The sequence below is a fragment of the Pimephales promelas genome, chromosome 15, assembly GCF_988280905.1.
Source record: "Pimephales promelas chromosome 15, fPimPro1.hap1.1, whole genome shotgun sequence".
Lineage (NCBI taxonomy): Eukaryota > Metazoa > Chordata > Actinopteri > Cypriniformes > Leuciscidae > Pimephales > Pimephales promelas.
Genome location: NC_142783.1, coordinates 1661718 through 1805896, shown reverse-complemented (window position 1 = coordinate 1805896; position 144179 = coordinate 1661718). Strand labels below are relative to the sequence as shown.

At 39.1% G+C, this 144179-nt stretch overlaps 7 protein-coding genes and 1 long non-coding RNA gene across 9 annotated transcripts; 2 read left to right on the top strand and 6 right to left on the bottom strand.

Annotated features, from left to right (window-relative positions):
* Positions 1 to 26744: 26744 nt before the first annotated feature.
* On the bottom strand, positions 26745 to 47160 carry prox2 (prospero homeobox 2). The gene is made up of 5 exons (XM_039650954.2): positions 47041 to 47160; positions 44195 to 45362; positions 38977 to 39084; positions 32340 to 32534; positions 26745 to 27575 (listed from the first exon to the last, which is right to left on the bottom strand). The coding sequence occupies exons 1-5, from the start codon at positions 47130 to 47132 to the stop codon at positions 27408 to 27410; spliced, it is 1731 nt and encodes a 576-aa protein (XP_039506888.2). The 5' UTR covers positions 47133 to 47160; the 3' UTR covers positions 26745 to 27407.
* A 912-nt stretch (positions 47161 to 48072) lies between these two features.
* On the top strand, positions 48073 to 71371 carry dlst (dihydrolipoamide S-succinyltransferase). The gene is made up of 15 exons (XM_039651063.2): positions 48073 to 48228; positions 51527 to 51560; positions 51652 to 51694; positions 51773 to 51834; positions 54653 to 54727; positions 54801 to 54856; positions 56261 to 56369; positions 58014 to 58172; positions 59636 to 59709; positions 60758 to 60855; positions 64633 to 64763; positions 66648 to 66721; positions 67544 to 67627; positions 69366 to 69533; positions 70794 to 71371. The coding sequence occupies exons 1-15, from the start codon at positions 48166 to 48168 to the stop codon at positions 70926 to 70928; spliced, it is 1365 nt and encodes a 454-aa protein (XP_039506997.2). The 5' UTR covers positions 48073 to 48165; the 3' UTR covers positions 70929 to 71371.
* A 5104-nt stretch (positions 71372 to 76475) lies between these two features.
* rps6kl1 (ribosomal protein S6 kinase-like 1) lies at positions 76476 to 103819 on the bottom strand. The gene is made up of 12 exons (XM_039651078.2): positions 103693 to 103819; positions 102879 to 102954; positions 100745 to 101047; positions 98242 to 98366; positions 97216 to 97308; positions 97065 to 97112; positions 94702 to 94834; positions 85635 to 86861; positions 84072 to 84161; positions 83874 to 83956; positions 82232 to 82327; positions 76476 to 79054 (listed from the first exon to the last, which is right to left on the bottom strand). The coding sequence occupies exons 3-12, from the start codon at positions 100878 to 100880 to the stop codon at positions 78944 to 78946; spliced, it is 2142 nt and encodes a 713-aa protein (XP_039507012.2). The 5' UTR covers positions 100881 to 101047; positions 102879 to 102954; positions 103693 to 103819; the 3' UTR covers positions 76476 to 78943.
* Positions 77867 to 98731, top strand: LOC148973435 (uncharacterized). The gene is made up of 3 exons (XR_016146616.1): positions 77867 to 78000; positions 78906 to 79137; positions 98635 to 98731. It is a non-coding gene; the product is annotated as an uncharacterized LOC148973435 (long non-coding RNA).
* Positions 103820 to 107843: 4024 nt separating the features above from the next.
* olfm4.2 (olfactomedin 4, tandem duplicate 2) lies at positions 107844 to 111562 on the bottom strand. Its single transcript, XM_039650961.2, has 5 exons — positions 111479 to 111562; positions 111099 to 111266; positions 109982 to 110194; positions 109758 to 109902; positions 107844 to 108732 (listed from the first exon to the last, which is right to left on the bottom strand). Exons 1-5 carry the CDS (start codon positions 111530 to 111532, stop codon positions 107927 to 107929), a joined length of 1386 nt encoding a protein of 461 aa, XP_039506895.2. The 5' UTR covers positions 111533 to 111562; the 3' UTR covers positions 107844 to 107926.
* A 4666-nt stretch (positions 111563 to 116228) lies between these two features.
* olfm4.1 (olfactomedin 4, tandem duplicate 1) lies at positions 116229 to 120870 on the bottom strand. 2 transcript variants are annotated; one of them, XM_039650959.2, is made up of 5 exons: positions 120764 to 120870; positions 119757 to 119909; positions 119460 to 119672; positions 117259 to 117406; positions 116229 to 117179 (listed from the first exon to the last, which is right to left on the bottom strand). In XM_039650959.2, the coding sequence occupies exons 1-5, from the start codon at positions 120815 to 120817 to the stop codon at positions 116347 to 116349; spliced, it is 1401 nt and encodes a 466-aa protein (XP_039506893.2). In that variant the 5' UTR covers positions 120818 to 120870; the 3' UTR covers positions 116229 to 116346. The 2 variants fall into 2 exon arrangements, with proteins under 2 accessions (XP_039506893.2, XP_088976145.1); XM_089120019.1 differs by having other exon boundaries at positions 119757 to 119916; positions 120765 to 120834.
* An 804-nt stretch (positions 120871 to 121674) lies between these two features.
* Positions 121675 to 135112, bottom strand: lrrc74a (leucine rich repeat containing 74A). The gene is made up of 13 exons (XM_089120017.1): positions 134989 to 135112; positions 132923 to 133104; positions 132748 to 132855; positions 132569 to 132662; positions 131864 to 131913; positions 131457 to 131538; positions 130978 to 131063; positions 129766 to 129960; positions 128078 to 128173; positions 127287 to 127430; positions 125522 to 125626; positions 125126 to 125211; positions 121675 to 123381 (listed from the first exon to the last, which is right to left on the bottom strand). Exons 1-13 carry the CDS (start codon positions 135095 to 135097, stop codon positions 122817 to 122819), a joined length of 1902 nt encoding a protein of 633 aa, XP_088976143.1. The 5' UTR covers positions 135098 to 135112; the 3' UTR covers positions 121675 to 122816.
* Positions 135113 to 135829: 717 nt separating this feature from the next.
* LOC120481023 (intelectin) lies at positions 135830 to 139045 on the bottom strand. Its single transcript, XM_089120018.1, has 8 exons — positions 138971 to 139045; positions 138720 to 138807; positions 138515 to 138622; positions 138172 to 138419; positions 137891 to 138049; positions 137666 to 137786; positions 136594 to 136697; positions 135830 to 136459 (listed from the first exon to the last, which is right to left on the bottom strand). The coding sequence occupies exons 2-8, from the start codon at positions 138802 to 138804 to the stop codon at positions 136307 to 136309; spliced, it is 978 nt and encodes a 325-aa protein (XP_088976144.1). The 5' UTR covers positions 138805 to 138807; positions 138971 to 139045; the 3' UTR covers positions 135830 to 136306.
* Positions 139046 to 144179: the final 5134 nt, after the last annotated feature.

The window sequence follows — 144179 nt, the reverse complement described above, 5'->3', positions numbered from 1 at the left end:
ATCATAAAAGTGCATCCGCCCATCATAAAAGTGCATCTGTCCATCATAAAAGTGCATCCATCCATCATAAAAGTGCATACGTCCATCATAAAAGTGCATCCATCCATCATAAAAGTGCATCTGTCCATCATAAAAGTGCATCTGTCCATCATAAAAGTGCATCTGTCCATCATAAAAGTGCATCTGTCCATCATAAAAGTGCATCTGTCCATGATAAAAGTGCATCTGTCCATGATAAAAGTGTGTCTGTCCATCATAAAAGTGCATCTATCCATCATAAAAGTGCATCTATCCATCATAAAAGTGCATCTGTCCATCATTAAAGTGCAAAGTGTATGGTGTAGTTTGTTTAATTAATTGATTAATTAATTAGCTTTTTACTTCTGGCGTCTGAATTTAGGCTTTAAAGTTCGTAAAAGTTGTGTTTATCTGTGATTATTATCTTGATGGGCAAAACTTCATAAACTTTTGTTTATCACAGACCTCCTAAAGCCTGTATTTTTTTAGTTGTGATAACTTCAAATGAAGTTATGTTCCATTAAAAAAACTATAGTCTACTGAGTTAGAGGAACTTAATAATTTATCCCAAAACAAGTTGATTACTCAAATAAATTAAGTCACTCCAACTGCTTGCGTTGTGGCCCTGGAACCAATTAATCGGATCTATTTCTGTTCCCTTCACTAATACAAAACAATGAAATAACACTTAATTTCAACATTCATTCTCCTGATCCTGTCTTACGCAAAGCATGCAGGGAAAGCTTTAGCATAAGTTCTGCCAGGAAGACTTAATTACTGCATCTTCAACTCTATCAGTCGTGTCCTCATTCTTACTGTATAAGAGTGGTACTTGCACATGTTTGAGTTTGCAAATGCGAAGAGACAACAACCTATGAACTATGGACGGGGCCTACGCCAAAGAACTTTATGAATAATTGCTCGCCGGTCAGACAATAAAAGGATGCTTTGTTGCATCATTTTATCTCCCGAGTCTTTCTGGTAGAACTAGAAATCCACTGCCCGATCTGCGATGTTACCAAGACAATTTCAGTAAGGTACAACTTATTGATGGCAGACTTCAAAATCGTGTGCGTTTAAGTGTTTTTGCAGTTAACATCAAAAGTGTTGAGTACCATAATTTGTGCAATGTCACAGTCTCGAGCTACGACAAAGACAAACGCTATGTAAAAATAGTGTCACGAGTTTTCAAAACGCTTCCCTCTACGTCTTGCGTGAGATCTGGAAAGTTTGTGGTCGGGAGCCGCAGTTCTCCCGCTAGTAAAGTGAATCATGGATGACCTTGTATCTTTGATGTCTTCACTTTAGCATAAATACATCTCCCTCGCGCTTTAAATACATGCAATAATGCTATCGCCTCTGGAATTCGAGTCCACTCATAATATTGTAATGCTCACCTCCAGTCGAGGTGCCCGATAACCAACGCTTTATCACATTTCATTTATTTTGTATTTTATACGGCCTCTGTCTTTGTGAAACGATTGCACCTGTTTTGATCTGATTAATTTTGTGCGAGCTCAAACAATTATTTCTCATCTTTATCAGTTAAAGGAATCACCCTCCTTTTATGGGTATCATTTATAACAAGCAGACAGCTACCTGTTTATTAGAATTTCAAGCAGCATATCGCCACTGAGATCTTTCACCGTCCATATTTACATTTCAACTTTGGCTAAACAAGCATGACAAATACACACACACACACACACCAGGCCTCATTTTAATACAGCCCTCTCTCCCCCGTTCAGACGGCATGGACTTTATGCAGAAGTCGTCGGCCGGAGCGCGAGTCCGGGGACCTGACAGCGTGCCAGAGAAGGGCTTGAGTTGGCTTCATGCTCAGAATGAGCGTGTTGCCGATTACAGGTGCGTGTCGATCAGTGTGTGTGTGTGTGTGAGCGTCTGTTCGAGTGTGTGTGCGAACGGCCGACAGAAAGAGGGACAGAGATCGTGACCCCGGGAAGCACAGCCACAGCTCTGAGGCGCAGGCTAGGAATACAAACATATTTGCATGTGCCACGGCCGGAGCCACGTTTGACATCTCAACAGCTGTTAATTATGAATTGGCCTGCCGAGAAGTCGACAGAGCTGTGAATATGCAAAACGAGGAGGAGCGGCCAGGGCCCGTCCAACACACGCGTGTCAACTCCCACCCCGCCGCCGCGGCTCCCGGAAACGTCAATCATTCCGTGTGGCTGCGCACCTGAGTCGGGAAACTTCTGTTTTCCACCGCCAAATCAAGAAAATGCTGTACACTCTTGGAAGAAAAGGTGTTATTAAAACTCAAAGTCCCCCTGTAGTTAATAAATGTATCCCTTTGATCACCAAAATTACATTTTAAAGTGTTTTTTCCTTTAAAAAAAATGCTTGAATGTAACTCGACACCGGTTCTATAAATATTTAAATGAGCCCCGCCTCCACTCACTCAGAGATCCACTGGTTGACGATCACTCGTTGATCTGATTGGTTACAAGGTGGTTTGTGACGTCAGAAACACCAGCGATTTCAAAGCGACTGTCTTTGGTCCACTGCAGTTTTAAGGAGGAAATACTCAGCAATGCTGTCCACTTATCAATAGGGTTGGGTATCGTTTGAATTTGAACGATTCTGATTCCGATTCCTTGTTTCGATTCCGGTTCCTGACGATTCTCGATTCCGATTCTTTTAAGAGGCAGGGTCAAAAAAGTTTAGCTAACCTTGCTAACCAACAGTCTTTCTGAAGGAAATAATCCTTTCTGAAGGAAATACTCCTTCTGTCACAAATACTTGTCACAAATTTAGCATTTTGCAGAGATTTCGTTAATTTTTATAAAAGTGAAGCCACACTTTGGACCACCGACGTAAGCTACTCATGTTCGACTCGCGCGGTTATGCCAACACTTCCGGTAGACGCTTCTTCGTTGGTGTTGTTCAGCGGTTTCTTCTTCCGCTCGGCGGACTGTGAATATCGAAAGTAGGAATCGAAATTTTAACTTTTAAACGATTCCGGGAAAAACTAAAAGTTAGTCCCGGTTCCAATCGATACTCGATTCTCGATACCCAACCCTACTTATCAACTGACACATGGGGCCCTATCTTGCACCCGGCGCAAATAACTTTATACACAAACGCATGTCTCATTCCTATTTTGCACGCGTGCAAAGTGGGATTTTCCCCTCCACAGACGCACGTCAGTAAACTAGGAAGTGAACTTGCGCTCCCTGGGCGGATCGGCGCAAAAAGGAGGCGTGTTTCGGCGCAAACATTCCCTGGTGCTATTTTACACTTCCAGACAACAATTGCGCCACTGACCAGAAATAACCTGGTCTAAAGTCAGTGGCGCGTTGCACGTTTTTCATGATGCTATTTTAAGCGCGCATGCTTGGCCATAATGTAGCGGGTGCACAACGCGCATACACTGATTCTCTCATCAACACAGATGCAGTAGTTTTTATTTTTGCAAATCATACATTATAACAAGGAAAAATATTAACACATGAGGGAAATCATTGTGGTTTACATGAAGATGAAAAAACCGAATTACCCATTTTTTAAGGCTAATTGTACTCGTAGGCTACTAAAGTATCAGACCTGTTTGCCCAATAGTGGCAAGAAACATACGTATAGGCTATAATGTTTAACCGACGCTGATGTGCGAGGGTTTCTCCCATCCCCATACAACGTCACTTCTCTGTCTTTCATTGTCCTGACAAGAACGTCGGTCTCATATCAGCGCGCGCTGGTAAACCCGCCATTATAATAACAATCCGTCATGCAACATGCGCACCTGTTCTTAAAGGGTATGTTGGATGGCGCTCGGATTGGTTTATTTCACGTTACGCCCAAACCACACCTAAGAATAATGAAGCTACCTCAGACCAACCTCTTTTAAACTTACGTCGGGCGCCGGGAAAATAGCAACAGCGCCGGGACCCGCCCACAAAGTTACTTGCGCCATGCGCTTTGACACTTGCGTTTCAGATCGTTAAAATAGGGCCCATGGTGTGTGTTAAAGCGGATTAAAAACACCACATCGACACATAAACAACATTAAAAACTGAATTTTCACCACAGGGGGACTTTAAAGGGTAACAGTTTCAGATTTCCAGGAAAGTATTCTTGTTAAGATCAAGGGCAGCATTAACAAGAATGTGATTATTGGATTAATTTATAGGTCAGACAGTGGAACAGAGAGCAACAAAGATAACCTTTTGGTTTTATTAGAAGAAGTGTCGAGTATAAAACATTCATACAAACTAATTATGGGGGATTTTAATTTGCCAAATATAGACTGGAGATTATTAGAAGTGATGGGGAAATAACCCCATATCACTAGATAACAGGTTTTTGGATTGTATTCAAAACTCATGGTTGTTCCAGCATGTTTTAGAACCAACGAGGTGGCAAACGAGGAAGACATGATAGATGATAAGCAATATCTAAGCCCTTTAGGCAAAAGTGATCACTGTGTCTTGTTGGTTAAGGTAAATTGCTATACACAAATGTTAAATAATGTAGGCCTACCCATAAGAAGGAACTATAATAAGGCCAACTATGATGAAGCATGTAGGGAATTAGAGAAGTTTGATTGGATATCACATCTTACATTCTAATGATTCGTTCATTTTGAACTGATTATTTGGGTGTTTTATCTGATCAGTATCAGAATCCCTGATGCTGATTTCAACCAGTCACAATCAAACGTCCTACTAAAGTCAAATGTCTGCTTTGTGCCTTGAGAACATCACGACAGGCTATGAGGACCGAGGTTGCGGTGGGTCTAGGCCTTTAATGCGAAGAGTATCTCTGGGAATTTTAATTAATTTCCCTCCCCAAACGCTGAATCTGCGGTAATATTCCCCCCAAGGACTTTTATAAATTTCATCATTAATAAAATCGGACATTCAATTAGTCCCAAAATCCAGATTGCCAACTGTTTCATAACAGTTGTGCTATGATTTCCCCTTCTTTGTTATAAGTTAGGAGGAGAGGTGGGGTGCTGAAAGTTAAAACTAATTTCATTAATCTAATTGTCATCACTTCAAACCATCTCTTAATTAGCACAAATTAATATGATTAATCACAATAATGACAAAGACTCATTCAATTACAGCTTTTGAATGGCGAGGGGGTGTGCTGGGGGTGATACGGGAGGAGAAAACGGGGGCGGCAGGTGGAATCAGCAGAGCTGGTCAGGATTCGTCCTGATTATTCTAATAACGGACAGGTTATCACTCACCCGCGCTCTTTAATAAGCAGAGAAGAGCCACTTTGTCACTCATGTTTTGTTCTTGGTCTCACAAAAGCTCCATTTTGAGCATTAAATGCGGCCCATTTGCAGAGAACCGCCTGATTTGATGCGGTGAAACGAAGTGGCGGCTCTACAAGCCTTGAACAAACCTTGATATTGTTCACATTTAAATTGTGAAATATGTTACTGTCATGATGACAAACAAATCACCAAAGTCTGGGTTTCAAAGGGGTGATGCGAGAAGTCAAGCATCACTTACTCAAGGTGTCAGTGAGGTGAACAAACTCCTAACTCTTAAACGTTTTGGTCCTGCAATGTTTGTCTGTAATAATCTTTTTAATTTTTAAGCAATATCACACAATTTTCCTTCCCTGTTTTAATTATAACAGTAACCCCATTCACAGGGACCTTTTATTGTAGATAAATTAAAGCTTTATGAATTCAATTCATTAGACATGATTTTTGATTATTAAGATTTCATTAATCCATTAATATGGAATCCAGAAAATGGAAAACACAGAATTTGGAGAAGAAAAAAAAAAGGAATTTGGGAAAAAATAAAATGAATTCATCGGGTCCTACAAATTACTCAAGGACACTCAACTTAACTAACCAGGGGTGTATTTCCCGAAGCCAACTATGGTCACAAGTTCCTTCATTACCAACACAATTCAACATAACTTGCGACCATAGTTGGCTAACGATGCTTTTGGGAAAGGCAGCCCAGGAGGGCAGTGGGTCACACGGAGGTGCTCTGGACTAAAATGGGTGCATTGACTCAAATGACCCACCAAACCACAAGGGGTTACGTCTGCTGCCCTTCAGTCATTTGGACTTGGTGGTTTAATGAAAAACTAAGCGACTTACCTGTAGTTCAGCTGTGAGCAACTTCCCATTAGTGGTGAGTGTACAGATCTTTTGGGTCTTTTTAGATCTTCTTGAGTGTTGGGTCTTTACTAGACCTAGACAAGATTAAATCGGTGAAAAACAATGGACTTACCTGCAGTCCATTTACTCTGCCTGGAGCAAGGATATTTTTCCACAAGGAGCTCCTGCATGTGAACAGTCCTTCAGTGGATTTCACCGCATTTGTGGAAAGTGCTGATGAACAACGGATTAGTGATTTCCATCTTTCACGCTGAAAGGGATAGCCAGAGTCTGCCGCATTGCAAGAGCCAGAGATCCCAAGCCCAAGACAGAGTTTGAGCGTGTGCGTGAGGTGACAACACAATTCCTTCCAGTGGCCGTGCTCGTGGGGGGCATGGAGCGGAGGAACGCGCACACTTCCGTCGCTTAAGGTGAGCTGCAGCTGGCCTCTGCAGAATATGATGAAGTATTGGAAGAGGATATTTCTCCTGTCTCCGCTATTCCCGTCAAGTTCCAAGTCTCCTCCGTCTCCGCTAGTCCCGCCCAGCTCCAAGTCTTCAGTGTATCCAGAGATCTCACCTAGCCTCCCACTTCCAATGAAAGCCAGTCCTTTGGCCCCGCCCCCGGTGTTTCCCTTCAGTCCCTAGTCTCCTGGATCTGTTCCGCCTTATCAAGAGGAACGCCTTGCTCCGCTTCCAGCCGACGAGCCATTACTTAACCTCAACTCATCGACTAGTCAACTCCACATGGGCTCCTCCTTCCCTCGACTCCATCTGGGCTCCTCCTGGACTTCTCCTTCCCTTGACTCCACCTGGGCTCCTCCTTCCCTCGACTGCACCTGGGCTCCTCCTTCCCTCGACTGCACCTGGGCTCCTCCTTCCCTCGACTGCACCTGGGCTCCTCCTTCCCTCGACTGCACCTGGGCTTCTCCTTCCCTCGACTCCACCTGGGCTCCACCTTCCCTCGACTCCACCTGGGCTACTCTTTAATTTTTACCTTTTTTTAAAGATTTAAATTTACCTGGAAAGCATTGGCATGCATGGACTTCACTTGTTTATGCACGAGAACGCAGTTCAAGCAGTCTTACACTGACTAGAGGATCCTGGCTAGTCCCTTCCATCAAACCAAAACAGGGGAGGGTCTTCTCCTGAAGAATCATGTGTACAAGCGATTGTAAATGCCCTTGCTTATTATTTGTCACGTTTACCCTTACCTGCGTCTCCTGCAGACAATGCTGTTGCTCCAGCTCCTGCTCATGATGTTGATGAGGAGTTCTACTCTATCTGCCACCTGTAATGCTGCATGTGCTCATTGCCCTGCTCTGACCAAACTTTATACACAGATTTCTAATGGTTGGCCTCCTTCACCCAAGGGACTCGTTGAGTTGTTGCCGTACTATAAACTGGGCCTGGAACTGTCTGTCAAGGACAACTTTGTCTTCCGAGGCTCATGGTTGTTTGCACTCGCTGCTCTTTAATCTGTGCTGGTCTCTGTGGATCGCAAAGGACATCAGGGAGAGGTGAGTGCCGGACAGCGCCATCGTAATTAATAATTCATTACATTTATATAGCACTTTTCTCTGCACTCAAAGCGCTTTACATAGAAGGGGGAATCTCCTCAACCACCACCAATGAGCAGCATCACCTGGATGATGCGACGGCAGCCATATTGCACCAGAACGTCCACTGCACACCAGCTTACTGGTGGAGAGGAGACAGAGTGATGATGCCAATTGGTATACATATATATGGGAATGATTAGGAGGCCATGATGGACAGAGGCCTATGGGCAAATTTGGCCAGGATGCCGGGGTTACACCGCTACTCTTTCGAAAGACATCCTGCCATTTTTTGTGACCACAGAGAGTCAGGACCTCAGTTTAACGTCTCATCCAAAGGACGGTGCTCTTTTGACAGTTTAGTGTTCCCATCACTTTATTGGGGCATTAGGACCCACGCAGACCACAGGGTGAGCTCCCCCTGCTGGCCTCACTAACACCTCTTCCAGCATCAACCTGGTTTTCCCAGAAGGTCTCTCATCCAGGTACTAACCAGGCTCAGCCCTGCTTAGCAAAGCGTGGTCTCTGTTGGTGGCCAGGGATGGATATTGGGGTTCATGGTGCTGTCGGCTCATGTCCTGCTCCTCTCTGGCTTTAATTTCTGTCACCAGTGTTCAGCTGCCATGGAAATCTTTTGAATATTGTTACAACTTACGTCAGCTGCTTTCACTGCTTTTCTGGAAGAAAGGAATATTCATCACCATCGTTCCTCACTCTACTACCCAGCAACTAATGGTCCTGTAGAGAGATTCAACCGTGCTCAAACACACTGTCCAAATGGCCACCCAGCAACATCAGCCTTGGAAACCTGTGGTAACTGACTTCTTGCAGTTGTACCGAGCCACTCCACATTCTGCAACTTGTACTTCACCCTTTCAGCTCCTTTATGGTACGCAAATGCACATACGGCTGTCTATTTTGCCATCTGCCCTTGTGCACTTGCTAACTGGTTACTCGGCTGCAACACAAAATGAAAAAGTACACTGATGCTAAGTGTGGCGCTTACGCTCCTTGTTTCCAGGAGGGGGATAAATTAAAGGTACAGAACCCTTTAATTAAAGTTCGCTCATCCTCTCATGGTTGCATGTACATATATTCATAGTGATGGATAGACATGAGGCGTTCTTTAGTGTACACAAAGTTCGGACTTGCGTCCTTGGTACGAATCAGGAGAATGAACCAAAGATTTTCCCTAATTCTGCAAATGATAGAGCAGCGTTCTTGATAATGTCACTCACCTCGCCTTGGCTAATGCGGTTATCTCTATGTATATTGGCAATAAAACGGCATATGTTATAAAACGCCACCCTGAATCTTTTCGTTTTCAGTTAAAAAAATCTTAAACTTATTAATAGCCACACATATTACACAAAAAATATGGTTCAGGTAACGCATACATTAATTATCTTCACTGCATGAATGTTCAGAGCAAAAATAATGTAAACACACAACACAACACTGTAAACACAGCCTCTTTTTTTTTTTTTTCATTTTAAAAATATGAAGCATTAATATGTGGTCCAGGCAATGTGTGAATATGATCATCTTCACTGTATGTTCATGTATAATGAAATGAAACATGTCTTTTTTTTTTGTTTTTTTGTTAAATGTCAGTTTTAATGATTAATATTCCTTATAAAATGTATAAGAAGTAAACAATTCAGACAAATGTTCAAAGTCAGCACTCTACTACAATAGTAAAGTTAAATCATTTCAATTTTCTCACAATCCTGAGAAATGAAGTTTTGCAGCATATAAACTTGAAATTGTGTGGAAATATCAGAATTGCAAATTATTATTAAATATTACAAGTCGCTATTACCTTTTTTATTTTTTTTATTCTGTAGCAGAAGCAAGCTTCTATAGATCACACTTACGTATCTTTTAAACGGCACCAAAATAATTATTTTTGTATGTGGCACGATAGCAGTACCATTGTTTTCATTGAAGTACTGTGGATTACTATAACATTAATTTGGTGTATGAAAATGGAAATTATTCTGTACTAGGGTGAATATTTTAGAAGAGGACCGTTGTAAGAAAGGAAAAGCATTGAAAGTTTTCACAGTATTCCAAATAGACCGAATTAAATCCAGCAGAAGGCCAAAAAGGGTACAAAAAATCCAGTTGTTCTTTATTTATGGATATGGATTTTTACAAAAGAGTTAGCGCTCACAAAGAGCATTTTTAGCCAAGTACATACATTATGAGGCAGATCCAAAACAGTGAAGTCATCAGTGAAACACAGAAGTGCAAATATCAATATGTGCATAACATGGTGAAGTGCACATTTTTAGAGATGCCGATCAAACAGTATTATACAGAATGAGCTTTGGCAGCATAGTGTATTTAATATATTATATTTATGATAGAATTTTCCAAGCTTGCTATTTAAACTTAAAATGGCCTAATGCACATGCTCATCGCAGACTCACTTTCACAAGTTTGTGCAATATGCATCATCATATTCCCGCTCTTCCTACCAAAGTGAACCCAATTTCCACGCTTTCCGGTTTAAGTGCCCCTTCCACTAATAATGTGCTGGAGTGTCCGGTAACTATCTGAGGATGTGATTTATTGATGAAGTTCAGGGCAAGAGTAAGTGACAGAGGCTTCAGTGGGTCAATCCTGCCCTCTACTGGCCCATACACTCACGGTTCTTCTGAGCCTGGAACACACACACACACACACACACACACACTTGGGCTCTTCTAGGTCCAAACAGCAAGTGCTGGGAACACTGATGTTCTGTTTTGTTCTGCCTTAAAACAGAACTCACAAAATAAACTGAAATGTGAACTTTAGATTGAAGGTCTGAAACACACACAGATACATTTTGGTAACACACCTGCACTGAAAGTCCAAAATGTCCAAAACCGATGTCAAAATTACATTTTAATAACATTTCTAAACATAAAAGCAAAATCATCTACTGTTGTTCCAAACTCGTATGATTTTCCTCTATGGAATATTAAATAAAATATAGATATTTGCAGTCCAAATGTTTCAAGCGCCAAAAAAGACAGAAAGGCAACGACAAAGTAAATGTAACTCAAACGACTCCAGAATGAACAGCAAAATTGAAGTGGTCGTTTATTCTCCATCAATGATCAAACATAGAGAGCTTAAATCATATGACCCGTGTAATTTGGCAGGTTGATATGCAGATTTTTTACTTGCATGACACCTGTTAATTTAAATGATTTTATAAAGCTCATTTTTAGGAATGAACTGTAATATACAGTATATATTTTATCTTATTGGAATCGATAAGCAGAATCGGATTCAGACTCCATTCTCTCCTAATATAAGGATTACATCAGTGTAAAATACAGTGTAAAAATGCTTTACATTAGGTTAAATGGAGTGTACTTTTAGCATTAACCACTGTATAGTTATACAGTATTATGTGCCATAAACCTATTATACACTGAAACAAGTTTACCAAAACAATGTCACAAATTTTAAAAGTACAGCAGCATTTTTGTGCATTATCCACTGACGGCGTTCTTCTTCCGAATGGGAGTCTATGGCAGCCCATTGAGCCACTTGCCGGAAAGTTATGAAATTTGGTAGACTGATAGAGGACAGGCTGAAAAGATTTCATAGCAAAATTGGAGTCTCCAACTCAATCCCTCTAGCGCCACCAACTGTCAAAAGTTTCACTCATGTTTATGCTAATAGCTTTTGAACCATAATAGCTAAAATCACAATTCCTTTGTCGTCTTATTCCTTGGCTCAAGCCGATTCGATTGAACCCTATGACGTGATTTCCATCATGATAATTTGTCGGCCATTTTTTATTTTCTGAAAAGGCTACTTTTTCAAACTCCTCCCTAAGCCATTGCTCTGACTCTCACCAAAATTGAACCAGATCATCTCCAGACCGTGCCGACCTAAAGTCATAAATTTCATAAAAACGCTGCTAGTCGTTCTCGAATACCATGCAAATTAATGTTATGTAGCGCTTGCAAAAACCGACTGTATCTCCGCACCGCTTTATCGTATTCTGAACAAACTTGGTCCATGTCATCACAAGCATGACCTGAGGCTACATTCAGCGCTGCGCCCTCTAATCGTCCGCAGATATGAAAAAATTTGATTCAGGGCGTCATGTCGAGTCGACTGATATAAAATTTTCCCAGATCGACCATTTTGGATCTCGGCCTTTTTGAATTATGTGCTAAAATGAACACATGAACGAATTGTTACGAAACTACGATGCCCTGAAGAAGTCTGAAAAGTTTCGAAACAGCACCACCTAGTGGTAAAAAGCTTATGACTGGGGTTGACTTATTTTCACAGGAGTCATATCGTTGGGATCCTGAATCCTTGCCGAGTCCAGCAGATTTCCCAGGTTTTGGCATATGGTTTGTGCAGCATTGTAATTTAGCGCTTAAAAAAACATTTGCGGATATCTTCGAAACCGATCGAGACGAAACCACCGTCAGAAGTTTGGAATCATAGAGTCAATGCCCAAATGTCAAAATATTTAAATGCTAAACTTAACAAATGCATTGGTGTAACATTTCGAAACTCAGCGTGTGCCATAAGCAGCATGCCCTGAAGGTACTCAAAAGACTTTGAGACAGCGCCACCTTTTGGTCAAAAGTCATAATTAATTTCCAAAAATGCTAATAACTTTTGAATAAATTTGCCTATTGTAATGACACTGATCTTGATAGATTCCTTGGGTTATGCCGAAAACATAGATACCAGGTTTGTCATAATCAGCTTCAACTTCCTGTGCGACATCTTCTTCCTGTCTGCCATCTTTATTTTTTTTAAACCTTTTTTTCTAACTTCTCCTAGACCGTTAGTCAGATTTTCACCAAAATTGAATCGTGTCATCTCCAGACCAAGCCAACTAAAAGTTATGGATTTCACATTTTGACACCAAACTTTGTATGTTCCATTGTCACCTCACTCTGACCACAATGCATCGATTTCATAACTGCGCCACCTATTGGTCGAAAGTGATAAACCATTAAATCATTTTATAAGTTACTCTATATCATTTTCAAACCATTTTGCCTAAATATTTAAATGTCTTTAATTGTTCCTTGCTGCAGTTGGTCTGAAACTCCCAGCCATGTCGGCATGTCTTGTCGTCTGCTTTTCCGCTTGGCCCCGTAATGGCTGCTTGCAGCTATATTTTCTTAATGTTCCCTTAATGTTCAAAATGTCATGTTTCAAATGTTTAAAAAAACTTTCTTTCTTGGTTATGTGAACGTGAAAGGGACAGTCTATTGTAGAATTTTGCAGACATTATGGGATGTTACTTTTGAATGTTCTGAAACAAGTAACATTAAAAAAAACAGAAGAACATCCAACTAAAATGTTTCAGGTTAAAATGTTCCACGAACAATGTATAAATATTATTTTTGTGATAACATTTTGAGAACATTATTAAAGATTATTAATAACTTTGAATGTTATACTAATGTTACTGGAAGAACGTTTGCTCATAACATTGAGAGAACGTTGGACAGAGTTCTACGTTAGCTGGGTTCTAGTGTGTTCTCCTGCTTTTCCGTGATCCCTGATGAGTCGTCTCCTTTAAATCTCAAGCAAGGGAAGTCTTGCATGGAGCTGAAGACACTACACGTGTTGTAGAACACACCACCAGCAGGCGGGAGAGAGACTTTCCCCTTTCGTCTTTGTGAATCGGTCGCAAACGTCCCATTCCCCGTCGCTCTCTCCCTCTCTCTCTCTCTCTCTCTCTCTCTCCGCACTCCAGTGATGTGTCGTTACACACTCGGCTAGCTCCTCGTCCATGACAGACTGTTACCTCCTGAAGCGGAAACGCATTTGATTGTTAACATCTGGGCCATTACAATTGCAAACTAGGGCTCTGTACATCAATCAGAAAGTGCTTTCAAAACAAAGAGACCGTCCTCCAATCAATCTATCGGGAAACGGGGGCATTACATGCTCCTGTAATCCTGGCTAATTAGCGGGATAATGGGAATGAGATTTATGAATCCGGTGCTGTTGAGGTGCGGCTGCAAATGAGCAGGGAAGCAAGCCAGAGCCGCAATAAATGCAACGAGCTCTTCAACACATTGTTGTTTTTAATCAACTTCTCTCCTCCTTCCACATATATCTATCTATCTATCTATCTATCTATCTATCTATCTATCTATCTATCTATCTATCTATCTATCTATCTATCTATCTATCTATCTATCTAGGCCTATCTATCTATCTATCTATCTATCTATCTATCTATCTATCTATCTAGGTATCTATCTATCTATCTATCTATCTATCTATCTATCTATCTATCTATCTATCTATATATCTATCTATCGTTCTATCTATCTATCTATCTATCTATCTATCTATCTATCTATCTATCTATCTAAGTATCTATCTATCTATCTATCTATCTATCTATCTATCTATCTATCTATCTATCTATCTATCTATCTATCTATCTATCTATCGTTCTATCTATCGTTCTATCTATCTATCTATCTATCTATCTATCTATCTATCTATCTATCTATCTATCTGTCCTTCATCCATCTATTTATTTATCTATACATCTATCTATATCTATCATCTAAATTAATAGGAAAATGTAAAAAAACATCCATTGTAGACAGAATTATTGATCATAATGTCTTCAATTTGATTATAATGTTTAGGATGCAACACAAAATTATTTAAATGTATTGCATTACATTCCAGTATGTAACAAACAACAACAGTTCTTACTGTAAATTACACAGAGAGTAACAGTATTAGGTTTACGTTTAGATTAAACCTTCAGAATAATGTTGTGGCTGTGCTCTCCTCAGGAACACTGAAATCACTTTGAGAAACTTCTCAAATCTCTCCATAACACAGACGGTGTTTGAGCCTTGACCCTCCAGGCCTGTCTCTATCACACTGATTTATGTATTTATTCATGCGGGCAACCAATAACTGAGACACAACTTTAACCCCAACGCTCATCATTGTTGTGTGTAGCTGTGTCCACAAGGAGAATGTGTAACGTATTGTACATTCACCTTATTTACGTAATAAAAACTAAAAAAAAAAAAAACTATAGGCACTGCAAACATACATAACCGGACCAAGACTGAGGAAAACCCACAGCTTGAATACACAGACTAATCAACTGGAACCGAAACAGGTGCAATCATAACACACTAATCATACACTATACACTAGCAGGGCAGCTTAACAAGAAATACATGTCAACGTATATTGTGCCATGGTTTTATATTTTCTTATGTATGTATATGTCTTATTTTGTGTTATTATTCTGCTGCTGTCTCTTTTAAAATAGTTTTTGGGGGGATTTTCATCGTTTTATATGATCAGTTAGCCAGGTTTACACCATCATCCCTATCACCATGATGTTATATTGATTATTGAAAACATGATATTTGTAGAAAAAAAACGTTTGCATCGTCAAGATTATGATTCAGGGAATGCATGAACCGATGACATTTTAAAGTTCAATGCAATGTAAGTTGCTGTGGATAAAAGTGTTGGCACTGAGATGACATAATGCTATTCGTTATAGAATATTTTATGTACAGAAATATAAAAAGAAAACGAACTGGAAAAGCATTTGTTCATAGAAAGACCCCGTCGTATTTGAGCATGGTTCTCCTCGACAGCTCAAGTCTCCAACTGCTGTCTCTTCGTGGCTTGCTGGTTTGATGGGTGTAAAGTGTCTTTGTGTTGGACCGAGTGTGTGTGTGTCCCCTCGCAGAGTGTGAGCAGGAACAGGTCATGAAGCCGTAAGAAAGGAGTGAACATATGGAGGATCCTCAGCTGGCCTGGCAGATGGACGAGGGTTTCTCTCGCTTTTCTTCATCCAGCACGCAATAATGGACCTTTCACAGCAGGATTCAGGATACGTTTATTGCTCTTAAATGAAAAGCAAGAAATACTCTTTTATTTTACTTTATTCATCTATTTATCAATTTTCCAAACCACTTGTCTGTACGTTATTCTTAGCTCAAACATCATCATCGGTTTGATATGCTTGATCAAATGTATTCAAAAGCATCAAACACAAGGACTGGGCGAACAAGGAGAGGCACACTGGAGAGTCTCAGTGAAACCACAGGAAACCAAGAGGACAAACTCACGTCCATTTGGCCGATGCATTTATCCAAAGAGGTGTTGGTGTTTCAAACCTGTGTAACTTTCTTTCAAAATGGGTCGAGTTTCAGTGAATAACGCCGTCTTCAGAAGAGCTGACGGTTATACAGTATAATGCACATGTGAATGCTGTGATACTGGGCAGAGATGTGTGTTTGAGGCTTTTTTGAGGCTCGACAAACGTGTTCACTACAGATGAAATTGTAGCGTTTTATATAGTTTTTTAAATTACTTTTTATTTTTGTATTTTCCATTTTAATTTTAGTATTAAAAATTTAATTGTTGACGTAAAAAAATCATATATATATATATATATATATATGATTTTTTTGCATCAACAATTCAATTTTCACTAGTTAAAATGATGCATTTCTGATATGTAAAACAAGAATTTCAACTTATTACTGATATATGCACATTTGAATGGCAGATCATTGATATTTGACTCAATAATAGATAGATAGAAAGATAGATAGATAGATAGATAGATAGATAGATAGATAGATAGATAGATAGATAGATAGATAGATAGATAGATAGATAGATAGATAGATAGATAGATAGATAGATAGATAGATAGATAGATAGATAGATAGATAGATAGATAGATAGATAGATAGATAGATAGATAGATGCAATCGTAGATGTCAAAAATTAGATTTAATACTAGTTGAAATTAAATTTTTGCTAGCAATAATTAATATTTTATAAGTGGAAAATAGTAAAAAATAAATAAATAAATAAATAAATAAAAAAAATGTAACTTTATTTCAAAATGGGTCGAGTTTCAGTGAATAACGCCGTCTTATGATATGTGATACTGGGCAGAGATGTGATGTTTGAGGCTTTTTTGAGCTCGACAAACGTGTTCACTACAGATGAAATTGTAGTGTTTTATATAGTTTTTTAATTACTTTTTATTTTTGTATTTTCCATTTTAATTTTAGCATATATATATATATATATATGATTTTTTACATCAACAATTCAATTTTCACTAGTTAAAATGATGCATTTCTGATATGTAAAACAAGAATTTCAACTAATTACCGATATATGCACATTTGAACGGCAGATCATTGTGATATTTGAAAATTGGGTTTTATACTAGTTGAAATTAAATTTTTGATAGCAATAATTCACATTTTACTAGTGGAAATGTAATTTCTGATATCAGAAATAGTAAAAATAAAATTATCAAGAACGCTATTCGCTATCAAGAACTGGATTTCTGTATTTTAAGAGTGAATACATCCTTTATTTCCAGATATCAAGAGTGAGCATTGTTACGAGTACAAATTTCATTCCTGAAATCAAGATTGATCGATTTAACTCTTTCCCTTCCAGCGGTTTTTGATCATTTTCACAAAGGTTTCATGGCCTCCAGAATATTGTATGAAAATCTGAACATGTCTAGCTTTCTTTTTTATCAACACTTCAATGTGTGAAAGTTTCATAAAAAAGCAACATTTTGAGCAAAAGGTTTTTGTGAAAGACTCACGTCTATCAACAAAGCTTCACATTTAATTCAGTAACATTAGGCAGGTTTGATTTATATGTTTAATGTTGATGATCATGTTATTTTACAGATGCATATGATTACATATGATATCGCTTGATTCTGCTTCTTCTTCTCCAGTGTTTTGATCAGGAGATTCAGGCCCTGTTTACACGAGAACGCCCGCGGGTGAAAACGTAAAAAAATTTGATCGGATGTGCCTTTTGTTTACACGGCGACGGCGTTTTTTGGGGCTTAAAAACGCAAAAAAGTGAAACCACCCTCTATAGTGTAAATCTTAAAAACGTTCCCATGTAAAGGGTAAAAACACAAAAGTCTGCTTGACAGTGAAGGTTGTACGCAGGCGCGCGGACTTGGTGTTGTTGTAGTGTGCACTCCTAGCCGCCTGGAGTACATACTACATTGAATTTTACACACTTTTGCGTCATCATATGCATGCGGATGTCTAAACGCATAATAAAAAGTGATAACGCAACACCACTTTTGCATTTTCTCTTCAGAATCGTTTCCGTGTAAACATACTGTAGCCTCAGTCCTCTTTCAGAAGATGTGTTATAGCGCCCCCTACAGTGTAAACACTCAGTCAATGCCGTTGAAGCGTTTTCTCACAAATGACGGAAATCTCCAATGGCGTGGAAAGAGTTAACTAGTGAAAACTGTTGCTAGCAAAATTATTAAAAATATAAATGGTGTGTGAGTGTGTTGGGTGCCCTGGAGTCCTCACGACCCCTGACCGTCCCTGCCGCGCGAGGACATCTCCCAGTAAAGACCCGTTCAGATTCAGATAAGCCCATTTCTTTTCTTGCAGCATCTCTTTAATGTCAGGCCTGAAATATGAAGTCATTAGGCGATATTAAAACAGTGCTGACAAACTAATTAACAGAAGACATTATACGGGATGGGCTCGATTAATCCGCTTTAATTGCTCTTTTAAATGGAGGCCCCAATTAAAATTAATAAAGATTTACCGGTGATCACACAAACCCACGGCGAGGAGTTTCCGTGTGAAGGTTAGGCAGAAGTCAGGAGTCTGTGAGCTCAAGTTCTGCTCTAGGAGCCCTCGACGATACACTCCTCGACAGACACACACACACCTCTGGAGGACAGGAACGTTCGACAGTCTTTTCATTCCGTATATCGAGTGAAACGCTTCAGGAACAAGAACACATGTGGGCGGGGCTTGATTGTGTCTGTGGGGAATTGATTGGATGGGTGTGGTTTGCTATTGGCTGATCTCATGTGATCCGCCCTCGTCATCAGAGAAGAGATGCTGCAACTTATTCTGATTCAAGATTATTAACACAATAATGGTGTGCACTGATAAATCATTAAGAATAAATCCTAAAATATTCCATTAAAACTAAGAATGGTCCATTGTGATGTCATGGTTGAAACACGGTCAATCATAAGTTATACTCGTGTTGCCATATTATTGTTTAGCATTCAGTGAATCCACTAAACTGATGTGTTTGCTCACTTCTTCAATTCATTCAGCTGTTTCTGGAGATCCTGCGGGCACATTCACAGTCCAGTGTTTCCCTCTTGTGGTCAGAGTTATGAAGCACAAGACCAGAGTTGTTCCTCTGTGTATGTTTTAGTTTATATGGATTATTAAAATGCTGATATTTCTATGTGCCCTTTACAGGGTGACCCATCCTGAACGTGAATACACTCACCTAAAGGATTATTAGGAACACACACTAATACTGTGTTTGACCCCCTTTCGCCTGAATTCTCCGTGGCGTTGATTCAACAAGGAGCTGAAAGCATTCTTTAGAAATGTCGGCCCATATTGATAGGATCGCATCTTGCAGTTGATGGAGATTTGTGGGATGAAGCTCCCGTTCCACCACATCCCAAAGATGCTCTATTGGGTTGAGATCTGGTGACTGTGGCGGCCATTTTACTACAGTCAACTCATTGACATGTTCAAGAAACCAATTTGAAATGATTCCAGCTTTGTGACATGGTGCATTATCCTGCTGGAAGTAGCCATCAGAGGATGGGGACATGGTGGCCATAAAGGGATGGACATGGTCAGAAACAATGCTCAGGTAGGCCGTGGCATTTAAACGATGCCCAATTGGCACTAAGGGGCCTAAAGTGTGCCAAGAAAACCATTACACCACCACCAGCCTGCACAGTGGGAACAAGGCATGATGATCCATGTTCTCATTCTGTTTACGCCAAATTCGGACTCGACCAACAGAAATCGAGACTCATCAGACCAGGCAACATGTTTCCAGTCTTCAACTGTCCAGTTTTGGTGAGCTCTTGACAATTGTCGCCTCTTTTTCCTATTTGTAGTGGAGATGAGTGGTACCCGGTGGGGTCTTCTGCTGTTGTAGCCCATCCGCCTCAAGGTTGTGTGTGTTGTGTCTTTGCTGCATACCTCGGTTGTAACGAGTGGTTATTTCAGTCAAAGTCGCTCTTCTATCAGCTTGAATCAGTCGGCCCATTCACCTCTGACCTCGAGCATCAACAAGGCATTTTCGCCCACAGGACTGCCATCGCATACTGGATGTTCATTCTTTGTAAACCCTAGAAATGGTTGTGTGTGAAAATCCCAGTAACTGAGCAGATTGTGAAATACTCCGGCCACGCTCAAAATCGCTTAAATCCCCTTTCTTTCCCATTCTGACATTCAGTTTGGAGTTCAGGAGATTGTCTTGACCAGGACCACACCCCTAAATGCATTGAACCAACTGCCATGTGATTGGCTGATTAGATAATTGCACTCTTGAGAAATTGAACAGGTGTTCCTAATAATCCTTTAGGTGAGTGTATGTGTGTATGTGACTCACATGATGGCGCTGTTTCATCACACTCTAAAAAATGCAGGGTTGTTTTAACCCAATTTTGGGTCAAATACGGACAAACCCAAACGTTGGGTTAAAAATGTAATTTTAACAAATTAACCCAACCGCTGGGTTTGTCAATATTTGGCCCAAAATTGGGTTAAAACAACCCAGCATTTTTTAGTTTCTGTTGTGTACATGTGTGTGTTCCCTGTTGTTCTAGACACACACACACACACACCTGGTTTCCCTCCTGTACAGTCATTGATGTCAATATCTGCCATGATTTCAGGAAAATGCTGGATAAAGCTGTAATGTTTTGCATCCAAAACATGTCGCATGGTTTTCATGCAATTTTCAGTCAGGAATTGCTAGTGAATTTCGCAAATCATTACTGAGAAACAGCAACACAGCGAACTGAACTTTTTGAAGTAAAAAGACTGAAATAGTCTTTTCTTGTTAAACGTAATGTAAAAATCAAATAAACATGATTTTTACAGGACAGTATATGTCCTCTTATTCTTCTCTGCACAGCACACCTGTTCCTCGAGTTGTTCTTTGTGTGCATGTGAAAGATATGATTCATATGTGCATATGTTTGGTGTGTTTCGGGAGTCTGAGAACGTCTGCAGGAAGTGGAGAGCCGTGTGAACTCATCAGAGAAACGTCTTGCACTTCACAAAATAAGTCACAACAAATTAATCCGAGAGACACACCTTGACACAACTGTGTGTACATTTTAATTGGAAACAAATCAATTAATGTGTAGTAGATTGATCTAATTGGAAGAGAACGCTGCGTAAATAATTACTACGTTTGTATTTTGTACTCTTCCTCGCAAAGCAATTAAACTAATGTTTTAATTTCTTTAATTTTATCATTTCAGAAGTAATTGCTGCTTGAGTGCCTCGCAGGGCCTCGGGTTTAATGCGTTCACTGCCGACGGGAGCCAAACACGTAAGCATTGATAAACGGGGTTCTTCTGAATCTTCTTATTGCATATAGATGCCACACTTATTTGTCTCTTTCAAAGATCTGAATATTTCTCAGGGTTGAGTTTGTCTTTTTTTATGTTTTGGTTTTGTTTCATGTTCTTGTTTCATGTCTGTCATGTGATCCCCTGTTCTAGTCATGTGATCTGTGCTGTCATTAGTTCATTGTTTACAGGTGTCTCTTGTCTAGTCATTAGTCTTGTGTGTATTTAAGCTCTAATGTTTGTCATGTGTCCTTGTCAAGTATTGTTTCCTGTAACCACTGTTTGATAAAGAGGTCATATAAAGCCATTTTTATACAAGTTAATATGATTCTTTAGGGTCTAAATTAAAAGTTTGTAATGTACTTTTATTAAAAATTCTCATCAGTATTGTAAGAAAACGCTCATTTTACTTGGTCCAAAACAGCTGTTTTCAGTTTCAGTGCATATGCCTTTAAATGATAATGAGCTTCGATGACTCCGCCCCGCTTGTGGAGTGTTGCCTTGACAACAGTTGAGGGTATATTTTGGGGGAAGAATGGCAGCGGTAGTCTCTGAGGACACATCTGTGCAATCATAGAAGTTCGATTTTTTGACATTACTTCTTAATCAGTAACAGATACAGTTATAAACCATCTACAAAAGTAAGCTTAGTGTAGTGTTACCACGCTATCTTTAACACCTGCGTACACGGTATGTAATAACACAATAACCATTACACGTTGTTCATTATAAACGTGGGATTATGAATTATATTGAGAACATCGTACATAGAAAACGAATAGTTGGTACCGATTCTTTTAGCCACCTAGCGCCACCTAGTGTCCAACAGGTTTGTGTGTGTGTGTGTGTGAGTAATGCAGGGGATTTGGAACCATTCAAGCAAGTCTGAGACCTCTACGACTTATGGTCAATGACAACCAGATACTTTATAGGGTTAGAAAAGAAAAATTGGCAAAATCCAACAAATATAGGCTAATAGTGGACCTTCAGTTCTCGGACCTGTAATAACATGGTAATTAACATTAGTGTGTGCTGGGAAAAAGAGACCTGAGGTGTATAATAAGCGAACAAATCTGCAGCATTTCCAGATATTTGGCAGGCTAAATACTCCTCAGTGACTCAATTATAGTCACTCGAATTGAATTCACATTTGTTTGTAGTGCTTTTCACAATACACATCGTTTCAAAGTCGTTTAAAGTCCACATTACAATTTAGTGATCTGTTATCAGAGGTGACTGCCTAAGTTATGTATTTTAGAAATATACCAACACTATCTCACGACCAATTCGTACGAATTCGACGCATGATTAAAAAGGGTCTAATTCGTACGACCTCACTCGAACTAATTCGTACGATTTGTCTAAACCCACGTGATGGTTAGGTTTAGGGGCGGGGTCAGGGGTAGGTCATTCGTACGAATTCATACGAATTGGCCAATTCGTAAAATATGTACGATTTAGCAAAATCGTATTAATTCGTACGAGTGAGGTCGTATGAATTGTTACGAATTAGCCACTTTTTAATCATTCGTCGAATTCGTACGACTTGGTCGTGAGATCGGGTTGAATATACATATACAAAATCACAGTTAGCAAAAAATGTATTGATTTAAGGCAGTATTGTGTATTATGAAATGTATTGTGATTGTCATTGAGTACCGATTTGCCTCTGATTTCTCAGCGATATACACAAAACTTGGAGAGTGAAAATTGGGTCAAGAATCGTGCAGCGTCTGCACTAGCAACACCAAGGTCATGGGTTCGATTCCCAGGGAGGGCATGAACCTATAAAGTATAGAACTTGAATGCAATGCAGCTCGCTTTGCAATAAAAGCGAAATGCATTACTGTGAATGTTTGTTGTCCTAGCGTTCAGTGAGAGTGTGTTCGGCTGCAGTTCCAAACGCTTCCACTAGAGGAAACTCTCTCTCATTCATTTCCAGTGCGCTCGTTTCTGACCGCGAGCAGCTCAAGTGTGACTGTATAGAGTGCCGAAGTTAAGACGTCACTCTGTAGGCCGAAGTGAGTTAGCATTTTAGCACTACTGGTTCTCTCGCTCTAAAGCCCATGGGAGTTTCGAATGGGTTTTTGCTAAATGGCCTGAAATAAGGTCTGTGGTGAACAAAGCCTCTAAATATTTTCACGTTTTGATCTATGACATAGAACACACAGTTAAAACCTGCTTGTGTTTTTTTAAACTTTATTGTGTCTGATTGTGTTTTTTAAAAATCTATATATAGGCTTCAAAATGTATAAATTTTGGATTAACTTGTAAAGATTGTCTTGACAGACAAAACGTGTAAGTGTCACAATTCTTTGTTAAACACAGATCTTATTTTTTGCGATTTTCCAAAAGTCTATGGGGAAAATGCATTGCTTTTCGACCGAGGGAACCCATGCGCCGCTAGCTTACGAGTTGTCCTACAAAGTGACGTCATCGCTTCGGCACTCTATTTCAGGACCATTTAACCTTTTCCAATCATGTCCATGATTTATTTTTGTGTGTTCACACAGCAAGAGTCAAAACCAAAACCAAGTTTCATACCATTCCTGATGAAGTAAAACATTTTTAAAAAATTAAAAAAGTCAAAAATTACCGAAGAGCATCAGAGGGCATTACCTTCAGGGCAATTAATAGAAGTTGCACTAGAAACCTATAGGTCATGCATGAACCTATAAAGTACAGGCCTTCGGATAAAAGCAAAATGCATAAATGTGACCCAATTCAAAATTATCAAAATTATCAAATTATCAAAATTATACATTTTTCTTTTATGCCAAAAATCATTCGGCAATTAAGTAAAGATCATGTTCCATCAAGATATTTTGTAAAAATTATTATTGTGAGTGTATGCAGTAAAATCGTGAACATAAAAGCACAACTTTAAAGGCGATTTTACCAATGTTTAGGTTTATTATAGTTGTATCTCGGCCAAATATTGCCCTATCCCAGCAAACAAATTTAGGATATGGGAACGTTCTGGGACCGTTAGTTTTTGGTTCCCAGAACGTTCCTAGAACTGTCCCTTAAGGTTAAGTTGAACGTTCCCGGAACATTCTCCTTACGTTATAAAAATGGAACCTAAAAATAACCCATGAAACGTCCCTATAACGTTCTTGTTTGGTTCCCAAAAAAATAACTTCAACGTTAGGGGAACGTTCTGTGTTTGCTGGATCAATGGAAAGCTTATTTATTCAGCGTTCAGATTATGCATAAATCTCCATTTAAAAAACTAAATGGCCCTCGTGCCTGTTTTTGTGCCCCAGGTCCCAGATGTGCGTGTTTGCTGCGCTGTAACAGCTGAATCAGAGGCTGACGTCTGCTGTGAATGGCAGGAGTGATGAGTCGACTGCACGGGTGCTTGGAGGAGGAGCGCATGGGGATTCTGCTGCGCTTGCACATCTCTGCTATGAGCTCATGTTGCACATTACTCATGAGGAGAGAATGCATTGTTGTTGTTTTTAAGACACGGCCGTAGTAAGCGCTCGCGTGGCCCTCACAATGAATGCGGCCTTAGAAACGTGCCTTGAATTGGCCACAGGAAACAATGTGAGCAGCATACTTTCCTGAACAGCCTTTATTTGGTGGATTAGTTGCACCTTAGTGGCCTGGAATCGGGGAAAGATGTTTTGAATGGAGCTGTGGGGACGTCCAGTTAGCAGAACGGGAACGCAGCCGTCAGGAGCTTTGAAAGGGGAAAGGAGGCCTAGTGGTATCAGTGTGTCATTGTGCCGGACACGTTTGCTGCTGTTTGTTCGGTTTAACGCTAAAAGAGAATCTTCACGCAGCTCTTTTTAACCGCAGTGACCACAAGTGTCCAGCTGGAAAGAGGACAGACGCTGAACACACATTTGTAACACCAATCAAACATCCGTTCAGAGTTCATTCGTAATTAATATATATATATATATATATATATATATATATATATATATATATATATATATATATATATATATATAAAACGTATTTATACATCATGGAACTTTTTTCCTGAAACGTATCAGACTTTCCTCAGACTTTTTTTTTAAATGTTACAACTTTCGGAATGTTCAGAGAACGTTCAAAAGTAACATTCTAATAAATTTGAGGAACGTTCAGCAACATTTTCAGCTTGTTGAGCAAATGTATACACACTGCGCATGTGCTCAAGCTGCTGATGCAGAAAGCATTTGGATTCAATGGTTTACATATTATTCATTCAATATTTTAAGATCTACTCCTTTCGATCCGACTGAAATTCGAATCAAGATCAGTCGAGGTGTTTTACATGAAGGAGCCATCAGTCTGATTATTAAAGTCCCCCCTGTAAAACTCATCATATTTTTTCTTGTGCCTTAAAATATCTTGAATGTAACTCAACACCATTGCCTTATTTAGTATGCGCGGTTCTATGAATATGCAAATGAGCACCGCCTCCACTCACTCACTCGGAGATCCACTGGTTGACGATCACACGTTGATCTGATTGGTTACAAGGTGGTTTGTGACGTCAGAAACACCAGCGATTTCAAAGCGTGTTTTGAGACTGTCTTTGGTTCACTGCAGTTTTAATACTCAGCAATGCTGTCCACTTCTCAACGCACACATGGTGTGTGTTAAAGCGGATTAAACACACCACATACACACATAAACAACATTAAAAGCTTGATCCATCACAGGGGAACTTTAACAGATTAGTGTGCATGTAGAAATCATTGTTTGCATGTTGGTACCAAAGCATTAAGACCCCATTTTTAACCTTTTGGTTCTCTTTGCATGGCGGTAAAATATGACCATTTTTTATTTATAAATCAGATAATGTAATATACAGTATTTTAATTCGATAATGTGTTTATTAAATATTTTGAATTTGTAATGATACTAAATAATATTTATGCAGCAGTTTAATTTATTCACTTTGTGAGCATAGACCTGAGAAACTGAGATTCCCAATTGAAACTGTCGTAAATTCTTGGATGTTTTGAATCACAGACTCTATCACAGGTCTATAGGTATAAGTTTGGTCTCTTTTTAAAAAGACGACACTTGGCAGATTATTGCTGAAAAAGTAAAAAAATAAAAAAATAAAAATAATAATATGATATATATATATATATATATATATTAATATATTTATATATATATTTTTTTTTTCTAACACAAGTTTTACTCTAAAACTGTGAGAAAATCAAAGCCATAAATGATCCAAATTTAAAGGTTGATATCTCAGTAAATGAGCGTTCAGTGAGAGTGTGTCCGGCTGCAGTTCCAAACGCTTCCACTAGAGGAAACTCTCTCTCATTCATTTCCAGTGCGCTCGTTTCTGACCGCGAGCAGCTCAAGTGTGACTGCATTTCAGGACCATTTAACCTTTTCCAATCACGTCCATGATTTATTTTGTGTGTTCACACAGGAAGTCTCAAAACCAAAACCAAGTTTCATATCATTCCGATGAAATAAAAAAAAAAATATTTAAAAAAACACAAAACATAAACATTTTCAGTTGAAAATGACAGAAGAGGATCAACGTGATCAATCTGAAATGTAAGAGACTGTAAAACAGGTCAAAATTTGGTCATGTTTTGCTACAATAAAATAACAGCAAACAGGTTTAAATTGTCACAGTTTATTTATTTATTTTTGGTTATTTATTTATTTATTTATTTTTTTGGGGGGGGGGTTCTTTAAGTTGAAAGAAAGCGTTTAGAAAACCCTCAAACAATCATAACCCTCAAAAGATTAACCCCATATTAACTGCAGCAATATGAATCTTTTATAATTAAATTAAAAACCGCACACTGCTAGATAATCATAAACAAGAATATGAAAACCAATATACGTGATTTTTCTAAATTTTGAGGGAAATGCGTCTACATGCAATATAATTACTCTGGGGTCCCACATAAACAGCAATATTCCACCTTTACTCAAATCATACAGCTAAATTATAATTATTTACACTTTTTTTTAATAATTATTACAGATGCTTCATGAGACACTTCACAGAAGAAACAAATGCACATTAAAAACACAAATCATAACTGCTTTTCCATTTCATTACCAGGACTAAAAAACACATCACGCATTTGTCTACAGTGGCATTATAAAAGCAAAATATATTACATTGAAAAACCAAAATCTCCAAACTATTGTTATTATTAAACAAACCTATTCCACAGACAAAATGAAACAAACTCGCTGGCAGTCAACAGCAAAATATTTAGAATATATGTTTTGATTTGTCTATAAAGCTTGACGATTCACTTATAAAAAGAAACATGTGTGATTGACACTCATGATAAATACAGCGTCCTGTAGGTGGCGCTCTGGGTTCACAGGTAGGAGGGGGATTTGAAGTCCTCGGGGACGTCACTGTCCAGTTTGCAGATGACTTTGTAGATGGCTTTCTTCCAGGAAGGGTCGGAGTCTTTGGAGAGGGAGACGGCACTGAAGAACTCCTGAAGTGTGATTTCAGCCACCTCCAGGAATCTTTCAGGAACCTGAGGAACAAACGTTTGAAACACACCTCAGTTAAACACTGATTACACACTCAATAGACCCTGTTTGAAAAAAACGTCACAATGTTTACTAAATGAAAAGCGGTCAATACTGCAGTGAGTGAACCCCCTCACAAGTGTGTTGGTGAGGACAGCAAACCAGATCACTTTAGAAATGCCTTAGTAACCAGCCAGAATGCCATGGCAACCACCCAGAACCACAATCCCAGCACCTAGCAACCACCCTGGACACCCTAGCAACTACATAACAAGCATTCAGAAACCACTTAACAATGTCTTAGCAACCTTAAACATGTCTTAAAACACTTAACCATCCAGAATTGCCTAGCAACCACCTTACAACCACCGTAAATACCCCAACAACAACCTAAAATGCCTTAGCAATCACCCAGAACACACTAAGCTTGAAACCACCTAGCAATGCCTTAGTAACCACCCAGAATGCCATGGCAACCACCCAGAACCACAATCCCAGCACTTAGCAACCATCCTGGACACCCTAGCAACTACTTAACAAGCATTCAGAAACCACTTAACAATGTCTTAGCAACCTTAAACATGTCTTAAAACACTTAACCATCCAGAATTGCCTAGCAACCACCACCTTACAACCACCGTAAATACCCCAACAACAACCTAAAATACCTTAGCAATCACCCAGAACACACTAAGCTTGAAACCACCTAGCAATGCCTTAGTAACCACCCAGAATGCCATAGAAACTACCTAACAACCACCCAAAATTCCCCAGCATTGACCTAAAATGCATAAGCAACCAACCAGAACACACTAGGCTTGAAACCACCAAGCAATGCCTTAGCAACCACCCAGAATACTTTGGAAACCACCCAGAACCACAATATCAGCACCTAGCAACCTCTTAACCAACAACCAGAATACCCTAGTAACAACATAAAGTGCTTTAGCAACCACCTAGAATGTCCTATCCTATAAACCACCTAACAATAACCCAAAATACCTTAGTAACAACCTAACATGCAATCATCCAGAACACGTATATCCAGAAACCGCTTAACAATACCTTAGCAACCACCCAGAATGCCTTATCAACCTCCATAACACCCATGCAACCACCTACTGTAGCAACCACCTAACAACCAACAAGAACACCATAGCTACAACCCAAAGTGCCTTATCCACCACCTAGAACACCCTAGCCCATAAACCCTCAAACAACCACCCCAAATACCCAAGCAACAACCTAAAATGTCTTAGCAACCACTCAGAACCAAAATGCAAGCCCCTAGCAAAAACCCTAAACACCCTAGCCCATCATTTATTTAATGTATACAGAGCTTTTAACAATATAGCAGCTCAAAGCAGCTTTACAGTGATAATAGGAGATTACAGTAACAGAGATTGTTTGGGCTTTACAGCAGCTCTAGAATAAAGTTATTGTCCAGATAAAGTCAGTTTTGATTGATTCACTTCCGCTGCAAAGATCATTAGTTATTAACTTAGAGGCCGCTTAATCTTCCCGGTCTACAGACATTTGTTAAGACATCTATTTTAAACATTACAATCCTCATGATTACTTTAGTTAACTCTACAATAAGAAAATCCCCTTCACCAGCTAATCACTCCTCGACAGCGATGCCATAGAGATACACAGAGTGACCGCAACAACGCAAGTTCAAAGACAAAATTCTAAAGTCTTGTGCCTCTGGTGCGTAAGGTCTATAGTTATAAGGTCTATAGGTATAAGGTTTATAGGTATAATGTCTATAGGTATACGGTTTATAGGTATAAGGTCTATAGGTGTAAGGTTTATAGGTATAATGTCTATGGGTATAAGTTTTATAGCTATAAGATATATAGGTATAAGGTCTATATGTATAAGGTTTAAGGTTTATAAGTATAAGGTTTATATGTATAAGGTCTACATGTATAAGGTTTATAGTTATAATGTTTATAGGTATAAGGTCTATAGGGATAAGGTCTATGGTCTATAGGTATAAGGTTTATAGGTATAATGTCTATAGGTATAAGGTTTATAGCTATAAGATCTATAGGTATAAGGTCTATAAGTATAAGGTTTTTGGTTTATAAGTATAAGGTTTATAGATATAAGGTCTATAAGTATAAGGTCTATAGGAATAAGGTGTATAGGTATAAGGTCTATAGGTATAATGTTTATAGGTATAAGGTTTATAGATATAAGGTCTATAGGTATACGGTCTATAGGTATAAGGTCTATAGGAATAAGGTGTATGGGTATAAGGTCTATAGGTATACGGTTTATAGGTATAAGGTCTATAGGAATAAGGTGTTTAGGTATAAGGTGTATAGGTATAAGGTCTATAGGTATAAGGTGTATAGGTATACGGTTTATAGGTATAAGGTCTATAGATATAAGGTTTAGAGGTATAAGGTCTATAGGTATAAGTTTTATAGGTATAAGTTGTATAGGTATAATGTTTATAGGTATAAGGTTTATAGATATAAGGTCTATAGGTATAAGGTCTATAGGTATACGGTTTATAGGTATAAGGTTTATAGGTATAAGATATATAGGTATAAGGACTATAGGTATAATGTTTATAGGTATAAGGTTTATAGATATAAGGTCTATAGGTATAAGGTCTATAGGTATACGGTTTATAGGTATAAGGTCTATAGGTATAAGGTGTATAGGTATAAGGTCTATAGGTATAAGGTGTATAGGTATACGGTTTATAGGTATAAGGTCTATAGATATAAGGTTTAGAGGTATAAGGTCTATAGGTATACGGTTTATAGGTATAAGGTCTATAGGTACAAGGTCTATAGGTATAAGGTCTATAGGTATAAGGTGTATAGGTATAAGGTCTATAGGTATACGGTTTATAGGTATAAGGTCTATGGATATAAGGTTTAGAGGTATAAGGTCTATAGGTATACGGTTTATAGGTATAAGATCTATAGGTATAAGGTCTATAGGTATAAGGTGTATAGGTATAAGTTGTATAGGTATAAGGTCTATAAGTATAAGGTTTATAGGTATAAGATCTATAGGTATAATGTTTATAGGTATAAGGTTTATAGATATAAGGTCTAGAGGTATACGGTCTAGAGGTATACAGTTTATAGGTATAAGGTCTATAGGTATAAGGTCTATAGGAATAAGGTGTATAGGTATAAGGTCTATAGGTATACGGTTTATAGGTTTAAGGTCTATATATATAAGGTTTAAAGGTATAAGGTCTATAGGTATACGGTTTATAGGTATACGGTTTATAGGTATAAGGTCTATAGGAATAAGGTGTATAGAAATAAGGTCTATAGGTAAACGGTTTATAGGTATAAGGTCTATAGGTATAAGGTCTATAGGTATGTGCGCTAGTCCTTGATCTTTAAGCAGCCTCTTTAATGTTCTTGTTTTAAACCAAATACAGTGTCAGAGTCATTAGCTGAGCAGCGTAGATGGACGCTTTGATTGTTGCTTCGAACTTAACTGCTCGGAAAATGCATGAAAGGACAGGGTTCCCATCGCAGGAATCCAGGCGGCTCATCGCTTTGAAGGACTTGGGCTTGTGTGTGTGTGTGTGTGTGTGGGTGGGAAGAAGGTGGATCTATCCGGTGGCATTATTTCCCGGAGAGTAGCTCCGCTTCTCTGTTGACAGTTTTGTTTCTCGTGCATCTCCAGACACAAAAGCAGGCCCTGGGAAAGGAATGTCTTGGTGCTGAGTTAAGACAACTGTCTCGGCTCGTTCCCATCGGCCGGCCCGGCACTCTTGGGATTTCTGGCTTCTTTCGCATCAGTAGCAATCCGAACGGCAGTCAGGCGTGGCCAGGGCATAATCTCAAGTTGTTTTAGCAGATGCTGCAGCTTCCTCTTCCCACAGTTTGGATCAGGGATCATGCGCAGATACAGGTGCGCATCCACTCGCGGGTCAGAACGAGGACACCCGACTGAGAGAACCGACTCGGACCAGCCTCAATCTCTCTGGGGCTTCGTCTACGTTAACCCGGAGACATTTGAAAACTCAGTTTTAGTTTTAAAAACTCTCTCCGTCCACACTGGCGTTTTCAGGCGTTTCAGTGCGGAAGAGGAACTTTTGGAAAACGCCTGAAAACGCAAAATTCCCCTTTACTGCGCATGCGTAAACCCTCACAGAAGCTCTCTGAGATGATACAGACGGGGAAATGAATAATAAACGTATCGCGTAATTCTTCTGGCAGGATAATTTTATTTATCAGAATATCTCAGCGTTCACTGACGCGTCAGGTCGCTCTCTCACCGTTATATGTGTGGTCTCATCTTTGATAACCAAGTCCCCCTGTGGTGTAAATCCAGCTTTTAATGTTGTTTATGTGTGTATGTGGTGTGTTTAATCCGCTTTAACACGCACACCGTGTGTAAGTTGATAAGTGGACAGCATTGCTGAGTATTTCCTCCTTAAAACTGCAGTGAACCAAAGACAGTCTCAAAAACACGCTTTGAAATCGCTGGTGTTTCTGACGTCACAAACCACCTTGTAACCAATCAGATCAACGTCTGAGTGAGTAAGTAAGTGGAGGCGGGGCTCATTTGCATATTCACAGAACTGCATATTCTAAATGAGGAAAGGGTATCGAGTTACATTCAAGATATTTTATGGCATGAGGGAAAAAAATTTAAATGTAATTATGGTGATGAAAGATGAGTTTTAAGGGATAAAATGATTGACTAAAGCGGGACCATATTTACATATTATCTGCTTGAACTGGTCTATTTAGTTTGTAGAGATGTAAAGGCGTGAGTACCTGGAAGTCGTTGGCTTTGTTGTAGTGCATGTTGAGGGCGCGGAAGAGCTCGGACTCTCTGGTGATGGAGATGTCTTTCACATCGGTCACGCCGTCGATGATGGCCTGGCGAGCAAACTTCTCCATCTGGATGTAGTAGAACTCCCTGAAGTTGCTGAACCACTTGATCAGCTGGGACGTGATGCAGCGATTGAACTGAAAACAGTCAAAAATGATTGAGAGGGACAATAAATCCAATCCAACTTTATTTGTAAAGCACATTTAAAACAAGCGCTGGACAATGACATGATTTCGGACAGATTATAAACACATGAGTAACACAACACAAGGGACAAACCTGAAAATAAAAATGCAGAATACAACTCTCAAGCAGGTTTACAGACCAGTGAATGAAAGTGAGTTTTTATTGTGACTCTTATGATATTGTGGGACTCTTATACGCTGTTTGCATCAATGTAATACATATTGTATCATTGGTCTGACAGCGCTCGCCAATGTCAAAATGATAGACCAATCATAAAGAAAGGTTTACTCTTCACAAAACTCAAACATGTAATCCAGTGCGGCTCTGAAAAATCTGAACATTTAAAATCTGTTTGTGATCTAAACTACTCTACTTGTTTTCTATTTTCAATTTTGAATTTAAAATATAGATGTGACAAGAGAAACAGTGTATGGTCGGGGTCATTTCTGTGAATTCAGTCCTTTATTCTGTTGTGGATAGAATAGAAACTATATCATAGAAACTGAAAATCTGTATAAAATTTTCATAGATAGAAACTGAAAATTTTCGATAAAAACTGAAAATCTGTATAAAATCTCATTAAATAATCATTGATTGCCTAATAAGGAACTATCTTAGTCTTAAATTTGATATTATTTACTGATTAGTTCAGCGTGTTTCTATAGTAGTTAGCTGAAGTGTTGATGTATGACTACTCATGAGTCCTGCATAGTTACTTATTAGGGCTGGGTATTGAGACAAATTTCACAATTCGATTTGATTTCGATTCACAAGCTTGCAATTCGATTCAATTTCGATTACGATTCGATTTAATATCGATTATTTTGGATATCAGTTACAATAAATGGCCATTTTTCTCGAGGAAATCAAATCTCTTAACTAATGCTGTAAACTATGGCAGTCTAGTTGTAGCCTATAGGCTTCATTAGCCTAATATGAAGGTAATAATGAACTGTTTTGTAGCTATACAAACACTTAAATTACACTTTTATTTATTTTTATAATAAGATGATTATATGAAATATAAACATTTAAATGGTGGCTGTCATAAAAACTTGCCAGATTTATTCAAATATGCATTAAATATTGAAGAACATTAAGATTATAATGCATATGTAATATGGTGTTTATATTTAGCAAAATGCTCCTCTCTAGAGTTATTTTTTCTTGCTGACTAACGAGTTCATGTGGGTTTTCTGAGGTAAATATGACGCTACATTGATTACAAGCTGTTTAACTGACGTCTTTCCACGGTTGAAACGCTGATTTGGATAAGTTGTCCTCTATCTTTAACACACTTTCAGATGCTCATTCATGTTTATTTGGCGCTGTGACTGGTATTATTAAGCCGGAAGAGAGATCAGCGCTGCTGCTTCTCCAGAGCGATCTCACGCCACAGCGCCAAAACGCTATTTACGTTTTTGAATTTCTAAAGAAAATGAACGTAATTTGAAAATCGAGACTTTGTTTCATATCAATAGTAACAAAGGACTAAGATTATTACGATTTTTTTTGGATGCGCGCAGCCGTGATACAATGTCCCATTCATTCAAATGAAACAGGATGACTAATCGATTCTTGAGACTTAAAAATCGCTATCGGTTCGTAAAAATGAGAATCGATTAATATCGAGAAATCGATATTTATTACCCAGCCCTATTACTTATTAATGACAGACCATTATTATAAAGTGGTTATTCTAGCGCTGGCGTTTCAGCAAAACACTCTTGTCACTCCTCGTCTTTCCCAGCCGATGTCTTGCACACAGAATAACATCTATCCAAACAGCAGATGAAACTGCCATTCACATCAGGCCTGTTATTACAGCGCTGATCCGATCTCAGAGCCGGAGCTGAGGCTCAAAGACGCTTCTTCTGCTGGAGTGTGTGTGAGAAAGGGGTCAGGAGGAGAGTGGCTTCGGCTGACGGGAATGGGATCGGGCACTGGGATTAGTCCCGGCTTTGTGTGCTGTGACTTCCCACAGGACAGCGAGGAGTTCGCCGGGACTCTCCTTGCTCCTTGAATCCAGTTCACAATGATACGCCGAAGAGAAAAATCGGTATTATTCATTTTTACTTAATTTTTACTTTCAGATCAGCGGTTTTGACGGAGATGGTAACGTTTTTCGACATTATTCAACGCACCTGTTTCAGGGTTTGCGTTCTCGAGCGCCGAACACTGATTTTGTGTAAATGAGCTGGGGATAGTTCACCTCAAAGTTAGTTTATCTTACCTCAAGGGCATCCAAGATGTAGGTGTCTTTGTTTCCGCAGTATTTTCAATTTTGATATTTTTAGGTCAAACCGTTGTTGTCTTCTCTGTGCATGCTCTTTGAGGTGGTGACCATAGACCTCCACTATATGACAGACAAGAACGGTTTGTTCAAAATTGGAAATACTGCGGAAACAAAGACACCTACATCTTGGATGCCCTTGAGGCAGAGATGTATAAAGTACTAGAAACCCGGACTTGAGTAAAAGTACAAGTGCTCTATCAAAAAAGTGACTTGAGTAGAAGTTGAAGTGATCTTTAAGCAAAAAGTACTAAAGTATTCAACATTTTTTGTACTTAAGTATTGCAAGTAGTTTATTTAAAATTCACTACTTAAGTACTAAAAGTAAAAGTGCAAGTATTGTGTCATGTAATTATTAAAGAAAGCAGTCAAAAGTTTGAACTAGCAATCAAATAAGGCTCTTTGGCGGGATACAAATTTGCTTTGGCGGCCATTGCAGGACAATCCCTGCATTAGTTGTCAATGTGTGTTAATCAATACCTTTACCCTATAAAACTGGCGTGTGATTTAGGCAGCAAGAAAGCCAACTTGCAATGAATGATTCGTACATTTTTTATAATTGTAACGAGTAACTAGCAGAACATTAAAAAAATATCGAAGTAAAAGTATTAAATTCATCGAAAATATCTAGTAAAAGTAGAAGTATGAGAAATAAACAATAATCTAGTAGAGTACAGATACAGCATTTTAGTACTTCGTTACTATACATCTCTGCCTTGAGGTAAGATAAAACATACCAAAACTTTATTTCAAAGTGAACTATCCCATTAAAGGGTTTTCTGTCGCTAAGTTAATAACTAATGATCTTTAGCAGCGGAAGTGAATCAATCAAACTGACTTTATCTGGACAATAACTTTATTTTACACTGTAAAAAATGATTTTTTGGTTAAGTAAATACTAGTGAAAAAACCCAATGTAATTTACTTGAAAAAGTTAGTTCAGGCAAGAATTTAAAAAACTAAGTAAATTCCATATCAGTACTTATTTCAAGCGAGTATAAATGAAAGTGTAATATCAACTCAATAAAATTAAGTAAAAATTACTCAACTTTTCTGATACTGGGGTTCCCATCATGCACTGGACCTTGAATAATTAATGAGGTTCATTTTTCACTGGTTTCCAGCTGTATTTACACTGTTTTATCATTGATTTTTGTTTTCAGTATTAGTAAATTGCCATTTTGTGACATTTCGAGTAAATTTTTTGCTTAAAACGACACATTCAAACACAAAAACGATCCATCAAATGTTACCACCATTGTGTATTGTCTACCAAGTATTGAGGTGTTTGCATTCACATGAGGCTTAAAGTCTGACATGATGTATATATAAATTACTTAGATGATCTAAGTAAAGAACATAAAAAAAATTGTGATTTATATATAACATTTACCATAATAGTATTCAGTCCTTCCAGTTTTTTTGTGATTGTTGCGGGCAAAAATTGATTGATTACGCGGCCCGTTTTCTTTAAAAATGTGATGGAATATGCGGGATATTTATGCAAATGTATGTGATGAAATTGCAGGAATTTGCAAAAATTGAGGTTTGATGAAAAAGAGAAAAAAAGTGATTCCCCCAACACCCTGTTCTCACTCGGCTAACGTAAGAGTCATTTCTTATTACTTCCTTTGATAAGCAAGCATACTACATCATAGAAAGTGCTGGGAATATTTAATTTCTCATCTTGTTTTATTTCAGACTGTAACGAGTGTAAATAAGGTGTGGCCCCTTTAAGAGCTGCGCGCTCCCTGTTGAACTCTCTGCAGTGTTATATGTGCGCCTCGAACACCCCATGTCTGTTTGATGCTACTTCTTTTATCTTATGTTGTTTATTAAGTAACGATGTGACGGTAGAACGTGTGACAGACAGTTATACGAGTTCGATTTGTGAGATGTCGATCGCCTCCGTGAGTCTGTCTGGCGTCGCGTAACTGCGTCACTTCATAACGTTCCCATGGAAACAGGGGGAAATGGCTGCTCTCGCGTGAAGCAAACACAACATTTTTCAACTTTCTGCTAAGATACATGTGACTTTTTTTGCAACGAAAATGCGAGGATTATGAAATTATGCAAACCCCGCATATTTTGCACGGAAATCGGCAATTTATGCGGCGAAAGTGCGGCGTATTTGAAAAAATGCGGCCCCCGCATAAATATGCGGACTTTGGCTGATTTTGCATTGAATTCAGCGATCGCATAATCGCGTTTTTCTGGAGGGACTGTTAAATGATACTGCACATTATAGAGCGGCCTTTTACTGTGGACAGCCTAAGGCACACCTGTGCAATACTCCTGCTGTGTAATCCGCATCTCGATACGCCACACCGGTGATCTCGGCAGAGGAGAAGTGCATTTAGACAGACTTGTGAACAATATTTGAGAGAAATAGGCCTTTTGTGTAAAAAGTCAGGGAGCAAATACAAAAGTGTTGCGTTTCTAATTTTGTTGGGTGTGTCTTAAACTGTAGGGTTCATCGATGTGCCGTCTGATTGAGAACCAACGAGAGAGTCATGGAATAACACACACGCTTTTCCCTGTTGTGTTGACTCATCACAACACTTGTGCCTCAGGACACATTACACACTCACAGGATATGCCGCTAGACACACACACACACACACAGCTCAGCGCTATGCTATTGTAGTCTGGTGAAAGCTGGCGGGCTGAAGGGTTAACGCTGAATAGAGGAGGTTGTGCTCCTCTCCACAGACTCTTTTGTCTCCTTTTGCTGACTTGAGAAACTCTTCTTTTAACTTTGTCAGAGTTAAACCAGCAGTTCGGGATTTGCCATCCCAACACACACACGGATATTTGCTCAAGCGTCTAATTTTGTGTTATTTTTCAGTATTTCTGCTAAAGCAATGGGACATTCTTTTCTCAATTCACAATCCATCCCTCAGTGTGAATTTATTTTATGCCAAACTGATTATTAGGATAAATATCGATTATAAAAAGAGATTATACTTATAAATATAAATGTTTACTGGACACAGGTTCTATATGGAACCATAATGCTCTTCTTTTAACGATCCCATCATGGGGTCATTTTATGGATTCAGATTGAATTAATATGGTCCTATGATGATGATGCAGAAAACACGGAGGAAATCGTGGAATTTACTGTATAATGCAGAATTTAACGATTTTTTATGAATAAATAAAAAGTAAAGCAGGTCAGTACACTTAAATTACGATATAGACCAGTGTCTGTGAATATTAAACCTCAAAATACTATTTCAAAATGAATCCTGCATGTTCCGCTCGTCTCATGGTTTCATTTCAACACGTCAAAATAAAAGTTCGGTTTAACTTGAAGAAATTGTGACAGATAAACATTACTGGTGTACAGTAGCTTTTAGCTACGTCTCAATAATACGAACACTAATAATGATAAAAATAATGATACATTATTATTTAAAAAATTTTTAATAATATTGTCCAGCTCTTTGTTTGACAAAAAAGTTTGTTTAATTTCATACAAATTAATGTTTTATGCTTTCAGTTAAAGTAAACAATAAAAATATTCAATTTCAATTTATTAGACATACTTTTTTGATTATTTCAATTTAATTAAACCAGTAAAATGGAATCCAGAAAACTTAGGAATTTTGTAAAAACATAAAACGGAATTAGAGAAAAAAATAAATAAAACAAAACCCTTTTTTTTATAAATTGTTGTTAAATTGTATACGTTTCATGATTTCAATTAATTATAGACATGCTTTTTGATCTCTAAAATGTAAGTAAAAAATAAAAAAATAAAATAAAACTGATTTAATAGGGCCCTATATATATATATATATATATTTTTTTTTTTTTTTTTAATTGAGCAGCTCATAAACATACTTTATCACTATAAAAAAAAACCTGACATTATTATGCAAGACATTCCTCCTTATATAGACCATTTTTGGCATAAAGGGTTCTTCAAAATTGAGTCAAGATTCTATATAGAGTTTTAATGTAGAACCCTACTTTCCTAATAGTGACCACAATAACACAATAGTGCTCATGTAAATGACTGTGCATTGTCCCATTGGAAATCAAATAAAGATAAACGTATGAGCCATGATGATTGAGTAAACACAGTGACATACCTTGACATCGGGGAAGAAGTTCTTGAGTAAGTTTGAGCTCGGGTAGCGTGTGTAGAAGAACATCAGTTTGGCTTTCTTCAAATGGTTTGGGGTTAGACCTTCCTGAATGTGAAGAGCGTCAAGGCCTCAAAAACCTCACGATAAATAAAGATCTGGCGAATATGACCTCGATTCAGCGTTGCGCATTTACACACACTCCCAAACAAACAAGCATCAATTTGTCCAATTCATCGGCCCAAGTGAATTAACAGCTCTGTGTTGGCCAGAGACTTGATTAAGACACGACAGCAGGAAAGACTAAATAATTCGATTAAGGTCCTCCAGTACAAGCCGTTTGCTCCATATCTGCCTGTGATAATTGCTTTGCTGCAAAACACACAGATGATTTTCCTCAGTGAGGACGAATAGGATCGTTTTAATCCAGTTTCTTTTTAAAATACATTGTTTAGCTCAAAGAAACAAAGCAAAGCACAAACAGCTGCTGTTATCAAACAATCAATCACTTTTGAAATAGGAGCCACAATACTGAAATCATTACCAAAGTGCATTATATAAATCTAATGATGCTTAAAAGCGAGGAATGCTGCAATATTGTCACGTCAAACCCAAATGTATTCAGACACCATGCTCGCATTATCTCAGTTTATTGGATATAATGGTGATAAACATGAGCAGAACTCAGTTCTCAGATGCAGTGGATATTGGACTGGTTTTGGACTCTCACACATGAATTATGTTGAATATCTGCTCAATTGAACTACACTATTAGATAACACCAGTTTAGCTCAACCAGTGATCAAGCAATGCTTCATGTTGTTCAGTGTGTGTGTAAAAAGAGCTTTAGCAATTACAGAAAACACCATCAGCTCAAAGTGGAGGAGTCCGTTTTGGGCCCAAATGAAGAATATTTGTGTGTAATACACTGTAAAAAATGATTTTTTGGTTAAGTAAATACTAGTGAAAAAAACCAATCTAATTTACTTGAAAAAGTTAGTTCAGGCAAGAATTTAAAAAACTAAGTAAATTCCATATCAGTACTTATTTCAAGCGAGTAGAAATGAAAGTGTAATATCAACTCAATAAAATTAAGTAAAAATTACTCAACTTTTCTGATACTGGGGTTCCCATCATGCACTGGACCTTAAAATAATTAATGAGGTTCATTTTTCACTGGTTTCCAGCTGTATTTACACTGTTTTATCATTGATTTTTGTTTTCAGTATTAGTAAATAACCATTTTGTGACATTTCGTGTAAATTTTTTTGCTTAAAACGACACATTCAAACACAAAAACGATCCATCAAATGTTACCACCATTGTGTATTGTCTACCAAGTATTGAGGTGTTTGCATTCACATAAGGCTTAAAGTCTGACATGATGTATATATAAATTGCTTAAATGATCTAAGTAAAGAACATACTATAAATGACTAATAAAATTCAAGATAACTGTTTCAGTGAAATGTTAATAGAAAGGCAAAGGAAATCGGTACTAATCAACCTTTTACAAGCCGAGTTAAAATTACTTATTTTTTGTAAAGTTTACTGAATTCCACATTCCAAGTAAATTTAACTTAAAGATTTCTAATTAAAGCTACTGATAAATATGTTTAGGTTTTGCCTTGGCAAATCTTTGTAAATTTACTAGCATTTTCTGAGTGAGATCGTTTAGCAAGTAAATCCTACTCCAAATTTTTGACAGTGTATGTCACAGTTTCCTTTATTTTGCTCTCCACACTTATAGAAATGAACTATAGTGTCCTGATCACACTAGTAGACAAATATAAAAAATGACATCTGGTGTCTGAATAATTTTTGGTTTGACTGTATATATACGTATATATGCGACTGTGGCCATTGATGGTGGTGTATAATGACGGCTGAGAGCTTGCTTTTCACAAACAACCAAAAGTGACCTCTCTCATCCACTCCGATCGCATTGAGAGTGCAGAAACATATCCCGCACCTTTTCAAGTCCGAGGGGGGAAAAAATCAGAGAATTTCCAGAAGAGAAACTGTTGCTTTTTCTGCCTTTGAAAATTGGCTTTTGTTCCTAACAATTCTTATCAAAGCCTTGTATTCCTTTTTATTTGTCTTTTCCTGGACTTAAAGTCATTACTGAGCCCAGATTAAAGAAGATGCTACAATTTTCTTTGGGGTTACCGAGATCAAAGCAGAAATTCTCCTTGAAGTCTGCGTCGGTGGATCGGCTCACCGCTGCACTCAATCCTGCGATTGTTCGCCGAGCTGGAGAGCTGGTCGTTTGTTCAGCGCTATCTCAATGTTAACTACTGGATATTAAATAAAAACAGTCAACTAAACAAAGGGGGGCTTTTTCAAAAGCAGCTCAAGCTAAACAAAGAACATCATCCGCCAATAAAAAACACTCCTGAAACATGGAGCGTGTTGCTTTCCTGCAAACAACTTAATGAAACTATGAAAACTAGCAGTGAGATTTCATTAATGTATCTCAGCGGCAGCAGTACGGCTAAATAGAGGCTTTTCTCTGTCATCTGAGACGTTTCTCTCGAGAAAAATAAGAATCAATAAGATTTGCAGATTTGCAAAAAAAAAACACTTTGAACTCTAAAGACTGTGACCTCATTTCTCATCTGCTATCCACGGTCAACACTTCCTCATTATGGAAACACTACACACTACATTTCATTTGTCTATAGTCTTTATAAAGCTTAGATTATCTTAATTTTAACATTTACTGAATTTTACAACAACTGATTTTCTATCATCATGCACTGATTGCATATTAGATCATGTATGTTGACAAAATAGACCTAATTGTGTATTGTTTAAGTGTAGCCATTTTATTAATACTAATGAATTTCAGGAGAGAGAAAAACTATACTCTCCTTCTGGGCGATATTTGCACTCTATTTCAGAAATGTAAAAGGCGCTTCTTATACGGAACCTTTTTGGCAAATAACGAGTTATTTAGAACTCTAGAGTTCCATTTAGAACCCTAAGAGAGAGATTTAACTTTACTCAATCACTTTTTGATATAATTTATTGTTCTGTTTTTTAGGATTTATAGGAAAAGATTAGGGATGCACCGAAATGAACATTTTGGCCGATACCGATAACCGATAATTTGTCATATTTGAAAGTCGATAACCGATATATCGGCCGATAAATCCAAATCCAAACTTGTATACAATTTTTGAGAGCCTGATTATAAAAACGAAAGTCTCATAATGTCCCAATCACACAATTACAATAATGTTCTTGTATGTTGCTGATATGACAGACTTGCGCAGCACATGTTGCACTTTAATTCAATCATATTTCAAGCAATTCAAAAGCATCATGTTAAACAGTGTGCATCTGAAGCGTCTCAGCTTTAGAAATAATACATTATTTATCAGTTTTAATATATCAGACAAATTTTCCTATCCGGCCGATAATGATAACGATAAAAATTATCATATATCGGTGGAGACCGATATATCCGCCGATATATTGTGCAAAAATACTTTCTTTCTTCTGAGCTACTAAATCACTTTTGATATCATTTATTGTTCTCTTTGGGCATTAAAGAAAAAGACTAGGGATGCGCCGATATGAACATTTTGGCCAAAACCGATAATTCTAAATTAATTATTAAATTCAATAATTAAAATTAATTACTAATTACTGATACAAAAATCACTCAAGAATAATTAAGGGTAACGGGTTGAAAGGATATATTGAGCGCCATTTAAAAATGATTGGTCAAGTCACCTTAATTTATATATGCTTTTAACAATATAGACTGTTTCAGCAACGCAGCTTTACAGTGATAATAGGAAATTACAGTAACAGAGATTGTTTAGGCTTTACAGCAGCTGTAGAATAAAGTTTTTGTTCGGCTATAGTTAGATTGGTAACACTTTACAATAAAGTTAATTAATTAACATTACTAACATGAAGTAACAATGAGCAATACATTTGTTACAGTATTTGTTACAGCAAATCCAACCTTTGATTTCAATAACGTATTAGTGAATGTTGACGTTAATATTAACTAAGATTAATGAATGCTGTAAAAGTATTGTTCATTCTTAGGTCATGTTCACTTATGAACCTTATTGTAAAGTGTTACCAAATTATCATGTATCGGCCGATACCGATACATGGTGCATCCCTAAAAAATACTTTCTTTCTTCTGATAACGTTTGGAAGGTTGTCGGTACCAAAACCCTTTTACAAAATACAAAAACACAGAAGAATAATAAAGTGTTAAGGGTTGAAAGGATAAGACCGAAAAAACGATAACCGATATATCGGCCGATAAATCTAAATCCAAATTTTTTTATATAATTTTTGAGAGCCTGATTATAAAAGCAAAAGTCTTATAATGTCCAAATCACACAATTATAATAATGTCCTCATAATGTTAAGTAGTCGATATGACAAACTTGTGCTACACATGTTGCACTTTACTATATTTTCCTTTTTTGAAGTGATTTCAATCATATTTCAAGCCATTCAAACGCATCATGTTGAACAGTGCGCATCTGAAGCGTCTCAGCTGAAGAAATAATACAACATTTATCGGCTTTAATAAATCGGCCGAATTTTCTTATCGGGCCGATAACCATAACATTAAAAATTATAATATATCGGTCGATATTGATATGAAACCTAAGAGATAATTTCATACTTTTTTTTTGATAACATTTATTGTTCTGTTTGGGCATTAAAGGGAAAAAAAACATTCTTCTAAACTGATGTTTTGAAGATTATCGGTATGGTATTGTAAAGTGTTACCAAATGATCATATATCGACCCATACCGATATATCGTGCATCCCTAAAAAAGACTTGTTTTTTAGGGATTTAGAAGATTGTTGGTACTCAAAGCCTTTTGATACAAAAACACTGAAGAATAATAAAAAAAAGTGTTTACGGGTTGAAAGGATAAGACCAAAAAGCCGATAACCGATATATCGGCCGATAAATCTAAATCCAAATTTTAAAATCATTTTAGAGAGCCTGATTATAAAAGGCAAAGCAAAAGTCTCATAATGTCCCAATCACATGAACCTTATTGTAAAGTGTTACCAAATGATCATCAATCAGCCGATACCGATATATCGTATATACTTTCGTTCTTCTAAACTGATGTTTTGAGGATTATCGGTTTCCAAACCCTTTAGGTCGGACCGATACAAAAAACACTGAAGATTAGCCTAATAAAGTGTTATTTATTATTGAAAGGATATATTGAGGGCCATGAAGGAGCTCCTCTCCATGCTCTGCAGATCCGCACACTCCATCTTCACATGCGGGAGACAGAGCGAGTCCACCGGGACCAGTCCTGCGGGATGATGGTGGTGCTGACCCAGATGATGAACCTTGGACCTCATGGCCACGCTTTCCCAGGAGTGCTCCATGGAGTCCGGAGACGCCCTCTCCAGGGAAGCGGGAACACAGGGGAGCCCGGAGAAGGCCGAGTGCGGGCCGTACTTCAGGAGGTGCTCGAGGATCTGGCTGTCGTGTAAGGGAGTGTTGTAGCCGAACTGGAAAGGGGTTTGGTGGAGCGGGAACGGTCGCTTAACTCCCGGGATCACCTGGGATTGGGAAGGCTTACGGACTACTAAGGATAACGCTTCGGTTTGGCTGTCGCTTTCAAAGTGCTCCCTGCCGACCTCCTCCGAGTCGGATATCTCGGAGCGGGAGTCGTCCTGGCTCGGCTTGTACTCCGGGCTCACGCTCGGACTCATCGCGAGTTTCTTGAAGACCGAATCGATGCTTTCGCTCACGGTCCGGGTCAACTCGCACTTTAGAGTCTCCTGGAGGTTTTTGGCGGTGGATTCGCGGCTCAGTCCCGGTTTGGGCTCGCCCTCGGAGTCGTACACGTGCGAGATCTTCTCCTGGAGCTGATGCAGGAGTCTCTGCATGCTCTGAAGCTGCTCCTTGAGCTTGTGGCACTCCTCGTCTTTGCTCGTCTTGGGTTTGGCGTCGGGCTCCTGGTGGAGCGGCAGCTTCTGCTTGCGTTTGTCTCGTCGGGAGCGAGCGGATTCGCAGTCTCGTTCCGGATCCCCGTGTGATCCCGCCATCCCTCGGATTATGTTTTCCACGCGTGCACGCTTGGCTTGTAGATGTTGCTCGACGTCCGCCGACAGATCCTCGCCCCCGCTCTGCTCCTCGTCCGTCGCACCGGACTCGTTCGCGCAGTAAAGCATGTCGAGCGAGCTCAGCTTGCTGTGGATGGTCTTCCGCAGGAGGTGGGATATGACGGAGCCGTTGTAGGGAGCGAGAGGCTCGTCGTACGCGCTCCTGCGGAAACAAGGGAGCATCTGCTCGGATCGGTTGCCCTCCGCACACCCGTCGCTCTGCTCTGCCGGACTCAGATTCATGCTTGTCACAGTCCGTCTGAGCCTTAACAATCTGAATTAGAAGCAAATAAAATCAGAAATACATTTGGCATTGCAATAACTTAGCATTCTGTACCTTTTATGCACATAAAAATTGTTTTATTAAACATATTAATTGAATTGTGAGTATTGTTTATTATATATATACAATAATTTGGTTCATTTTTTTTGTAAATAAAATCAGAAATACATTTGGCATTGCAATAATTTAGCATTCTGTACCTTTTATGCACACAAAAAATTGTTTTATTAAACATATTAATTGAATTGTAAGTATTGTTTATTATATATATAAAATAACTCAAAATTGTTCATTTTTTTGTAAATAAAATCAGACATTAGGCATTGCAATAACTCAGCATTCATTCTGTTGTTGGTTTTCTTACTGCATTATAAACATATTACGACACCTTAAAATGAAGTGTAACCAATATGTTAAATAAAAATAGTTTTACGTGCATTTAAGGATAAGATGCCGTTTGAGCCTTAAAAATCTGTAATAGTAGTAAATCAAATCAGAAATACATTAGGCATTGCAATAACTCAGTTGGTTTTCTTACTGCATCTAAATCTGTTACAATGACACCTTAAAATAAAATGTAACCTGTTTAATAAAAAAAGGTTAGTTTTGTGAGCATTTAAGGATAATCAATCAATTAACTTTATTCCAGACACAAAGGATAAGGTGCTGCTAATATGCAATGCTTATATATATATATATATATATATATATATATATATATATATATATATATATTCTTAAATGCACACACAACTATTTTTTTATTAAACATTGAATTGTGAGTATTGTATAGGCCTATTATATAGCTATGTTTTACTTTTTTGAGCTGATTCGTGTTATTCAAACAGAACAGAGAAATACAATATTATATTACATTAAAATAAAATAAAATAACATTATATCATAAGATTACAAGAGCAAAAAAAAAATGTTTTTTCATATATATATATATATATATATATATATATATATATATATATAAAGTGCGTTTCATATCAGTTAAACTTTCTAATTCTCTCTATGTCTGAATACATATACTCTACACTTTGAACGTTAATATTCAATGTAAACACGAGTAACATATATCTTTCATATATAAATATGAAACATAGCCTACATATTCGACTACGTGTCTTTAGCCTGTTTTATTATGAAACTAATTGTTCAACTTTTTTGAGTTGATTCATGTTATTCAAACAGAACTGAGAGATAACAAAATGTTATATTACATTAAAATAACATTATTTCATTAGACAGTTAAGAGAGAAAAATAATGTATTTTTTTTATATGCATTTCCTATCAGTTTGGATTCATCCACAGATTTTCTTCTAATTCCCTCTATATATGTCGATCTGAATAAATATCTATACACACTTTAGCACTCTTTACACACTTTGAACGTTGATATTCAATGTAAAAACACGTGTAATAAATATGAAACAAAGCCAACATAAACGACTTGTGTCTTATGCCTGTTACTGCATATGCGTTTCGTTATATCAGTACAATAATGAAGAATTACAATCTTCATATCGCAAAGTATGTTTTTTATTCTCACAGAAAAAGAGGTAAAAAAAAAAAAAAAACACAGTCAAGCCAATAAAATCTGCAGTTTTATGAGAGAAACTTCAGCACATGATGAGAAAGAGGGAGAGAGCGCGCGCTTACCTGTTGCTCTGGAGACGCTTGACTGACAGTGAGCGCTCGCGGCAGCGCGCGCTCTGATCTCGGTCCTGTGGTGTGGGCGTGGCCAGAGCCATCCGTCATCAACAAGCCAGCCAATCAGAAACCAGACACACAGCCGAGCGTAAACAACTCGGGCACTAAACTCGTTTCGTGGATTTTATTTGAACTTTTATGTGAATAACTAATTAATTAATTAATTCGTTTATTTTTTTTAAAAATGTGATATACACATGCTGCAATGAAAAGATGAAATTCGTAATAGTATGATGACATGCTAAGTTGTATTATTAATAAAAACAAATTAATAATAAATAGTAGACAAGATGTGTGGTTCACAACAGTAGCCTAATTAATACGCATTGAGTCGTTTCGTGGATTTTATTTGAACTTTTATTGAACAATAATTAATTAATTCATTTGTTCGTTCGTTCGTTCATTCATTCATTTTATTATCGGAAGACAACATTTTTTGTTAATCACTATTGCTGAAATTGCTGAAATGACAGACTATTTGACTTTGATATAGGTTGATGATACAAAATTAAAAAACGGGGACAAATAAATATAGTAATTTCTAATTTCCCATTTATGAGTCTAACTTTACTTGAGATTACTTAAAACATTAAAATAATACATTACACACGGACATCATGAACCAGCAGGTTCATGGACACGAACCAGCAGGACCGTATTTATGAAAATGTGTTATACACATGACATGTTGCAACGAAAAGAGAATAAATGTATACATTATATTAACATGACGATACACAATAACCTTTAACAAGCATACACTATCATGCATTAGAATGTGTTAGTATTCCCATTTTGTAGGCTAATTGTAACAAAATAATTGTAAATAGTATAAAACAATAAACAATATGTATGGGTCACAAATATATCTATTGCGCAATTATTGTTACAAATGCAGATTGAATTTTAAACAATTATAATTATCTTTACATTCAAATCAATGGTACATTCCATTCGTTCTCACCCCTCTCCGATTCGTGATGGTATGATCTGGACTGCTTCCGGTTTGTTGGGGCGCTGTTTCCGGTGCTGTGCTGTGTGAGAGCTGCAGTACGCGCGGTTCACCCCGACGACATGTTGTCCCAATCCCGCTGTCTCTCCCGGAGCCTCGGGCGCTCGATCACCGCCCTGCGGCAGGTACGTGTGTCTCTGCCCGTGTGTGTCTCGCCGAAAGACCGACCGGTGATGAACCGCGAGCGTAACGACCGTTGATGATGACGACAGCGGTAGGCCGCGCGCAGGCCCAAGGGCAGCAGGACACTCGCGCACAAACTCATATATTTACATTAAATGAATGACACTTCTTTGAGCTTTCCATGCTTTATATGACGTGTTCATTAAACTTTAATACATGATATAGATCGATAAGATCATTTGAGAAACGTCTGCTGTCAAAGACCTCATGTGTGATCAAGCTGTCACCTCTAATAACACGACACGCGCTAAACGTGTTCATATTTTATAATACCGGTAACGTATTTATGTGTTTTCTAATGCATTAGTAGTTGTGTGTGTGTGTGTATGCTGCTGTCATGCGCGTGCGTCAGTCTCTGCTGTTTTAGGGCGTCTGTTTTTCTCGTTATCTTCTAAAGTGACTATTAAATGAAACGTTATTTTCGTTCTTACTAATTATTAGGGATATCTGTCGTAATTCGGTCATAAAGATTACTGACCAAAGCACTGCTACCCAAATGAACAGTCAAACTACTCTGGGTCCGTTTCTAAACACACATAGCCTACATTTAAAATAATTTATTGTAGTAACATTTGAGAAAAAATAAGTGTTTGATTTCAGTTTATGCAAAGATCGTATTTACAGTAATTCAAATGTACTATTTATCTATATATCAGTGCTATGAAGTCCTGAGTCAGAATTGCAGATGTTCTTCAGGAACAAGAACACATGTGGGCGGGGCTTGATTGTTCCTGTAGGGAATTGATTGGATGGTTGTGGTTTGCTATTGGCTGATCTCATGGGAGTGACAGGTTATAGCCCCGCCCTCGTCACCAGAGAAGAGATGCTGAGAGAGAGGAACTTACTCTGATTCAAGATTATTAATACAATAAAAATGAGCATCGATAAATCATTCTGTAATATTCCATAAAAAGCACATTTTTTATTTATTTCAAGGTTACTTTAACAGTGGCACAAGAGGAAAATCCCCAATATCAGTCTGTAATTTACTTTAGAGAGTCCTTCACTTTGACCCTGTGACATTCACAGATCACATGACTCGCATGTGTGCCTGACTGTCACTCTTCACATGCCGACACATGGATGTTTAACGGCCTGTCAGATGCCCCTGTTGTCCCACTGATTTATTAGATATGTAAGATTAACTATAGAACAAGATGACATTAAAATATTACTTTTCAGATGCAGTTTTTGCAACTTCACAGGTCCTGTTTTTTTTTTTTTTTTAGTTTTCCCTGTGTATTTGATAAGTTCCCTACTCCATAGGAAATATTAAGGTGTTCATAAAAACACGCTTTGAAATCGCTGGTGTTTCTGACGTCACAAACGACCTCGTAACTAGTGTTGTCAAAAAACTCGGTACTTCGGTACCAAGTCGGTACTAAAAAAAGAAAAATGTTACGGTACCAGCTTTTCTAGGTACCGAATACCAGGTTAATCCAGTTCTAGACGCGCTGTCTGAAAGGTGCACAGTCGCGTGATATGGTTCTCTGAATCCACTTGTTGACACGAAAGGAGGAAAGAGCCACATATGGAAATATTTTGGATTAGGCTAATGTCACGTTGCCATAAGAGGCCGATTACATGCAAATTCGCAATTTCAAATATAGGCGCGAGGCAAGCGCGCTCATAATAAAAACTTGTTGCATAGCAACGACAGACGCCGCGTGAGAGCAAGCCCTTTGGAAAGAATAAGCTCGCGCAAAAATATATATAAAAAAAAAAAACACGCGCGATACGTGAACGGCCTCTAAAGTGCTTTCGGGGTAGTTTTACGAGTACATGAGCACAGTAGTGTCCACCCGACACCAGAGTACTGGTATTAGTATCGACGCATCCCTATTTATGTCATTTAATGTCAGTGCCAGTTCTAGGCGTATTCTTGCCTTTATAACTCAGCAGTTTTAAAAAACCTTTTCAAAATTAAATATGAATGCAGTTTTAGATTAAATAAAAGTACAGTCAAATCAAATAAAACATGTTTTTTCTCCTGTAGCCTATAGTTTGGTAATGCTACAATAAGATACCATTTATCAACATTAGCTACTTCACATCAACACAATATATTTTTACAACATTAATTAATGTTTGTAAATGTTATTTAATAGAAACACTTGATTGTTCATGTTTGTTCACTTCATTCATTGTGCATTAAATAAATGTTAACGGATTAGAACTTTACAAACAACTTTAAAAATGTGTTAGTGTATACTATTGTTTATTTTAGGTCATTTTATCTAATTTTTTTATAATACAAATGTACAGTTTCCATACTTGTAACCGTGATAAACACTTAAATATATGTAAATTTAAACTAAACTTTGGTACCGAAATTGGTACCGAGAACCGTAAATTTTTACTGGTATTGGTACCGAATACTGAAATTTTGGTCCCGTGACAACACTACTCGTAACTAGGGTTGGGTATCGAGAATCAAGTATCGATTGGAACCGGGACTAACTTTTCGTTTTTCCCGGAATCGTTCAAAAGTTAAAATTTCGATTCCTAGTTTCGATATTCACAGTCCGCCGAGCGGAAGAAGAAACCGCTGAACAACACCAACGAAGAAGCGTCTACCGGAAGTGTTGGCATAACCGCGCGAGTCGAACATGAGTAGCTTACGTCGGCGATCCAAAGTGTGGCTTCACTTTTCTAAAAATAACGAAATCTCGGCAAAATGCAAAATTTGTGACAAAAGGAGTATTTTTACAGAAGGAGTATTTCTTTCAGAAAGGATTATTTCCTTCAGAAAGGTCGTTGGTTAGCAAGGTTAGCTAAACTTTTTTGACCCTGCCTCTTAAAAGAATCGGAATCGAGAATCGTTAGGAACCGGAATCGAAACAAGGAATTGGAATCGGAATCAGAATCGTTCAAATTCAAACGATACCCAACCCTACTCGTAACCAATCAGATCAACGTGTGATTGACAACCAGAGTGAGTGAGTGGAGGCGGGGCTCATTTGCATATTCATAGAACCGCAAATGCTAAATGAGGCGAGGGTGTCGAGTTACATACGAGATATTTTAAGGCATGAAGGAAAAGACATTTAAATTTGTCACTTTGGTGATGAAAGACGAGATAAAACTATTGACTACGGGGGACTTTAAGTTGTTTGTCAAAGTCTGGCTAGTGTAGATAATCTTGTGTTTGTTGAACGTTGCTCTTTGATCGGGACACTGACTCGCTTCAGTGCTGTTAGCGCTCGCTGATGACGGACTGCTGTCGTTTTGTTCTTCCAGGGAAACGGTGTTCTTGCAAGGCGGGCTACTTCAGGTGAGTCCTGCTGATGTGTCCTTAAGGTTTTAACAGTCTTGTTCTGCAAACAAACAAGATTAGATGTTCCTGCGTCTCCTCTTTCCTCCAGGTCTATCATCGGCTAGTCAGTGCGTCTCCTTCAAGAACAGCCCGTAAGTATCACTGAAGTGACGGTGTGACACACAGATGCCAAATTAAAGATCTGACTGGATTGTGCTGTTGATTTCTAGGAGGAGTGAGACCCGGTCAAGCGTCTATCAGATCAGATACTTCAACACCACAGCCGCTCACAGTACGTACATCAGCTTGTGCTCTGGGTCTGGAAACTGAGGTGTTGCACAGCATCGTTAGCTATGTTTCAACCACATATTTTTATACCGAGATATGCTTAAACACGCACAAAAAAAAGCAAATGCACCAAATCAAGGCGGATCAGACGACATGCACATAACACATTTACTTAACGAATCCCTCGATACACAACAAAAAAGTCACGTGAATTTGCCCTGAGGCTGTGATTGGATAACTGGAGTAACCAGTGGACCAATGGCGTCGCAGCATCAGTTTAATTCCCTCCAAATGCAAAACGTTTTCGAACAGTCATCTATGTATATTGAAAAATATATATTTTACATATTTGTGCAACCATCTTACTGGCGTGTCGCCGTTATTTAGATTCATTTATGAAGCTTAAAGTAGCCTAGCCTAATTGATTGTCAGGTAGGCTCTCACCCTTTCTCGACTCCGTGCATTGATTGAGTTACATGTTGACAAAACCTGTCAGATCTAAATGTTATTATGTTTTTGGTTAAGTTATTTTATTATTATTTATTATTTTGGAACAAACGAGGGTCTCACGAGGGCCAACTCGCAGCTGCAGGTTCAGTTGCGTTAGAGCACCGCCGCGCATATCTTCAAATGTAGCCCAACCGAACGCCCGGTTTAACTGCCACAAGTTGATCATCTTGTAATACAGATCTAATCGAGGAAAAACACGCTTTATTGTTGTATTTTCATTGCATTTTTAATTTATAAAAAGTGAAATATAATAAATTTGAATATAAAAATATTAATGATTAATCGATAGTCGATCGTTAATTCTTCCGACGATCGACTAAGAAAATTTAATCGAATCCCCATCCCTAATAGAAACGTAATTTTCCCTCTCGTGTTAAATCGTTTCAGTCATCGAGGCAACAGATGTAGGTAGGTGTTAGGGATGGGACAGTTTGAAAAAATCGTGATTATCAATATTATCACGGTTTTGTTAAAAATTTATGAAAGTGCTCAAAAAGAACTGATGCTCACACTGAAAACATTTCAACAAGTTTTATAATTGAAAATCAACAAACAACAAATAAAACAAGCCTCTCTATGCAGTTTTTTTAGGCAAGTTTCTATTCTATGGCATTTGCTTCTTTATAATGCCCGTCGTCAATAGCAACGCATTATTACACAGCGCGCATCCATATCACAACGGACGCGCGCTCTTGTTTCATTCAAATACAACTTGCCGTCTTGCGTCTCCGGTTTTTGATTGTATTGCAAAAATGAAATCAGAGTTGATTTATTGCTTACAGAGTTTGATAATATTGGTGTGATATATCTCGTCTGGACGATTGTTTTACAAAATGAATTCATAAACAGGTAAGATTTAAAACATTAGCTAATCTCATTATCAATTCAATATGTCCCCGTAATTATGTGGTAAAAATAAAATCGGTTTGATACGTGATGTATCTATACTTTACTATCCCTTAAAATATCACTCTTAATAATAGTCTTGTTTGAAGTTGTTGGTTCGTCTTTGGCTCAAATCCACTTGCTACGAACTTTTCTTCGCGGAAGCTTGACGTCTATTTCAAGTGAGTGACATAAAATGTTTCAACTCAAAACAACATTTCGTGCCCAATTGTTTCCCAGACATAGTTTTGGTATTGAGGTCAAAGTTAACTTGCCTTGCGTTCGGGTGATGATCACACAAGACGACTCGGCAGATTTGAAGTGTTTCTATTGCAGTGACTTTTTGTTCGGCAGACAGGGTGACCATCCTCGATCAAGTTTCCCTCAGGACTTTTGTAAAACCCAAAATATGACCACATCTCAGATTTGGTACTCTTAAAAGGCTGAAAAATCTCCTGAGCACGGTCACTGCCTTCCGCCATTCCTTCTCGAATAGTCATTTAAAAAAACATTGCGTGCTGCGCGCCTGCGTCAGACTGGCCGACAGGATTTAGTGAGTTATTAAAATCGCGATAATCAAACACGGTTTTAATGATAATTAAATTTTAAACGATAATACTAACCGTCAGTACATTTTATCACGGTTTATCGTGAAACCGGTTATCGTCCCATCCCTAGTAGGTGTGTGTATATCCCAGCCGCCACTCTAGACGTGTTTAATGGAAGGATGAATTGATGAATTGTGGCGTTTCTTAGTGATTTAGAGGCCAAGCATCTCTATTTTCTGGGCTGTTTTAAATATATCGCACTGGTGAAGTGCGTACAAATGGATGCAGCCTTTCAATTTTGAGATATTTCTCAGTATCTCCGTAATGCTTGATTCTAAGTCGTATAATCTCAGCGTTCAGGGACACTTATTATTTTCTCGTTTGTCTTTGCTGAAAGCTGCTTGTTATCTCGCAAAAACTTTGAGCTAATAAAATATTTAACGTTAATTAGCTTTAAATCAATATTTTGAGTAAAGTAATACGCGGGATAATATACAGACACAGCGTTGCCATGGATGCTGATAAATATTTCATATGTGAGGAATCATGTTGCTTATATGATGCTAGAATACAAATCACGACACCTGGCAAAACCTGAAAAGCTCAGAGTTATTAGCGCTATTAATTATTTAGCTTACATGTAATGAACTCTGCTCAGTGCTAATGCAGACGTACTTATCACAGCGTCTCTTATCTCTGTTGCTGAAGTGTGTGTCCACTGCACTTTAATCCCATTAACTCAAGTTCATCTTGTTTGTTTGTTTTAAATTGCACAACTATATTAGGCAAGCTTTTCATTCTGTGCAATCCCGTCTTGAGAGGTGTGGTTAACACATTTCTACGGTTGCGCACCACATTAAATGTCTCGTGTGATTGCAGGGAATGAAGTTATCACGGTAAAAACCCCAGCGTTTGCGGAGTCCGTCACAGAGGGAGACGTCAGGTGGGAGAAAGGTAAGATGTGTGTAAGATCAGGTGTGTGTCACACACGGTTGGACCTCGCTCACCCTGTGTGTGTCTCCTTTAGCTGTCGGAGACTCGGTCTCTGAGGATGAAGTTGTCTGTGAGATCGAGACTGATAAGGTAAGGAGCTCTCGCTCGTGATTGGTCTGTTTTAGGGGATTCTTTAAATACTGTCGCTTTCTGGAGGTTTAAATGTGATTTTGAAACTTCATGGGTTGCAACTAAGAACCGTTCTAATAATTGATATCATATTTTTCACGCCAGTGCACTATGAAAGTCTGTATGGTTCAACATTATTAAAATCATTATACAACAAAAATAATACAAACTGATTAGTCTGAGTTCAGCAGAAGAGTTGCAAACCACAGACCAAGGAGTGGTTTTGCAGGAACACGTTTACTGCTGTGAACACGGTGAACTGTGTCAGTACTCCTGCAGTTATAGTGCATATTCAATCATCACTTGCATATATGTTAATTTTCAATCATTGGCAGATTTTAATCTAAATTTGATGTTAAACATTAAATGTTTTGATTAAAATGTTTACGCTCATTCTCTTCTTATTGAGGACTGTTTATTAGTACTTTTAAAGGGGTGGTGGTATAATGCCCTTTTCACAAGATATAAAATAAGTCTCTGCTGTCTGGTATATTTCCATATTTCATGTTAAAATTGTCACTTATTGAGGGTGAGCAAAAACGCACTGTTTTTGTGTCTGTCACTTTAAATGCAAATGAGCTGCTGCTCCCGGCACAGGGGGGCGGAGCTACAACTGCCGGTGTCCTTTTACCTCACACACATGCACTGAACATTACAAAACTTTGTGTAGTTCCTACCAGCCGTTAGTAGTTGTCCTTATAAAACAATTTCTTTTCAATTTCTTGAACTTTGAGCGTTTAAAGTCCCTGTAAAGTCAAAGTTAAGTATGTGTTTTGAGTTTGTCACACCACAGAAAAGTGTGTTATTAGCCACCCAGCCAAATTTGAATGATAACAAAAGCCGGCAAGTACTTAAAATAAGCTATCAAAATCTTGAAATAATTAGCAGTATTCTCTGTTCTCAAACACTGGGGGCGTGTCCGCTGGCTGCGCTGAAACCACGCCCACTTCTCAGTGGCCTCAGTGCGTCATCAAATAGGGGCGTGTCCACGAGCTCAGGGGCTCCAGTGCGTTATCGAGCCCTGTTTTAGCCCCGCCCAAAAAATCCGTAAAATAGCAATGGTGAAAAACTGTATTTCTCCGTATTTCAGAACTTCACAGTCTTTGTAATATGTTTTAGCAATACATTTGTAACATTTATAATGTGTTTAGAAATTTTTTTTGTAGAATTGCCGGAAAAAAAATGTACAGGGACTTTAAATACTTAACCTATGTGCAAACCTAACCGGCATAATGTAGCATGTTCAAAATATTCTGCGTTTGTTCCTATTATACATGTAGTGTACATTGTAAGTGTCAAGTCAGCTTAATTTCTACAGCGCTTATGTGTGTGTGTGTGGCTAAAGTGTGTATTGTGCCGCTGCAGACGTCGGTGCAGGTTCCCTCTCCAGCTGCCGGAGTCATCGAGGAGCTGCTGGTTCCTGACGGAGGGAAAGTGGAAGGAGGAACGCCTCTCTTCAGACTCAAGAAAGGAGGTCAGACACTTAACATAACAATAATCATATATTAAAGGAATGTTCTGAACTAAATACATCTCATACAGTATTTTATCCTTTTATTATACTCTGTCAAGTCATGGGCTATAATCGTTGCATGACATGTTCGTCGTGTTATGATGTTAACGATCCACATAACTTTGTATACAGTGGGGCCAAAAAGTATTTAGTCAGCCACTGATTGTGCAAGTTCTCCTGCTTATAATGATGAGAGAGGTCTGTAATTGTCATCATAGGTACACTTCAACTATGAGAGACAAAATGAGGGGAAAAAATCCAGTAGGATTTTTAAAGAATTTATTTGTAAATGATGGTGGAAAATAAGTATTTGGTCACCCACAAACCAGCAAGATTTCTGTGTCTCACAGACCTGTATCTTCTTTACGAAGCTCGTCTGTCCTCCACTCGTTACCTGTATTCTTGGCACCCGTTATCTGAATAAAAGACACCTGTCCACAGCCTCAAACAGTCACACTCCAAACTCAACCATGGCCAAGACCAAAGAGCTGTCGAAGGACACCAGGAAGACAATTGTAGACCTGCACCAGGCTGGGAAGAGTCAATCTACAATAGGCAAGCAGCTTGGTGTGAATATATCAACTGTGGGAGCAATACATACAAGACCACTGATAATCTCCCTCGATCTGGGGCTCCACGCAAGATCTCATCCCGTGGGGTCAAAATGATCATGGGAACGGTGACCAAAAATCCCAGAACTACACGGAGGGACCTGATGAATGACCTGCAGAGAGCTGGGACCAAATAAGTAACACACTACACCGAGAGGGACTCGAATCCTGCAGTGAAGCCAGTACATGTCCAGACCCGTCTGAAGTTTGCCAGAGAGCATATGGATGATCCAGAAGAGGATTGGGAGAATATCATGAGGTCAAAATTGAACTTTTTGATCAAAACTGAACTCGTCGTGTTTGGAGGAAGAAGAATGCAGAGTTGCGTCCCAAGAACACCACACCTACTGTGAGGCATGCTTTGGGGCTGTTTTTCTGCAAAGGGGACATGAAAACTGATCCGTGTTGAGGGAAGAATGAACAGGGCCATGTATCGTGAGATTTTAAGCCAAAACCTCCTTCCATCAGTGAGAGCCTTGAAGATGATGAAACATGGCTGGATCTTCTAGCATGACAATGAAAGACATATTTTCCATCATAATTTACAAATAAATTCTTTAAAAATCCTACAATGTGATTTCCTTTGTCTCTCATAGTTGAAGTGTAGCTATGATGAACATTACAGACCTCTCTCATTATTCTAAGTAGGAGAACTTGCACAATCAGTGGCTGACTAAATACTTTTTGGCCCCACTGTATAACTGCCAAATGGACATTACTTTGACTCTTGTGTCTCTGATTTTAACATTGAAGCATTTTCTGTGATGCTGTTTTGATAATATATTGAATACAACTTTACTTCTAAACAAGTAAACTAACTTTTGACATCTTTATTAGGGCAAAGTATGTATGTAGACCCACATTAAAAATTTCCATCTTCATTAACCACAGCCATAAATAAAGTGTCGGGTCATTCTGTCCTAGGAAGTGGTTATGATTTTAAGAGAGTGATGTTCTGCGTCAGTGGTGTGAGGTGTGTGTGTGTGTGTTTCAGCTGCAGCTGCTAAGACGACGGCGGCGGCGGCTCCTCCTCCTCTGGCAGAGACTCCTGCTCCGCCTCCTCCTGCTCCGGCTCCGGGTCCTGCGGGCCCCATCCCCTCCAGCATGCCCCCCGTGCCCCCTGTGCCGGCCCAGCCCATCCAGGCCACGCCAGGTTAGCTTTACACTGCTGACATAATCAAACCTCATCCGTGATTTCAATCCTTGTTTCTTTTGCTATATGGTGCTTGTAGAGCCCTATGAAATCTGTTTTATTTTTTTCTCCCAAATTCTATTTTATTTTTCCCCAAATCTCATAGTATTTTTTTTTTTTACAAAAAATTCAGATGGAAATTAAGATTTAATCCAGATTAAATCTTAATAGTTTAATTAAATTGCCCAATGAAATCTGTTTTCCCAAAAATCCATTTAATTTTTTTCCCAAATTCCATTTTATTTTTTACCAGATTTTTTTTTTTTTTTCTGTTTTAGGTTTTCTGGATTCAATTTCAAAGGTTTAATTAAATTGTAATATTCAAAAAGATTGCTAATTAATTAAATTCATATAAACAGTTTATTTAATCTGTTCATTTTATCAAATGATCAAATGAAGGAATGAAACAGTTTAATTTATTTTTTGTTATCTTCATGTGAAACTTTTATTTATTTATTTATTTATTTTCACACAAAGTCCTGCACAACAGAGCTTTACTGTTCAAATTAAAACATGGAGGAAAAATTTGATTATTCTTAAAAAAAATAGTTTAAATTTATTATTATTAATGTTAGTGTTATTATTACTTTGAGACATAGCTAAATGCTACTGTACAACAGTAATAATACATTTTTTGTATTAATTTTTTAATACATTTTTTGAGTTTTTGTGTGTATAAGGTAATGATAGTTTTTCTCAAATGAAGCAGTAAAATGCTGATTAAGTTACTCTCAGAGTGGCTCTGGAGCTGAAGTTCATGTAGAGGCTGAAAACACGGCGAGCGTCACATGTGCTTCAGTGTGTGTGTGTGTGACACGCAGAACATGCAGGATTCATTTTGAAATAGATCAATCATAAAAACAGACACTAGTCTACATCGCTATTTGATTTAAGTGTACCGACCTGCTTTTTATTTATTCATCAAAAATTTGATACATTTCGTGAAATTAAGCATTATTCGTATTTATTTGTTTTGACTGGATTCCGCACTAAATCTAACTAAATCTAGCACTGATACCCTGTGGGTCCTTAAAAAGTCTTAATTTCAAGAAGTCTTACAAGCGCTGCATGTTTGAGAGTAAAAACACGGCACTGGTACTCGAGGTTTCAGAGCAGAATAAATCTGCACATTTATGCCAAACGATCGTTTATTGAGCTTCTGTTGATGAATTATGACTTTGTTTACCTTATAGTGTTTATATCCTAGATGCAAACTCGTCACAGATACTTAACACACAGGGTTGTTGTACAGTCGTTTTATGGATCAAGTTGCATTAGACATTGTTCTACCCTCACCCATCCATATTGTATTCGTTTTTTATTCTGCAGTTCTTAAAAAGCCTTAAATTTGAAATCTAACTTTTGATACTGAACATTGCAGGACTGAGCGGTCCTAAATCTCTCTTCTGTTGTGTCTGTCACAGTTTCAGCCATTAAACCCACTGCTGCTGCTCCTCCTGCTGATACTGGGGCCAAAGCCACGCGATCAGAGCACAGGGTAAGACACCCGTTAGCACGCGTAACCTGCTGTCCGCAGGAACACACTGCAGCTCATACACACCTCCAGTTTTGCATACTGCTATAGACTGTGTTTTAATAGCCCCGTTTGCTGCGTGTGAACCTAAAGTGATGCTTTTGAATTGCTTGAAATATGATTGAAATCACTTAAAAATATCAGCAACATACAATTATATTAAGAGCATTATAATTTATAGTTTGGGACGTGGCTTTTAATGGTGAGACTTTTTTTTGTCATCAGGCTCTCAAAAATGATTAAAAAAACACACACACACAATTATGATGTTCTCAATATAATGTTTGACAGATTTGCTCTGCATCTGTTGCACTTTACTATATATATATATATATTTTGAAGTGATTCCAATCATATTTCAAGCAATTCAAAAGAGTCATCTTGAGCAGTGCGCATCTGAAGCGTCTCAGCTGAAGAAATATAATCCATTATTTATCAGCTTTAATTTATCGGTCAAATTCTCATAGGGCAGATTACAATAAAATTAAAAATGAACGTATATCGGCCGATACCGATATGGTGGGCGATATACCGTGCATCCCTACTTAAAAGGTTTTTATTTTTTTATAAATCATCTCTCAAATCAGTATATCATGTTGAGCTGTTGCCATTTGATTGATAATGTTTAATGCAAGATAGTGAAATATCTAACTGCGTAAAATCAATCAGTAAAATCAATGCGTCTTTTTCACCAAATAAAATGCACTGATTACATGTGCAACATGTTAAATACCATTTGGAGATTTCCGTTAACATTCTGAGTCAATTGTTTTCAATTAATTGAAACAGACCGTTTATAAGAAATAATTCCCAAGTCAACTCGATCATCCTTTTTCACTGTGGTTTTAATCAGTTTCTGTTATAATAACGCTGTCTTTGCTCTTAAAAAGTCCTATAGCCAAATTAAAATGATTGTTATGTTTACCTATGAATGTTATATCACAGATGAATCGACTGAAAGTAGCATAAATTGTGTGTGTAAATGCTTGGCTGTGCTGTGGTTTTGTTGCAGGTGAAGATGAACCGCATGCGACTGCGAATCGCTCAGCGGCTGAAGGAAGCGCAGAACACCTGTGCCATGTTGACAACCTTCAATGAAGTGGATATGAGGTTGGTTCCTGTAACATCAGAGTACGACTCGAGACGAAAGGCTCATTGGTTCTTTTAAATGTGTTTTTAATGCCCTGCCAGTCAAAAGATTGTGCACACCTACTCGTTTTTGCTAATGGGATTTCAGAAAAAAGTGATTAACGTCAGGAGATAACGTAGTGATGAAAGCACTTATATTTGAGCTGCTTCTTTGACTAGATGTCTGCTCCAGCTCAAAGCATTTAAACAAACAAAAGCATGTACAGGTGTGTTTTTAGGGAGGCACGATATATGTCACGCGATATATGATAATTTTTATCGTTATCATTATCGGCCCGATAAGACAATTTTTCTGATACATTAAAGCCGATAAATAATGTATTATTTCCTTCAGCTGAAACGATTCAGATGCGCACTGCTCAATGATGCTTTTGAATTGCTTGAAATTTGATCGGAATCACTTAAAAAAAATATATATATATATATATATATATAAAATAAAGTGCAACATGTACAGCACAAGTCTGTCATATCGGCTACATAACATTATGACAACATCATTATAATTGTGTGTAGAGCCAGACCGATAAAGGATTTTGAAGGCCGATACCGATACAAATATTTGTTTGTAAAATCCGATATTCCGATATATCAACCGATATTATTGTTTTTATTTCAGAAGCGCGCAACAAAATATTAACATATTTCCCTAACATTAGTTATTTATTTATGAGTTTTAATTAAAATAATATGATAATGCATTTCAAAAAGAAACTTGTTTTGATAAATAAATAAATAAATAGTTATAAGCTACCTTATAATTACAATGTCAGCTTGTTTAACCCTTTACCTGCACTTTTTGACAACAGTCATGACATGGTTGAAGCGTGATTCGTCCGTTTTTATTTTATTTTTTAAATATTAATTTATCGGCCATTATAACTGCCGATACCGATATTTTAGAAAACGATTAATATCGGCCGATTATATCTGCCTGCCGATGTATCGGTCTGGCTCTAATTGTGTGTTTGGGACATGGATTTAAATAGTGAGACTTTTGATTTTGTAATCAGGCTCTCAAAAATTATTATTAAAAAAAAATTGTATTTAGATTAATCGCCGATATATCGGTTATCGGCTATATCAAATATAATATATGTTCAAATATAACGAATTATCGGTATCGTCCAAAATGTTAATTTCAGAGCATCCCTAATGTTTTTGTATCGAAGAGAGTGTTAAGTTGATCTCTCTGACTATATTTGTTCTTTATGCTTGTAAGTTGTTAGATCCCCACTTGTACTAAAGACTTTCATACACTTTCTTAGAAAAAAAACTATAATCTGGATGTTTATTGTACAGAAATATGTCACTAGCATTATAATTTAATATTTGTGTACAGAACTGATTTGAAGCGTTCAGGCAAGTGTGTCCAGACACTGACGCATAGGAAATCTGTCGATGGCCTGTGAAAATGTTGCTTATTGCCCAAACCTGATTAGAAGCTCCGCAATGCCCGTCCAAATGGTTATAGATTGGAATCTGGCCTACAGGAAGAGATTTCTGAAACCCAATCGCCACTTTAAGCGCGGAATGTAAATATTTGGTCCTAATGTTGGTCAAAACAAAGATAAGAAGGGTAAAATGGGCTTTATTAATTTACAAGGAAACGTTAATGTCCACAGTCTCCCTCGCTCGCCCCTGAAGATGACACTTTGAGGATTTCTCCCCAGCGCAAATGGCCGTATTGCCTTTCAGCTGCTCGGGGTTCGTGTTCGTGCGCTAATCTCGTTGGCATTGATGGGATGGAGGAAGACTGTGCCGGTCTGGAGTCGAAGGAGCGCGCTAGTCTGCGGCCTGCTAGCATCTGCGCGGGACGTCCCCTGAGACGGGCCTTCGGAGGGAGCGTGCGAGGCAACCCGGACCGTTATGGGCTATTATGACGAGCCAATAAGATTTGAAGGCTTTGGAAAGTGAAGATTTTTATCGCGTCTTCTCTCCTTTCTCTGAGAGCGTGTGTCTTGGGACGGTCCTAATCCCGTTAGCGGAGAAACCGGAGAGGCTAAACGGCGTTAGAGACAGGAAAATGGAGAATTACCGTCTCGGCGCTTTTCACTCAAAACCTGAGCAGACTGTCGTCCACAACATCCTTGATTGGGGTTTTAGGAAGGAAAGTGAAGCAAACAGAGGTTTCGGACTGTTGTGGATCATTGCTGAAGAGTTATTAGTGGGGTTATCTGTGTCCGATTGGATTGGGCTTTTATGTTTCAAGGAATTTTAAATCAAAATTTGGGATGCTCGTTTCTGTGGTGTGTGCGTGTCGTCGTGGCAACAGTTTAACGATAATCAAAATGGACTTAAATGACATTATCAAAAATAGCATCGTGTTTCATTTTTTAGACATTCCAATCATGTTCAGTAATGGCGGCATTGCCTTTTTAGCTGCTGATGAAAATGATGAGGAAAATATCACATGGATTAGATTATTAGAATATATAATTAGTGTTTTTGTAAATGTAAATATTCCAGATTTTAATACATCATTGCTGTTTGGTATTCATGAGCTGAAGCTGAATGAACACGGGTACACTGAATGGAATGCGAAAATCAAAAATCACAGCCAATCAGGAGAGTGTGTGGGCGGAGTCTCTGTAAGAGCACTGCATTTGCAAAGAAATTAATCAAAGATCACAGCCAATCACAAGACAGTGTGGGCGGAGTCTCTGTAAGCGCACTGCATTTGCAAGTAAATCAATCAAATTATAGCCAATCAGAAGAGAATGTGGGCGGAGTCTCTGCAAGCGCACTGCATTTGCAGATAAATCAATCAAAGATCACAGCCAATCAGAAGAGAATGTGGGTGGAGTCTCTGTAAGAGCACTGCATTTGCAAAGAAATCAATCAAAGATCACAGCCAATCAGAAGACAGTGTGGGCGGAGTCTCTGTAAGCGCACAGCATTTGCAAGTAAATCAACCAAATTATAGCCAATCAGAAGAGAATGTGGGCGGAGTCTCTACAAGCTCACTGCTTTTGCAAATAAATCAATCAAAGATCACAGCCAATTGGAAGACAGTGTGGGCGGAGTCTCTGTAAAAGCACTGCATTTGCAAAGAAATCAATCAAAGATCACAGCCAATCAGAAGAAAGTGTGGGCGGAGTCTCTAAGCACACTGCATTTGCAAGTAAATCAATCAAATGATAGCCAATCAGAAGAGAATGTGGGCGGGGTCTCTGCAAGTGCACTGCGTTTGATCACAGCCAATCAGAAGAGCCAATTTGTGATAGAATACACTTGAAATTTGATCATTGTATCGTCCAGTACGGCTATAAAGCTCACACAGAAAATTACTATTCAAACTCGTATTAAATTATTAAAACATTAAATAAAGCACATAATCGGTGGCTGCGATGAACTGAAATCAAAACCATTTCTAAATAAAACCGTTGTGTATCTGCTTAGTACAAAAACTCTCATTAACATGGAAAAGATGCTTTTGATCACGTGTCACGTTTAGTTAAAATACGGTTTAATATCACAACTTGTATCCAACTACACAAAATTACACTAATTAGCATGTGCTCTTATTTTCTCTTATCAAAGTGCTAATCTTAACACTAACCAATCAGACCTCAAGGTACCACTCTCAAAATGCCGCCATAACCAGAAAAGCAAATTAAAAATATTTAATTGGATGGTAAAGAACATCTGCTTCAGGATGTCATGGCTGAAAGTCATGGCGGTTTAGTGACTGTTCTTGTTAAGTGTCTTACATGTTTGTTTATTCCTCCATGACAGCAACATTACAGAGATGAGGAAACTATATAAAGATGCTTTCCTGAAGAAACACAACATCAAACTGGGCTTCATGTCTGCGTTTGTGAAAGCTGCTGCTTACGCTTTGACAGACCAGCCTGCTGTTAATGCTGGTAAGTGTCTCCACACACACACACTTCAGATTAAGCCACGGTGTGGTTATGTGGTTGTCTGTTCGCGTCTAAAGAACATGTTTTACAGATTACCTTTCAGTCGCCCCCTCCTCTCTTTCCTTCTAAACCTCATTGGCTTGGCCTACATAGACATCCACGTTTAACACGGTTTCATCAGGCCAGTGTGTGTCTATATTTGCCCAGAGACACACCATTACATGTCCTTCGTCATGTACTTGCATGTTCCTGCCGGTGTCTGACTGAAACCGATCACGATCCGGGTTATCACCGTCCGCTGAAACCATACACTCAAGCAAGCTTTAACTGAAATAAAATATGTAAAAATCTAGCATTTAGTTTAACTTGATGTACTAAAGTAACCAAAACAAAAATACAAATTTATAAAAACTAGTTAGACAATTACCAACAGAAAATATAAAAATTGTAATAATTCAAAATAGTAATTCAAAATTCAAATAAAATATAAGAAAACAGTTTAACTTGGAGTACTTGTATAACTAAAAATGCTTCAGAAAATCTAATAAAAAGGACAAATTAACAACAAAATTACTAACAATTACAATAAAATCTGAAAATATACAAATAAAATTGTCAAAATATTCATAATTTGCTAATCGGTTATCGGCAATAATTAATAACTTGCTTTACTAACATTTTTTTTAATAAAACTGAAATAAAAACATTTAAAAATGATAAAAACCCTCAGCAAAATTACCAAAATATAAAAATAAAAACTAATTAAAAATGCTAATAAAAGCTGTAGTGGATGGTATAATGACACCATCACTTCAGCAGTCCAGTGAAACATTTCCACTCATTAACACACAATACACTAATGTACTTAAGGCGAGACACTACAGGTGAATAGGGTAATTTTTTTAACTAGAGGATATCACCGTGAATCTTTCCCAGTTGATTAACTACATTGAGGTGATAAAAAATATATTACAAGTTTTCTGTAATTTAATGTTTAAATATGCAAAATGAGGCATTATCTAATTAAATATGCACTAATTTGCATATATTTAAAACGAAATAAAAAAAAAATAATAAAAAACGAAATCTGAATGTTGGATAAAGCCAGGTTCGAAATTCTTTTTTCACTGTGTTCACATATTAGATGAGAAAATTACAGAGGGATTTATGGATATCTACTTTTGTTATCGTGTAAATCAGAATATACTGCCAATTGCCTTAAAAATGATGTTTTTTGGAATAAAATGTCATATAAATCAGGCTTGGAATAATATATTTACAAATCCCTCTGTAAATGTCTTCATAATATAACTAGGTACAAGACTGGAGAGTTTGGTGTATATAGGTGCTACTAAAGTGGAGATTTCAGACTTGGAGTATGAGAAAGTCATTTTGAGAAAACTGGCTTTAAAGATTTAGCATCAGCCAATGAGATCGCGCATTTAGAGTTAAATCCCCCCTTTTACTTTCACGATTGGTTGCTGATAAAAAGGAAATTACCATATTTGGACCCTTTCTAACGGTGTGTGTGATGACAGGGTGCAGATCGCGATCGCTGAGCAGCAGGATGATTTATAACGACAACTTTTGAAGAATTTATGAGAAATCTACAGACACAATGTCGTAAAATAAAGACCGAAATGTGTATTTCTGACTTTTTTTTTCACCACAAGTCTGAAAGAAGACATGTTATTGAAGACAAATATCCCAAAATCTCTAAATTGACCAGTGAAAAAAAAAAAATATTTTCACATTTCATGTTTGAAATGTTAGAAATATCAAACTAGTGACATTTCTTCAAAGGAAGTCCACAGTGTTTTTCAAGTATATAAATATATATATATATATATATATATATATATAAAACGTTTATCTTTATCTGTGCAGTCATTGATGACACAACCAAAGAGATTGTGTATCGGGATTACGTGGACATCAGTGTGGCCGTCGCGACACCAAAGGTAATTCCTACAGATTCATTCCTCTTAGAAAGACTCTGAAACGCTGAATCTCATGAGAACGTGCATTTGTTGCACTTTTTACAATACAGTAAAGCTTTCAAATGCGTTTTACAGAGATAACAGGAAAATAATTCAGTGACGGTTCACTAGCGGACAAAGGTTTAAGATCAGCAAGATTAAAAGAAAATTGGTAACACTTTATTTTACAGTGTCCTTGTTACATATGTTAGATGTACTTACCGTAGTAATAACAGTAAATTATGCATAATTACATGCAAAAAACCCTCAACCTAACCCTAACCCTATAGTCAGCACATGTAGTTAATTAATATTACTCAGTACTTAAATATATAATTATTACACTGTACCAATGACACCTTACAATAATGTATAATTTATAGTAATGATAATACTAATAAATGCTGTTTTTTTGAAGTTTGCATTCATCTAAGAATCCTGAAAAATAAAATGTATGACGGTTTCCTCAAAATATGAACTTTTTTCCACATTGATAATAATCAATGTTTCTTGAGCAGCAAATCCTCATATTAGGGTCATGTGACACTGAAGATAATGATAAATTCAGCTTTGATCACTGGAATAAATTACACTTTACTATATATTCACATAGAAAACAGATGATTACACTGATTACACAATATTTCTCTGTGTTTATGATCAAATAAATGGAGCTTTGGTGAGAAATCGTAACATTAAAGAGCCCCAAATGTGACATAATTCTGCTTCTTCTCTGTGTTTAGTGTTGTATTACTGTATTACTGTCCCAGTGCATCTCATGACCGTCTGTTCCTGGTCTCTCAGGGTCTGGTGGTCCCAGTGATCAGAGGAGTGGAGGGAATGAACTTCGCAGACATTGAGAAAACCATCAACGAGCTGGGAGAGAAGGTGAGGCCGCTGGGAGCGAGCGCTCGATCTGAAGACAGGCTCGTTTATCTGCAACTGGAGCATCTGACCAGAAACCTTTATTTAGGCAAATGTTACATGACCTAAATAAACAGCGGCGGTGGAGCTGATGTCAAGTGGAGGGAAAAATCAAACCATGTAATTTCTGAAAAACGCTGCGGTTTATTCCTCTAATGACTCGGGCTGGTATCAGAGCACCTTTCACATGTGTGTTTTTAGCACAGGGCTTTCAAAGTGGGCTCGGCCAAATAACTCGCTACACCGTATTTACCAACTTCACGTCGTGTTTTTTCATCATCTGAAATGTGCTAAGATATACAGTCAAAACTAAATGTGTTCAGACACCTTTCTCGCATTATCTCAGTTTATTGGCTATAATGGACCAGAACTCAGTTCTCAGATCAGTGGATATTGGACTGGTTTTGGACTCTCACACATGAATTATGTTGAATATCTGCTCAATTGAACTACACTATTAGATAACACCAGTTTAGCTCAACCAGTGAGCAAGCAATGCTTCATGGTGTTCAGTGTGTGTGTAAAGAGCATTAGCACTTACAGAAAACATCATCAGCTCAAAGTGGAGGAGTCAGTTTTGCTCCCAAATGAAGAATATTTGTGTGTAATATGTCACAGTTTACTTTATTTTGCTCTCCACACTTACAGAAATTAACTATAGTGTCCTGATCACACTAGTAGACAAATATCAAAAATAATATCTGGTGTGTGAGTGATTGTTGGTTTGACTGTATGTAGACTTACTCACACTTGCGTCTCCGCTAGCTCCTATTGTCTCCTATTAATCTCCGGGAAACTTTTTATATACTTGTTTTTTTAGATACTTTTTAATTTCTTTTTTATATTGAACCAACTTCATTCTGAACCAATTCTCTGTCAGTGATCAATAAAGCTGTCAGTCAAACAGACAGACCTAATGGTTCAGTTCAATCGATTATTCAACTACTGTTCCTACAAAAACAAACACTAAACCAGGTGTCAGTGTGTGTGCGTGTGTGCGTATATGAGTTTGCTCTTGGGCACATTTGCAGGACAAAGTGTGACTTTATTTAGTTAAGTGAACTAAAACTTACTTTATCTTATGTTACTTAATATTAAATGAGCAAATTGCTCCAAAAAGCAACAACAAGGACAAAAAAAAACATGTCCTCTAAAAATAACTGTGTGTGTGTGTAGTGGATATCTAAGAAAAAAGTATCGTGTAATTGTTCATTCACACTGCGTGATTGTCATTCGCGTGAACGAGCGCCGATTTGCCTGTGATTTCGGGCATTTGTCGGCGATTTCTCAAAACCTGTCGGCGAGCCAAAATCGTGGCTAAAATCATGCAGTCTGAACTCGGCATAAGTGGACTTTTTTTTGTAATCGCGGCTTTGAACGATTACGTAATCGTAATGGCGATTAGAAATTGGATGAATTGAGCAGCCCTAGAGTTTGTCAATGTTTTGTTTTATTTACCAGTAGTTTACATTATTTCTGAATCTAATAAAAAAAACACGTATCTGTTTTTTTCTCTCTGTTTTTTTCCTCCACTATAAATGCTCCTGCCTCCAAAACCCCTCTTTAAAACCCCTGATTTATCCAATAATTATCAACAATATTAGGAATATGCAGTGGCAGGTTTAATTGCCCAGTAGATTAGGGAGAAGGAAGCGGGTCAGCTTTGGTGTGTTGTGTAAGGCTGTGCTCTCGGCTCCCGCAGGCTCGTAAGAATGAGCTGGCTGTGGAGGACATGGACGGCGGGACGTTCACCATCAGCAACGGAGGAGTGTTCGGCTCCATGTTCGGGACGCCCATCATCAACCCGCCGCAGTCGGCCATCCTGGGCATGCATGGCATCTTCGACCGGCCCGTGGCCATCGCTGGGAAGGTCAGAGCTCCTGCATTCATTATTCATTATTAACATAACTTCTAGGTCAGAGGTTGTTCACCGAATGTTGAAGCCACCCATTCACATTCACAGTATTCTTTAAATAACCATGTTTAACAGTGGACTTTGGGCTGAAAACTACATTACCCATGATGCTGTACGGGAAATTCCACCAATCAGAGAATGCTCTAGATTTTCAACAGTAAACCTGTTACTACACAGTTTGCAAACTAATGAAAGGACTCGTATAATGTTCATCTAAATAAAAGATCAGATTAATGTTTCATGCCTTCATTTCATTACCCATTCATAGGGCCCTATTATTGTATACAAATTAATAAATTAAGTTGTTTTATGAATTAAATATTGGATATGTTTTTGGATATGAAAAACTTTAACAATGTAATTTCTGTCAAAATGTTAATAAATTTAACAAGTTTCCTGATTTGGATTACTTCAGAATGCTCTTTGATAAATACAATTTTATTTTACCATCTAGAATAAATTATAGAGAGCCTAAGTCCCGCCCCTTCCGGTCGACCACCATGGGACCTTATTTCGGAAAAATATTATACTAAAAATATTTTGATCTCGTTTGAATTGTGCCCTGAATTACACATATGATGTTCGTAAAATTAATAGATGCATTTTAAAGTAAAGAAAGTCGCAGTTTGATGTAAAACCGTTGAGGTATAAGACTGTGAAACTACGTAATTACAAAGACTACAAACCCCAAAGGGGCACATTTTCTCTCAATGAATGAAGCTAACTTTACTGAGGCTGATGTCTGTCATTGTTTCTACAGTTTCTTACGTTATAATCGTAACGTTACGCCGTCATACCAGAGTGTTTTGTGCCAGACTGCACACACACGAGCAGCGGCTCTCGTTTCGCTTCCTGGGAGATGTAGTTCATAGAGCGATTTTCACATAAAACTAAATGTTGCTCTTCTGTTTTATGACAAACTGCGACGTTTTCGACTTTCAGAATTATCTTTTAAATTGACAAACATCATATGTGTAATTGAGGACACAGTTTAGACGGAATAAAAAGATAATTTGTCTCTCGCCATTGACTACCATTCATATTTTTTCCGAAATAAGGTCCCATGAGCCGGAAGCGGAGGGGCGGGACTTAGGCTCTCTATAACAGGAAGAAAAAACAGAATCAACTCGTATTAAACTCTGCCTCCTGTCAGCTGTCCCTCCTCGGTAACGTTACAGCCTCTGTTATAACCTGTGTGTGTGTGTGTGTGTTCAGGTGGAGATCAGGCCGATGATGTACGTGGCTCTGACGTACGACCACCGCTTGATTGACGGCAGAGAGGCGGTGACCTTCCTCAGAAAGATCAAGTCTGTGGTGGAGGACCCTCGGGTGCTGCTGCTGGACATGTGACCGCACACGCACACACACACCGATACATTACACACACACACCGATACGCCACACACACTGATACGCCCCACACACACACACTCTGATAGGCCACGCAGACGAGGGGACTGGAGTGGGATCCGCAGTGATCATCTTCATCTCGACGTGTTCTACATGTAAATGTGTTTCAGAATATGACGGAGTTTGTAATCTCGCAGAACCGCTTGTTCTGTGTACAGCTCAGCACACACACATGACCTGTGTAATTATGTTTCTAAACGATAGTAATATACATATGTTATATTTAATCTCTTCTGTGTAATGAACACTATGTTCCAGAAGTGTGTCGCGGGTGTTTTGTCTTTCACGGCGCGACGTGTCCCGCACAACTCCAGCTCTTCAGATTCTGCCCTGTAAAGAACCAAATCTGAGATTTTAAACAATAAACGGAACGAAACGCTCCAGCGGCGAGTCTCTGGCTCTTCTCTACAGCGAACACAAGCCAACTCTGACCCTTCCACTCCAGCGTCTGACGGAGTCCAGCTTTTATGTTGTTTATGTGTGTATGTGGTGTGTTTAATCCGCTTTAAAGGGTTAGTTCACCCAAAAATGAAAATTCTGTCAGTATTTACTCACCCTCATGTTGTTCCAACCCCGTAAGACCTTCGTTCATCTTCGCAACACAAATTAAGATATTTAAGATATTAAGATCGCTCCTGCATACAGTACTTAGGCTTCTTGAGGGACTGACTCTTGCTGTCCTCGAAAAGTCATTAAAGACATCGTTAAAATAGTCCAAGTGACTACAGGGGCTCAATCTTAACTTTATCAAACGACGAGAACACTTTTGTGCGCAAAAAAACAACAAAAGTAACGACTTTATTTCAACTATTGGTTTATTTCTCCCTCTGCGCGAGTCAGGTTACTAGTTTAATAGCGTAAGCTTCTGTTATTGTACGTCACACGCATCACACACACATGACCAGCGTCGGCCAATAGTGAGCCTACGTGTGACGTAGCTCTACGCAATCACACTACGTTACCTGACTACAGGCTCATGGAGAAGGAAGTGAATAGTTGAAATAAAGTCGTTATTTTTGTTGTTTTTTTGCGCACAAAAGTGTTCTCGTCGTTTGATGAACTTAAGATTGAGCCCCTGTAGTCACTTGGACTATTTTAACGATGTCTTTAATGACTTTTCGGGGACAGCAAGTGTCATTCCCTCAAGAAGCCTATGGACTGTATGCAGGAGCGATCTTAATATCTTAAATATCTTAATTTGTGTCCGAAGATGAACGAAGGTCTTACGGGGTTGGAACAACATGAGGGTGAGTAAATACTGACAGAATTTTCATTTTTGGGTGAACTAACCCTTTAAAGGGTACATATCATGCTTTTAAATCATTAATTTTTACATATAAATCATACCGTTGTGGTCTATATAAAACATAACTGCAATGCTTGGGTCTGAATTCCTCATTATTATAGCTCCACAAGCCCCTTTTCTGATGTGCGTCTGTGAGCGACCCGTTTCAAAGCGGCCCCTTTAAATAAAAAGGAGATGCGTCACACCCCGCCCGCTCTCCAGGTCGATGAGTTCACGGTCAGTTCAACTCCCCACGTTCGGCCATTATTGTAGTTTGATTAGAGATATACGATTATATACGATACCTTCAAAGAACATTTTTATTCACACGTTAATAAAATGTCAACAACAGAAGACTTGTCCATCAAGCCTTACATATTCGAGCCAGAGCGAGCGAGTCGATAAAGACGACGACGAACCTGCAGAACAATGTGAGTTAACTGTTTTGTGTTATTAGTGAAAGTCGACTATTTCTCTTGTTAAAACAAGCAAACTGACAAGATAAATGACTACGGTCTAATCTGACCACAAACAATCTGTATTAATAATATGATACGTTTAGAAAAGCATCAGAATGACCCTTGAAACTGAAGCACAGTAATACTGCAGACGTGTAACGTTACTTCAAAACAAAAACAAAGAAAGACAAAGGTACTGCTAAACCATGACCACCATGTGTTTTAAGAAAGTACTTTATTTTTATTAACGATATTTACAGCTTATCGAAACGCTCTGTTCGTCGTCTCCAAAGATAGAAGGAATTTACCCCTCATTCAGACGAAGTCGATCGGCAAACCCTTCTGTATAACGTTACTGGCGGAGGTTGTTGAAGTGGGAATCCTTGAGGTGCTTCAGGTCACTAACGTACATCCAACAACCGAACATTTTGACTTCCTCTCGTAACTTCTGCATCATTGAGCTCGGACTACAAAATCGGAGCGAGAAATAATAATGGCGGATTGCTCGAAGTGTTGGACCGGTAGTCGATGTCCTTATTCGTCAGTTCCGCTGCAAATACGGTGACGTGATAGTTCAAAAAACGTCACAGAAAAATATGACCAAAACAGAATATAAAGATATAAACGAAGCACCTGAAGAGAATAATTTCATCTTGTCTATACTTATAAACACTTTTAAGGGCTAAAAAAGTGGATTTTGCATGATATATCCGCTTTAACACACACCGTGTGTGCATTGATAAGTGGACAGCATTGCTGAGTATTTCCTCCTTAAAACTGCAGTGAACCAAAGACAGTCTCAAAAACACGCTTTGAAATCGCTGGTGTTTCTGACGTCACAAACCACCTTGTAACCAATCAGATCAACATGTGAGTGAGATCAACGTCTGAGTAAGTGGAGGCGGGGCTCATTTGTATATTCATAGAACTGCGCATACTAAATAAGGCAAGGGTGTCGAGTTACATTTAAGATATTTTAAAGCATGAAAAACATTTAAATGTGTTATTTTGCTGATCAAAGGTGAGTTTAAAGAGGTAAAATGATTGATTAAAGCAGGATTGTAAGATTGTTCGCACCAAGAATGATAATATCAATAAAGATATCGTTCTGGAATTAGCTTTAAGTGTAACAGAATAGCAGAGCCGCAACAGAACTATAACGGCGATACCAACACAGGAACGATGTCGTTGGAATCACTTTCAGAACGATTTTTTTCCAGCTGATGAACGATAAAAATGTTGACAGCCAATCAGAATCCACTATGCTTTCAGAGCTTGAGTATTTAAAGTGACAGGCGACGAAACTGAGCGATACTAATATAGTTGTAGTTCTCCAACCTTCACTGACAGCCACAGCACCTGTTCAAACATTACACTTTGTTCATGGCTCTAACTTCACATAAATACATTATAGATAGTTTGGACGAAACCCATTCCTTCATCAAGCTAACAGTTGTCAGATTTACAGTGTAATTTGATCATTTGAATAATGCTGATATTTCTGCAAAAACCCACTTTCAATACTTCCATAATTATGGTATAATAGGGCAGACACAGAGAATAAAGAGACCTTGGAAGGTTTCACTCCCTGAAAAGAACGGGTTTATTATTAATATTCCCAAATGTTATTTACATATAGGCTATATAACGATATATGTATATAATATCATTATTATTGGAATATTTTTGCATTTTTATGGAACTTGCCCATATTCAAGTGTTGATATAAAAATAATGTTGTGAAGCCAGAATAAAGAGGACAGGGTCTGTTCTTTCTTATGATATATTGCATGTTCAGATACAGAGAACATATTCTGGGGGCCATGAAACTTTTGTGAAAATGATCAAAAATGCTGGCGGTGGCTGGCAACTTATGAACTGATGCTGGGAAATATGAGCTTATCAGGTTTGATGCATGAATTTTGGGATCATTGATATCCTATTATATAGTTGTTGTTAATATTTTGTATTGGATTTTAACTTTTATATTTTCTGATTTCATTTTAATTGTGTAGTTTTACTTGTTTTTTGTGTTTGTCATTTTATTCTTTTTTTTATTATTATTAATTTTTAGTTTTAGGAGGAGGATTTTGATGAGCCCAGAACCTCCTAAAGTCATAAATTGCGATGCATATTTAAAATTTTAGGACATGATATTTATTGCCATTTTTATTTATATATTATTAAAATAAGGAACTTTTGCTAATAGCGGACGAAAGAAAAAAATCTTAACAGGAAAAAAAAACCTATATGGAAGCTTGATTTAAGCGATTTTGATTGTGGCATGGTTGTTGGTGTCTGAATATTTCACAATCTGCTCAGTTACTGGAATTTTCACACACAACCATTTCTAGGGTTTACAAAGAATGGAGTGAAAAGGGGAAAACATCCAGTATGCGATGGCAGTCCTGTGGGCCAAAATGCCTTGTTGATGCGAGAGGTCAGAGGTGAATGGGCCGACTGATTCAAGCTGATAGAAGAGCGACTTTGACTGAAATAACCACTCGTTACAACCGAGGTATGCAGAAAAGACACAACACACACAACCTTGAGGCGGATGGGCTACAACAGCAGAAGACCCCACCGGGTACCACTCATCTCCACTACAAATAGGAAAAAGAGGCCACAGTTAGCAAGAGCTCACCAAAACTGGACAGTTGAAGACTGGAGAAATGTTGCCTGGTCTGATGAGTCTCGATTTCTGTTGGTCGAGTCAGAATTTGGCGTAAACAGAATGAGAACATGGATCATCATGCCTTGTTCCCACTGTGCAGGCTGCTGGTGGTGGTGTAATGGTTTTCTTGGCACACTTTAGGCCCCTTAGTGCCAATTGGGCATCGTTTAAACGCCACGGCCTACCTGAGCATTGTTTCTGACCATGTCCATCCCTTTATGGCCACCATGTCCCTCTGATGGCTACTTCCAGCAGGATAATGCACCATGAATCATTTCAAATTGGTTTCTTGAACATGTCAATGAGTTGACTGTACCAAAATGGCCGCCACAGTCACCAGATCTCAACCCAATAGAGCATCTTTGGGATGTGGTGGAACGGGAGCTTCATCCCACAAATCTCCATCAACTGCAAGATGCGATCCTATCAATATGGGCCGACATTTCTAAAGAATGCTTTCAGCACCTTGTTGAATCAACGCCACGGAGAATTCAGGCGGAAGGGGGTCAAACACAGTATTAGTGTGTGTTAATAATCCTTTAGGTGAGTGTAAAGTCGCAATTGTGTTATAATATGTTTTGTTCTGTGGCGGAAACGAGCGTAGTAACGTGCTCACGTTTTTGTGAATTGTTTTTTGCACATGTATATTAAGGAGCTGGAGATGCTGCTGCACTGGGACTCCAGACGGACACACACATCACTAATGCAGCATGAGATGAGGTTTGCCCTCTTAGAGAGTGTGTGTGTGGTTGTGTTCAGCACGCGCTCAAGGCTTCTGGAGAAAATGAAAGTAAGGTACAGTGCAGGTCTGGTGTGCGGTGACAGGCTCACATGCTGAAGATGCTTTGAGGTCACTTGGTTTTTAATTCTCACGCCTGGAAAGATTACAAAGCACACACACACACACACACACACCTGCTTTACATTTCCACAAACATGAGATCAGCGGGGCTTTTTTTTAAAAGAATCTCAAACATCACATTATGCTTCTAATCAGATTCACACCTGCTCATATATTTGCTCTGACAGATGTGCATCTGTGTTTGTCTTTCAGGATAATTCACAACAACTAGTAAGAAATGAGCGGCTTTATTAAATGCAATCACGTAAGATCAAGAAACGACATTCATTTGAAAATGGAGAGGATTAAACACACGTTTGGTTTTGGGTAATATTGCATTTTATATGCAGAACAGCAAGTGCAAAGTTTGAATGCCCCGAATCGACCTTCAGACCACTTATGTCACATAAAGGAAAAAGTCATGCCGTGGCAAATCTAATTAAGTCATAATTATAACGTACAGGCCTGGTTCCACAGACAGGGTTTAGATTAAGCTTACATTTATAAATGTCCCTTAAAAACATGTGAATCTAGAGATGAATTAATGGCACCGACATATTTTCAGATCAAACATGCATTATAGTCTGAGACTCGATTAAGCCTGGTCTGTGAAACCGGGGGAGAAAATAATAATTATGAGATTAAAATGTCAAAATTGATCATCTAAATTATGACATACCAGCCCATAATTTCACATTTTTAAGTTGTTATTGATTTTTGTCATAATTTAGAATTGACTTTTTAAGTGACAACTTGTCATCATTTTACTTTTTTAATCTCTGAAATGTCATCATTTTGACTTTTTGTCATAATTATGATATAAAAAGGTCATAATGACATAAGTCAAAATTGACATGCTAAGCCATAATTGTTAAAAAATTATAACTTATATTGTTAGTCATTTTTATGACAAATCATATGTACTTTTTATTGTACTATCGATTTTTTTCCATCTATATTAAATGACATAATTTTGACTTTTAATGTCAGATTTTCTACTGTCATTATGTCGATGGTGTCAATTTAGATTTTTTTTGTCCTAATTAAGTCATATTTCAAATTTTCATCTCATGACAGACATTATTTTGACTTTTCATCTCCTACTGTAAATATGACTTAATATTTCATAATTTTGACTTCTCATCTCTTAAATAAGAGGGTCATCATTTGGACTTTTTGAGATAATTATGATACAAAAAGTCATAATGACATAAGTCAAAAATGCCATAGTTGTGAAAGTTACAAAATTATGAAATAATCGAAATTATGAATTTGTTGTAATTAATATAATTCTTTATCATCATAATTATGGAAGAGATTTTTTTACGTCCAAATTTCTACTTTAAGTCACAATGTTGACATAGTATGATTTTTGTCATAATTATAACTTTTTAAATCATATATCTACATTTTATCTTTCTTTTTATTTTTCGTCTATATTAAATATGACAGTATGTCATAATTTTGTCTTTTTATGTCAGATTTTCAACTTTTTTTTAATTATGATTTACAAAAGCATGATTTTTTCTTCTGTTCTTCCATCTTCCGATCCAGCTGTTCGCTGCAGGTCTGTGTGTGATGTAGAAAACTGCTGATGTGGAGAAATATCTCCTGACTCCACCAGATGGTGGTAAAAGTACACGATAAATCCATAAATCCTCCAGGAATAAAGGCTGTGATCCACTTCAGGGCTTCAGGAAAGATTCACCCACATTCATTGTTTCTGCCGTCTGGTCTAATAAAAGCTTGCCGAGGTATTTCCACTCTCACAAATACCAGATAACCTGACACGTTTAGCTCATGTTTGGAATAGCATACTAGCTCACTACCCTTGCCATTTCATTAGTGTGTAGTTTTATATAATGTCCATAAAGTATGGTAATTTATTAAATATACAGACTGTATATCTGTGAAAAAGTGCAGTATAGCACTAACACACGTCAGCTTTTATCATTTCTCATTTAGATGCGCTATTTTCTTGACCTGCCAAAAGTGAAATAATTTTACTAATAAAAATAAAAAGAAGTTTCAGAACGTTCAGAACATTTAAAAGTAACGCTCTTACGTTTGAAGGATGAAGAAATGGAATGTTTCCTTAACGATCACATAAAAAAAAAAAGTTCTTAGAACATTCATAAATAACATTTTCATTACTTAATGGGAACATGAATAAAACATTCTTACAATGTATTTTTGTTAGCTTGGTAACATTGTGTAGTTGTTGTTAAAAACTTTCGTCATAATTATAACTTTTTAAATAATTTATCTACTTTTTTTCATCATAATTTCGACTTTTCATGTATTAAATATGTCATCATTTTGTTTTGTTTTTTGTCAGATTTTCTACTTTTAAGTCATAGTGTCAATTTTTATTTTTATTTTAATTTACAAAATACTATTTTTTTTTTCTCTTATATGGCAGAGAAGGGCTTCCCTGTGTGTGATGTATGAAGAATTATTGGGTGTAATATGTCACAGTTTACTTTATTTTGCTCTCCTCACTTACAGAAATGAACTATAGTGTCCTGCACACACTAGTAAAAAAAATATAAATAAATGATATCTGGAGTCTGAATAATTTTTGGTTAGACTGTATATAGAGAAGAAACTCAGCCTCAGTGTGCTGAATACTGTACTCAACACGCATCTTTAATGTCAGCAGAAACAGATGTAGGGGGTGAATACTTTCACACGGCACTACGGCGTGAGTGTGAGCCACGGGACGGAGGTGAAGAACGGATGGCACTTGATGTCGCTCACGCCACCGCCTCCTGATCCCAGACGATAACACGCGTCACACTGGAGCAACTGTGGGAAACGAGGAGAAACGCTTGCATTCAGGGAATCGTCAGCCGTGGCTCACAGTTATGCAGAAAATACAAAGACAGAAGGTAAAAGATTTTATATACTAATATGAAAAGCATTAGAAAAAGAGGGTGATACACCACATATGGTACATCCGTACATGATAAGTACAGTTTACACACTGCATTCATCATATTCCATGCAATATCCATGTATGTTTTAAGGCAGGTGTGCCCAACCCTGCTCCTGTCGATCGACTGTCCTACACAGTTTATCTCCAAACCTAATCAAACACACCTGAAGCAACCAATTAAGGTCTTCGGGGTCACTGGGAAATTAAAGGCAGGTGTGTTTAATTAGGGTTGGAGATGAGCTGTGCAGGATCGGCAGGAGCAGGGTTGGGCACCCCTGTTTTAAGGTATATTTATGTACATATGTTTATGATGATTTTAAGTTGTTCGAAGGAAGTCTAGATTCAGACTACTCAGAAACCACTAGTTTAAATAACTTCATTTAAACTGGTTGGGAAGTGTTCACAAATGTACACAAAGATACAGCGTGAACTATAAAATATATAGAAATTAACAAAATATTGCAAATGTATATTTCCCTTTCAGTCGCTCACGTTCGACGGCCACAATAGTTGCCTTTTGTGTTTGGGCATTCAGCACGCTGAGGCAGCCTTTATGAATAGTTCATGTTCCCATTGCAGGAATATGACTATGGCAGTTTTAAGATCGAGACTCGCTTACCTCAGCAGTCGTCCTCGCCTATGCCCCAATGTAGCATCTATCCTGAACCTCAGAATAGACCTACTTCTGTGCATTTCCAGGGTGATCTGAGGATCACCGTGAGGGCTTCCCCGCCGAGACAATCCCTGTGGGTCCCTCCCCGTGGAGCCCACAAAGGAGCGTGCTGGTCCTTCTCATGGACGACCAGCCGTCTCCTTTGGGGCTTTGGCGGTCCCGCCAGTGGAGCGTGCCATTGCGATGCAGCTGTGTCCAGCATCCACTTACTTTTGGCGGGGTAAATCAACGCCTCCCGTCCAAGGCTTGTAAGTTTTTGTCCGGACTTTCATGGCCTGTGGGTACACCAGGTACACCAGGCCCAGGTGCTAATGGACATGTGTCATGTCCTCACACATGGGCCCCCAGGACATTTGCCCAGATGTGTGGCAACTGACCTTGCTCTCCGAGCATCGAAAGAAACCACACGTTCCGTTGGTCAGGCGATGTGCACCTTGGTGGTCCAGGAGCGCCACCTTTGGCTCAACCTGGCTGATATGAGGGACACCAATAACTATTGGTCCCTGGATGCCCCTCTGTCCTAGGTTTAGTTGTTCGCGACATGGTCGAAAGTTTTGCCCAGCAGTTCTCAGCCGCCCAGAAGCAGACGGCGGCGATTCGACACTGCTGCTCCCACCCGTCCGCCTCAGCAGCAGCCACCAACCAGGCCTCAGCATTGAGCAAGCCGCAGGATGTTGACCACGTCCATCCAGGCTGCTGCCAGACCAGGAGGCAAGCGGAGGTGCAAACGACCCTGATACAGGCAACCTAGAGGTGGATCAAATTGGCACTCTTCAGGAGATGGTGAACGTTCCGCTCCTTCCCCCAGTGAGGGCCAGGCGGAGAAACTTTTGTTTTTTTTTTTCTTTTTGTTTCGCCACTGCCCCCTGGGTACCCACAATATCAATAAAAGAGCAATTTCTGAGACCTCTGGGTCCCAAGACACTCAGACCCCACTTCGGGCTGCTATGCCGTCAGAGTCAGGTCCCTACATTCTGCCTCGCTGCCCAACCCCGGGTACGTCTGTGGTGCCATTGGTCTGGGATCCTGTCTAGCGCTTCCCAGCCAGTCTCGCTGGCTCATCCGTACTATCAGACTCAGCTATGCGATTCAGTTCGCCCGGCATCCCCCAGCATTCAGGGGCATTCAGTTCACCTGTGTTCTCCACATTGTCGCCAAACACTCAGCTTGTGGTCAGACCCTTCAATCCTGCAGGCTGGTATTCACCTAGAACAAGTGTCCAGGCATTCTGTGTTCTCCACGGACGCCTCTGCCACCGGCTGGGGGGCCATGTACAACGGGCATGCAGCTTCAGGTTTGTGGGCAGGGCCTCAATTGTGTTGCCACAACAACTGCCTCAAGTTGTTAACAGTACATCTTGCGCTGGGCCGCTTCAAAACGCCACTAATAAGCAAGCATGGACCGGTCCGTTCGGACAGCACTGCGACCATTGCGTACATCGACCGTCAGGGTGGTCTACGCTCATGTCGCATGTCACAACTCGCCCCGCCGTCTCCTCCTTCGGAAGAGCATCTGAGGTCGCTTCATGCCGTTTATATTCCAAGCCTGCTCAACCGTGCAGCCGACGAGCTCTCACGGCAGCGAGTGCGACTGGGAAAATGGCGACACCATCCCCAGGTGGTATTGCAATTTTTTATCCAATAAGAAGACACTACGATGGAAAGACATTTAACGAATAAATCCCTCGGAACTAATTTTGCAGAGGATGTGATTGGACAACTGAAAAAAACCAGCGAACCTATCGCGTTGCACAGCATCTCAAATGCTGTTTTTTTTGCAAGTAATTTATGATGCAGGAAGAAAGCCAAAGTGGGTTTTACCCGATTGTACTGTAGCAACTTTCATTTTACAGTAATTACTGATTTTTTGCGCAAATTTTCCAGGAAGTGACAATTTTGTTCTCTTGAAACAAAATTGAAACATCTTCTTGTTCTCTCGCAAATTATTTATGCAATGATCTAATTTTGTGCACAAGTTTTGTATGAAAACATAGCTAATTTGATTAAGTCTCCTAAAAAGAATGACATTTACAAGATCAAAAAACCTTACCAGATTTGTCATACGTTACATTTTTAATTTTTTTTAAATTGATTTATTTTTGTACTATCCAAGTGTAACTTTGATTTGTTACACTTTAGTGCATTGTTATATTACATTGTTATATTATGTGTTGTTTTTTTTATTTATTTATTTATTTATTTCATATTATGGTTCAAAATTATAGCTCTAATTATGTTTTGGTGAGATGTCCTCTCTATTTATCTAAGAATATCTTCTCTATTGTGACTATTCTACATTACCTAAATAGGTGGTTGTCACCAGATTCAAGCACTGCATACACTGTCATGTCAGTTTGTACTGAGAGAGCAGTTACCTCAGTGAGAAGCGAGGCGGCTGCAGAACTGAGGAACTCAGGGATGTGGAGAGGAGTGTGAGGGTGAATGCCTGAAGGGTGGCACTGCCACAGTGGCTAGAGAGAAACAAAGTTGAACAGATGAAAACAACAGTCTCAACACATTCAAAACCAAGGAAATTTGTTGTTCCTTTTTGAGTTTGGTTCATCCAGCATTTCATCAGTAGCTGACAACGAAGCTTTGTGAGACCTGTTCTTCCTGTGAGAAACCTCTTAAAGGGGTGGTTGATAATGATTTCACTTTTCTAACTTTAGTTAAGTAAGTAATCCCTTTATTGTTACTTAGTCACAAGTACCAGTGAAATTAGCCATCAACCTGTCCATGCAAACATATATACAATATGACAAGGGGACAGGAAGACAGGGAATTGAGGAAAAAAATACAGCATGACATGAGGAGAGGTGAGGAGAAAAAAACCCCAGACTAATCTCCTGTAAGGAGTGCAGTGTGGGAACAGGAAAGAAACACCTCAACAACATTAGCACACAATCAGTATACTCTACAACATCAACAAAAACTTGCAACAGGGGTGGGGAGTGGGGTATGGAGGTAGCCCAGCACAGGCAAGCAGCCATCCGGTCCTGCAGCCATTCTCGGCACTGGTCACAGACCCGGGGGTACAAACTGGGGGGTACAAAGCAGCGAAGGCGAGGGATGGGGTGTGGGGTGGATGAATGCATATCTGTATATATACAGTATGTGTAGGCCTGGAGACAAGCTATGCCTGGCATCATAATCTAGGTGCCTCAGTCCGCAGGATTGTCATAGCGATACACAGCAAGTTGCCATGTAGACAACCTTGATCAGGTCCCAGACAGAGTCAACCCAGACACTGGTGAGTCCAACGGGTCTGTTTTGCACCACATTTGAAGCATTCACTGGGTGTTTCACCAAGGCGCGGAGACAGGCACTTCATGCCCCAACACACACACAGTTGATGAGTCATCTGGATTGGATGAGTCCATTTGTCACCTTCACACTATGTGTAGTGACACCCTGCTTGTTGCGATTCTGAGGAAATAGCGTTCAGGCCACATTATATACTTCAGGTGGGGGAGGCACAGTCTCCCAGCGAGCTTGAACGCAAATGCCCAGTGCTTTACACCGGCAAGATTTAATCAGGCTTCAGTATTTTCGAAGAAAGGTGACATCAATAATCCCTGATGTGTGCTGGGCGTTCTGGGGCAATATGGCTGCCGTCGCTTCATCCAGATGGATGCTGCTCATTGGTGGCAGTTGAGGTGATTCCCCCTTCCATGTGCCAAATGCTTTGCGTGCAGAGAAAAGTACTATATAAAAGTAACAAATTATTTCCCCCTATCTTAACTAAAGAAACAATTTCTCGTTCCTTCCTCTCAGGAAACCAGAGTTATATGAGTAACTAAGGTTACATTTTGATACGCTATATAATTGTAGTAGATTTTGTTCAGAGGTGACTGCAAAAATACCTCAAATGCCTATACATGACAAAACAGACAAATTTGACTTTCACTAACAAATACATAGTAAAGGTATCTCATTTAACAATCTGAGCAGTTTGCAGTCATTCTTGGGTTAGTTTTAATTCTTTACTTTCAAAGCAAAAAAAAAAAAATTGCTTACCATGCCAGTAAGAAGCTCATATAATAAAGCTCCAAGACTCCACCAATCACATGCCTCAGTGATTTTCGATACACCTCCAATTTCTGCACCAAATTAGTAAAAAAAACAACTAGTTATTACATTTCGAGACAACATAATGTGTCTTAGAAATGTTGCATTTTGATGTGATTATGAAAAAAAAATTAATTGTTTTCTTACCTGGTGCACAGTACATCTCTTCCATTGCTTTTGGGTTAATTTCAGGCTGAACTTCCGTCCATAGTCCAAAGTATGTAAGACACGCCTCACCTGTGTACAATACATTTGAACCACTGTTTTAAAATACTAGATTGACGTTCCAAACCTGTTGTCTTTCCTCTGTGAAACACAAAAAGAGATGCTAGACATAATGTCCGAGCAGCTCTTTTCCATCTAATGAAATTGACAATGAAATGACAATATAGTTCCATAAACAACAATAAGCCATGTATTCCAAATCTTCTGCAGTTATATGATACCAAGCCATCACAATCCAGTGATGATGAACCAATGATGTTTAGTAACAAAGATGTCTAACCTAGTGTGACGCATTTTCCTGTAGATCTTGACAGTAAAAATCCCTATTCATTTCTATATATGGACAAGAGTATGTTCTCATTTCCTGTGGGTGAATTAATGATGGATGCATTTATTTTTCTGTGCATTTACCTTATTATATCAGATAACTGAAAAAGATTAAACATACCGTTAATGTGTAGTTCAAGGTTAGCCAATCCTGCTCTTGGAGTTTTACCTTCATGCAGATTTCAGTTTCAACCTGGTCCAACACAGGAGCAGGTTTGAGTTTAACTCTGCAGGATGGTAGCCATCCAGGAGCAGGATTATATATGTATAGTTTTAATGTTAAGATGCATAAGACAGGGCTCTTCGACAGTTCTGGAAGGAAACCGTCATGCAGAATTTTGCTCCAAACCCAATCAGACTCACCTGACTGTAACTTTCTAGTATTCCTGAAGACCTTAATTACCTTGTTTGAGTGTGTTTAATTAGGGTTAGAGCTAAACTCTGCTGGATAGCAGTGATGTTCTTTTAAGCCGGTTACCAGTCGAGCCAGTTCACAGAATCGAACTGAATCTAACTTTATTTCCAGGTTGAAGATACCTGTGATTTTTTTTTCCAAACCAGTTCAGCGGAAATCCAACCATGCAAACGTTTTCATTGGTTTAGGTTACAGTGACAGGTAGGTTTAGGAATCAGTGTTTGTTGTAGTCAATCAGTATAGTGATTGACATGAACATGGCGGCGGGGGGAGGGGGAAGGAGGCATGGGGGAATCATGCTTAGGATGCAAGGCACACTTCCAAAGTAGCTTCCAAACGCTCATTTGCAGAACCGAATGAGCCAGTGACCATGTCCAGATGGGTTACTGAATCAATAAAACCCAATTAAAAATAAATGAATCAAAAAGTACTGACTCTACCCACTGCTTATCCTCTGAGAACTTTGACAGCTCATTCGGTTCTTGTTCCAGTCAGACATGACCTTTCAACTCTGCCTGTAGTTTTTATTCTTCATTTCTGGACATGCTTATTGGTTTGTTCTGTACTGTGAAAGTATATCCTACATTGAATGTGCATCTTACGTCATCAACCTGGAAATAAAGTTTAATTCTGTGAACCGACTTGACCAGTTACTGGCTTACAACAAGGATTTTTTCAAGAATCGAACATCACTACTGGACAGTGGCCCTGCAGGATCAGAGACTTGGTAACAGAAGACATACCACTGCTGCGAAGTAGAACATTTCTTGGATTTAGGTCCTGGCACATGATGCCCTGCTCATGAAGACTTTCCAATGCCAACAGAATCTGAGCTCCCCACAGTCGCACCTCGTCCTCGGGGAGTCCCTGTCTACCCCCCTTCCATTTGGCACTGAAGTTCTTGGCCTTAATTTGGGCGTGATGGCCCAAGCCGTTTACCTTCATCAGCTGTTCCATATAAGGGTATTCTAGTTTAGTCTCACTCCAACAGGAGCTGTTTGTGGTAGACGCTGATGGGATCATGCCAACTTGAGGTTGTTTATATGAAGGGCTGAAAAAATGACAGTTCTCCATGTCCTCAGTCCCAACCTCCCTCACCATATCAACAGAGTTCACCCGAGAAGTCATCTTTGTGAAGTCTAAAGAGATACCTTCTTGCTTTTGAGTTGCACATTCATATGGATATCGATGAGAACTGACTTTGCTCAACTCAGCCACAAACTGTCCACGCTGTCCATTTCCACAGGCTTTGCAGTTAGTAACACTCAGTTCAAGAGAAAATCCATCATGCGCTTGGTTTCGTGGAGGTACATGCGCTGAGTTGGAAACTATCCGAACTCTCTGTGGAAGTACGTCAACTGTGTTGCAAAGGGTTGGTTGTGCGTTTTCACCAAATAAAGAGGCTGGAGTGATCTGAGCTGCACAGCTGAATCCTAGTATATCCGAGTTTGATCCTGGAACAGTGAAACTTTTACAACCCTGAGCAGGTTCTGAAGCAATCCAAGCTTTGTTCAGATCCATGCAAGAGTCAATCCGCTCAATGCGGACATCATTTCCAAGAAGGTCGGAAGTGACATCAAGAGGATCCCGAGTGTCCACAATCACACAGGGATGAACGGGAAGAGGAACATTATCCTGAGGTAAAGAATTAACATTGTGTGGACAGACAGAAGGAAGCGCATTATCTGTCCTCATTGCATACAAACCCGGAGAACCTCCCTGTTGGCGCCCCGTATCTTCACAGTAGGAACGGGTTCTACAGTTCTCAAGACAAAGACCAGCTGGGCTTCCTGGCCTCTCAAGACGTTTAGTTCTCTCACAATTCTCATTGAGGTAAATATCTTGGTGGATAGCAGGGAGGGTGTAGCTGTTCTTCAGGTAGATCTTGTGCTGGTTGGGGCTGAGGCATTCTGGATACTCCCTGACTGCTTCACTTCTGACCCTGTGAAGTCTGGAAAAGAGTCTTCCACCTGTAGAAAAGCAGAGTTGTCAAACTTTATGTCATTATAAGAAGATGGAGCTTTGCTCCAACCTTGATCAAACACCAGGACAAGTTTAAAAGGCAGTTTATTGTGATCAGGGTTGAGGCTAAATTCTCCAGTGCTAGATATGAAGATTCCTTACAATATTATCATGCATGCATTCTTGACTTTTATCTCCCGACTCTTGCACCATCGATTTCACGATTAGACCTCAGTACTGATGGTGGTATCCAATCCTGATCATAGAGGGCCACTGTCATGCAGATTGTTGCTCAAACCTGTTCCAACACACTTGCCTGGAAGTGATTAGCTTGTTCAGGCGTGTTCGATTAGGGTTGGAGCCAAACTCTGCAGATAAGTGGACCTTGAGGGCCAGAGTTTAGAATCCCTGCAGTAGAGTTTAGGGCCAGTGTCATGCAGAGTATAGCTTCAACCTGTTCCAACACACCCGGGAGTTTCAAGTAATCCGGAAGACCTTGAGCTGGTTGAGGTGTTTGATTGGGGTTGGAGCTGCAGGACAGTGGACCTTAAGGGTTGGAGCTGCAGGACAGTGGCCCTCCAGGCTAGATTCAAGATCCTTGATATGGATCTTTTTTTTTTTTTTCAGTGTGCAACACATTTTCCCATGAAATTTGCAAAAGCAATGCTAAACATTTTTCTTTTATCTCCTAATTTTAGGTCTGTCCCTTTCATTAATAGACCCCAGTACTGATTTGGATACTGTTGAGCAGGGGTGTCCAATCCTGCTCCTGATTGGGCCAATGTCCAATAGAGCAGGGGTTCTCAACTCTGGCCCTTGAAGTCCACTTTCCTGCAGAGTAAGGTCACTTAATATTCAACAATATGATTGATCCGCCTGCATTAACACTAGGGCTGGGTAATAAATATCGATTTCTCGATATTAATCGATTCTCATTTTTATGAACCGATATCGATTCTTAAATCTCAAGTATCGATTAGTCATCCTGTTTCATTTGAATGAATGGAACATTGTATCGCGGCTGCGCGCATCCAAAACATTACAATAATCTTTGTCCTTTGTTACTATCGATATGAAACAAAGTCTCAATTTTCAAATAACGTCCATTTTCTTTAGAAATTCAAAAACATAAATAGTGTTTTGTCGCTGTGGCGTGAGATCGCTCTGGCGCAGCTCAAGAGAAGCAGCAGCGCTGATCTCACTTCCGGCTTAATAATACCAGTTACAGCGCCAAATAAACATGAATGAGCATCTGAAAGTGTGTTAAAGATAGAGTACAACTTATCGAAATCCGTATCATGTCACATTGATTCACTCAATCAGCGTTTCAACCGTGGAAAGACGTTAGTTAAACAGCTTGTAATCAATGTCATGTATCGTCATATTTACCTCAGAAAACCCACATGAACTCGTTAGTCAGCTAGAAAAAATAACTCTAGAGAGGAGCATTTTGCTAAACATATACACCATATTACATATGCATTATAATCTTAATGTTCTTCAATATTTAATGCATATTTGAATAAATCTGTTAAGTTTTTATGACAGCCACCATGTAAATGTTTATATTTTATATAATCTTCTTATTATAAAAATAAATAAAAGTGTAATTTAAGTGTTTGTATAGCTACAAAACAGTTAATTATTACCTTCATATTAGGCTAATGAAGCCTATAGGCTACAACTAGACTCCCATAGTTTACAGCATTAGTTAAGAGATTTGATTTCCTTGAGAAAATTTGCCATTTATTGTAACTGATATCCAAAATAATCAATATTGAATCGAATCCAATCGAATCGGTATTGAATTGCAAGCTTGTGAATCGAAATCGAATCGAATTGCGAAATTTGTGTCAATACCCAGCCCTAATTAACATCATTGTATGAGAACTGAACTGAGCTGGACGATGACATCACTGTTTTCTCCAGAGATTCTGTATAGACAAATTAACTAAAATGAATAACTTTTTAAACAGAAATGAACCATCACTGGCTGGCCTATGACACTATTTTCTTCTAGATTTGCTGTACAGCCGAAACAAACTTTGTTGCATTATTTTCCTGTTATCACTGCCCAAACAGCAACATAGGGGTGTTGGACATCAGCTTTCCTGAATGTAAGCGATCAGTGGCAGGCAAACAAAGCTGAAAACGGAGACGTGAAGTCGGACACTTTCTGGTTCCCGTAGTGACGCTCGCACTGTGTTTGCATATTTTACCACAGCTGAAGTGAATAAATGCAATATTTGCCAAATACACAGATGTTTCAGAGACCTTTTCATTCAATACTTTATATACTGCTTCATACAGCGTCTGTTTGAACAAGAATCAAGTTCAACATTTTTTTTTATTATTTATTTATTTATTTATAAAAAAAAAAAATCTCCCTAATCTCCAGTGGGGTCAACCAAACCCCAAAATACGAGGCTTTTACCTAGCCAGTCCAGACCAGCGAACCCAACCCGAATCCGAAGACTCCGGTCAGATAATCCTGGCCCGGCATCGCATTTCCACACAACCCCTGTGTGGCTGGAGCGGATTTGAATTCAACATTTCTGTGCAGAAATGAGCCCCTACTTATCCATCCAAAAAAAACTGGTTTAAGAGAAAACAAGGCCCCCAGAATCCTTACTTGGATCACGCTGGTATGTCATAGTCCGATGGCACTGGCGAGGTTAGGTTTTGAGGATATTACAACAGCTCCCCCCCTCCCTGGCACTAGTCCAGAAAAGTGAGGAGACTGAGGATAGCACTGGCCGACGCATGTCAAACTATACCAGTTCTCCCTTCTCTGAGAATGTTCTAACTTAGAACCTGGAGCCAAAAACAAACAGAAGATCCTCCACTGTGTATCTACCCCAAAACTAGGACGAGCATGGGTTTAAATTCCTCGTGATTTAAAACAAAACTCTTCCCTCAGGAAAAAGCAATCGTCTCTCCTTAAAGTTTTTTAGAAAACACCTAATCGCACACTACTCGGTGTATCAGTCACCCCCCCCCCCCCCCCTTTTTTTTTCATAGGTAGGTTTTTCGAAAAAAACAGTTTTGGTACAGAAAAGGGCACAATCCTAAACACTACCCGGCGTACAAGGAAAACTACGTTGAGGTACATTTCCTACTCCCCCAGATGATGCATGAAGGAAATATTCAAGACACTCTCATCAGTAGTGTACCTCAGATTCACCGGATGTTTCGGATCTTTTTACTTTTTCTAGGAAGTCATAGGTATCCCTAATATAACTAAAATGCTTAGTAGATAAGGGATTAAGGTAAAAATCAATAAACTCCGCCACCCTATGACTCTCACTCCCACTGTCCGATACTATCGGGCGCCCCGGAGTTATAAAAGGGTTAATTCACTTCTCCTGGGGCTTATGAACCTTGGGAAGCAAATAAAATCTCCTGGGTCTAGGCCTAATCTCCCCTAGTAAATAATCTGCTTGCCGTTTACAAATAAATCCCGACCATAACAAGGTGTTCACCACCTTTTCAATGCGAGGTATTGATTCCATAAAAATAGGAGCTGTTAATTTTGAATAAAAGGACTCGTCTGTCAACTGTCTTAGCCCTTCCTGCACATACCGTGCTCAATCTGCCAACAAAAGCTCCCTACCCATTCTTTTAACTAAATGAGACGGAATAAATGATAACCCCTTGTCCAACAATCTAATCTGTGCCGGTGTGAGTAAAAAACGCTCATACAAGTTAATCACAGAACCTTTGTTTTTATTTTTCTCAGTATTGTTGACTCTTTCTCCCCCGCCCTTTTCGGGGCCCTGGTGGAAGGTACCCCTTAAACATTTAAATGGTGAAGCCCATGATGTAACATCGCCCCGGCCGCCTCTGGGGACCAATGAATTTTGTCTGGTCCCGTCGCAAATTTCCCCTCGGGCAGTAAAGGGATGGCGTGCTCTGATTTGAAAATTTCTTCGTTCAGCATGTCCAAATTTTGGACTTGTTCTTTTGGCAGGGTCTTGTTGAAATTAACCAGCGGGATGTGAACCACAGCATCTGGAAAAGTCCCGCTATTAGGCGGCCTCTATTAGTGCCTTAACGTTCTCCTCTGCCACTCCTCTGTCAGGTTGCACTCTATCATTCAGGCCAAAGGAGAGTATGACCTGTCTGGCCTTCGGGAAGGTCGGGGTCTTCTTCTTCAGTATGTAGTCCCCATGGACCATATTTTCCCCGGGATAGCTGTGCACTTCCAGCTCCCCCCGTCTCACAGTTGGAAATCTTGCCAGATTCAAGGATCCTATAATTAGGATTTTCCTCCTAGGGTCCAGATTCCAGACCCCAAACTTGTCCCGTGTCCCGTCATGTCTAATATGCAGACTCCAGACCGGAGACGGGACCTTGGAGACCGCTGGGGCCGCTGGGGTCACTGGGGCCCCGGATTCTCCTTGGTTCTCCTCCTCCTCCAGGAGCCAGTCCATATTCTCATCCGACCCAGTTGAGACTGGCTCTTGAACCAGCGTTGGACCCTTTGCTGGAATAGTTGACACTGCCCTCCTGCTTGGCCCAATCCCCTTCCTGGCCGTTGCCTTCCTTAAGGGGACTGCCGACTGACCAGCCTGCTCCAACTGAATAATTTCTTCTAAGGAATATTCTGGGCTTGATCCCAGGACACCCCTTTCCTCCGGAACCACCTCCCTTCTCGGTGTCGGCGTCTTACGGCGCCCTGGCTCTTCCTCCTGAGCCCTTTCCGGTGATTCCTGGTGTTTGTCACCCCTCGCCGTTTCTCCTTCCAGGACCCTCACCTTTCCTCCCCCCTGGGCCGAGGATTGGGCCCTCTCTTTTTCCTTATCAATGTGGACTATTATTGCCCTTCGGGGTCTATCCCCCACCACCTCCTCTGGCTGAGGGTCCTCTCGGGACATCATTCGGGCCACCATCTCCCCCGCCCGCAGGATCGGTTCATCCCGAATACTCCTGATCGCACGGCGGGTCCATTTAATCGCAATTTCCCATGCCTCCCTCCACCGTACCCTGAAGGCATGGGCGACCCCCCGGCTGGTCTCTCGGAGGGCCTCATCATAATGCTCCACCAGGATGTCGACCCCATTGTCGAGCCATTGTTTTGCATTCCCGAACAACAGGTATTTGGTCCTGATGTTCGGAAATGCTGGCTGAATTCCCGACGACATTTGGTGGGCCATCCCCTCCAGCCTAGCTGCAGAAGACCCCCCCGTCCTGTCCACCTCTAGCTCCGTCACGTGGTGGAAAGCTTTCAGGAACTTGTGGAGCACCTTTACTAGGGCTCTAAACTCCCTGTCCGCCGCATCATCCCTCCTTCTTTCTTCGGTTCCTCTTCCTCCTGTTCTTCCTTCCCCTTCCGCTCCTCTTCTTCCTCCCGTTCCTTCTCCTCCTCCTCCTCCTCTTTCTTCTCTCCCTCCTCTCTTTTCTTCTCTTCGTCCTCTCCCTTACTCTCTTCCTCCTCCTCTCCTTTCTTCTCTTCCCCTTCTTCCCTTCTCCATTCCACAATCCACTCTCTTTACAATCTGCCTGTAAATAAGCAATATAACATCAACCATCCCATCGTCTTATTTATTTTAGCCAAGATGTAACTCAGAGACGAACCAGGAGAAGTCCGACCCGTCTGGGACTGACAACCCCCTAAGGGCCGGCCTGCCCGTATTTGTCCCCCCATCCCGCTCCCCACCTCGACTCATAGAGTCGAGCGAGGAGCCAGAGGGAGTTCTTTGTTACTTTTATACTGATAAGTTATAAGCCCTCCCACCCAAGGAACCCCCTGGACTCCTGCCTCACTGAAATTAAAGGCCTAAGAAAAGACCCGAGCCTTTCTCCACCTCAATCCATCCTGTCCAATCCCACCTTAGCTAGAGTGGGTCTAAAACATTTGGACCATCTGGAATCTATGTATAACACCGTGTCCTAACTACACGCGACACGACGCCGGGACACGCAATAAAAGGTATCTTTTCCATGTTAATCAGAGTTTTTGTCCAAACCAGACGCGACGGCGACACGCAAAGTTTCTAATTTAGAAACGGTTCCTATTTCTGCGACGTCGCGGCTGACGGAATGAAGAAATTACACTGGTTATGAGTATATACATTATTTGTTTTTAGTTAAAAATAGGTCACTGTGCCACAAGATAACGGATAATTTACCTCAGATTTTGAAAGCATATAATATAGCATTCAAAATGAATTCTATGCAAACATACAACTGTACTTCATCACAAAATTAGTCAATGAGTATATTTTGTTAATGTTTCGATTTTTAATAATGTTATTTTTTGATTTGATTATGTCCTTACCCTACGGGAATGCGGGCCAACAGTGCACTTTCACAGAGAGACTCACTGTTCTGAATGTGTGGCGTCTCACAGTCGCGTTGCGTCTAGTGTGGACAGACACACTTGCTGTCGCTGGAATTTTATCTCGTCGTGTGTAGTTAGGACACGGTGTAACAGATCTGGGCTGGCACTATGTTGCTTTCTGGGTGTAAAGCTGCTTTGAAACAATCTGTATTAAAAGCACTATATAAATAAAGGTGACTTGTCTTGACCTGCCTATAACTTTCTAGTAATCCTTAAGACACTGACCTTTATTGGATACAGTACGTGTCTAAATGTTTTTACTGTCACACTTTGCACAACTGCAAGGACCTGGGACTGGGAATATTTGGCATTTGAAAGTCACATAACCAATGTTTCTAGAACAGAATTCAGACAAATATTGCTACGTTACAGAAAAGGCTCTATGTTTATGATTTAAAAGTAGAATGTTGTAGTGCACCATTGGCTCCATAAACAAGCGTTGTTTTTTTAGATGCAAAAGTGTAACAGTTCTAGGGTGAGTTCACAGTTACTAGTGCTTTGCCGCTTCACTAGGGGGCGATGTCCTCAGTTCTGAAGGTGAGGATGCGGATATAAGCAGACGAGAAGTAAAGTTAGAGAGGGGTGGCAAAAACATGGATGTGAGCAGTAGCTCAAGGTATTCATCTGTGGTTGGGTTTTTGAGGAGAAATTGTTATTTTCTTTGCTACTCATTTAAGCCTAATATTCGAATTAACCACATGCTAAATACGTCTTGAGACAAGTTTCTCTATTGGACTGTTTTACTCTAAGTTCGACCGCTTAGTGCGCATGGGAATTATCAATGGATTATTGACTGAGTCTGTCATCTTTGAATTGATTGAACCTGTGGAACGTCCTGTGGATATTGATTGACTGAAATCATCGTGCCGCCATCATTGACTTTGAGAACGGTGGACTTGTGACAAACTGCGTTGGAAACTCAGGTTTTTCTATCACATAAATGATTGAACTGATATGTAAATATGGTATGTGTTTGCGTGGAGTGTGAACACGTTTGATGTTACTTGTCTGGCACTTAAATATAATCACTGCAAAACTCAACGGATGGTACCCTACCTCTTTACAATGATTTCATTCTGTCTTTTGTAATCCAAGATGGTATGTTACAAAAGTAGAGATTTAGAAAATTTGATCATCTCTCTCTCCTATTTTAACATGTCTGTTGTTTACAGTACTTAAAATATCTTCTATTAGATATGACCTTTTGATAGAACTCATAAAATCGAGAGCATGTAGGGTCTTATCATATATGGATCCTAAGCTCTGGAATAGCCTTCTGGGTGATGCTTGAGACACAGACACAGCATAAGTGTGGACTGAACAAAGACGATTCTCATATTCCTTGAATATGATGGTTGGGTTCCCCAGCAGGATCTTGGCTCCTGTTTCTTCCTCATCAACACCGGTGAAGTTTGTCCTTGCCTCTGTCACATTTGTCTTGTTCAAAGGGGATATACTATGTCGAACTGCTGAAACGAATACACATTGTGAATAGTGAAGCTCACCTTGAACACGTTCTAGATGGAGGAACACAGTGTCTTCACTGACATAGTATTTTAGCAGCTTCACCATGAAGGGCACTCCCTGAGGAATGATGGTGGACCTCTCACGGCTCTCCCAGCTCGACTTCGGTAAACTCTGTCCAGAAAGCAGAATGTTTCGCACCAGAATTAGGCTCTTTCTAGTGAGCTGCCTCTTTTAGGACAACATTAATGAGCTCTTGACACCAAGTCTGTTCCAAAAGGAAGGCAGCGTTGGCATGACTGTACTGCCTTTTTAGTAAGGCTGGGTATTGACACAAATTTCACAATTCGATTCGATTTCGATTCACAAGCTTGCAATTCGATTCGATTTCGATTCCGATTCGATTCAATATTGATTATTTTGGATATCAGTTCCAATAAATTGCAAATTTTCTCAAGGAAATCAAATGCTGTAAACTATGGGAGTCTAGTTGTAGCCTACTAGGTTTCATTACCCTAATATGAAGGTAATAATTAACTGTTTTGTAGCTATACTTTTATTTATTTTTATTATAAGAAGATTATATAAAATATAAACATTTACATGGTGGCTGTCATAAAAACTTACCAGATTTATTAAAATATGCATTAAATATTGAAGAACATTAAGATTATAATCCATATGTAATACGGTGTATATATTTAGCAAAATGCTCCTCTCTAGAGTTATTTTTTCTTGCTGACTAACGAGTTGATGTGGGTTTTCTGAGGTAAATATGACGATGACATTGATTACAAGCTGTTTAACTGACGTCTTTCCACGGTTGAAACGCTGATTTGGATAAGTTGTACTCTATCTTTAACACGCTTTCAGATGCTCGTTCATGTTTATTTGGCGCTGTGACTGGTATTATTAAGCCGGAAGAGAGATCAGCGCTGCTGCTTCTTCAGAGCGATCTCACCCCACAGCGACAAAACACTATTTATGTTTTTGAATTTCTAAAGAAAATGGACGTAATTTGAAAATTGAGACTTTGTTTCATATCAATAGTAACAAAGGACAAAGATTATTGCGATGTTTTGGATGCGCGCAGCCGCGATACAATGATCCATTCATTCAAATGAAACAGGATGACTAATCGATTCTTGAGATTTAAGAATCGATATCGGTTCATAAATATGAGAATCGATTAATATCGAGAAATCGATATTTATTACCCAGCCCTACTTTTTAGTATGATGACTTGTAAGATAGCTTGGTTAAACCAAATTATATGGCTTGTTTCATACTTTCAGCTCCATAACTATAAGAACAGGGTCACTTGTGCTTTGCTAAAAAAAAAAAAAAAAAACAAACATAGGGATGCACTGATATGAACATTTTAGCCGATACCGATAACAAATAATTCTTTACATTTGATAATCTATATATTGGCTGAAAAATCTAAATCCACAAATAATTTTTGAGAGCCTGATTACAAAAACAAAAAGTCTCACCATTAAAATCCATGTCCCAGGCACACAATTATAATGTTCTCATTATAATTTTATGTAGTCGATATGACAGACTTGCGCTGTACATGTTGCACTTTACTGTATTTTCCTTTTTCAAAGTGATTCCAATCATATTTCAAGCAATTTCAAACCATCATGTCAGACAGTGCACATCTGATGTGTCTCAGCTGAAAGAAAATACATTATTTATCGGCTTTAATATATCTGCAAAATGTTCCGATACCGATATGGTGGCCGATTTATCGTGCTTCCCTAAACATTTCTGCTTTGTAGCTCAAACAGTAGAGTATGGCACTAACAACGACAAGGACATTGGTTTGATTCCCAGTGAATGCATGAACTGGAAAAAAATGTGTAGCTTGAATGCAGTGTAAGTCACTTTGGAAAAAGGTATCTGCTAAATGCATAAATGTAACAGACCTGTGGCATTATAACGAAATTAATGTGATTTCTGGACTGCTAAGTTGAGTATTTCTTTTAATAACACAAATGTAAAAAAAAAAATCTAATTTTCATTACTGTAATGCAGAAAAATAATGATATATTATTGAAACAATCTGTCTTGTGAAAAGCGCTATACAAATAAATTTGCTCTGAATTGAAATTGCACATTATTTAAACAGCATGCTAGTATTTATTGTATTTCCTGTAGTGTTTGCTGGTTTCTGGTTTCTTTGTTTTGTCCACCTGTCTCTATAACTGGCCATTTCTAATATCTCAAGTGTCTGGTTTCAGTAACCCGAGACGAGTCTGTACTCAGATTTAGACACAGCCGCTTTTAACAGGATCAATCCAAGCAGACTGGCAGTAATAACAGCCCACACAGCAACACAGTGTCTCACTTCTGAAAGGAGCCCATACACCAGAATGCTTCTGTTTCAAATGCTTACCTTTACAACAAATGTCTCCTTGCTTATCAGACTTTCAACCGTCAGCACCTGTGAAAAACACACATTAATAACTATTGCACTTCCAATGACTTTAATGTCCTGGCATATAGAGAACTGCTGAGTAGTTGTAAGAAGCATGAACACACTGTACCTTATCAATGATGCCAACCACTTTGCACATCGCCAGATTCTCCACCGGCGAACTTAGATGTCTGATCGACCGAAACCGTAAGCTACTATAACCCTGATGACCGGGAGAATAAAATGTGTCAGAGAAAAAAACACAGTCAGGATATTAACTAAAAGCACAAATCTGGTTGCGGCTTATTCTGGCCAAGAGCCGTCCGCCTTAAATGGACTCCAATTTTAATGTACAATTAATTAAAAAATTCAAACAAATTCAATTTTTAGAGCCCCATGAAATTCATTTCATGTTGTCCCGAATTCCATTTATTATATATAATTTTTGTATGTAGTATGTATATACTGTATATATATATATATATATATATATATATGCGTGTGTGTATTTAATTACATATTTAAGACATTTTAGTAATAAAAAATGCATGTCTAATCAATTGAATTCATAAAACAAATACATTTTATATTTTATCTTTTTAGAAATTGTTTGTTTACTGTTAAAATGAAATTTTTATTACTATTACTGCAAGTATTACTAACTACATTCTACTCTATAATAGTAAGATATTTTTGTTACAATTTCTTCAAGTTAAACTTTAGATAAGTTAATAAAGTTACTGAATAATAGCATTTTCACATTTGTAGAGTTTTAGAGTGGCAAACACAAAAGTAAGGACTTATAAAACCAAAACTTTTTTTATGTATCAGCAAATAACTCAGCACAACATAGGAGTTTAGCAAATTGAAAAGTTCAGATTCTAAGCTTTCAAATGACACTGAATTTGTGTTGTTCAAGGCAGTAGTTTTGAAAAATGTAATTATTATTTGATGATTAAAATGATACATGGACAGTACAGAGAGTTTCTAAGCTTTAAAATAACATTTTGTGTTATTCAATTCAGTGGTTGCTCAGCTATTTGATTATTGGGGTTTAAGGGCTGAATTGTGGGAGTTTGGTCATAGGAAAAAAAACTCAAATCAAAAGAGAAAAATCATGTTCAGCAAGATCTCATCATGCACATTTGTCACCTACTCCTAAATGTGTGGATCCTTTAGAGATGTTGTCCTGTAAGTAAGAGATGAAGATCTCCTCGGCTCGCTTCAGATATTGAGTGGTCTTCCGCTTCACGGCTTCTCGTCTCTCTTTATTCGGATCCACTGTAAGACACGGACGACTCTGCATTAGCGTGGAGATCAATGATCGACCCTTTGCTAAACGCAGTTTTAAATGTTATCTAGATCTGCCATTTTAGCAGACTTTTCCAATCCAAATCATGTAATTATCAAAATTATCAAACAACAGAGGACGCAAGTGTTTTGGTTTTACTTTTCCAAATCAAAATAGCTCATAATGTGATTTAAATTATGTTTCGCTCTCATTACAAATTAACCTTTGCTTGCTTCTTTTCTCTTTCACTTTTCATAGGATATTATCACGGGTGAAACGCTTTTCAAGACTCTGGATGGTTTTGAACCATATATACACCAGGGGTCTCAAACTCAACTGAACTGGGGCCACTGGCAAAAAAAATTGCATTCAAGTTTTCCAAAAAAGGAGCACAACTGATCTTATCTTCTCAATCTTTATTATTAACATTGGTCTGAACTGTTCCTCTAAATTTGAACAATCCTTTCTGGACATGATTGGTTCTTCGTGAGCTGTCCTTACAAACTTTCTTTGTCTTTTCCTTATACAGAACATCTATATGATACTTAATTTTACAAACATTATTTTTCTTTTCCTTATAACACATCTTTGTGATACTTATATTTGCTCATGTCCTTTTTATTTATACGTTATTTATCTTTATACAACACATTAATATGATATTGAATGTTTTTTGGAAGGCATATTTCCCTATTAAATGATTATTCTCACATTGTTTTAGAGCGGGGTCTCCAACATGTTGCTTGTGATTGGGCCTGTTCCCAGATCACGCTCTCATATTTTGCGCGCTCGAGTTCGTTATTTCAAATGTAGGCATGCGACAAGCGCGCTCATAATTGAAGCGACACACTATTTTTTGTGTATGTTTGTACTTTGCGGTTGTCTATGACTCTATTGACAACAAACCCACCGTAAGCTGTCACGAGACTATCTATGGTAGCCCATAAGAATAAAATAAATTAAAAATGCGGCACGACAGGCCGCACTACCATTAAAATAAATATCACAAAATACCACCCCGCGGGCCTCAAATCGCGAGTTTGAGACCACTGATCTATGCAAATATAAGTTATATTTTTGCTTGTGAATTTGTTTAAATTCACTAGGACTTTAATCTATTTATTTTGGAAATACACAACAATTAGAGGTGTTTTTTGAGTGATGTATTGGCATTGCAAAACCACATTTTTTAATTTGTATTTCATTTGTTTTAAGCACAGTGGTTGACCGTCTTTGTGTCATGGCCCACAATAAATGTTGTTTATACTGACCTCTGTAACACTAAAGTTATGCCCCCTCCAAAACTTTGCAATGATTGACATGGTGATAACAACAATAGCAACGAATCGATGAAAAACTCTGGCAGTGTTTGTTGTAACTGGTTTTCCACCTTCAAAGCAATGTATATTTAGCTGAAAAAGGCAACCTGCTGTTTTAATGTGTCTTCGACGGCCCTGTGGTTTAGCTTCTGTTTTCATGGTTGCCTTGATCTCTAAGGTTTTCTGTGTTTTACACCTGTGACTTCTCTACTTCCTCATTTACTCTGTCTATTTTCAGGCCCGTGTTTCAGTTCGCTCTTCTCCATGCATGTCTTTTCTCATCGTTATGCTTGGGTTTCATATCCGTGTTCGTTGTCTTCTTTTGTATTATTTCGTATTTAAAATCAGATATCGCTTCAATTACTCCTTCCACCACAACCTGACACATCTATTACGTACTTAGAATGTTATTATCAGCATAAACATTTCATTAAAAAAATTGGTAACACTTTACAATAGGTTCATTAATTAATATTAGTTAACTACCTTAGTTAACATCAACTAAGAATGAACAGTACTTCTATAGCGTTTTATAATTTTAGTTAATATTAATTTCAACATTTACTAATATGTTATTAAAATCAAAGGTTGTATTTGTTAACATTAGCTAATGCACTTTGAACTAACATGAACAAACAACAAAGATTAATAAATGCTGTAACAAATGTATTGCTCATGGTTAGTTCATGTTAGGTAATGCATCAACTACTGTTAACTAATGAACCTGATTGTAAAATGTATTTCCAAATAGTTACATTTAAATAGTTTTTCTATGATACTGAAATTGATAGATGAATTTTTACTAGGATTGGAAACGATAACTGAAAGTTTGGTGACTGACAACACTGAGGATAAGTAAAGAATAATCACTTTTTGACTTCTGCTTACCTTGACTGAACGCAAATAAATGAAACATTAGAAGTGAATCAAAGCAATGAGTTTGCACTTAATAAGTCAACAACGGTTGACAGTGCAAAAATGTGTTTTTCACACTGTCAGTAATAATTTTCAGTCACTATATAATCTATATAATTATGTAATAACAGTACCTTGAACTCCATTGAGCAGCAGATCGACTCCATTCTTATAGTAGCTGAACGCCGCCTCATAATCTTCATTGACTTCTCTGTCCAGCGCCATTCGAATCTGCTGGGCTGCATCGAGCAGGTAGTCTTTCTTTGCCATGTTTGTCTATCGGTTAGAAAGGGCAAATGTCCACAGGAACCAGAACCAGCCGATGGATCTGTAGTTGTGAAAACACTTCTGAAGTGGCACATTTCCGGTGATTAATAACCCTCCAGAAGGCCTCTGGTCTCTCTTGCGTTCACACACATGTGGAGGCCAGTGTCCACCTGCGCAACACAGATATACGTAACACTTTACAATAAGTAGTTAACATTAGTTAATGTTTTAACTAATATGAACTAACAATTTACAAAACATTTGTTACAGTATTTATTAATCTTAATTTTTTGATAAAAATCCAGCTGTTGAACATAACTAATGTTACCAAAAACAACCTTTAATTTTATTAATGTAATACTGTAAAAAAAAAATGATTTTAACAATAAAAGACTAAGACTAAAAGACTGTAAAAATTACAATAGTATAAAACAGATATTAACACTTCAAATGGTCGATAATTTAACAGTATATCAGATAACTAAATACGGTTTATTTCCATAAATTTTAAGTTAAGCCTGTAAAACCTTAATACCGTAAATTCTTGCTACTGTATTTTATACGGTAAATTTCTGGCAACCACAGCTGCCGGTATTTTACCGTAAATTGAACACATTTTTTTTTTACAGTGTGTCACGATTTGGTCTTTGTCATGTTTCATGTCTGTCATGTGATCCTCTGTTCAAAGTCATGTGATCCTGCCATGTTATCATTGGTTGATTGTTCACAGGTGTCCCTTGTCTAGTCATTAGTCTTGTACATTTAAGCCCTCATGTTTGGCATGTGTTTTGTCAAATATTTTTTCCTGTGATTACTGTTGTGTAAGACTATGTTTACGTTTATGTCCACGTTTTTATTTCTTGCCATGCCATGCATATGGAATGCCAAAGCTGACTTAATTAAAAATAACATAAATAAATATGCGAAGAAATGTTAAAAAGCAAAAATACAGAAATAAATACAGAAATAAATATAAAAAAAGAAATGTAAGAAAGTACAAATAAATGAGTATGTATACTTTTATTTCCTTATTTATGTATAATTGTATTTTTTCACACATTTATTTATTTATTTATGAATGGACAAGTGTTTAGTAAGTGTGCTGGCTGCAAATATGATTATGGCGATGCTGACTCATCATTCCTGCAGTAGTGATGAATGAATTAATTGATAGTTGTATTTTAGCGACTAATTATAACATTTTATATTGTATATTTTGTATTGTAATTCACCTGCTCGGGGACTGCAGATGGAAACTAGCTTAAGCTAAATCTGGTGCAAAGCATCTTTAATTAATGTTTTTTGCACATTGTCCCTGTTGAAATAAATAAATGAAAATGAAAAAAATGATTGTGCACGCCTATGGGGTTTAGGTAATCAAACTATTTATTTCTAATTGTTTCATTTAAAAGTAGACATATTTTGACCATCTATAGGCCTATTTCTGATGTCTATGAGGCAAGTATGCCTATGAGTTTCGGTTCATTTGTGACACGCTCCAGTTCTTGCAGTCGAAGACGAATAAACTTCAGGCTATACTCTCAAGTGTCTGTGCGCAGATCAGATTTACCGTGTTACCGGTCTCAATTATCTTGTCGAAAATATCGCATCGCATGCTTCTGGCATCGAGTCTGGCACATAGGTACACTTTGGATAATTTCCACATATTTTCGATCTATCTGGGTTGGGACGCTTACACACACACACACACACACACACACACACACACACACACACACACACACACACTACAGCTTCATGTGCGACAAGTTACGTCTCAGGTGATGGCGCAGTGGATAAGACACATGCCTTTGGTGTGAGAGACTCGGGTTTGACCACTTGGGTACCGAAATTCGGTACCGAAAAACAAGACGATGTTTCGATAATGGGTAATACCGAGGCAATTCAGTCAGTACCTAAAAAGTACCGAATTCGGTACCCAGCCCTACTGTTCATTATAATACTGATAGTTTGTGAAATTAAACAGAATGCACGACTCACCTTTGCGAGCCCTGACTTCTGTCACATAAAGCAGCCGCGTGTTTCCATCCGATCATGGTGCGGAAGAGGCTTTATCCTGAATAAAACCAAACGCAAAATTTCACATTCACTTCATACTCTAACAGAGACTAAGAAATACTCAGTGTTTTCCGATGAAGAATGACTGCGATCCTGTAATGTTTATTAACAAAGCACTTTACATCAAGTTGATTTAACAGCTCTTTTTACGATACAAAGCAGCTAAAATATTGCAGTATTAATGTCATAAATGCACATTAGTACCTACGTTTAGGGACTAAAACCTAATCAAAAATACTAAAATAACACTGTAAGAGGCAATTACTAAAATATGACGAGGTGTGGCACATCACTGTTTCAAAAACCTTTTTCCCAATGAGAGTCAGAACAGCAAGGGAAAATAACTGAAGTTCCCTCAACATAATTTACCAAGGCTATTCATAGTTTCTACAAAAATACTATAATTACTGCAATAAATCACAGTAAGGCTCGAGACACAATTACTACAACTGAGACCCGTCTTACACAGGGCGATCCCATATTCCTTTAAATAATTGTGGATAAATTGTGGTACTGTTCTGGAACACAATAACATGAACGCGTGAAGCTAATCACCAGCAGTCTCAAACGCGTGTGACGTCACCGCGACCCCCTTAAATGACGATGATCTTTCCCAGCAAATACTATTAACATTGCAATATTAAACAGCGCCTGTATTTGAGGTAGAATATTATGTTATTGACAGTTATTATGCGCTGTTATGAGTGATATCTTCCTTTTGGAACAGAAAACGAACCTTGCGCGAGATCTTCATCCTCATCCTCAGCATCCGCTCCGTCCGCATCATCAACACCAGGAAGCAGAAAACGCAAACGCTTCCTATTGGCGGATCGAGACCCCCCCCCCCCTCCGGTGACGTCAGCACGCCGCTTGCTCACCCTGGATGCTGTAACTATAAAACGTTTCACTGGGGAGAAAGGAGGAAATTATACAGAGTAGTATAAGAGTTTCTCTGAGAACACTCTGGCCCTCCTCGCTCTCATATTGAAATGGACTTTTTGAACATGTATTTTGGAAAAATATGTGGTCCATACTACAAAAAAAAATGGTTTTCCTCACAATCAAAGTAAAATAAATATATTTCAAATTAATTAATAATATTTATAATATTATAATAATATTTATAATAATATTTTGACACTTATTGCTCTTTCTGTCAATGAGTGAAATTCTTCTGCACTTGTTCTAGCTTTGGAAAGATCGGTTTATTCGTTTTTAGTCGGTTTATCTCAAGCAATATCTTGCAAAATTTCTCAATGAATCCCAAAACTGTTATTTTGAGATTTCAAATGCCTGCTTTATAATAAATCTAATTATTTTCCTATGTAGATTTTATATTCATGAATGTAAGTTTTTTTTTTTAAAAAAATTCTTTTTTTATAGAAGATAAAACATTACTTGATTGCAGTTTCATCCTCTCTTAACCCAAAGCACTCAGAACATTTACAATTTGCACAACCTACAAACTTTTTACCTTAATTAATGTTTACATTTCTTTTAATTAAGTAAGCCCTCTTTCTTTCTTTCTTTCTTTCTTTCTTTCTTTCTTTCTTTCTTTCTTTCTTTCTTTCTCTCTCTCTCTCTCTCTCTCTCTCTCTCTCTCTCTCTCTCTCTCTCTCTCTCTCTCTCTCTCTCTCTCTCTCTCTCTCTCTCTCTCTCTCTCTCTCCATTTCTCCATTTCTCCATTTCTCCATTTCTCCATTCTTGTTTGTCCAGTTCTGTTTTTGTTTGTGCTGTGTTGTTTTTTAAGTGATTTTTTTCTATTTTTTTATTATCATTAATAATTCATTTTCTAGTTTTGTTGTTTCACATTGTAACTGAATTTTCTAAATCAGACAGCCTGTTCTAGAATTTTCCATGAATGCTGTAAATATTAAACCTAAATAATCTTTTGCATAAGATTACAGAATTTACAACATGAGACTGTGACAACATCTGGCCTTTATGAAGAATACTCTGGTGCTGAAAAGGCAATTCAAGCTTTCTATGCAAATCTGCCTTCATTATATTGTGACTCTTGTGTAAATGTATTGTGCGCACAACGGATCAGTGTTATTTTATGATCACAACTTTCTTACAATGTTTGGAGAAATTGTGCATAAATTTAGAAAATAAAACATAAATATATAATAGTGTATTCTTTAAAAAAAAAACATTATGACCACTTGAAAGTTTTGCAATGGCCTTCTCAGTGTCCAGATTTGAACCCTGTAGCTATGTAAAGAATGTTAAACGAAACTGGAAATGTCCTGCAAGCTAAATGTTCCTCAACAGTGCCGTTATTCTTGTCAGAGAAGGATTTAGCATATCAAGGGTGGCAATTTGTGTGAAATCAGTGCTTTTAATTGACACAGAAAACATTATTTTGTCCCAAAAAGCTGTGTAAGGATAAAGATATGCAGTGCATGCTTTAACTTAAGCACTAAATATAATTTATTGCATTGTTTTTGAAAACTTAATTTTAGATAATTTTGGTACAATTTTGCAGTATACTAAGTCTGTACGCCTGTATACGTGTGTGTGCGTGTGTGTGTGTGTGTGTGTGTGTGTGTGTGTGTGAAGCAGGGCCATTGATGTCTTTTTAATTTGAAAAATAAAATAAAAAATAGCCTATTTTATTTTAAAATATGCACACATTCATTCATAGGCTATCTACCCTATCCCCCTTGTTACGTCAAATATGAAAAACGTTTCTTGTCACGTAACATACCCGTATGAATTACAGGGAGTGAAACAGCCCTGGTGGAAAGTAAAGGAGACAGACATTTGCAAGATGTTTTCTTATTTAATTTTTACAACATGGATATGTGTAGCCACCGCCGCGCTGGACTATATTGCGTATTGAGCTGCAGAACTGGAGGCTGGTATGTAGCGTTACAGATTTTTTTTGCGCCGGTTTTAATATATGTTTCAGAAATAATCATTTTCTGCTCGTCCGGCACTTTGCAACAACACACCATTGTTTTGGCAGCGACTTGCTGCATGTCTCCTCTAACAGTCAACCACTGACGTTTACATTTTATGTGGCGTGAGAGTCGCATACCACCTGGAATCCGATCGTTCAGACTGAGGCATTTGTCCTGGTATTTGAATAGGTTTTCAAACAACATATCGATGTGAAACGGATTTCATGTGCTTTTTGGGCTGGTAATCTGAATGTAGCCTATGAATAAGAAATAGTGAAGAATTGCAGTAGCCTACGGGCTAGAAGCTAGCTCATTCGGACCTTTACCACAAATTAACTTTAGTTTGTCAAAATATTGCGCTCATTCCTTCTTGATATGTCCTTCTCTATATGATTTCACACCTGCCACGGATGTTCTTCTGTGTTTTTTTAGTGTAAAAATGTGTTCAGTAGTGCATTCCATGCTGTTGTTTACATCCGAGTGCCTCCATAATGGCCGCTCATCCGGGTTACCGCCCAGAACGTGACGTCGGTGAAAACTCTCTATAAATTGCGTTTTGGCGCTCTTTGATGTGGCGTGACAGATCACTTAGCCTACTAGGTCCTCATTTCAAGCGGCAGCACGGCGCGCGAGTAAACGCGATCATCTCTTCATCAGTTACAGAACGGACACCTGAAGGTATGTTGAAAGATATAGTATACTTACTGAAAGGCATCATAACTCGTGTAATCACTCAATCAGTGTTTCAGCAGCAGAAAGACGTCAATAAAACAGCATAGCTTGTCACTAGCATTATATTTAACGTTACCTCAACAGGCAAGTGATTCAGAGTCCACAACTTTTTTCCAACTTCCTAGGCATTAAATAAATGCACTATGTTTTATGTTTTACTTTACATGTTAATGATATCTTGATTATTTAATGTATGTTTAAAATATCTTTAATGAAAATTACAACTGTGTAAATTATTATATTTCAATAACAAATTAGAGTAAAAACACAAGTTAATGCAAAAACTGCCTTATGTTCCTTTTTCAGACATTGTGTTGTGTGTTTATTATTATATCTAAAAAATAATTAGCATCTGAATTTAGTTTAAAAGTCTAGCCTATAGTTTACATCATTAGCAGTTTTTTTATCCTTGTGAAACGTTTAATTGTAATTGAATTAATTTAAAGACAAAGACATTTTTTTCATTAAACTACTGTTAAAAAAAAAAAAAAAAATTAGCTTTCTAAACCAAACCGAGACGTCAAAACCGTGGGAAAACCGAACCGTCAGTTTTGTGTATTGTTACACCCCTAGTATTTACCATAGCACTTGTCTGAACACACCATTTTATCCCTTCATAATGTGTTTTTGATAATTAATTTGGTTGAAGAATGTGGTTTTCACTCCCATAAAATACTGATCTGTATACAGAATGGGATTAAGCTCTTAAAGGTGAACTGACAACCAAATTTACATTCACTCTGCACATGGCTCTTTTTAATATTACTTTTTATGTTTTTTCTTACAGAAACACAACTAAAATCACCAAGCGCCGCTGATTTCTGTTTGCCTCATCACTGGCTTGTTCTATTGCTGGAACTGAGAGCGTTTGTGATCATGCACGCTCTTGTATAAGGTAAGTTTGCCGGTGATGCAGAAACAGTCTGAGGATGGACTGGGCTGCATCTCCCAGCATGCATTGTGTGCAAAGAGACCAGTCCAGATGCTTGCATGTCCACACTTCAAGACTATGTTTGTTTTAAAGACCATTTTTATTCATCTAGTTCATCAGCAGTCATGAATGGCAAGTCAAAATCCTAAAACTTTGAAGAAAAGACTGGCTGTTGACAGCATGAGTTTGTTTATATGTTTAATATGTATTTTCATATGACAGCTGAGGCACTTTAGTTTATACTGTCAGCTTTTAAGCTTTGGATGTTTCACAAAACGTAAAGTTTTGCACAACTTTGACACAAGAACATGCAAGAGGTGATGCTTGTGTATAATTTTATTGTAATATTTGTAAAATATTACATTGTCAATTATCAGTAAAGTTTGAAAGCGGTTGTTTATCTAAGCAGCCTTGAACTTCACATTATAATACACATAGTATCCGTTGTTGTACATGTAAAGCTTCTGATCGGCAGGATTGTAGTCCAGGTTCACGTAAAAGTCCTGGAACTTCTCGAAGCGAATGCTAACGTGGCTTTCCTCGTCTTTATTGGTGTCATAGGTGTAAAAGATCTCCTCTGTTTGGGTATCTACTGACCTGGTCGCGTACAGGACGCCGCATATCATGAATGCGTTTGTGATTGACTGCTTGTATTCGCTGGTCTGCCAAACCTGCTCTACTTCAAATGTTTCCTCGTTGATCCTCCCTAAAACCAGGTTACCGTTTGATTTCTCCGTGGCGTAAGTTACCCACAGGCCCGACTCATCGGCTGCGAAGTCCAGGTTCTGGTTGGCCGAGTAATGGTATGAGAATCTAGTGCTGGCATTGGGAATCGCCTTGTACTGAGCTGTTGCACTGGTCATGTTGAACTTTGCCATAGCAAAAGTGGGTCTGAACTGATAGTACAAGGTGTTTTCTCGCACAATGTAGTTGTTTCCAGTGCCTTGCCAATCATATTTATATCTGTCGTAAAGCTCATGTTTCTTAAAGACCTGTCTCATGATCAGCTTGTAGTAGTCAGAGTACTGTGTGATTTTAGAGACCAGAGTGTCCGTAAAGCCGTAGTACCAGTGCATGTTCTCAGAGCCAGGCAAGGGCTTGGAGTCTTTACCCCATCCTCCATACTTGAAACCTGCATTCAAGTCTGCGTTTAGCTGGCTGACCACGGGTTTTCCAATCCTGAGAATGCCTCCATGCTTACAGGACCCTAGGAGATTTTAGACAAAAACACTTAATTTGTTAACATTAATGCATTAGCTAACATGAACTAAGAATGTGTTAGTTCATATTCTGCTTGTTCCTCTATTTACTAGCTTTTATATTTTGAAGCTATATTTATATAGCCTATTTATATAATTCTTAACATGTAACAGGTTTTTTTAAAATATTTTTTAAAATATTACACATTAGAGCCAGAGCGATATATCGGCAGGCCGATATTAGGTATTTTCCAAACTATCGGTATCGGCAGTTATAATGGCCGATAAATGAATATTTCAAAAATAAAATAAAACGGACGATATTTGCTTGAACCATGTCACGAGTGTTGGAGTTGTAGAGTTTGTCCACCAGAGGGCACTCTACACAGTCGTTGACTATACTGACTATCATGTCCAGTTTTGCTGCTGTTAAATAAGCCGAGAGTGACGCGGAATTAGCTAGTAATAGTTACGTTACGTTGTTACAGTGTAGTTGACTGACTGTCCTTTTAAGTTTTGACAATGTGACTGATGTATTTATTTAATAGTGCGTGACAGTTATAGCAATGACACGTATCATCTCTTATCATCGTTTCTGAAATAAAAAAAATAAATAATAAAATATCGGCCGATATATCGGATTTTAAAACCATCGGTATCGGCTTTCAAAATCCTTTATCGGTCGAGCTCTATTACACATGTAATTAAATATTTGAAGTGTTTTTAATAACATTAGGAAAAAATGTAGATCATGAGGTGCCTAAAGATTCCCATCCCTACTATACAATGATTTATTGCTTGTCTTTGTCGAAATAATACAGAAGATAAAGAACTTCAAAAGTAATCGTGTATTAAATCGCAATATTGGTAAAAAAAAAAACCACAATTAGATTATTTTCCAAAATCGTCTAACCCTAGATACAAGAGCCCTACGCACTTTAAAAATAATAAAATCCTTCTTACATATATCATATGACTTCAAATGAGCCAAAGGTGTATATTCTAATTTGCTCAGAAATTAGTATTAGCCTACCTATTTGTGCATTAGAGTAGTCATCCTTATCATCCTGGCATTTCTCCAGTTTCCGCTGAAGTTTGGCGAACTCGATGCGAATCACTTCTAAGTTGCTTCGGTCGTAGCTCTCCAGTTGATCCACAATTAAACTCATATTGCGAATCTTACAAAAGAAGAAAACAGATTAGAGCCATGCAGACACTATAATGCTGTATGTTTTGGATAAGTGAAGGAAGTTTCACCTCGATGAAAAGACTCTCGAAGGCGGGTGAAGAGGAGTTTAGAGAAGTCTTCAGTTGCGTGACCAGATACTCAAACTCTCTGAGCTCAATGCGGAGGAGCTCGAACTCTAGTTTGATGTACTTGTCCGGTCCGCTCTCCAGACTCTCCACGCGACCCGTCAGGTTGGACAGCTGGCCGAGAAGAATGACTAGCTGAACTTTCAGACTGCTGACCTGAACACATTAAATACAATTACTAAAAAATGAGAAGTAGATGATTAGCCTAGCAAAATGCACTTTTAACATCAAGATGGAGAATATCTTTAGTTGTTGATGTCAACGGTTGTGTGTTCGATCACAAACTCTTCTGTCAGTTGGTAGAACTCGTCAAATCAAATATGGACAAGTTGTGTAACACACTCATCCTCAAAAAAACACCAACAAAACTACACTAGGTCAAAGAAAATACGACACGGATGAACATGGTCTGTGCTGTAAACGATAGAAAGCCTGCAGAAAGCCATCAAATTCATTGAGATGACTTAAAACCAATGGAGGCATTAAGAAACTAAATACTCAAACTATTATTATAACGTTTTTGGTTAAATTATTAAATTTGTTAGTGTCCTACTGTACATTATTTAAATAAATATATATATATATATATATATATATAGTCAGTGACAGAGATCATCATATTCATCTCTATTTTCAGCTTCAGAATCATGAATATTGTTATTCTGGTGTCTCTATTGTCCTGTTCAGTGGGTTTCCAGTACCAAGTCAACCCTGTTCATTTACACACACAATGTAAAAACTAAATTTAGCATTTTAATCAACAGTACATTTTTTGTTAACTAAAAACTAAAACTAAAACATCTATGTGTTACCTGAAATAAAATAAACATTAACTGGAATAAAATTAAGGAAACATTTCTTGATATTCATAAACTTGATATACTAAAATAACTACAAATGAATAAAAATAAATATATTTAAAATGTCTATATAGTTGTATTTAATTCAATCATAACTTTAAATTAATAAAAATTATAAAAAAAAACATCTAATTGATGCTAAAATAACACAGGGTTGAATATAAAATCCGCTTATCTCGAGTATATAACCATAAATCTACCTTGCTGATGTGGAGTTTGATCTCTACCGAGAGCTGATTCGAGGATGTCTGCATCTGCTCCACGCGGTCCGCTGGGAATGAAGTATCGGGCAGGAACACGTTGCAAACGCACTGTCCAAACTCCCCGACGGAGCCCTCGACTCTGCCTGAGCCCCAGTCCTCTAGAGACTGGAAGAACATTATGGGTTTATTCATCTTAGCATTAGGATATGTTATATTAGGATATGCATCATCCTGACATTTCTCCAGTTTCCTCTGAAGTTTGGCGAACTCGATGCGAATCACTTCAGTTGCTTCGGTCATAGCTCAGTTGCTTCGGTCGTAGCTCTCGAAGTGGAAATGGTTAAGCAATGAATGAAAGATAATCATAAGCCTCTTACCAGCCAGGTGTGCGCGGGAGCCGCGAGCAGGAGCACAAGCAGTGCGAGATCCATCGTGTCAAAATATGTTTCTCTTTCTGAGCTCCAGGTTTATATGCAGCATGTTATCTGAACTCATCTACAGCACATGTCTTGTTCTCATGACAGTTGTGTTTGACATCCAATGGATGTACGATGACGTTCCTCATTAAGACATATGCACACAGTTCATGTTTGCTGAATACGTTGTGTTTTATTGGTGGATTATAACAGACATAATCGACCTGAGAGGAAACATTGTTTTCCAAACCTGGCTGGAGAAGGTTGATGGATTACTGTAATAACATGCCAACACGATGACTGAGTGCTGGTGTGATCCGCCTTTCTCTGAGTATCTAATTCATAGCTAAAATAATGCAATGAACTCTGGAGTGTCTAATGAAAAGCAGCAGAATTGGTAACACACACAAAATATCTTTTAAATAAAAAAATATATCTATTTTGGGGGTGGCCTTGATAGTTATATTAAAGTGGGCTTTTGCCTACATTTTCTTTTTTCGTGTGTGTGGATCAATTCAATAAAATAAAAAGATTGCAGGGAATGTGCCTTTCTAAATTATAAGGTGATTCTGAATTTTCACTTGCAAAAAATGAAAAACAATGGGCTGCGTTCGAAACCACATACTCAATTGAGGTACTTACTTTTAATAGGTAACTAATGAACACTGAAAGAGTAGGTACTTTATATAGCCTTATCTTGTTGAGGATGAATGTGAAGCAGATGCATTATCACAAGAGCAACAACTTAACATATATGAGATTCAGGTTTAATTAATCTCTGTAAATATCTTAATATTGATGAAACTTGCTTATTTTGTGGTTTTGTTGAAGCAACAAAAGGGCTGTCCTTTTCAATTGTGCAATCTATGTGATGGAGGGACTCATAAGGGCAGGTGGAGTGATGGAGGGTCTCATAAGGACAGGTGGAGTGATGGAGGGACTCATAAGGACAGGTGGAGTGATGGAGGGTCTCATAAGGACAGGTGGAGTGATGGAGGTGGAGTGATGGAGGGTCTCATAAGGGCAGGTGGAGTGATGGAGGGTCTCATAAGGGCAGGTGGAGAGATGGAGGGTCTCATAAGGACAGGTGGAGAGATGGAGGGTCTCATAAGGGCAGGTGGAGTGATGGAGGGACTCATAAGGACAGGTGGAGAGATGGAGGGTCTCATAAGGGCAGGTGGAGTGATGGAGGGACTCATAAGGACAGGTGGAGTGATGGAGGGTCTCATAAGGACAGGTGGAGTGATGGAGGGTCTCATAAGGGAGGTGGAGTGATGGAGGGTCTCATAAGGGCAGGTGGAGTGATGGAGGGACTCATAAGGACAGGTGGAGTGATGGAGGGTCTCATAAGGGCAGGTGGAGTGATTGAGGGTCTCATATGGGAGGTGGAGTGATGGAGGGACTCATTAGGGCAGGTGGAGTGATGGAGGGTCTCATAAGGGAGGTGGAGTGATGGAGGGTATCATATGGGAGGTGGAGAGATGGAGGGACTCATAAGGGCAGGTGGAGTGATGGAGGGACTCATATGGGAGGTGGAGAGATGGAGGGACTCATAAGGGCAGGTGGAGTGATGGAGGGTCTCATTAGGGCAGGTGGAGTGATGGAGGGTCTCATAAGGGCAGGTGGAGAGATGGAGCATAAGGGCAGGTGGAGTGATGGAGGGTCTCATATGGGAGGTGGAGAGATGGAGGGACTCATAAGGGCAGGTGGAGTGATGGAGGGTCTCATTAGGGCAGGTGGAGTGATGGAGGGTCTCATAAGGGCAGGTGGAGAGATGGAGGGACTCATAAGGGCAGGTGGAGTGATGGAGGGACTCATAAGGGCAGGTGGAGTGATGGAGGGTCTCATAAGGGCAGGTGGAGTGATGGAGGGACTCATAAGGGCAGGTGGAGTGATGGAGGGTCTCATAAGGGCAGGTGGAGAGATGGAGGGACTCATAAGGGCAGGTGGAGTGATGGAGGGACTCATAAGGGAGGTGGAGTGATGGAGGGTCTCATATGGGAGGTGGAGAGATGGAGGGACTCATAAGGGCAGGCGGAGTGATGGAGGGTCTCATAAGGGCAGGTGGAGAGATGGAGGGACTCATAAGGGCAGATTGAGTGATGGAGGGACTCATAAGGACAGGTGGAGTGATGGAGGGACTCATAAGGACAGGTGGAGTGATGGAGGGACTCATAAGGGAGGTGGAGTGATGGAGGGTCTCATATGGGAGGTGGAGAGATGGAGGGACTCATAAGGGCAGGTGGAGTGATGGAGGGACTCATTAGGGCAGGTGGAGTGATGGAGGGTCTCATTAGGGCAGGTGGAGTGATGGAGGGTCTCATAAGGGAGGTGGAGTGATGGAGGGTCTCATATGGGAGGTGGAGAGATGGAGGGACTCATAAGGGCAGGTGGAGTGATGGAGGGACTCATATGGGAGGTGGAGAGATGGAGGGACTCATAAGGGCAGGTGGAGTGATGGAGGGTCTCATTAGGGCAGGTGGAGTGATGGAGGGTCTCATAAGGGCAGGTGGAGAGATGGAGGGACTCATAAGGGCAGGTGGAGTGATGGAGGGTCTCATATGGGAGGTGGAGAGATGGAGGGACTCATAAGGGCAGGTGGAGTGATGGAGGGTCTCATTAGGGCAGGTGGAGTGATGGAGGGTCTCATAAGGGCAGGTGGAGAGATGGAGGGACTCATAAGGGCAGGTGGAGTGATGGAGGGACTCATAAGGGCAGGTGGAGTGATGGAGGGTCTCATAAGGGAGGTGGAGTGATGGAGGGTCTCATATGGGAGGTGGAGAGATGGAGGGACTCATAAGGGCAGGCGGAGTGATGGAGGGTCTCATAAGGGCAGGTGGAGAGATGGAGGGACTCATAAGGGCAGATTGAGTGATGGAGGGACTCATAAGGACAGGTGGAGTGATGGAGGGACTCATAAGGACAGGTGGAGTGATGGAGGGACTCATAAGGGAGGTGGAGTGATGGAGGGTCTCATATGGGAGGTGGAGAGATGGAGGGACTCATAAGGGCAGGTGGAGTGATGGAGGGACTCATTAGGGCAGGTGGAGTGATGGAGGGTCTCATTAGGGCAGGTGGAGTGATGGAGTGTCTCATAAGGGCAGGTGGAGTGATGGAGGGACTCATAAGGGCAGGTGGAGTGATGGAGGGACTCATTAGGGCAGGTGGAGTGATGGAGGGTCTCATTAGGGCAGGTGGAGTGATGGAGTGTCTCATAAGGGCAGGTGGAGTGATGGAGGGACTCATAAGGACAGGTGGAGTGATGGAGGGACTCATAAGGACAGGTGGAGTGATGGAGGGTTCATAAGGGAGGTGGAGTGATGGAGGGTCTCATATGGGAGGTGGAGAGATGGAGGGACTCATAAGGGCAGGTGGAGTGATGGAGGGTCTCATATGGGAGGTGGAGAGATGGAGGGACTCATAAGGGCCGGTGGAGAGATGGAGGGTCTCATAAGGGAGGTGGAGTGATGGAGGGACTCATAAGGGAGGTGGAGTGATGGAGGGACTCATAAGGGCAGGTGGAGTGATGGAGGGACTCATAAGGGAGGTAGAGTGATGGAGGGTCTCATAAGGGCCGGTGGAGTGATGGAGGGACTCATAAGGGCAGGTGGAGTGATGGAGGGACTCATAAGGACAGGTGGAGTGATGGAGGGTCTCATAAGGGCAGGTGGAGTGATGGAGGGTCTCATAAGGGCAGGTGGAGTGATGGAGTGTCTCATAAGGGCAGGTGGAGTGATGGAGGGACTCATAAGGACAGGTGGAGTGATGGAGGGACTCATAAGGACAGGTGGAGTGATGGAGGGTCTCATAAGGGAGGTGGAGTGATGGAGGGTCTCATATGGGAGGTGGAGAGATGGAGGGACTCATAAGGGCAGGTGGAGTGATGGAGGGTCTCATATGGGAGGTGGAGAGATGGAGGGACTCATAAGGGCCGGTGGAGAGATGGAGGGTCTCATAAGGGAGGTGGAGTGATGGAGGGACTCATAAGGGAGGTGGAGTGATGGAGGGACTCATAAGGGCAGGTGGAGTGATGGAGGGACTCATAAGGGAGGTAGAGTGATGGAGGGTCTCATAAGGGCCGGTGGAGTGATGGAGGGACTCATAAGGGCAGGTGGAGTGATGGAGGGACTCATAAGGACAGGTGGAGTGATGGAGGGTCTCATAAGGGCAGGTGGAGTGATGGAGGGTCTCATAAGGACAGGTGGAGTGATGGAGGGACTCATAAGGACAGGTGGAGAGATGGAGGGACTCATAAGGGCCGGTGGAGTGATGGAGGGTCTCATAAGGGCAGGTGGAGTGATGGAGGGTCTCATAAGGACAGGTGGAGTGATGGAGGGACTCATAAGGACAGGTGGAGAGATGGAGGGACTCATAAGGGCCGGTGGAGAGATGGAGGGTCTCATAAGGGCAGGTGGAGTGATGGAGGGACTCATAAGGACAGGTGGAGTGATGGAGGGTCTCATAAGGGCAGGTGGAGTGATGGAGGGACTCATAAGGACAGGTGGAGAGATGGAGGGTCTCATAAGGGCCGGTGGAGAGATGGAGGGTCTCATAAGGGCAGGTGGAGTGATGGAGGGACTCATAAGGACAGGTGGAGTGATGGAGGGTCTCATAAGGGCAGGTGGAGTGATGGAGGGTCTCATAAGGATGAGTGAGTGTAGGGCATTAAACTATGTAGATTAAGAAAAGGAATTCAAAGACAAAAATGATATTTCTATAATGTCACTTAAATCATAATGCTCATAAGATTTTATTGCACAAAGTGAAATACAGCACATTCATTGCTGTTCTGTTTTTGACAGCTTTATAAAATATTCTTCATTCTCAGGTCAGCCAATCAAGAGTTTATCTCTTGAGCCCTCCTGGTTGAACCAAACATGATAGCTGACGTAATAACCATTGTTGTACATGTAAAGTTTCTGATCAGTGGGGTTGTAGTCCAGGTAAACATAGGAGTCCTGGAACTTCTCAAATGGAACACTACCATAGCTTTCCTTTTCTGTGCGAGTGTCAAAGGTATAAAAGATCTCTTCGGTTTTAGAGTCTACAGACCGTGTGGCATACAGAACCCCACACACCATAAAAGAGTTTCCTACAGATGGTTTGAAAATACTGGTCTGCCAAACTTTCTCTACCTCAAATGTCTCCTCGTTGATCCTCCCTAAAACCAGTTTACCCTTCGATTCCTCCGTAGCGTACGTTACCCACAGGCCCGACTCATCGGCTGCGAAGTCCAGGTTCTGGTTGGCCGAGTAATGGTATGAGAATCTAGTGCTGGCATTGGGAATCGCCTTGTACTGAGCTGTTGCACTGGTCATGTTGAACTTTGCCATAGCAAAAGTGGGTCTGAACTGATAGTACAAGGTGTTTTCTCGCACAATGTAGTTGTTTCCAGTTCCTTGCCAATCATATTTATATCTGTCGTAAAGCTCATGTTTCTTAAAGACCTGTCTCATGATCAGCTTGTAGTAGTCAGAGTACAGTGTGATTTTAGAGACCAGAGTGTCCGTAAAGCCGTAGTACCAGTGCATGTTCTCAGAGCCAGGCAAGGGCTTGGAGTCTTTACCCCATCCTCCATACTTGAAACCTGCATTCAAGTCTGCGTTTAGCTGGCTGATGATGGGTTTGCTGATTCTTCTAATTCCACTGTGATTGCAGATTCCTGTTAAAACAAGTAAATTACTTTATACATTATTCACGACAGGTACACATTCAGTATTTTTTGATACAAAAAGACTTACCAATGTTGGGGTTAAATATTTCATTATGGCGGATCTCACACGCCTCTAGTTTCTGCTGAAGAATTAAATATTCTCGACGTGTCACAAGAACCAGGTTCTTGTCGTAGGTGATTTCCAATTGAGTCAGCACAGAAACCATAACACTGATCTGTTTTCATCAAAAAGAAAATTTCATCAAGTTAATCTCAATCCAAAGGCAGAAAATAACCCAGAATAGTCACACAGTTCACATACATGCAGTATGCAATTTTATAGTCTCCATTTCATCTCAAGTAAAACTTACTTGGAGAACATGCAAACTCAACTCTATTTTGTTGATACTGGAACAACATTCCTGTCTCAATTTTATCCCAACCATATCCCCATCCTAAACCTATACCTAACCATAACTTATCTCTAAAATCAGAGAGAATTAAGTGAAAAATAATGATGTAGAAGCACCTAGCCCTGTTTGTTAGCCTAAACTGTAAAACCGTCCCTCAAATATGATTGTTTGGAATGTCAACCGAGATGTTGATCCAGGAACACGTTGTATTTGGTCAAATCACGTTCACCTAATCAGTGTTGTAGTCGAGTCACCAACTGTCGAGTCCGAGTCGAGTCTCGAGTCCCAGTGTTCGAGTCCGAGTCGAGTCCAAGTCGAGTCACCATTATCTGAGTTCAAGTAAAAAAGATGTGTGATGTAGGCTACTTTTTTTGCCTAACTTCCATGGTTACAAGTTAGTGTTACTATATTAAATCCACAGTGAATGTTGCTGATCTTTGGACTTAAAACCTATAACTAGTTAATTCATTCACACCACATCAGTGCTGTTTGGTTGGATAATAACGGAGAAATGTTAGTGCTTCTCACCAGATCTCGCAACAATGTTCTGTTCAGTGGCGAATTCAAATGCTTTGTTTGTTTACTGGATCTCTCTCAGCACTGCAGTAGTGTCGCTTGATCAAGATCGGCTCGCGCTGTACTGTTGTTGATGGTCCAAACTGATAAAGGTCCGTGAAGCCCAAAACTCAAAATGAGTTTCGTTCTGCTTTCATTACGTTTGCCATTTGATGTTGCACAACGTTAGGTGGTCGCACCAGTGCAGGAAAAATGGTCTAACTGTAATGGTTCGGTTTGTAATGCGAGTCCGAGTCCAAGTACGAGTCATCAGTCCACGAGTCCAAGTCGAGTCACGAGTCCAGAGAATGGAGTCTCGAGTCGGACTCGAGACCGAGTCCAGGACTCGAGTACTCCATCACTGCACCTAATACAGACAGGCCTCTCGAGCCAAGCAGGAATAAAATGGGACTTTCTTGTTGGACGCAGCAGTGCTACTCACTGAGCCACCGCTTGAGAACCAGAAACTCAAAAAGACCAACTTTGATTGTTGGCTGAGCAAAGACTTGCCTGGACATTGCCAAGAGTTTGAAGGCTAAATGCCCTGCTGAAAAGGCCAGCATGAATCTCTATGCCAGACTGGTTTTGACTGGTTAGTGTTTTTTTGGTGCTAGTGTAGCTGTTTAACCAGCTTTACCAGCTTAGCTGGTGAAAATTAGTTTGTGACTGTAGCTGGAAATCTACGGGAACAGTTATAGTCGAATAATTTGGTCTTGGAACATAACCTGGGAAAACCCAGACAACTTCCAGCAAATTTAGATTTGCTCTGAAAGTTAGTCTGGCAAAGAGCTCATTCAAGCCCATTTCCAATCCGTCGAAATCGCGGCACCAATCAGAAACGTTGGGGCGGGCTTTACACGATGACAACAGCACTGGGATTTTGAAGCAGATTTTGTAGCCTACATTACAAAGATGGACGCCGCCGTCGAACATCTCTCGTTCGAATCAGCTATCGCGTCTGTTTTAAGCGATTTGAAGTTTCCTTTTTGTTAAAAACCGAGCAAAGAACAACACCCAGAGATGTTTCTCCAACAGCCGCCGCTCTGCAAACGTACGTCATCTCCTTCATCGCTCTGATTGGTTTTAGGTCTACCTGCGACGTCCATTGGTGACGCCCCTCTGGAAATGATTTGTCTATGGCGCTTTGCCAGACCATAACTGGTTTGGTCTGGTTTTATGGTTTTAACCTGGCTACTTGGAACAGGGATTTTTGAAAAGAATCAAAGCTATTACAAAAGCTGTACGTTTGCTTTGTCAACCCAACCATTTTTTTTTTAAAGTGCTGTTTATGCTGACTGATCAGAGGTTCAGAAAGTGTCACCTGTTCGCGTATGGTTATAAGCACGGCAGAGGTGGTTTGTAGAGACGCCTGCAGTTCCACAATTAGAGCCTCCACTTGCACGATCTTGATTTTCACCTCCTCCAAGTGGAGCTCACTGTAGGAGTCGGGGTTATTCTCCATCAGCTTGATCAGCACTGTCAGGTTTGTTATCTTTGCTATGTAGATGCTTAGTTTAACCTCGTAAGTCTCCACCTGTACAAGAACCCTTAAAGAACCGTTACAGCATCTGCATGTTACTTCAGTTTAGTTGCATGAGTTATTAAGATTGTACCGAACCTTGCTAATCTCTATCTCCAGTTTGTGGTTGATCTCAACTGCTGTGCTCTCCAGCGAGATGAGCTCTCCGATTGGAAATGTGCTGTTGGGCAGGAAAGCCTCACATGTGCATTCTCCACTGGGATCTCCTCCACTGCCCTCAGTCCAGAGACTCTGTGCCAATAGAAGAGAGGTGACAGCCATAAGTCTTTCTCCTCTTCTACATCAGTTTGGATTCATGTATATGTTAATTACAGAGATTTACATTGCATTCAAGGAATTCACCTTAGTTCATGCCTTCAGTTTGAATTAAACCCATGACCTTGGTGTTGCTGGTGCCTTGCTCTACTGCAGGCATGACAAAATAATACCAGTTCTCGACCCACATCAAGTTCTAGCATCAAAGTATGAATAAACTCAATCTGTTTGTCATATAAAGTGAGAAAGTCTCTTCAGAACATTAGGACTAAACCAATTGATTCATGTGTACCCTCTTCTCATTTTATGAATTTGTTAAGGCATATTGTTTCTGCCTTTCCTGTTTTAACCTGTGAAGCACTTTGGGTCAACTGTTGTTCGGTTAAATGTGCTATACAAATAAAATGACTTGACTACTTTTTGAAGCGACAAATGGTAGTTGCTTAGACTGTCAATGGAGGGACAAACATCTCTTAATTTCATTTGAAATATCTTCATTTGTGTTCAGAATGTCTTAGGGTTTGGAACGACGAGGGAAATTGATGACAATTTTGGGTGAAATAACCCTTTAAGGTTTTACAAGATTCAGTATCAAAACTACATTGCATTTGCATTGATCTTTTATTAATTTTCAGATATCTGAGATATTCCAATTAATATTTTATGGTCTGCTGCTTTAAAATCTGTGAGTGAGCATAATTTCTCTGGTGTCTCCTAAACTGGAATAATTTGATATTGTTAAACCATTCAAAGCTCATCTTAAGACCTACTTTTTCCTTTAGCTAATTAGTTAATTTATAAAGAACTTAGAAGAAATAGACTGAACTCACCCCCTCGACAACAGCAGACCTGACGAGGACGAAATAAAGAAGTGTGGCGATCATCGTGCATCAGTTAGTTGTGTTGCAGGAACAGAGCTCTCCGGCTTTTAAAGACCATCTTATCTTATATGCCGTAAACGGCATCTGCATCTTTCACAGTATTATTGTCTGACAAATGACGATGTTCATATTTGTCTTTTACACGACACTGCTAAGGCAATTTACTTTATGGATTTAAGGCAGTGGGTATAAACTTGAAACTGAGAGAGGAAAAAACAGGTGTGTTTTCACATGAAATATGTCATCAGCAGTTCAGGACTAGACTCGGCTGTGTTGTGTGATTTAGATAAACTAGCACTTAAAAAGGAATGATGTAAAGAAACACTTACGGATGTTTGTTATCAGGTCACCCAAATTATTATTGGGAAATAGGATATTAGAAAAAAACACTTTTCTCTTTATTTATAAAAAAATATGTTTACTAACAAAAGCTAAATTAATTACAGTATGATGATCCCAAATTAGCAAGACACTATCAAGTAATTTAATTTGGGCTAAATCTGCAACCCTGTAAATATTTTGAGCAATAAAGCAATTTCTATTCAATTTATACTGATAGCAGCTATAATTTGGAATAGACAAATACATTGTATGTGTATCCTGGTGCTTTGTATGCTACGTTAAAGTCGCATTTCGAAAATTAGTGAAGCAGTATTGGTGTTAGAAAACATGACCATGCTATATGTTATAAGATTATATAAGTTTATATAAAGCTATCCATAACTTTACTGGAGTTCTGCAAATCGTTTAAATACTTTTTCATTTGCTTAATTCAGGGAATTGACCTAGAACCACATACACTAAAATCGTCTCTTTCTGTCTAAAAAAAAGAGTAAAATCTAAATTTTATCAATAAATATACATTTTATTGATGATGTCAAATATTTTACACTCACATACCCAAATAATTTGTATACAAATAATAAATAAATAAATAAACAAACATAAACAAGAGAAGAAAACCTATATGGTATAATTGACAAACTAAGATAAAAGTCCCCAGCGTTGACACCACGGAAACTTTCAGATCTTCAATTAAGCTGCATCTGAAACCCCGTACTGTGAAACTGTGTACTGCAGTTGATGGGGATTGAACTTCTTGAGGGAAGCACAGCAAGAAGGTTCCCGGTTCGAGTCCCGGCTGGACCTGGAGAACATTCTGTGTGGCGTTTGACCTGCATCCCAGATAGCAACAGAGTCTGGGCCAAATCCGGCTTACATTTGGCACTCCTGATTTGATTCTGGCATTGTTGGGTTTTTTTGCTTGACTGTTTTTTGCAATCTTGTGTCAAAAGGCATTAGGCTGAGTTCTGAGTATTTTGTGTTGTTTTTTTATCAGCATCAATAACACTTTATACTTTGCATTTGCTTGGTTTCTGTAGTTTAAAAAAAACCCCTAACATTTCCAAAGATGCAAATATTATAAAGTGGCTGTTTTCTGACTGTTGTTGGTGAGTTCTGGGGTAAAGGGGGTGGCAGTTTGGGCTCTTTTCTTGCTAGCATTTGAGGATCCGGACCCTGTTTTGGGCCAGTTATGCCTGATTTCTGGGGAAGATGTTGTGGGTGAGTTTTGGTCCGCTTCCGGTATGGATCTGGTTAACTTTTTGCAAGTAGCTTCCTGGGCCAATCTTGGGCCATATTTCCAAATGATCCAAACTCACAGCCAAAAATCAACCAGATTGGTCCCATAATCAATTTGCTATCTGGGATGTATTCCGACTGTAGGGTAAACCAGAGGAAACCCTCAAAAAAAGGCATAAAGTATACTACGCTAGACTAAACTGGGAAGGGTCACAGCACTTGCATAGTGTTACCTATTGTTAGTTAAACTGTTTCTATTGCTCTACTCATTTGTAAGTCACTTTGGATAAAAGGGTCTGCTAAATGATTAAATGTAAAACGTTAAAAAGGACAAGAAATATCATAGAAATGGTCCATGTGCTACATTGCAAGTTTTCTGAATGTTTTCTGAAGCTTGACAGGACACCATATCCTTTTGCCATTATATCTTTTCTTTTCTTTTCTTGGTCTTCTTTTTCTTCCCTTTAACCTTTGCTTTGCTGGCGGGCTCGGGGTTTAGCGCCGGCCTGGATCGGGTCAGGTCGGCAGTGGGGCTGAGGTTGCTTCTGGCCACGCTCGGGTTAGACGTGGAGTGCAATCCGTGAGCAGAAGAGGGTTTGCTGGCCGATGGTTTAGGGATGCTGGCGAAAAGATTCGGTTGTGAATATGAGCGCATGTCTGGTGATCTCGAGGGGTTCCCGATCATGGGAAGGTGCACGTGCTCGCTGCTCATGTTATTGACGGAGTAGCGGCTGCTGTTGGACATTACTATGTGGTGCCAGGAGCTGAGCGGCGTGGCAGAGAAGTGCTGAGGGCCGCTGGAGTCCTCTTTGCCGACTCCTGGTGATATTATCATGGAGCTGCGTGGAGTGACGGCCTCGACGGCGCTCTCAAAGGTTTTGAGGATCCTGTCGCTCTTCTGCTTCTCCTTCTTCTGCCGTGACTCCACTTTACGCAGTTGGCGCCGGTGGTCTCGCATCATCTGTTTCCTAGTGTCTGCCAGGCCTCTGTGGGGTATTAAGGCAATAGTTCAGCAATAACAGGTAGACAATGAGAATGGGAAGTGGTGTAACCGCGCTATATTTCTATGCTTATTCTAGGCGTAATGCACAGATTCAATCTTTTGACCATGCCCCATTTTATTGTCCCACCTTTTTACTTACGCCTTGACTTGTGTCTGATATCTGTATTTACATAAATCTCCCGCTCAAACTGAGGATTGCATTGGCTTTTAATGTGAGCGCCACATTTACCCTCAAGTGTTTAGGGTCAGTTGAGAAGTAAGACCTACGCTATCCCACGACCACTTCGATTCAAAAGTGGCTAATTCGTACCTCATTCGTACGATTTGTCTAAACCCACGTGACGGTTATGTTTAGGGGCGGGGTCAGGGGTAGGTCATTCGTACAAATTCATACGAATTGGCTAATTTGAAAATATGTACAATTTAGCAAAATCGTACTAATTCGTACGAGTGAGGTCATACGAATTGTTACGATTTAGCCACCTCGTAAAATTCGTACGAATTCCCATGTTGGTAAGACCTAGAAGGCGAGGGTCGTGGGAATAAGTTTACACGTTTGATGAAATTGAGTTATGGGTTCAAAATATCCTCAACAAGAGAAGCTTTGAGTTTTGTCCAAGTGCTTACGTTTGTGGATGCGCAAACTTCTTTCACGCACGGGGGAATCGGATTTATGTCTTTAGACGTAGGCTGGATAATGATATAAAATTTGGACTTGACAGATCAGATGCGGAAAAAAAGAAATCAAGCTTGTGCGTTTTTTCTGTTTACACCCAATGTGCCGCACTCATCCTGAAGAGTGAAGCCAAGGCATTTTAGTCTCCTCCTGGTTTCTGGCTATAGAGTTATCTTTCATGGGATAGAGTTATCTGAACTACCCCCACAGAGCCAGGTGTCCGGTTACAGGACACATTAAGACTGATAAGACTGTTTTATGACGCACATGAATTCAGAGAGAGTTTTGTCTCGTGTTGAAAAGGACAAATAACCCCTTTTAATCCTACATATTCTATATAAACATATAATTTTCCCATCTCATGATTTTCCTTTTATATGGTCTAGCCCTTGTATTAATTCAAACTCTTTCGAATGAATGCTTCAGAATTGCATACTATGGTTAACTAAGATCATGTGTGTATCATGTTTGGCATCTATACGTTTTTGTTTTAATGATCTGTCCTGAATGATCATTTACATTATATGTTGATACCAGTGCAACACATTAGTATTATAAGAATATTTAATAGTTTCTCCATTGACACTCAATCAAAGGTTTCCCTACGAATGTACAATTCCTCATTGGCTCACTTAAATCCTGAGGTGATATCCGATCACTGATAACAAGATCACAGCCGATAACTCTGATGCGAAGATGATGCTGAGCTTGTAGTAATGATGACACTAAAGGTTTGATGACTAATGGCCCTTAAAACATGGTGATTGATAATTATAACAACCAAACAACAGCTGAGCTAATACAAATAAATTAAACATACAAGACATTCATGTGCCCCCATGGCTTGCTGAAATAATGCAGAAGCACTGATGTGTGAACATCTAGGCTATCGATCAGAGTTTATGACCTTCTGTAAGTGTGTGAACATGATCATAAAGTTACAGTATTGATGAGAACGATCCCGGTCTACAGTATGTGCTTTATCATGCATTTCATATTTAATGACTACATTATCCCAGTGTTTGTGTTAGAGCAGTAATAGACAGTCCACCTGTAGTCCACTATGCCGGTTCGGTCTCTGTCCAGTCTCTGAATCAACTCCTCAATCTGGAATCTCTCCAGGGGGATACTGGATTGCTGAGGTGGGACCAGAAATACAGCACATTAGGGTTAGGCTTTCTTACATAGTTTTACACTACCAGACGTTTGAACTAATCTACTCATTTTTAAACTATTTTCTACAGAATAATAGTGCAGTCCCAGATTACAGAGAACATTCTCAGGCTAAAGTTCGGGCAAGGTCCTCTCCAAGTTATGAACTAAAGTTAATAGAACATTTGTTCAGAATCATGTGGTCTTTAACATTCAAGTGACATTCATCAAGCAACTTCATGGATTTGACTTTGTAGATTTGGAAATACTGAACTTTTAAAGGCAGTATCAATACCTGAACGGCTTTTCTGAAGTCTACGACAGGAACGCGCATTGTCCCATCCTTGTCGATGTTACGGAAGAAGTCCCACAGACGAAGCTTGCGCTGATCAAGGTAATCCTTCGAAAAGACAATTCAGCAAAACCGTCAGACTTGGGAAATACAAACATACAAAAATTGTCAATTTGCTAATTATAATTAAAGTAGGGATGCACCGATACCGATACCGGTATCTGGTATCGGCCTCGATACCACATTTTCTAAAGTACTCGTACTCGTTAAAAGTCCCCCGATACCGGGGACCGATACCATGTTCTGAGAAATGGGTTAATCACAGGCGCCGAGTGCCCACCCCCAGGCTCCGGCTGCAGCTCAGAGCGGGGAGATGGGGAGACATGTCAGCCGTGTGGAACAGTGATGCGCGGGTCAATGTATAAACAACCCGCACACTACCAACGTTTTCAACTACCCGCCCGCTACTCGGACCGCAAAAAAAGTAAGAAAATATTGTACCCGACCCTCTTCCTGACCGTATTTTTTAAAAGTAGTAAATGCTAATCGAAGCGTTATTGGGCCATAAACGTGTAACAACACAGCATCGCAAGAAGACGTAGCCTACATATAACAAAGGCAGCACTTTGGTCATCATCTTTCATTATTTCGGTAAATGTCTCCCACACTTACTCTTTCTATTTGTGTATTTGCGGAGCTTCCACTCCCCAGTCTTCACCTTTTCTCTTGCCGCCTCCATCTCTCTGCAGACTAGTGATCATAGACATGGCCGGTTCGTGAACGAATCGGTTCTTTTTAATGAACCGGTCGAACCAGTACGCTAAATCGAACTGAATCATTCGCATCAGTTCACGTCTTGCGTCAGTGCTGATCCACAAGTTACTACAGTTACTCACTTTCAGACATGCCTGACAGTCCCTCCGAGTTGAAATAAACCAATATCCCGAATTATATTTTACTCCAGTAACTCTAACAGTTCACTGAACTGAGACATGTTGTTGCTGATACTGCATATCATTAAATATTTTTGGATGACCCGTAACTGCGGGTGACCGCGGCGCAGGCACCCGCTCATTTTGGATCAACCCGTGCATCACTGGTGTGGAACAATTTCAAAGTGAATGGCTTTGGATTAGGAGAATAAGTTTACTTGTAGTCGCCAAGTTACTTATAGTCAGTTGAATGTCTGTTGGGGGACCAAATAAATAAAGTGTTATCAGATATTAAGCTGATCGTACTAATACTCTAGTCTACTAATACTCTAATGACAGTTAGTTGACATGTAATTGAAAAGTTACTTATTAGTAAAGTGGACTATCGAAATAAAGTGTTACCCAAGCAATTTAATCAAGGACCTAAAAACCCGTATATAAAAATATTTAAATTATGTTTTTTTTGTTGTTTTATTAAGTACTCGGTATCGGTATCGGCGAGTACTAAAATGCAAGTACTCGTACTCGTACTCGTTTTCCAAAAAAGTGGTATCGGTGCATCCCTAAATTAAAGGGACAGTTCACTGAAAAATTAAAATTATTCCATGATTTACTCGCCCTCAAATCATCCTAGGTGTACATGACATTCTTCTTTCAGAAGAACACAATCGGTCATCCATCCATCCATCCATCCTAAAAGGCCACTATCTATGATAAAAGTGCCTCCATCCATGATACAAGTGCATCTATCCATCATAAAAGTGCATAAAAATTGTCATTTTGGGGTGAACTGTCCCTTTAAGTCGTTTCAGTTCCCATGAGTGTAGAGTATATACCTGAATGACTTTCATGGGGTCAATGCGTTTCCGGGGCTTTTTGGCGATAAAGCCTCCAACGCCTCCATACTGCACCTGCAGACTGGGGTGCTCCTGACAGATCAACTCTAAGAGCTGCACGAAGTTCTCGTTCACCAGCACGTTCTACAGCACACACATGTGCAAACAAAGAAAACACAGTTTACTTCAATTCTGTATTTCACTGTAATATTCAGTTAACTAGCGGTTCTCATTTAAATGCTCAAAATATGCAACTAACCACTGTTAGAACAGTAAAATAAGTAACAGTAAAAGGACATAACACTTCCTGTCTGTGATAGCAGAGGTCATAAAGGTCAATTAAACTACAGAATTGGATAGAAATACTGTACAAATTACATTAAATATCATATTTATCAAAAATGAAAATATGGAAGCCTGTATTTGTGGCAGCTTGTTTCCACCAGGGAATGAAAAATAAAAAAGTAATTATTTTTTCATAATTCTTGTTTTCTTGCAATTGCAAGTTTATATCTCGCAATTCTGATTTACAACTCACAATTGTGAGAAGAAAAATCTATACTTAATGTATTTTTATTTATGCCTTTATCTTTACATGATGTAAATGTACTGTACTGTTGATTCCTTTTTGTTTGTCTTATCAGAACAATAAATAAAGTTTATTAAAAAAACAATAACATTATTTTGCATACTGATTGGTCTATGCAGTTATGCTGATGTTAATACATTTTATAGGAGAAGCAGACAGTGAAGTCTGCTGGCTCGGCCCTTAAAGCCAGAGCAGCACTCACACATATGTTGATCTCCTCCATGGCGGTTTTCGGTGTGTTCTTGACCACATTGATCAGAGTTAGAGCCCCCTCTACTGTCAAGGAGTTATACGCCAGCTGGAAGGAAACTATTATCAGTATATAACAGCAGGCGACACTTCAAAATATGTGTAGTTTTAGTACAATGCAAAAAAAATATTTTTGTCTAGTTTTCCAGAACAAACGTCTAAACGTTCTTAAATCAAGATACATTTACTAGAAAAGCAAAATGATATTGTGTTATTTTCTGTAAAAAATATTCAAAATAGTGCTTTCCTGTAGCTCAACCAGTAGAGCGCTGGCGCTTGCAACGCCAAGGTCATGGGTTCGATTTCCAGGGAAAGCAGGAACTGATAAGAATATTAATATTAATGTTTACCTTGAAATGCCATGTAAGTCTCCAAATGCGTAAATGTAAAATTAATCTTAAAACATGAACAAATATCTGTCCGCATGGTAAAAACTTCATTTTGACACATTTTTCAAAAAGTAAATGTATCTTGATTTAAGAATGTTTAGATTTTTGTACTGGAAAACGACAAATACAGTAAGATAGTGTCATTTAAAGCAACACCATGGAAGTTTTCCTCTGCGGTCGCCCTACTGGTCGGAAACGAAATTGTCCATTACCGCTGTCGTAAATCATTTAGCAAGCTCGTTGTTTATCCAGCACAGGCTTTAGAATGAATGATGTCCACAGAAAAGGTAGAGGATGATGTATTTCGACATCAGAAACGAAGAAAAACGCAATAATGACTATTGTAACGCTTGATGCATAGGGCTGTCACTTTTGTCAAAAAATCTTGATCGATTTTTGAAGTGTTCATTGAATCGATTGTAAAATCGATTTTCCATGCTTTAACACGTTTCCAAATATAGGCAAATCCACGGACACCGCATAAGGGCGAACGTAGGCCTATAGAGGGCGCTTAAGGCGCGCACTTGAGTATTTCTGATGTTTTATTGACACGAAGCTTCGTGCACAATGACAAACAGGAGTGTAACATAACATCAAGGAGTGGACTGCCATAACATCAATGAAAAACATTAGGATTCAACATGGCTCTGTTTACGATTAGAGTTATTATTTCGATTAGCCTACTACTTAAATGTCAAACTAATTTTGCCAACATAGGCGATTGTAGCCTGAATCTGTATCTGTATGCATGAGACTTTCTGAATTCACATTTTTCATTATGCAGAAGTACAATTTGCTGTTATGTGTGTGTGTGTGTTGCTGTGTGACGCGTTCGCTACGGGCGTGACGTGACGAGCTGGACGCGCTCTGAGAGAAGGCCGTTAAAATAGATTCCCTATTTTTGTTTTCGATATTTGTGTTGGTTGGTCCGATCGATTGTGGAATCGATTTTCGAACGTAAAGTGACAGCCCTAACGCAAAGCAGTCGAATTTTGTAGTTGTTTTTGTGCTCGGGTTCCTACCCGAACCCCGGGGTTTCGTAGTGCCAGTAAAAGCGATACAGACCCTGTTACGACTTGATGAACCACTGATAAGATTTTGGAAACATTATATTAAGGTAAAAATGTTACATAGTGTTGCTTTAATTGCTCGTGGAATGACTTGTCGCATATGAACATGTTGCATTGCGTTTAAAACGGTGAATCCAAACTAATCTGGTATGGTATTATGAGGTGTAAAGGCGCGCACACACCTGCAGCACTCTGAGCGTGTCGTTGGCCTCCAGGCCTTTACACAGCAGGCCTGCTCCTTCATCAGTGATGCGGTTGTTGTTGAGGTCCAGGTGCACCAGTGTGTTGTTGAACTTCAGCGCTTCACCCAGAGCTAACGCGCCCTCGTTCCCAAAGCCGTTCCACGAGAGGTCCAAGTGCTTCAGTGTCGTGTTGACCTGATGAGAGGGAACTCTGGTCATCATTTACACAATGCGACACTGAAAAGCATGGGATCCTTCGGAAAATAATGGGGAAAAAACCCACAAAACAATTTTACTTTTACTGTAAAAAATGTTTGTAATCACTGACCGTAAAGAATGTCATTAATCTTGTACATACGCTTAAAATAACACGCGGCTGTTCTGTAAACTTTTTTATATTTCTTTTTCTTGTCAAAAAGTTCAAAATCTCTGAAAACGAGACTTCCATACGATTTCCACGACGCATGCGCGAGAATTGCGATCTCCTTCAACTACTTCAGTTCAGTTCTCGCGCATGCGTCGTGGAAATCTAAGGAAGTCTCGTTTCAGGCCAACAAGGAAGAAAAGAAATAGTCGAATAAACTCGTTATTTTTGTTTGTTTTTTCGCACAAAAAGTATTCTCGTCGCTTGATAAACATATAGTTGAGCCACGGTAGTCACTTGGGATATTTAAACATTTTCTTCATTGACTTTCTGGGCCGTCAAGAGCCAGTCCCTTAGGAAGTCTATGTGGTAGTGATACAGCTCTCAAATTTAATCAATAATTAATGTGTTCCGAAGACGAACGAAGGTCTTACGGGGTTGGTACAGCATGGGGGTGAGTAATTAATGACTTAATTTTCATTTTTGGGTGAACTAACCCTTTAATGCTTTGGCAATATTGTATGTAAACACATGTTGGGTAAAAATCAATTGAAACATATTGGGAAAAATGATTTCTGCCACTGCTGAACTGACCAACACACAGAATATGACGAATATCAAACACTTCATGAGACCGTCCTAAACCTGCCGGAGTACCAACACAATACTCACACTCAGCAGCATATCGCCTAACAATCGGTATCGAGAAAATATATCGAGATATAATTTGTCAATATTACACATCCAGGATAATGCATCAAAATGTAATGGAGAGTGACCCGTGTGACCCGTATTACATCTGTAGGGCTGTAAGGTGTGTGTGTGTGTGTGTGTGTGTGTGTCTGCACCTTCAGTCCAGCACAGAAAGCTACAGCTCCTTTCATCCGCAGATGATTCCAGCTCAGATCAAGAACTTCTAAACCGTCATTATTTGCTGCATGAACAGACATTTCATTATTTAGAATCAAAGTTTAGAATCAAAAATAAGAAATAATGAAAAATAAAAATTATGATAAAAATAAAATACAGTAAATTAAAGCCATTTAGAATAAAATGAAGTACAGTAACAGTCGGACGAACAGTGCCATTTTATTTTTATCATAATTTTTATTTTTCATTATTTCTTATTTTTGATTCTAAACTGTTTTAATTATTCTGATTTCTTTTGATTATTTTAATTTCTTCTATGGAAAGCACTTTGAATTGCTATCGTGTATGAAATGTGCTATATAAATAAACTTGCCTTGCCTATTGTGCTTGCTTTAATTCTACTGTGCGTTTAATTCTATTGCATCACACTCGTGTGTGTGTGTGTGTGTGTTATTACCGATCATCTGGCCCAGATGTTCACCGCCTCGGCCGCAGAACTGGTTGTGGCTCAGATCCAGCTCCTTCACCCTGTAGTTGCTCTGGAAAGACACAGATCAGATGTTTCTATTCTCAAAAACAAAAGTTCAGTTTGTTTATACACAATTTCTTGCCATGCAACTTTTGTTTTTACGCATTGGGTCTTAAAGGCGCAGGGGGTAATTCGGAGCAGTGCTCAATCTCTGATAAAACATGCTATCATGATGCTTTGTGCTCTTTTAAACCAGTTTACACCATGTTAAGCTAAACTGAAAACACTAAGAAAGGGAAAATGCCATTTTAGTTTTGGTAATATAACGTAATGTGCTTTAAAAATGCATTTTCCATCATAACATTTTCTATACAGTGATTTTCTACAATACTTACCGAAAAAGATTCTGCAAACCATTTGGCATCATGTTCAGCAAATTTATTCCCTGTGAACATAAACATCAGTGTCAGCGTGAATCAGATTCAGTGTGTGAGCATGTGGTACTGTGCAACAGAAGCTCGTTTCTAACATACAAGTAACACAATCATGCTTTAGTAAATCATTATTATGACTTTATGAGATAGTATGTCAATTTCGACTATCCCATAACTATGACCTAGTATGTCATAATTGACTTATTATCTCATAATTATGAACTAGTATGTCAGTTTCACTTTTCATCTAATAATTAACTTTTTATGAATTTTGACTGATAATTATGATGAAATATAATAATTCATGACTTAGTCAACTTTGAATTAAAATCATAATTAATTAATCATGATTTTTAGATAAAAAGTAAAAAAAAAAAGATTGTCATAATTATGAGAAACCTACTTAAATATGACCATTATTATTATGCAATTATTATACAATTATACCAAGCCATAGTTTGTCAATTTTTACTTTTTATCTCATAATTATAACTTGGTATGTCATAATTGACTTTATCTCATAATTATGAATTATTCCCTTTTAATCTCGTAGTTATGACTTTTAATATCAGAATTTCAAATTTGTTCGCAAGACTTACCAAAGCAAGATTTGTTTCTTATTAGACAGAAATGGGCTTCCATATTATGCACAAATACATGAAATACCTGAAAGTTTTAATGATTTAATGGAAATGTTTTCCAAGAGCATTTTAGCAACACACTCCGCTCCAGCGGACTGAAGGTGATTGTCGGAGAGATCCTGCGAGACACCAGACGTCACATGTTAACACTTTGCTTCCCTCTAGTGGACAGATTTATTAAAGGAGATGAGGAGACAGACTCACGAGGTTCTGAATGGTGAAGTTGGCCCTCAGCATCTCCATGAAGTATCTGGCCCCTTCGGCGAGCAGATAGTTGTCTGCTAACTCCAGCGTTGAGGTGTGTGTGTCTGTCTGAACACACAAGAGAGCGAGCGTCAGCATCACCACATCAGCTTTAGTCCAGCTAACTCTGTCTTACCACGAGGGCGATGGCGAGGGCTTTTCCTCCCAGCGGCCCGAGTCCATGGTGGTTGAGGTTAATGGTGGCACAGCCCAGGTGTCTGAGGAAATATCGGACTGGAACCACACCCACCAGTTTACAGGCCCGCAGGTATAACGCTTCAGTCGACAGATCCTGCCGGACGCACTTCAGCTCTGATACTGTACACACACACATGCTTTCTCATCGTCATCATCATCTAATGCTGATGAAGTAATAATGCAAGGTAAAATTCATTGTTTAAGAATATTACTGCATTTTTTTCTTCGTTATGTTTTGATAAATGTCTACTTATATACAATACAATTCTGTTCAAAAGTTTTGTATTTTTAAGAGAAGTCTATTATGCTCACCAAGGCTGCATTTATTTGATTAAAAATACACAAAAAAACAGTGAAATACACTCACCTAAAGGATTATTAGGAACACCATCCTAATACTGTGTTTGACCCCCTTTCGCCTGAATTCTACGTGGCGTTGATTCAACAAGGTGCTGAAAGCATTCTTTAGAAATGTTGGCCCATATTGATAGGATCGCATCTTGCAGTTGATGGAGATTTGTGGGATGAAGCTCCCGTTCCACCACATCCCAAAGATGCTCTATTGGGTTGAGATCTGGTGACTGTGGCGGCCATTTTAGTACAGTCAACTCATTGACATGTTCAAGAAACCACTTTGAAATGATTCCAGCTTTGTGACATGGTGCATTATCCTGCTGGAAGTAGCCATCAGAGGATGGGGACATGGTGGCCATAAAGGGATGGACATGGTCAGAAACAATGCTCAGGTAGGCTGTGGCATTTAAACGATGCCCAATTGGCACTAAGGGGCCTAAAGTGATCCATGTTCTCATTCTGTTTATGACTCGACCATCTGAATGTCTCAACAGAAATCGAGACTCATCAGACCAGGCAACATTTCTCCAGTCTTCAACTGTCCAGTTTTGGTGAGCTCTTGCAAACTGTGGCCTCTTTTTCCTGTTTGTAGTGGAGATGAGTGGTACCCGGTGGGGTCTTCTGCTGTTGTAGCCCATCCGCCTCAAGGTTGTGTGTTTTGCTGCATACCTCGGTTGTAACGAGTGGTTATTTCAGTCAAAGTGTCTCTTCTATCAGCTTGAATCAGTCGGCCCGTTCTCCTCTGACCTCTCGCATCAACAAGGCATTTTCTCCCACAGGACTGCCATCGCATACTGGATGTTTTTCCCTTTTCACTCCATTCTTTGTAAACCCTAGAAATGGTTGTGTGTGAAAATCCCAGTAACTGAGCAGATTGTGAAATATTCATGCCACGCTCAAAACTGCTTAAATCCCCTTTCTTTCCCATTCTGACATTCAGTTTGGAGTTCAGGAGATTGTCTTGACCAGGACCACACCCATAAATGCATTGAAGCAGCTGCCACGTGATTGGTTGATTAGATAATTGCATTAATGGGAAATTGAACAGGTGTTCCTAATAATCATTTAGGTGAGTGTATTATTACAATGTAAATCATCTGTTCTCTATGTGAATATATAGTAAAGTGTAATTTATTCCTGTGATCAAAGCTGAATTTATCATCATTACTCCAGTCTTCAGTGTCACATGATCCTTCAGAAATCACTCTCAGATTTTTTTCGACACACATTACGTGATTACCCTCCTCAGTCAGCATGGCATTCGGACTCCCTCGAATCAGAATAAATCCTGGAATTATGTTATACATTAAAATCTTGAATTATTGAGATGTGCAATACATCTATGTTATCCATGCTCGGCCTCATGGATGCGCAGGGAACCACACCGCCAATCCAAACCGTATGCTAACTGTCAATCGACAAGTCCTGACAGAAATACGTTAATCTAATGCTACAACTAGAAACATGATAACATGTTTATAGGTAATTTAAATACTGAAAATTTAATGTATTATTATAAACCGATTTAGTTGAATTATACTGCATTTAATTACTTAAAGGACTACAAATCGGCATCCTGTTTGGTATTGGATTTCAGCTCGGCACACAAGCCTGAAGGCCGATTGAGATGTCCAGCGTCTCCAGTCTTACCCGAAGCGTCCGCCTCGTCCTCCAGCGTCTCCTCGTGTGGATCCTCATGTTCGGTCAGACTGAGGGAGTCCAGAGAGAGGCTGTGGACGCCGATGCCGTCAGCCTTCATCTTCTACACACACTTCCACAGCGCTCTGCCTGGTGTGTGTAGGAACATGAAGCTGGCGTACGTGTCTTAGCAACAGGTGTACATGTGACACCCGCACTCATGCTGGAATCCAGTGAGCGAAGAGAGAGAGACATTAAAAATGCATGTCAGACACAGTCAGAGAGAGACTCGCATTCCTACAGATAAAGCCATAGTGACAATAACACAGTGAGATTAAACACTTAAACTGTGGGGAAAATCCAGTGTTTAATGTTGTTTATGTGTGTATATGGTGTGTTTAATCCGCTTTAACACACACCGTGTGTAAGTTCATAAGTATTTCCTCCTTAAAACTGCAGTGAACCAAAGACAGCCTCGCTGGTGTTTCTGACGTCACAAGAGGTAAAACGATATAAATACATGGTTTTTTCACAAAAACTGCTCGTTTCGTGTCTTAGGCCATCAATGTGTACTTACATTTACAAGTCATTAAATCATGTTTAATTTGGACTTCTCTGTGCTGCTCTTTGGTGGACCCCCTTAGCCTCCAGTGTATGACTGATAGACAACAACGGTTTGACTGAAAAATGTCAAAATTGAAAATACTGTGGAAACAAAGACGCCTACATCTTGGATGCCCTTGAGGTAAGATAAAACATATCAAAAATTAATTTCAAAGTGAACTATCCCTTTAAGATGTCTAGTGCTCCACTCGCTGTGCATCAGGAACAGACAGACTCCAGACAATGCCTTTGAATATGCTTTAATCACAAGAAGTGTACAGGAGTTTATATATAGGATAAGTACAGTAAAGGTAATATAACGCATCACTCAACACCATCACAGCATTTTTCTCTTATATGATTGGTTCAACATTTGCCAATTCAGAAACCCCGTTTCTCTCTTACTGTCAAAGCAAACTTAGATCTACTTAAAACATGGTTGTTAGTTTGTTGATTATTCAATCAGTCATGGAACTATTATATTTCAATAACTGTCTAGCCATCATTTTTTTTAAACATTGTCAAAGTATCTTGTAGAGTAGAAGTCAAACTTAAGTACATTTGTAATCTGCTGCCTGGGCAGTTTAATTGACTACCGCTGGATATATATCTTAAAGGAATACATTTGAGCAAATAATTGTGTATATAGAATTCAGGTGTTAATTAATGTGGAATATGTTGGAAAGAAGGGAAGGATGCTGGCGGCGATCTCAGATTGCTGTGAGTGTCAGCGATAAAAGAGAAGCACGGCTGCTTCGGTGATCTCTTTAGAAGCGCTCCATCCCGCATTAGTACCGTAGCCGTCCAAGTCGAATGACGCAAAGTCCCCGCACTGCCTAGGGGCCGCCTCAGGAAAGTGTCCACCTCCACCAATACAGAACTGCAACAATACGAGGACATTACTGACACTTCTTAATATGACAAAGATTTATTTACATTGTAAATGTATCACTTTTACAAATGCTGTCCATAAACATTGATTTATAAATAATCCAGAATATTATGTTTACTCACGTGTTCAGTGTTGCAGGCGATTGGTTTGGCACCTGAACAAAGAGCACTGGCTGCCCTTTCATTGTTGAAGACTCTGAATGAGATGAATCCAGGCTGAAAATTTGCTGGGAAAATGTACAGAATACACAGTATCAGTGATGATAATCGGTTTAATATACGTCCATGAACACTTTCATTGAAAACATTGGAAAAATATTGACTCGAGGGATATTGCTAGGAGGTTTTTAAGCAGTGGTGGAATGTAACGAAGTACAAATACTTTGTTACTTTACTTAAGTACATTTTTCACCTATCTTTACTTTACTTAAGTAGAATAAATAGTGCATACTTTTTACTTTTACTTCGTTACATTTTGCAGCAATTATTATACTTTCTACTCCACTACATTTCTTCAACTTCTGTTACATTTTCATTGCATTTTCTGATCAGTTTTTCCCCTGCCAAAACGTAATCTGACCGTCCATCCGTTGCACGTTGCACCAGTGACGTTTGGTTGCCATAGATACATCAACCCGGTCACACTAAATGCGTCTATCGTGCAATTTATACGCGAAAATTTGTTTTTACGTGCATAGGAAACGCACCGTGTGTAATATACGTTTAGTTAGGATTATGGCAAGCCAAGAGGTTCAGAATTACATCATAAATCAATCGTGTTTATTGCCAAACATAGTTATTAACATATAGTAAGGATAAGCATGATGTGTATGTTGCCTAATTGCAAACTTGTTTCAGAAATGGTGACAACTATTTTTTTCCATCATTATTGAACATCATTATAGGAGTGTTAGGATGAATGAGTTAGAATTAAATGTTTTATTAATCATTAGAAAATAGACATTAAGAGAATAAATTGTTATGCAAGTACTTTTACTTTTAATACTTAAAGTACATTTAAAATCCGGTACTTTTTACTTAAGTATGTTTGTCATTGTGTTACTTCTACTTTTACTAAAGTAAATATTTATCTGGTTATTTGTACTTTTACTTAAGTACTGAGATTCAGTGTTTCCTCCACCACTGTTTTTAAGTGAGTTGCTTTAATAAAGGATACATTAAAAAATAGCCATACTTCTTGCATTGGGACCATAGAGATTTTTGTTGTAATCCGCATTTCCGTAGTCATACACTATTGGAACAACAGGTCCATTATCAGCGATGCATGCCCCTATGCCAAACCTCACCGGGAATTTCTGATAAAAAAAAAAAAAAAAAACGGTGTTATTGTAATTTCACAAAAATATATATATTTTTGTGAATATTTCAAACCCCAAAAGTGTGTTGAACGTTCTCTGACCTTGAATAAGTTGTAAAGGTTTCCCCCGTGGAGAGTTAGGAAGTGATTTTCGGTGTGGTATCGCAGGATGGAGGAAGCGCTCCAGGACTCCACCTCCATATTATTAGGAACGTGCCACACGGACACATCTTGTGCTGGGATGTCAAAGTATCCGGGATTCTGTGACAGAAGGCAAACAGACGATCGTTTCAGATTCAACAAAAACATTCTCACTCTTGTGTCCTTGCTGTTCCTTCTATTTAACTATTACTGTAAAATCATACATTTAATAATAATAATACCTTATAATCATCACTTGTAGAGGCGTCTGGAGTTCCAAATATGACCGTGTTTGCCCATGTCCCTTCACCATCAGGCCGGTTCGGTTCACTGCCCTGCTGACTAGACCAGCGATCACCAACAGTGCACTTTCCGAACATGTTGTTCTCATGAACACTGGCGACCAGCGTCCAGCCTCCACCCGCTGTGGTCATATCACAGAAGGTCTGGTACAGGACGCCTCTGGAGGAGTTCAGATAGTACAGGCCATCTAACAACAAAAGCATTATGAGTCACTTCACTGCAGCTGTTGCTTAAGAATATAACATAAAATTATGTTCTAATATTAACATAAAATGAGCGTACCATCATTAACCTGATACTTTTTCTGGAGTTCTTTGCAGCTTCGAGCGGCATATGCTTTCTCAAGATTGATATCAGCCGTTTTAATATCTGAAGCTTCTTGCTGATCCACTGTAAGACAAAGATGTAGTGGAATATATTGTAATATATCAACATTTTAAGATAAATCCATATCGATCAAAAAAATTTGATTATACTTCTTACTTACAAATTATTACACTTGCAGTTTCACAGAGCCATAAATTCAGTGAGAGACTGAAAAGGATCCCGAAAAACTTTTTTGTAAGAAACATAGTCTGCAAACAAAAGGAGAAATTTTTTTCACAATTATACACTCAACACCGCAAAGCTGAAATTCTCATGTTATTAGTTTCATGTTTCTGTGAAAGACTGCTTGCTAAAAGCATTATAGGCTACTTATATTTTGAAATTTTATTTGAATGGCAAAAAAATTCTTACGTTTGTTTCTTGTCTTGTGTTTCTCTCCTCAGAGTTGACGAGCTCTGTCAAGGCTTCTGGAGTCTGAAGTCTGATGATAAAGCTCAGGCATACTTACTATATTTATACTAACTCAGGAGTGGAATGAAAGAAAAGTGACATGAAGCTAAGAAGAAAATGTGGTAAATAAGGGAAACCTGAGCCTTAGCGGAACAAGTGAATGTGTAAAAGGGTGCTTTGGCTAAGAAAATAACATTTGAATGAGTAAACACCGACATTTCATCAGGATGTTTTTAATTAACATTTTGGTAACACTTTACACTACGTGTGCACTAATAAGCATTAATTGATGCTTAACTAATGCACAGATAATACTGAATTAATGTGTAACTAATGATTATTTAAGCTATTCATTAATGATTATTACCACATTAGGAACTAATTAAGAGCCTGTAAGGTTAATGCATTAGTTCATACATGAATTGTTATTAATTAAATATGTAATTGTGGATTAATTCCATAATAACTCATTTTTTAACTAATAGTATTAATTAATATGTTAATTACCAGAATGAGCCAAAGTCTTGTATTTCAACTTCCAGATAATATGACAGGTACACTAATATGCATTAATATATGATTAATTACTTCATTGTTAGTGCAAATTACTACAATTACTAAATGACTAGTTAATAATGATGTGCCCCAACAAGTAAAGTCATAACATAATGATACCTTTGCAAATCATTAGCTAATGATTAATTAAAGCAGACAACTGGAAGTTGAAGTGCATAGCTTTGACTAATTGTGGTAATTAACACATTAATTTACTCTATTAGTTAAGAAAATATGTTATTAAGTAATTAATACACAATGACACATTGAATTAATAGCAATTCATGTATTACTTAATCTATTAATCATATTGACTCTTTATTAGTTGCTGATGCAGTAATCATTAATAAATGGTTTAGTTCTTCATGAGTTATACATTAACTCAGGATTATCTGTGCATTAGTTAAGGATGAATTAATGCACATTAGTGCACCCGTATTGTAAAGTGTTACCAACATTTTAACTAAATTAAAACTATGGTTTAAAACAAATGTTTGTCCAGTTTTCCGACCAATCTGTAACTCACACTGTTTCCACAATGTTGCTTGTTCTTCCTTGAAAGATGAAAACTTATTCAAATGTTATTTTCTTAGCCAAAGCGTATATTGATCTTTCATCAAAGGTAAAGAATGTGAAATTGATAAGGAAGAGCAAGCAAAGGAGAGCCAGATGTCAATGGGGAGCACAAGGCACAACCTTACACATTTTGGTTTTGGCACCATTGTTAAAAAAAATTATTAAGTTAAATTCATATTTTTTTTTTTACACAAGCAACATTGTGGAAACAGTGTGAGTTATGGATTGGTCGGACAAACTGGACAAACATTTGTAGCTGTAAGGCTGGAAGCTTACGCCGCTATTTTAAACCAATAATCGGAACAAAAACCAGTTGAAGAATGACGTTTATAATTCAAATATTAATCTGACTCCATTAACGTTGTTGTTATTCTTTAACATCTTATTCTTTAAAGGAAAAGGTCTTTCTAAGAAAAGAACTGAAAATGTAGGATTTCACCTGAACGTTTAGATAACAAAGCTTATAATCACTTTAGCTTTTGACATTATCAGTGTAAAAAAGGAAAGATTCTCAAAGCATTTAAAGCAGGCAAAGTTATTTATTAAGTTAGATCATTGAAAAGGAGGTTTTATGCTACGTTCACACCGGACGCGAATAGCGCGTCAGGCGGGATCGATTTCAATGTTAAGTCAATGCAAAGATGCGTTACGCGCGTAAAAAATTCCTGCGGCGCGAATGAGGCGTGGAGAGCGAATACGCCTCATTCGCGCGTCAAGTTCACGCGAATGGCGCGAATTGAGCGTCTGGCGCGTTAAGCGCGAATGATTTAGGCCCCGTCCACACTAAAACAGGAAAAACGAAGACCTAGCTAAAACGGGGAAGTTTAGAAACGCTGCAGCTGCGTTTTGAATATCCGGAGGGCGTTTCCCAGATAGCAAACTGACATTGAATCAACGTGGAAACGACGTCTCTCATGACATTGAAACAACGTTGATTTTGCTCATCGAATTAACGTTGAACCAATGTCAGACGCGGCATTCTTCAAAGCTAAATGAAAATCGAAAATTGGTTTGCTTTCATAACGTTGAAACAACGCGTTGATTTCAAGTTGATTTTCCGTTAGTTTTGAAAGAATGACGCGTCTGACGTTGGTTCAACGTTAATTCGATGAGCAAAACAATGTCAGATCAACGTTGTTTCGATGTCATATTTCCACGTTGATTCAATGTCAGTTTGCTATCTGGGTTTAGTGTGGACGAGACAAAACGTAGGACTTCAGAAACGCTGACGCAGAGGCTGACGCTCGGCTCTATGATTGGGTGTTATCCGTCATGACGTATACTTCCCTGATTCGTCATTCACTGTTTACACCGGCTCGCGCATGCCCAGTGTTGGTGAATGGTCACGTGATCCGCGTTTTCAGTCGTTTTAATGTGGATGGAGATCGTTTCTAATACGCAGATAAAACGCTGGTGTGGACGGAGATCGTAGGCTATTCGTTTTAATTCTCCGTTTTTAAACGAAAACGCAGTAGTCTGGACGGGGCCTTAGTTAGTGCCATTTGTGCATTCACGCGTTTGACACGAATTCGCGTCTGCCGCCCGAGTTGAAAAATCTGAACTTTGGCGTGAATTCGCGCCGCGTTAACCAATCAGGAGTCTAGCTGCTTTCTCACGTGGTGAAGTGTCTGGATGCTTCAATAAATTATTTTGTAATATGACTAAATGCATGGTGGGATTATGCACAACAAAGCAAATATTTTATCACTTAAAACATTATTTCTATATACGAGACATGTTCATTTTGTATTGAATGTTATTCATTCCATATCTAGATTATATGAAATAGTATTATGATATAAAGACAATCAACATATGTGCATAAGTTCGTGTCTGGACGTGAGAGAGAAAAAAAAATCACAGGACAGGTTAATAACTTTTGGAAGCTGGCTCTATCATCAAAACAAAAGTAAATGAGAGATTAGATGGATGAGGGCGAGGGTGATCCGATGAGGGACAACAGGTCATCAAACTGGACGCGGGACAGGCGGAAGTACTGTGACAGCGGTCGTCATCCAGAGCAGCTCCTGGAGCGAGCAACTGGTGAAACTAGCCAAACAGTTCGCCTCTGAAGGGTCCGGTGGACACAAATACAGCGATGATGATCCCCACGCCACTGGTCTGCTCTCCAGAGTAAATACAGAGCGGTGACTCTCTTGATGAATACTCGGTCGACATGAAAACAATGGACGCCAACGGATTTCGATTCTGACGAATCAAACATTTCGTGAAATGTACGAATCGTACATTTCACTTTCAAACTTTAGCATTAGAGGGATGTGTAGATGGCTGGCTTGAGACCAGTGGAGGTGTCGGTTGGAACAGTCTTGTCCAGTCACTTTAGTTACACAATGGCTTTTTTATTAGGTGTGTCTCTGTGTGTGTGTGTGTTTCTGTTTACAGTTCCATAACACACACAAAGGAGAAACAACATTTCCAGCAGCAACACACAAGTATTCCTCCTTGTGGCACGAACAAAGGAAACGGCTGTGTGTGTACAGGTGCTGTCTAATGAAGGCATTGGCTGATTGAGGCTACGTTCACACTGCAGGCTGAAACGACCTAATTCTTTTTGCCCCTCTGCGACCTGTATCTGATTTTTTCATAACAGTCTGAACAACACAGATCCGATCTTTTCAAATGCGACCCAGGCCACTTGGGTATGTGGTCCAAATCCGATATGCATCCGATCTTTTGAAATGCGACTTCAATCTGAACGGCCAGGTCACATATATCCGACATGCACGTCATTGCACGCACCTGTAGCTCGCGAATACACTCCAACGCGTTTCTGCACTGTTATGGGCCGCCGCAGACGTGTCTCTTCCCGTGACAGAGTTGATCGAAGACGCAGTGGATCTGGTCATTCGGAAGTTACTGATGAATTCTGTATCAGTGAAGCCACTCACATCAGTATCCCACCACTCCTAGCTGCGACACCGCACCCACACGTTTATCTGTTTAATTTTCTTCTTAAAACGAGAAGATTGTAAGTGTGCTGGCTCTGTTGTGAAAATAACTTTAATATTGCTTAACGAGCTCCACTGTAAGACATGCATTTAGCTACTTCCGCAAACAACAACAAGTGACGGCGTTGACCGTTGAGTACTCTTCTGCGCATGCGGGTCACTTCTGGGTCATTTCACGTTCACACAGGAGATCACAAAAGGTCGCATTTAATTGGAAATGTGAACGGCCTTGCAAAAAAATCGGATATTTTCAAAAAATCGGAATTGAGCATTAAGCCCTGCAGTGTGAACGTAGCCTAATTAGTTGAAGGTGTGGTGAACTGCATGGCAAACTGAGTGGCAAAGACAAATGGTCGTGGCAAGAGAGAAAAACTTCCTAACAGCTGTCCCCAAATTTGCCGTGCAAATTTGCTACAGTGAGGTCACGGGGGTTCAATTAGGCAGGGAGTGGGATGAGGCGGGCAACTGGTCTCGTGTACTGTTTGTTCCCCACCTGGATATCTGCAACCCTACAACGGCCGTCCTTGCCTGGATGGAGGGAAATCACTTTACCGACTGGCCAGAGGGACCGGGGGAGCTGAGGGTCAAGAATGAGAACAACAGTATTTAGTTGGTGGTTAGGATTATCAGTGCGCCACTTCTGTCTGGCCTGGATAGAAGGAAGATAATTTATGAGGAAGTGGGCCCAAAAAATGATCGGCAAGAATCTAACAATGACAGCGGCTGCACAGCTCAGAGTCAGGATACGTTACCAAGGGGAGGGAGGAATCATCAGGGTTGGAGTCACCGGATCAGGATCTGCAACGCCAGAAGAGACGTAACCTAGGGGCTTTGAATTGAGGATACTCTCGGTTTCAATCATCACTGTGCGTAGCACTGGATCTAGATCTGGGGCAAGTGCGAGAAGACGACTGGAATGTGGAAGGGGTTCGTGGGTCTGAAGGCATGCCAGATCATTTCCGAAGGTATCCAGCTGGGTCTGTCTTGGAGGTAGGTCGCTGCCGATGGTGTTGCAGGGGGCTCTGCCACCCCATGGGAGGCGGCGGTAGAGTCAAGGAGATCCTGGAAGA

Bases quoted from the DNA above. Each gene is read 5' to 3' on its own strand.
- prox2 (XM_039650954.2), bottom strand. From the start codon at position 47,132: ATGGCTCTGGCCACGCCCACACCACAGGACCGAGATCAGAGCGCGCGC. The intron at 39,085-44,194 runs ATATCCTTTCAA...GACGCTCTTCAC, and splicing joins GCTCCTTCATGGCCCTCAAT to ATTCAGGAAGGTCTAACCCC. The intron at 27,576-32,339 runs GTACTCACGCCT...TTTGTTCCTCAG, and splicing joins ACAAAGCCAACGACTTCCAG to GTTCCTGAAAGATTCCTGGA.
- dlst (XM_039651063.2), top strand. From the start codon at position 48,166: ATGTTGTCCCAATCCCGCTGTCTCTCCCGGAGCCTCGGGCGCTCGATC. The intron at 51,695-51,772 runs GTAAGTATCACT...GTTGATTTCTAG, and splicing joins GTCTCCTTCAAGAACAGCCC to GAGGAGTGAGACCCGGTCAA. The intron at 64,764-66,647 runs GTAAGTGTCTCC...TTATCTGTGCAG, and splicing joins CCAGCCTGCTGTTAATGCTG to TCATTGATGACACAACCAAA.
- rps6kl1 (XM_039651078.2), bottom strand. From the start codon at position 100,880: ATGGCAAAGAAAGACTACCTGCTCGATGCAGCCCAGCAGATTCGAATG. The intron at 98,367-100,744 runs GTACTGTTATTA...CGTGTCTTACAG, and splicing joins GCTGCTCAATGGAGTTCAAG to TGGATCCGAATAAAGAGAGA. The intron at 79,055-82,231 runs GTAACTGCTCTC...CGTTTCCCACAG, and splicing joins CCGCCTCGCTTCTCACTGAG to TTGCTCCAGTGTGACGCGTG.
- olfm4.2 (XM_039650961.2), bottom strand. From the start codon at position 111,532: ATGGATCTCGCACTGCTTGTGCTCCTGCTCGCGGCTCCCGCGCACACC. The intron at 109,903-109,981 runs GTGAAACTTCCT...TTCTTTTGTAAG, and splicing joins TCGAGAGTCTTTTCATCGAG to ATTCGCAATATGAGTTTAAT. The intron at 108,733-109,757 runs GTAGGCTAATAC...AAAATCTCCTAG, and splicing joins CTACTCTAATGCACAAATAG to GGTCCTGTAAGCATGGAGGC.
- olfm4.1 (XM_089120019.1), bottom strand. From the start codon at position 120,817: ATGATCGCCACACTTCTTTATTTCGTCCTCGTCAGGTCTGCTGTTGTC. The intron at 117,407-119,459 runs GTGACACTTTCT...TGATGAAAACAG, and splicing joins TTATAACCATACGCGAACAG to ATCAGTGTTATGGTTTCTGT. The intron at 117,180-117,258 runs GTAAGTCTTTTT...TTGTTTTAACAG, and splicing joins AATATTTAACCCCAACATTG to GAATCTGCAATCACAGTGGA.
- lrrc74a (XM_089120017.1), bottom strand. From the start codon at position 135,097: ATGAAGGCTGACGGCATCGGCGTCCACAGCCTCTCTCTGGACTCCCTC. The intron at 125,627-127,286 runs GTATATACTCTA...GTCTTTTCGAAG, and splicing joins ACCCCATGAAAGTCATTCAG to GATTACCTTGATCAGCGCAA. The intron at 123,382-125,125 runs GTGGACTGTCTA...AATACCCCACAG, and splicing joins ACCGGCATAGTGGACTACAG to AGGCCTGGCAGACACTAGGA.
- LOC120481023 (XM_089120018.1), bottom strand. From the start codon at position 138,804: ATGTTTCTTACAAAAAAGTTTTTCGGGATCCTTTTCAGTCTCTCACTG. The intron at 138,050-138,171 runs GTATTATTATTA...CTTCTGTCACAG, and splicing joins CTACAAGTGATGATTATAAG to AATCCCGGATACTTTGACAT. The intron at 137,787-137,890 runs GTCAGAGAACGT...TTTTTTTATCAG, and splicing joins ACCTTTACAACTTATTCAAG to AAATTCCCGGTGAGGTTTGG.